Genomic DNA, 128,877 nt, shown 5'->3' on the forward strand with positions numbered 1-128,877 from the left:
TGAACCCTGGGAGGGACATGACCCCCCATGTTACGATTTCAAAAACAACTCATTTGCAAATGTATTCAAATATGATTTTAGGAGCATATGTTTATCTCTGGAGGGTTCCTAGAAGATCAAGAGTCAGCATTTGCAGTGTGTCATGAGCAGCTTTGAAAACTGGGAGCATCAGTTACTTTAGTTCAGCATTGCACAAAACAGCTTACAGTGATTTACCCATTGATGAAGTTGGGTTGTTTTTACTGGGCCAGTTCAGGGAATGTGGCGTAATCAAGGGTACTTCAGGAGTAGGTGGACTTCAAACCTGGATCCTTTGAAGGGAAGGCAGCAGCTCTAAGACATGCAACACCTTTTATTTGAACATTGCAGTTAAACTGAAGGGTCATTTAGAGGGGGAAAAAAACAAAAAGACAGGAAAAGAGCCTAAAATCCTGAATATTACAAGAATATTTTATTGGTTGCACAAAGTAGGTGTTTCAGTACTTGTCTTGAAAGTATTGTCAGTTTAATGTGCATTAATTTACATTTATCTGACACTTTCTCCAAAGTGACTCTAGAATGTTAATCTACCTGCAATTATTTAACAATTTATACAGCTGGGTAGGGGGGTATTGGGGCTCAGCAGGTTTGGCTGGGTCCTGCTCTCTGGTGAGTCTGGGGTTTGAGTCAAACTTGGGCTGCCTTGTGACAGACTGGTGTCCCGTTCTGGGTGTGCCCCCTCCCCCTCCAGCCTTATGCCCTGCGTTGCCGGGTTAGGTTCCAGCTCACTGCGACCCTGCTTTGGAGCAGCGGCTTCAGTCAGTGTGTGTGTGTGTGTACAGCTGGGTAATTTTACTGAAGCCATTTAGGGTAAGTACCTTAGGATGCTACAGTCTGAGGTGGGATTCGAACCTGCGACCTTTCAGTCCAAAGGACACTGCTTTAAATACTACACTGCCAGCTGCCCCCATTCATGCTATTGATATATCAACATGAATGAATGAATGAATGAATGAATGAAGACTTTACAAGCGTCATTATTATAAATTGCACGGGCCTACAGCACCACACTTGCACAAAAAACGTGGTGCCAGAAAAAGGACAGACAAAGCAGCGAAGGAGACCAAACCGACAAAACCCCAGAATCACGAGGACACCTTTCGGCACGAGTTAAAGGACGAAGGTGCGGCGAACGCTCGGGATGCGGCGACCCTTCCGAACGAGCTCGCCCCCACTCCCGCTGCTGCCCCCCTCGCAGCCCCCCGCAGACACGCCACGGGGAAGCAGTCTTTGCCAGAGCGCCCCCTGCCGTCCTCCTCCAGCGCCACAGCCCACCGGAGCGGGTCGCTCTCCGCCAGCCCGTGGTGCTGAAATCACGGCTCGTTCCCGCCGCAATGTGAGGGCGATGAGACGGAGCGCGGAAGGGCCGAGAAAGGAGCACCACGATGGACGACGACCTCTTCCAGCTGAGGCAGCTGCCGTAAGTGCAAAGCCCGCTGCTCGCTCCCGTGTGCCGCTCGCACACGCGGGGGCCTTCACGCGCCGCGCGCTCCCTGCTCCCCTGCCTGCGCGATCTGCGCTTCTCTGCTCTGTCCTCCTTTGTTTCGGACGAGCCCGACGAGCTGCTGCGTTCCGAAATAAACACACGGGATCCGGCGGCTCCGTTTTGCGGGAAACACCCCGGGGAGTCGAGTCGTGTCTCTCGGCGCCATGAGCGCCCGCTTTGCTGTGTGGGCAAATAACGGGCCGTTTCTGCGCTTTCTGGGAAATGTTTCATTGTTACTGTTTCTCTCAGCTCAAAGGCAGTTGTTGCCTCGTAAAACAGGCTTGATGTCCATGCAGGCGCGCCTGTGTGCGAGTGTGTTTGTGTGTGTGTTATATAACCTCACCTGTCCGTCCAGTGATATTCGAGGTTCCTGCGTGACCTCCCCCCCAACACACAGCAGTGCACAGCTGTCATGCACACAGCCCGTGAATGAGTGTGTACTTCTCCCAGGATGCCCCTCAAAGGCAGTGACTGTCTGGGGGGGGGGGGGGGCGGCTGTGGTGGATTCTCTTCACCAGACGCTCTGTGATCATCAATAAAGAGGCTCCATTCATTCACTCTTTGTTGATGATCTGTGATGAACACATTCATTCTGAGATGATAAATGCTGAAAGAATGGCACAAGAAGCAAAAAAAACAGGCTGTAATTAGTGAACTGAAAAAAATTAAAGTACTTTTAGACAGACAGAAAAATCACTGATTTAAGTGTCACAGAATATAGTGTATGGGGTAGCGAGTAGTGCCCTGTTGGGGCTGTTCTCTCATATCTTGAAAGGGCTTGGGTTCAAATCCCATTCCTGCTGTTGCACCCTGGATTAAGGTATTCACCCTGAATTTATACAGTAGGAATACCATGCGATAAAAATGGGTAAATCATGGTGAAATTTACTAATATTATTATTTGCTTTGGAGAATCAGCTAAATAAAGGTAAACAAATAAATGCTTAAAGTAACATTATTATTATTATTATTATTATTATTATTATTATTACTAAGGATCTGTAGGCAGGCAGTCTCAGCATGAGCACACAGAGCCTCTGCTCTTCTCTGCTGCAATGCTGTGGCCTGGCAGTGAGCCTGTTCACCATCTGAAAGCAACCAGAATGAGAGACGGAGGACTCATCCACAGCAACAGAGGACTTAAAATATTCAACACATTTTCTCATCGTCAGCTCAGCGGCTCTTCTCCTACCCCACCTGGGCCTGGCTGGAACCAGCAGCATTTTGTGACACTAAGCAAAAGATGGTGTGCGTTTAGGTGCTTTGGAAGTGTACCCTGCAGACCAGAACACTTGCATGCGTTGCATTTGTGTTACCGTGTCTCCTGTCACATGCTGCAAGCTAATATGTGACGTGAACACAAGGGGCTGAAGTGTGGTAAGATTGTGAACATGCTTTTCATGCCTACATATAATCCATGGGAAAAGGTGCAGTTGTGGTATCTGTGCTCCCTGGAGGCTAACATCATATCAGAGCTTTGTGTCACTTCATTGTATTGATACTGTCGGGTAGGGAAGGAAGGAGCTGTCACTGATCAATGAGAAATGAATACTTCATAGCGGTAGAAGACTGTAAACATGGGCTCTGCTTGTTGACACTCTCCTTTCTGGGGTTTCAGCTGTATTTTGCAGCAAGCTCTTTCGCTGGAAATGAACACTCTGATTATAGTGATTACAGCATCACACTCACACGTGGATTCACAGCACCGCAGCCCTCTTGACTCTCAAGTGGTTTTTTGCTTCTCTCGCTCTTTGTAAAACACACATTGTCTTGGGATGACAGGGGTGTGTAGATCTTTGAGGTGGAGCTGCTACGACTCTACGCTACAGTCACTGCTTGCACTCATGGCTGTTTGATGCTGGAAAGTACTCTACCAAAAGGCTTCTCAGTAGCAGAAAGGACTTATTCATTTGTCCAACTGGGCTTCACAAAAGTACTGCTTGATTGGAGATGGTATTCTGGGAGAGATGTTTATTGTTTGCTTTTTGTGGATTTGATGCTTCTCCAGGAGCTTTGACTGTGCGTAGAGTCTTATTCTGTCTGATGCACATTGATTTCCTCCATAGAAGTTAATTAAAGAAATTGCAGGCAGATTCTTCTCTTCAGGGTATGATTTGCGATCGATGTGATTCCAGAATTTTTTTTATATAATTGCAGCATGGTAGAAATACAGACTGGAACAAAATGTTGAAACTCACTAAACACCAATAGTATCCACATCTGTAAAAATATTGTCAAAAAAAGTTGTTTCTGAAAATGTTTGCCAGTACATTCTGAAAGCTGAGAACACATAATTAAACATTTTCATTACCGCAGACTTTTTTGCAGCTGAGTTGCAAATTTCTTTGAACAGTACAAAAAATGTAAAGCACTCATACCAATAGTCTTGTGCTACAATGGTAGCGAAAGGTGTTTTGCTGACTACTTAAGGAACCAAGGTGCAGCACACTCTGAAGGACAAAGCAAAGCCTAACAATAATTGTTGGAATTTTTCTTTTTTTAGTCTGGAAGAACTGAATTATGTTGAAACATGATTCTGCTGTGTTAGGCAATCAGCAGCAGTCAAGTGGGTGACAATCAATGTAGGGGGCGGTGTGAAGGTATGGACGACGGATGGAAGCAACAGTGGAGAATTGAAGTAGTGGACCAAAAGGTTTATTTTCCTTTACTAAAAAGTATTCTTCAAAACACATTAACCCTCAACCAAGTACAAAACAAACAAATTATAAAGAACATGAGGCCTATGAGCCATGGGCTTAACCCCTTATATCAACATTAATGCATAGCTCTCCTATGCACTGCATGAGAGTGTCTACATAAGTTTGCATCACATTCCCTCACTAGTGCCCTAATAGAAACCTATATAGTAATAGCTCCGCCCCCTGATTATACCATAACAGCCTCAATTTATTTCAAAATACATTTCCCCCAAAATTACATCTAAAATAAATACTAAAACATACAAATACTAAACATTTTTTACTATAAAAATCCCTACATACATCTTATAAAAACATTTCACACTACACAGTAAAACACCCCTGCCTAGTTGGTTGTGCCCAAGGACTCCCCCCTAGATATACCCCAAATAGTTCACTCCATCGGGTTTACAACACAAGGCACCAAACACAACAGAACACCAGACAGCTACATGGTAAGGAAAAGTCTACAGAAATGTTCTTCTAAAAACAATAAATACATTCACTCTTCACAACAGTACATATACCTGCCATATCTTTATAAAAGAAATATTAGTAAATGACAACCAGACAGATACCGGTAGGCCTTTCCCGGCACCCAATCTAGTTCAAACAAACAGTGTTAAATGGAATACGAAACCAGAACAAACAATATAACAATACAAGATAAAATGCATGTGACAGGCAACAGCAACAAGGTTCAGCGTTACATTGATGGTACTTCGCCGGCATCTTACTGATTCCTTGGAACCAACTTGCCTGACACAGCTCAGTCTGTGACAGGCAGAGCTACCTGACTAACAAGTGTGTTGCTCTTTCTCCAGGGTGATCAAGTTCCGCCGCACTGGTGAAAGCGCGCGCTCAGAGGACGAGGGGGTGTTCCGGGAGCATGAGGTCCAGATCGAGGGAGTGCGAACGGACCTTGAGTCTGTAGAGCTGGGCGAGGGCACGGCTGTACCCCGGGAGTTTGCCAACCCCACTGATGGTAATTTGCCCTCCTGTCCACCTGCCCCACCCATTCCAGCTTGAGAAACCCAACTTCCCCCCCCAGGAGAGTAGCTGGGACATTTGAGTTGGACCACAATTTCCTGATTCACACAGACAGGTTTGAATTAATTTAACCTGACTCATTAAGAGCCGTGCGTCACTAGGCGAACTGTGTCCAGAGAGAGACCAGGTGGGGAATGACTGTGGGATTGTTCGTGGCTCTTTATTTCTCTTCCCCATTATCCACAAGGACACCCACACCAAGACAATACCACCTAAGTGAAACCAGCTTCTCATGAACCAGAACTCCAAAATGTCACTATATTAAACTCAGGCCATCACAAGCGTCAGGAGAATCACCTCCCTCCTTGCTCTTCAGGTTCACCATATATGAGGCTTTTGCACGCTTCTTTAGTTGGCTGCACCTGGTGTTTTTTATCCCCTTGACAAGCTTTCCCAGGTGTACCTGTTAACCATGTTGATTGGGTACAGTCAGGTATAGGCTTATAGACACCATATTCATACAGGAGGAGCAGCAGCAGGTGGCGTATTGGTTAAAGCTGCCACCCTGTGCTTGAGGGATCTAGGTTTGGATTCCACCTCCTGCAGTAGTACCCTTGAGCAAGGTACTTATCGGAAATTATAATAAATATTACCCTGCTATTTAAATGGGAAATAAGTCTAAGTAACTTATCATTGTAAGCCACCATCTGGAAAATTGCTTGTTGAATAAATAAATATAGAAGCATAATCGCAGAATAAAAATTTGTTCAATGTTTCAGGTATGTCCAGCACTCAAGCCAGTGACACAAGGTGTAACACTAATAGAATGAACCACAGTGCAGTTTTACAATAGCCTCTCTTGTGACAAATGGTGTCCCTTGTTCCAGACACCTTCATGGTGGAGGATGCTGTGGAGGCCATTGGTTTTGGCAAGTTCCAGTGGAAGCTCTCCATTCTTACCGGGCTGTCATGGGTGAGAATGTGTAGCCAAGGGGAGGAGTCTGCTGAGGATGCACAACGGCATTTTGGTGCTCGTGGGCGAAACACAGTGGCAGAGCTATGTTTTTAAAGGCTGATGCAGTGCTTGGTGAACAAGCTGTGCTAAAGACACTTTGTCCAGATCAGAGCTGATGAGCTGCAGAGCATCATAGGATCACTTTTATTTACCACATAAAACATCCTGCTATACAAGATGAACTCCAAAGCAGAGTACCTTCTCAGGAACCACAAAGCTTCTCCCAGATTGCCATGGGACCCAGATGTTTCTCGGTAATGTAGCACAGTTGGACTAATAATATGTGCAGCAGGGAGTGTAGTGGTTAGAGTCACCACCTTTGGGCTTAAAGGCTTATGTTTGAGTCCCACGTCCTGCTGTTGTACCCTTGATAGTGGTCTGATAGAGTCTGAATGGACACTGTAAGATGCTTTCAAGAAAAGGGACAGCTAAATGAATAAATGGAAAATGTAATAGGGACAGCTGGTAACATAGTGTTTAGAGCTGATGCCTTTGGACCCAAAGGTTAAAAGTTCAAATCTCACTTTTGGCTGTAGTATTCTTGAGCAAGGTACTTACTCTAAAATTGTAAAATTACCCAGCTGTATAAATGGGTAAATTGCAGGTAGATTAACATTGTGAGTTGCTTTGGAAAAAAGCACCAGCTAAATGAATAAATGTAAATGTAATAAGGCCACAGTGAGGTGCATCTTCTGGAATGGGGTAGAACACCTGTTGTGATCTTCCAGGTATCTAATGCAATTATAAGTTTTATAGTTATAAAATGTCAGAATTTCTCTGGAACCAAAATGAATAGCCTGAAGATATTCTATTAGATGAAGAGAGCACATTTATCGTGAAGTGCACGTATATCCATGCTGCTCCACTGTCTCCTCTACAGAGTTGGAGAATAGTTGTCATGCAGCATCTTCTTGTCCCCTAATTTGTTCCTTTTGTGTATGTAGATGGCAGATGCCATGGAAATGATGATCCTCAGCATCCTGGCTCCCCAGCTGCACTGCGAATGGAGGCTCCCCAGCTGGGAGGTGGCGCTACTTACATCGGTATGATAAGTGGCACGTCCTTCACTGAAAGAGCAGTGATGGAGTTTGGGGCTGGGTGTGTCAACTTCATAGACACTAGTTTTCCATCTCCAGTCATCAGCAGGAAGTGGTAAAGGAAGTAATCATGTAATTCAGAGCTTGGAGTTTCGAGTCTTAGGATGAACCCCGCTGTGGTGCCTTTAAAGGAGGTCCTTAACTGGAATCACAAGAGAGGAAGAGCTGAGCGCCTTCAGCGTAGCAGTGGTAGGAGAACCTGTGAGGGGAAATGGCAAAGCTGAGGGAATTGGTGTACACTGAGAAAATTAAAGGGCTGAGTATTGGGCCCTGCAGAACACCAGTTGAGAGAGACAGGGGGGAAGACAGGGAGTCACACCAAACCAGAGGTATATGAAGAGTATTATACATACTGTACACGTTACTGCATGCTATTATACCTCTTATCGGCAGTATACAGAGAACAGGCTGAATCACTCGTGTAAAATGTAAAATTGCATTAAATAAGCAAAGCATAACACTGGAGGGTGTGTTTCTGAGAAGGTACTTTTCTCTGATTTCTGCTTCTCTGCCCACATCTCCTTCCAGGTTGTGTTCATCGGTATGATGATCAGCTCCTCACTGTGGGGGAACATATCAGACAAGTACGGACGAAAAACGGTGAGTTCAGCAGCATTAAAGGAAATAGTGCTCATAACTACTAGGACATTTGCTGTAAAGAGACGAACTGTTAACGGTTGGGGAGTTCCATTACAAACTGCACTTTTGTATGTGATGTGTGAAGGTGTGAGGGACAGATGGCTGGCCTGTCAATAGCGGGCAGCATAGGTGTGTGTGTGTGTGTGTGTGTGTGTGTGTGTGTGTGTGTGTGTGTGCGCGCGCGCGCAAGGGCACACAAGTTGAAGATGAAAGTCCTGTGGACCAGAGCGTTGTTACATCTCCTCAGCACGTGTGTGTATGTGTGTGATGGGTGTAGGGCCTGAAGATGAGCGTCCTGTGGACCATGTTCTATGGGCTCCTCAGCGCTTTCGCCCCAGTGTATGGCTGGATCCTCTTCCTTCGCGCTCTTGTGGGCTTTGGCATCGGGGGAGCCCCGCAGTCGTAAGTGTCCCCTGTTTTCCATCTCCCGCTGGACACCAATCCCAGCCACTGTCAAATGCTCATCCTGAACTCTCTGAGCAAATCGTCTCATCTTCTCTGGGTATATAACCACACCTCCACATAATACAGTTATACATCATACAGAATACATCTGTGTGAATGAATTTCAGCTAAGCAGATAGTGGAATGAACAGACGAGCAGTACATTGCAATCCTATTTTTTCCAATTTATTTTTCAGAATATTAAAAAAAAAAGTTGAACAAAAATCACCCAGGTGGAACACAAAATTTTCAGTCACTTTATTTCAATATTTGAAGTGATTTATTTGCATAAAACTATTGGTCCAGTAGGGCAAGGATGAACTGGACTTACACCTTACCCTCTCATAAATCACCTCCATTGCTAACTGGACAGGAGACAGTAAACATGCAGTAAACATTTTGAAACATGCCTTTTCGAGAGGAAATCCACACCTGCTGCAGTACCCTTGAGAAAAGTACTTCACCTGAACTGATACAGTGAAAACTAGTCTACTCTATAAACGGGTAAACTGTGACAAGGTAAACACTTTAAGTCGTTTTGGAGGAAAGCATCAGAGAAATAAATAAATGCACTCACACTTGCAGCCAAAGCAATTTTAAATTCTTTGTGCCGTGTGACTACAGTAGAATATGCAGCGCAGCTCACGGCGTTTTTTTTAACTGAATGGTGGGCTGCAGGTGAGCCTTCTCCACAGTGCAGCCCAGGTGGCAGCAAGGTACCGCAGTATGCTGCACTGGCTCTGCTCCAAGCTCTGCACTCTCTGTTCACATTGCTAATGTGGCACTGATGCATTGTGGGATTTGTGCTGCTCCCTTACCCAGGGTGACGCTCTACGCAGAGTTCCTCCCCATGAGGTCCAGAGCCACCTGCATCCTGCTTATTGAGGTACAGCCCAAAAGCCGTCTTTCTCGGTCACTCAACGCTACTTTGCTTACATTACTCTCTGGACCTCATGCTGCAGAGGCTCTAACCCCACCTTATTCCTCTGTCACGGTGCTCCAACCCCCATTGCCAAAGATATTTTGGGCCCTGGGCACTGTGTTCGAAGTGCTGCTTGCCATCCTGGTGATGCCCACACTGGGCTGGCGATGGCTACTTGCCCTCTCCACGGTGCCACTGCTCGTCTTCGCCATCCTGTGCTTTGTGAGTATCCAGTGACACACTGTGAAGATCCAGTGATACAGTGCGGGGATCCAGTGAAGATCCAGCAACACAGTATGGGGATCCAGCGACACAGAATGGGGATCCAGTTACACACTGTAGGGATACAGTGACACAGTATGGGGTACGGTATGGGGATCCAGTGACACACTGTGAGAATCCAGCAACACAGTATGGGGGTCCAGTTACACACTGTGGTTTCCTGATTGACACACCCACTGTGACTGGAACAGCCCATTTATCTGAGCTTGTTGTAATCTGTGCTCTGTGTGTGTGTGTGTGTGTGTGTGTGTGTGTGTGTGTGTGTGTGTGTGTGTGTGTGTGTGTGTATGTGTGTGTCCAGTGGCTACCTGAGAGCGCCCGCTATGATGTACTGACAGGCAGCCAGGAGAAGGCGCTGGCTACGCTCAAGCGCATCGCTGTGGATAACGGGGCCCCCATGCCCCTGGGGAAGCTCATTGTTGCCAGACAGGTAAAGCCGAACGAGACACGAATTGTGGAATTCTGGGATGTAGCTGTTACCTGGGACCTCGCAACCCCTCAGCTGGCAGCCATACTTGCTTTTTACTGCACAGCCTACTTTCCCCCAGACCCACAGTTATCCACAGCAGTCAGTATCTATGGACGTAAACTGGCTCCTCGCTTTACCAATATTCAAGTTATGAATTTTCAAATGTACCAGTTTCTCCACATTATTTGTCTTTAATGGTATTCTCTTCACTTGTCCGTTTCTGTTTGTTGTGGAGCGAAACATGTTTCTGCTTCGTGGCAGCAGCAAAACACATTCAGACAGAACGTGAGTGTGGCCGTGTCCATGATCAACATGGCACAGTCAATAAGTTGTACAATCAGCTTCCTCATGACGCTGATGTGGTTGCAAGCTGTTGGTAGAAGAGCTCAGCATCACCACATGGTGGCCAAGTCTTAGAACTTATCGAGTGCATCACATCGATCAGCCAGAACTGCAATTTGGGAAAAAGAAGAGGACGAAGAGTCCTTCATCCATGCGAGAATCATTTTCTGTTACTTATTCATTCATCCTTATAAAATTCTGTCATTTTAAATTAGTTTTAAAGCTAGTGTATTTAAGGAAGGTGTGGTGATACGGCAGGTTTGGCCTGTGCCTGCTCTCTAGGGGGCCTGGGGTTTGAGTCCCACTTGGGGTGCCTTGCGGTGGACTGGTGTCCTGTCCTGGGTGTGCCCCCTCCAGCCTTGTGCCCTGTGTTGCCGGGTTAGGCTCCAGCTCACCGCGACCCCGCTTAGGACAAGTGGTTTCAGTCAATGTGTTTATGTTAATGTATTTCAAAGTTAATAATGTTTAAAAGTATACCAGTGTATTCTAATGCAGCACTGAAGAAGGGTCTCAAAACATACCTCTTTCAGACTCACTTATCTCTTAACAGCTTCATAAATTTCTGTCACTCTTATTTTTTTTACTTCCCAAGCATTTAAGTTCTAGATGCATCTACTTGTGTGATGTGCACCAGCCAAAGCAGTGACACTGGACTATGTGTACTATTTACTGGACTAAGTTTACTATGACAATCTCGTGTCTCCATCTGAAACTCTTTGTTGTGAAATGCACTCTGTTTACCCTCAGCTGTATGAGGCTTTGGAGAAAAGTATCTGATTTTAAATGTATCTCATTATAGCTAAGCTTAATCCTACGATGTGTGGAGGACCTAACCTAGAAATGAATCGAGGGATTCCGGTATCATTAAACTTCAGCTGATTTTGATTTAAAGGGAACTTTGGCTTTACAGACAAATTGAGTTACGAACACAGATTATGCCTCATTTGTGTTTATAAGTTGAGGAGCCAGTGTATACAATCCAGCGGGGGCCAGAGCTATGACTAACGCCAATAGCGTTGACAAACTATATCCATGAAGCAATTTTGCTTTGAAGCGTGTGCTTTGTGGTCATACTGTGCTTCGTGGTCATACTGTGCTTCCCAGGAGGAACGTGGGAAGATCCAAGATCTCTTCTCACCGCACTTTCGCTGGACTACAGTTCTGCTGTGGTTTATCTGGTGAGCAAGAGGCACAGAGACCATCTCACATTTTTCTGCTTGGTCATAGAGCAGTGATACATCATGGAGTTCCTTCAGTTACAGGAAAAAAACTGGAAATTTAGAGTCACTTGTAGCAACACCAGGAAATGTAATGAACAGTGTTTGTGCATCTTCCCCAGGTTCTCTAATGCCTTCTCCTATTATGGTCTGGTCCTGCTGACCACAGAGTTATTTCAGACAGGAGATGCATGTGAAGGTGAGTGGAAATGCTGTCTTGTTACTGCCCTGTTAGATGTTTATTCTGTTTTGTACATACACTTGAAAACAGAGTTCTCACCAGAAGAAAAAATATTGAGTGGCTTCACTTTTCTCTGTTCAATTCAACGTATTTTTACAGAGCAATATTTACACCAGACTTACACAGGGTGCTGAGCAAAGTTCTAGGGAATGATACAATACACAAAGGTAGAAGTTATAGTGAACTTTTGGGATAACCCGATTGACAGTGCAGGAGAAGAAAACAAAAAACCTCCCACCTGCAAAGATGGGGACAAAAATAAACCTCTGGTGGTCTAAGTAGCAGTGGCTGCCCACCTCCCCTAGGTATTCTAATGTGGTGACAGGTTGGGTAGTTCTACAACACCATAGTTTTAATTGTCCTAAATGAACCTGCTATGTCAACAGATTGGATCTGGTTAAGGCCAAGTTGAAACCGTAAAATAATTTGGTTAAGTCTCAGGGAAGCGTCTGACTTTGCTTTTTCCTAGTGTCCACAGGCAGTAAGGTGGAGCCCCGGTGTAGTCTGGAGTGCAAGTTCCTGACATCAGATGACTACAAGGACCTGCTCTGGACCACTCTGTCAGAATTCCCAGGTGAGTGTTAAACATCTGATATATGATACCTTTTCGGATCTACGTGAGAAGCATTTTTCAATTCAAATTCCAGCCACAGAGACTTCACACTTGTTTTAGCAGGTCATCTAACAAATTGAAACTATTATGGTGAAGCTATTATGCAAGTAATACGAAGGGACAGCTGGTAGTGTAGTAGTTAGAGCTATTGCCTGTGGACCCAAAGGTTGCAGGTTTGATCCCCACCTCTGGCTGTAGTGCCCTTGTGCAAGGTCCTTACCCTAAATTACTCCTGTAAAATTACTCAGCTGTAGAAATGGGTAAATGATTATAAGCAGGTAGTAATTGTGACCTTAACATTGTAAGTTGCTTTGGAGAGAAGTGTCAGCTAAATGAATAAATGTAAATGTAGCACTGGTGAAAGTGCAGTTCCTTGGACCCCCAGCATTGGAACAGAAGAGTGCTCTGTTAAGGCATTTCACAAGATACACCATAATGTACAAGGAACAGCAGGCTGTTTCCCCCAGCAGTGGGCTGCTTTTTGAGGTGAACCTCTATAGCAAGTTCACTGACATAGCTCTTCTTTTCCTGCAGGCTTGCTGGTGACCCTTTGGGCCATTGATCGGCTTGGCAGAAGGAAGACCATGGCCCTGTGTTTCCTGGTGTTCTCTCTCTGCATGGTGCCCCTGTATGCCTGCGTCGGGAGGTGAGCGCTCATGGCCGTAACAAGTGGTGGTTAACATCACTGAGCCATTAATAGTAAGTTCACAAAGATTATGTTACTCATCGTGATGGTACAGGGGTCCAGTAGGACTATGAGCAACATTACCCATTGTCGTGTTTTGCTCGTGTATTCATTACACTCAAACACAAATAAAGATAAGACACGATGGATTATGTTTTCTTCTTTCTTTCTTTACTGAACCACTTGCAAACAACAACTCTCGTTCACTTTGTACATATCACTGGCCGACCAAACTCTAACCAACGGTACTATTAAGAGTGGCCTATTAACACTTATCCAAGTTTATACAACATTCCATATACAACACCCATCATAAGGATACATGATTTCACTATGATTGTGTTATGACATGGAGTCTATGTGAGTCCACTATGACTCTAATTAGCTACATGAATGAATATGACCTTACCCATCATGGAGTCTATGAGGCTGCTGGCTATAATTGAATCTTCTTCACAGGACATCTCTCACAGTCCTGATCTTCATTGCCAGAGCCTTCATTGCTGGAGGGTTCCAAGCAGCTTATGTCTACACCCCAGAGGTGAGACCACATGTCAGCGTGCACTTAAGGTGCTGTAAAAAAGTATTTGTTCCCCTTCCAGTTCTCTCTTTCTGCTTTTTTTACTCTTAAATTTCATCGGATCATTGTTAGTTCTACTCATATATGAATGGAATTTGAAAACATGACAACAAATGTTTTTATGCTATTGCTTTGGCATGGAAGATAATGAAATCTATTGTCATGGGGGGGAATTAACCCCCCCCACCACATTAATCACATCCGCCTATGCTGGTCCCAAGCCCAGATGCGAAAGGAGGAGGGTTGGGTGCGGGGCTAGCTCCCTCAACCCGTTAAAGCCCTATAGGCTACAGCAACATTAACAGGAACACTTCCAACCTCTAGCCTGGAGGAGAGAGAATCTTCATCAAGAAGACTTGACATTATGTGGTGAAAGCTTGGAGTCTTCGGAATCCACAGGACCGAACACCCTTTCTTTCAACAGGAACAGCATCACTGGGACGTGGACTGTCAAGACCATCTATCAAGGCGGGAAGATCGGACAAAAAGCTGCAGAAATGAAAAAGTACAATATTGCCTTGCTTGGAATCATTGAAACCAGATGGACACAGTCTGGACAGAAGAGGCTGACAAACAGAGAGTTGCAGCTATACTCCACGCATGAAGAAGAGGACGCCCCTGAGAAGGTATAGCTCTCATGCTATAAAAATCAGCACAAAGAGCGCTGATAAGCTGGGAGGCTCATGGGCCAATAACCATCGCAGCAGCTTTCAGAACAAAGATAAAGAAGCTCAAGCTGATCATCATTCAGTGCTCTCCACCTACCAATGACAGTGATGAAGATGTCAAGCAAGAATTCTACGGCCAATTCCAGAGCATTCTCGACAAGTGTCCAGAAAGAGACATCACCCTCCTCATTGGCATTTCAATGCGAAGATAGAAGAGGACAACACCAGCATTGGACTACCACCTGTTGATTGCTAAACTGAAGGTCAAGCTGAAGAACTGGATTGAGACAGCAATAGAAGGTAGGCCTCTTGAGAGACACCAAGGCGGGGGAAGAGTTCAGGCTAAAACTCAATAAGTTTCAAGTACTGCAAGAACTTTTAAAATTCAAGGCAACTATAGAAAACCAGTGGTGTACTAAAGACACATTGACATCAACATGTGAAGTAGTAGTCAGCCACAGAAAATGCCAACACAAAGACTGGATAACAGCAGAAACCTAAATCAGTAGTGAATAACCGCAGCACAAGAACATCAGGAATACAAGAAGAGTATACAAGCCAACAGAGAGGTGAGGAGGAGCATCAAAGTGGACAAGTGAAAATAAACTGATAGCCTAGCAGAAGAGGCAGAACAAGCAGCTGGCAGTGGCAATGTGAAACAGCTTCCTGGTGATGTTGTAGAGCTATCAGGCAAATACAGCAAACCACAAAGACCTGTCAAGGACAAAGAAGAGACTGCCATCACGGGAAAATACGACCAACTTAACAGATGGGCAGAGCATTTTGATGAATTGCAAAACAGATCCACCCCACCCAACCCTGCTGACATCCAGCCAGCTCAAACTGACCTTCCCATCAACTGCAATAGCCCCACCAGAGAGTAAATCAAGAATGCAATATTGAAGCTAAAGAATGGTAAGGCAGTGGGACCAGATGACATCCCTGCAGAGGCACTCAAGGTGGATGTAGATACCACTGTAGAGCTTCTGTACCTGCTCTTTGGCAAGATCTGTGAAGAAGATGTACCAATACACTGGAAAGAGGGCTACCTCATCAAGCTTTCCAAGAAAGGTAGCTTCAGTAAATGCTCAAGTTACAGAGGGATCACCCTGTTGCCTGTGTCAGGAAAAGTTTTTAACAGTGTCATCCTGGAAAGAATGAAAGACGCAATCGACTCCCAGCTGAGAGACCAACAAGCAGGATTCAGAAAGAACCGATCATATGCCAACAAGATCACCACTCTACGCATCATCGTAGAGCAGTCTTTGGAGTTGAATTCCTCACTGTATGTCAACTTTGTTGATTATGAGTCTACAGTGTAAACAGACACCCTGTGGAAACTGCTACCACATGACAGTGTGCTCATCCAGCTGGTCAACATCATTCAGAACAGCTACAATGGAATGAACTGCAGAGCCATCCATGATGGTCTGTTCACCTGACAGTTCCAGGTCAAGACTAGTGTCAGGCAAAGATGGCTGCTGTCTCCGTTCCTTTCTACTAGCCATTGATTGGATAATGAAGATGTCCACAGAGCGGAGGAGGAAGAGTCCATAGCTGGATGACCTGGACTTCGCGGATGATCTGGCACTGCTGTCTCACAACTGCCAACAGATGCAGGAAAAGACCACAGTGTTTGCAGATATTTCTTCACAAGTAGGCCTCAGCACCAACAAGGAGAAGATCATGATCATGAAAGTGAATGCAACCAGCACTGAAACAGTCACACTCAAAGATAGTGCACTGGAAGAGGTGGAGTCCTTTCCCTATCTGGGGAGCATCATCAATAAGCAGGGTGGCACAGATGCAGATGTCAAAGCAAGGATCGGCAAGGCCAGAGCAACCTTTCTACAGCTCAAGCACATATAGAGCTCCAGAGAAATATCACAATGCACAAAAATCCAACTGTTCAACTCCAACGTGAACTCAGCGCAGCTTTATGGCGCCGAGACATGGAGCATAACAAAAATGACAATCAACAAAGTGCAGACGTTCATTAACAACTGTTCGAGAGGAATCCTCCAGATCCATTAGTCAGACTTTGATGGTCAGAATCCCCTAGATCCACTGGTCCAGCAGGAGCCAAAATTGGAAGAAAAAGATGGAGATGGATTGGGCACACACCAAGAAAACAAACATTCAGCACCACCAGACAGGCCTTAACGTGGAACCACCAAGGGAAGAGAAGAAGAGGTCATCCAAGAAACCTGGTGATGGGACCTCCAGGCAGACATAAAGATGGGCCTTACTTGGAGCCAGCTAGAAGCAAAGGTACAGGATAGAGCAGGGGTGTCCAAACTACGGCCCGCGGGCCAACTGCGGCCTGCGGGTCAGTTTTTATTGGCCCGCAGCAAATTCTGAAAATATAATTGAATATGGCCCGCACATGGCGCTTGAGCTCAACTCTGTTGCACTTCTCAGTTTCAACACTAGATGGAGCCAGTCACAGAAAAGGTGCTTCTCCACTAAACAAAATTAAGCAAAGAAAAATATTTACCACGAGTCACCAGAAATGGCAGCACCGAAGAAACGCAAGATAGCAAGTGAGTGTAGAAGATTTCAAACACGGTGGGAAAATGAATATTTCTTTAAAGAAGTGAGTTAGAAATACACACAGTAATCATGTGTCAATATGTCACCTCTTGTGTGTGGCCCGGGCCTTTGCTTATTTTTCTGTATTTGGCCCTCACCAAAAAAACTTTGGACACCCCTGGGATAGAGGATTCCGGAGGGCGCTTGTTGATGACCTATACCTCGGGAGGGTTGATGGAGTCTAACTAACCAAAATTAAATCAACCTAATTAAGAGGATAATTACAGTGAGCTGTTTGAATATAGTCAGGGTTGATTTGGACCTGTCCAATATAATGTTCAATCATTTAAAGCCTTACCATTGAAAAGTCAAGTTAGCAAAACATATTCATAGTGACATATTATGCAATGCTCAAAGGATATTTCTGAAAGCTTCTGGAGAAAAGTTGCTGAATAGTGTGAAGATGTTTTCCTAATTTACAGTAAAACTCCATCCTTTGGGACATAGTAGGAACCAGAAGTTTTTTTAGCCACATTACAATCAATAAAAGTTGAATATTAAAAAAGACACTGCAAACATGGAACACTTAATAGGAATGTGGCAAGGCATACGAAAGTCACTTGGCAATTCACCAAAAAGCACCTGGACATTTCTCAGGACCTTTGAAAGAATATTCTGTGGACCAATGAATCAAAAGTAAGAACCTTTTCCAAAAGTCAAGCATGGTGGTGGCAGCATGATGGTGTGGGAATGTTTTGCTGCCACAAGACCTGGCTGCCTTGGTATCAGCGAAGGAGCTATAAACTCCTTTGCATTAAAAAATTCTGAAGGCCATCAGCCCATTAACTGAAACCAAAGTCCACCTAGGTCGTGCTCCAAGACAGTGATCAAATATTCAAGCAGATAAACATCTGAATTGGAGGTGCAAATTAAAGCTACAGAAAGGCTTTTCCAAAGTCCTGATCTGAATCTGATTGAGATGGTGTGGAAAGACCCGGAAGCAGCTGCTCATTCTTGAAAACCTGTAAATGTTGCTGAGGTAAAGGACTTTGGCATTGAGGAGCAGGCCAGAATTCTTCTACAGCAATGTCAGACCCTGGTCTGCAGCTACTGAAAGTGTTTAGTGGTTGCTGTCATCCCAGCTAATGGTGGCTCAACCAGTAATTGAATGAAGGGACAATGACTTTTTCCACACGTATTACTGCATATTTCATTCTCTGGAATACCAAAAACAATAGTGGTACCACTTTTTTCCCCCCAGACTATTAGGTTCATGTTGGAAAGCTTTCCTTAGGACTGTTAAGAGTTTGTTTAGGCATGTATGGGCAAGGTCAACTTCAAGGAACAGTGCTTCTTATCTCACTCCTTACTCAGCAGGAATAACTTACAGGTACTATATTGAATGTGGATTAAAATTTATAGCAGACTGCAGCAAGTGAAACATTAACTTGAGTCAGTATCTACGACAGGTAGAGATCATGCACCACTGCCTTCCTCTAAAAGCACTAACTGAGGTGTTGCTTGGAACTAAGGAGACACTACTCATCCGTTCACACAGAACTTAGAGAGGCCCTAACCAAAGAGCTGGTACTAAGTTTTTGCATGGTTTTTGACAATATCTCCATTACTTTTCTGTTCTGTCCAGGTGTACCCTACAGCAACCAGAGCGTTGGGGCTGGGAACCAGCAGTGGGATGGCTAGGGTCGGTGCTCTCATCACTCCCTTTGTTGCGCAGGTAACAGGAACCCTCTTGGTTGATGAACATGCTCTTTTTGGAGGAACCACGGGGCACATGCATCTATGTCTATGCATCTGGCCTGTGTCCTGTAGACTCACCAGAGATTCATTCGCTGAGCGAATGTTGCTCCACTGTTTGCATGCAGGTGATGCTGGAGTCCTCGGTGTACTTGACGCTGTCTGTGTACTGCTGTTGCTGCCTGCTGGCAGCCATGGCATCGTGTGCCCTGCCCATTGAGACCACTGGTCGGGGGCTTCAGGAGTCCAGTCACCGGGAATGGGGGCAGGAGATGATGGGACGTGCTCCGCGCAGTCCTGATAGAGTCCCTCGCTCCAGCTCTGGATCCCAGGACTGAGGGGTGGGCCAGGGCTGGGCAGGGAGAGGAGCTCCAGAAAATGTGTGGAGCCAGGTGAGGTCAAGGTTTTGGCAGAGGGGAATGCTTCCATTTCCCATAACCCCACCGGAGTTAGCTCCAACCCCAGTGTGTACATAAGCATAAGGATGGAGAAAAGCAGAAGCAGCAGAGCGTGATTTAAGCTTTTCTTGATTTTAATCACAGACTGATATTGCTCCCATGATGCTGCCAATCTCTGACTGGCCCACACACTACCTACTCACTCTGAGCTTCTGGTTGGGAAAGGGTACTTGGGTGTAAGACTGGCGCTGGGAGATGGGGCTAACAATACAGCGGGAAATCCAGCTCATTCATTCACTGGAATCACAGAGCAAGGCCCTGAAGAAGTGAGGGTGAGTTGAAGGTCAGCAAGCGGTGGGGTAAAATGTCACATGGATTCATTTCAGGTTTTTCTTTCATCAGTCCCATTTTGCAAAATTTGATCAAGTAGGGAGTGGGGACCCCGGTTTTCCAGAATGCTGTAAATTGCTGAAACACCTACCACACTTGCTTCTTTAAGAACCAGCACCCGGCACAACTCACTAAACTGTATTCTTTAGCCATGTTCGGCTACTATATACCACTGCCATCTTAAACCACCATTTGGTAACAGGTGTCATTTATGTCTGTAAAACGTATAGTGTGAGTAACTTATTAATATTGTCAGAAAGCAATCAGTCTTCAGGTGAAGAGAAACTTTTACATTATATACAGAGACTCTGAGCCCTACGCTTCAGATCAGAATGTACGCCAGCACCCTGAAGCGAAAGAAGCAGTATAAAATGTGATGGTAAAGGTGGATGAGATGGGCTGGTTCTGATCTGAAACACAAAACATTACTCTGATAGGAGCATAGACATCAGATCAGTGCTGAAGGTTACTGTGCTGTACCCAGTACACCTTTTCATCATTAAAGCAAGCTGATGGTATTTACAGAATACCACTGCTCGGCCTGTTTTGCGTGTCTTTGTCAGCCCTTACAGCCTCTTGGAAGAATGACTAAGAGAAGGGGATGCGGAGACTCCCGAACACTGTCATACAAGCTGTTTCCAACAGGCCTGCCTTTGAAGTTTAGTGCCGCACTAAGTGTCTCTACACCGACTCTTGCCACCGCAATGGATGCACATGTGTATAATACATTAATAAATTCTGTTTAGAGAAGTCTTCCTTGCTGGCTCTTCGTTTTCATTGAACATGAAATCTCTGGCTTCAACTGCATTATGGAGATTCGACAATTTATTAGGTTGAAATACAATTTACAAAATATGCAAGTTTCTGTAACACTGACATTTAATCAGTGCTGAATGGCATTTGTTGCAATTCATTCTTCATTATTTGTATACATACTAACTATATTTTTATGCTGCCACCCCCCCCCCAAAAAAAAAAAAAAAAAAAAAAAAAAAATACACCCACCCCCTATTATTCGGTCTCCAGATAATCTGGTTACTCATGCATCTGGGGTGACATTAACACACACACACACACACTTTCAGAACCGCTTGTCCCACAGGGGGTCGCGGGGAACCGGAGCCTACCCGGCAACACAGGGCGCAAGGCCAGAGGGGGAGGGGACACACCCAGGACGGGACGCCAGTCCATCGCAAGGCACGCACATTAACAACAGTCATCTTTAATTGGTTCAAACTATCATTTACACAGTCTGCTGCATCTACTCTGGGCCACAGCTTTCAGTCCAGCACAATAAACTTATTTGAAAAAATGTGGCAAGCAGCTAAGTGAAAGAGCCCGAGATGCAGTGTATTGTGTATAAATACAAATAAATGCTAAAATTTCCAGTTAAAATATGAAGTGAAAAGAAAATTCATTATTACCTCTATTCCAACTGTATATTTGTCTGATATTTCAATATCCAGTTTGTTTTCACAAACAAATAAGAATTGGTTAACAGGGGATGTGTGTGTTTTATACCAAAATTAAAATACCTTTCTATTACCCTATCGCATAGTTAAAATACACATTTCAGAAATTGGCATTATGTGATTTAGTGTTCTTTAAGGTCACTTAGACATGGTTCTTTCAAGGCACTTTAAACCAGGTATGCAGCCTATTGGTCTCTTCCAGTATGGACTGGTGCTGTTGCGAAACATGCAGATGGAAGGTGGGTCACAAGCGGGATCGATCTCCCTGACCCTTTTGCTCAATGATCTCCCCAAAGAGCCTGGCAGCTTCCAGGGCACATCCCCAGTGGATGGTCAAGCCATACCCACCATGCCCGTAGTTGTGAATCACCTGGAACAGGAGTCCATAATTGTAGATCAACTGCAGTGTCTGTGTCCACACTGCATTACTTGGTGATGTGGAAGTGCTGAGGTGAACAAGAGGCTTTGCTCCTGTCTTGATGCTCACCTCACAGGAAGCGGGTCCAAACTGCATCATCTCCCTTTCAAGTCGAACCCTGCTGCGGACAGGCCTCAGCCCGGACCAATCCTCCATCACCCTGGCGTGCTTAGAGGACACACCAAACACGTTTGTAAAGACACACTCCAGCTGTGTACTTACTCAGAGGGGTGGGGGGAAAGAAAAAAAAGTCTTTAAAAATAAAAATTAAAAAAAAAAATAAAAATGAATATTTGCAGTGTCTCAGACATCCATGTCCTGTCACCAACAGATTTACCTCTGAGACACAAATCAATGCATATTTACCCTACTGGGGCACATGAGTTCTGCATGATCATATCAAGAAAGTGTTGGTTTATAAACACTAGCGACAGACATTCTTCAGCCACAACTTTCATTCACAGATCTGCAAAAGATCCTTCAAAGCTCAAACAATACAAGTCTGCCCTGTGCTGTGTCACACCCCATCCCTTCTCGAATCCAGCATGCCACACCAACCTTGAGACTCGGCTCCAAGCTACAGGCCTCTTCCCAGATTTTCTTATGATCTGCAGTACTATTCTGCTCACTCCAGTTCCCAAGCTGGAATACTCCACCAACAGTAACATGGCGACTCCTGAAGCCACACATAACGCACAATATTAATATTACCAGGGTTCTTACAAAGCAGCAGCATTATGCACCTGTCAATCAGAACCTTGAACCCACCCCTTCAAGCATTCACCTGGATTCACTTTTGTGGCTGGAAAAACAAGCTCGATTCACCTTCTGTTCACCAGTCCTCCCTCAAAATTAGGCGAAGATTCATCAGTTACACACCGATCAACAAAATAAGTTAGGTCAAGATTCATCTACTTTTGAAGTTGTCCTCCTCTCAGTGGCCATCTTTAAATCTTTTCTAAAAATCTGTTATTGTTCCAAGCGGATGTAACATACCATTCCTTGTTCAAGTTGAAGAAACACCTTCACACCTTATATCAACTTCTGTGATATTCTTGAATGCTTACACTTTTGTTAAATTTTCTTAAGTTTTAAGGATGAGTTATTCACGTGGCATGATTAATGAAATAACAGTAAACAGAATTAAAAACAAATGAAATAAAACAAACCCATTAAATAGGCTTATTAAAATGAAAAAGAAAATTCAAAATAAGAAGTTACTTTATATCAAAGTTCAATCTTAATATGAAGATAATTATAAAATAAATAAATAGTAAGTTAAAGTTTGATAAAAGGAAATTACTAACAAAGAATATTAATTTTATAATTTAAAATACACACACACGCACACACACACTTTCTGAACCGCTTGTCCATACGGGGTCGCGGGAAACCGGAGCCTACCCGGCAACACAGGGCGTAAGGCTAGAGGGGGAGGGGACACACCCAGGACGGGACGCCAGTCCGTCGCAAGGCACCCCAAGCGGGACTTGAACCCCAGACCCACTGGAAAGCAGGACCTGGTCCAACCCACCGCGCCCCCTTAATTTAAAATAAATTCAATAAAAAAAAAATATCTAACAGAAGAAAATCATAAAACATTTATAAATCAGTTATTTTAGTTTTTTGATTTCTTGCATCTAGCAGCAATTCCAGCTCTGTTGGGCCTTCTAAAAATAAACTGAATTTCAATTAGAAACCAATAACACAGCACGCTGCATGTGTCACGTGTTCCAACTATCTGCAACTTGCAGAATGCTGAATCCACATAGACGATGTATGGTTACAAGTTTTTTTTTTTAACTGTGAAAATCGGCTTGCTTCTGAATAATCCCGTTAAAGGCCAAATCTGCTTTGCTTTTATAGTGAGTACAAAGAGTTGTCTATAGTACTGTTAGTTCACAATTCCCCGGCAATTTGTTTCCTTGTAAACCTTGTTCGTGAAAGTTTCATCTTTTGAAAAGTTCAAGATTAATTTTGTTCGTACAATTCCTCAGTGTTGGTTCTTAAGGGGGCTGGGTTCAAGGTTCAGATTGATGGGTGCATTAATGTTTCAACACCAACTTTTTCCAAGTTCTTTAAACCATAAGACAGTGTTGTGTCTTACCCTGGTATAATGTATGGAGAATTGTAGACTCCTTTCTTGAAATTGTGTGTGAGAATAAAATGTTTCAGCCATGGAGCACTGACCTGGTACAGCAAAAAGCATTCAGACATAAGTACAGCACCCTCACATTACAAGTGTTCGATTTACTACTTTCCAAAGACATGTTTTTCCAGATTATTCATTTGTTAATTGCATTTTCTATTGAGCCATAATCATGACCTATGTTTCTGCACAAAGCCATCAGTCGGCAGCAGAACACACCAGAGGAGAAGAGCAGTGGGACAGCTGGTAGCGTAGCTGTTAGCGCTGTTGCCTTTGGACCTAAAGCAGTGTGGAAAAAAGTGTGGGACTGCCTCTGTTCAGCTCATTTCCACATTGTTTATCGCTTGAGTCCCTGCTTCATGAGTGATCAATATGATGAATTCTACAGGTGTTTATTGGACAAACTGATCAAAATTAAACAGGAGTTTAATGACATTTGCAGCCATTTTTTTTTTTTTTTTTTTTTTTTTTAAATCAATCTAACAAAAAGTCAACTTTTGATAAGTAGAGGTAGTCCCCCAATTTACGATGGGATTATATTTTGTGAAACCCATCATGAGCTGAAACTATCGTAAATTGAAAATGCGCTTCATACACATAACCTGGCAAATATAGCTTCGCATACGTGTGATGGCCATTATATGGGCTTACCGCCTTCATGTTGGGCAACTATCTTGAGTTTATCCTCAACAGTAATTGCCCTCTTCTCACCAGTAGCAGGAGACACTATGGATGCACAAAATGCAACGTAGATACGAAGGGGGGGGGCATATGTATCTATAGTGACTGCGTGGCAGACTAGGAGATGTGGATCACTGCTGTTGCCCAGCATTGCGATTGGATATCACTTGCCCTGGGTGGGGGACAAAATTCGAAGTACGGTTTCTACTGAATGCTTATCGCCTGCTCACCATGGTAAAGTAAAAATCTAAGTTGAGGAGCATCTGTACAATTTTAAAAATATAATGTATTATACAGGATAGTTTTAAGTTCTGAGAATGTTACAGAGTCCAACCCTGAAATAAATCAAAGGATATAATAATAAAATCCTAAATAATAAAGCTGATATTGGCCAGAAACAAACACTAGACATCCTTATGGGATGAATTGGTCAGATGTCTGCATTGAATAAAGGGAAACTTCAGTCATTTTAAATTGATTAATAAAGTTAGATGACATAACAAAATAGAGTGTTCCCCCTTATCTGCATCTGCGATTTCAGTTAACTGTGGTCAACTGCAGTCTGAAAATATTACAGGAAAATTCCAGAAATCATCCATTTGTCCAGCCTATCCACACTGTATATAATAGCCACCTGCTAGTCACTTAGTAGCACCTCAGTTATCATATCTGACTGTCCCAATATCACAGTGCTTGTGTTAAAGTAATTTTTTTTAACTAAAAAAAATATAGGGTTCAGTACCATTTATAATTTCAGGCATCCACTGATGGTCTTAGAACATATCCCCCGCAGATAAGGGGGGGACTACTGTAATATGAAACTTCTGTAAGATGTACCTGACAATTTTACAGAGTTTCTTTTAATCTTACCTACGGTGGGTCCTGGGGAATTATAGTCTGGCTTTGGTTTTTGTGTTTTATCATCCCCTCTTTTTCTCTCCATCTCATTACCCTTTTTCTGCTTTCTACCTTACTGGGTCACATGTTCTTGTTCTCTGACAATGTGACTGTCTGGGGATACTACCGCTGAGTTGCAGCTAAAATTATCACTTGGGCATGTCAACACATTTAAATATACTAAAACAAGTTTCCTCCTGGGATTCAATCATAAATGGACAAGCAGTCTGCCGTATTGACTTTTTAAATGATAATGTTATAGTATTGTTCAGCTGTCATTCATTTGTATATACAGTGTGGAAAAATTTGATGAATTTCCTTTTGCTAGATTAAATTACAATTTGATCTGGACAAGAACCCATAGGTACTCTTTGGGATAATAGAAGGTCATCACTTCCGAGAAACACTAATGTGTTATGCTGGTTTCATATTTCTGTGTTGCCTGTATATGTTGTGATGGAAAAAAGAATTAGTAGTACAAAGTCTGTTACGAACAGATTGCTAGTCCCAGTTGTGTTCTTACGTTGAGGTGCCACCAATGTAAATGTTGCTCCATGTCAGATTAACTATACAAGAACCTCCAGAATCCAACCTTTATGATCTGGCCCCGGCCGGGTTTGAGCTCGGGGTCCGGCTGCAGCTCCCCCGATCGCACCCCTGTACAATTTATGATGACTTCCACCCCAGAGTCTGCCAGCTACATGCCAAAAAAAAAAAAAAGAGAAAAAGTGACATGGAGACAGAATGAGAGGAAAAAGAGGCTCTGGAGGAAAGCAAAATTATAAAAATTTAAAAAATGAAGGCACAGAAGGTGAGAAGGAGGGGTTAGAGCAAACATGAAATAATTCTAAACAGACCACTGAGTTTTCTTCCCCGTGATTTTTCCCCCCCATGGCATGAAAAATAAGTAAATATATTAGATGTTTGTATTTAATGTTACCTCTTGAAAGGAACTGACTTTCCGCTGATAAAATTTCACCCCACGTTGCTTTAACCTGCGGGAGGGGTTAATACATAATGTTATACTAGTCCACGCTGAAAAACAGCTTCATGAGTAAATAATAAAAAAAAAAAAATACCAGAGAATGATTTACTTAGTATTTCCGTGTTTATACACACACCAAAGGTCTACAGTACTCAAGTACTGTGTCACTAACTAGAGAATTCTGGTAATTACAAATGAAGCCCAAACCACTATTAAAAAGCTGTTTAACTTTTATCCAGTTAAACATTTGCATATTAAGATGGCCAGTTACTTATAACTGCAAAATTTTTAGAGATGTGTTCTCACAACCCAGGGCTGCTTTGACATTCCATTTTTAGACTGGGAAAATATGCTCAGCATCATGCAGGAGGGAAAAGAAATTGTCTAAGAGATACTTTCAAGAGAAAGTACCACCTCACTGACAGTTACAGCTCTTACCAGTTCATCAGCCAAGGTAAGTAGCTCTTGCCTTCAATCATAAGGGCTGTGTTAAACCATCCATGGCTGAAACAAATAAAGGAAGAAAAAAAAACTCACACAATGCAAGTCAATACAATGTTTTAGACCCATAGTCACCCAAAAACAGTCAGGAACTCTGTCTCAGCTGTTGATACATCCAGAAAAGAGTAATAAAATCCACCCCTTACCTGTACCCAGGAAACAAGTCTAGCTCTCGCTTGGCAAGTTGCCTGAAACCCAAGACAATGTCTCTGAATGAAGGGTCCTGTATAAAAGAAAGGACCTTTGTTTAGTGACTGCTGTGCCTTTTTAATGGATGGGCAGGCACTGGCAGTTACTGATGAAGTTCACATATATATTCCTCACCTTTACGAATAATTTTCATACCCGTTACTGATGCCATCCTGTATACATTTCTTAACTTCCAAGTCTTAATATGAAATGTCAACTGCACTTCCTTGCAATGAGCCTTACCACAGTCACCATATTTACAAAGGAAATAGGCAACAGCCTTCTGGAAAGAATAGTAAGCAACTACAGTGTCATAACTGTTTGTGTGTGACTAACACTCAAGAGTGTGAGGAAAAGAAACTCACTGGAGCAGGGTCACTGCATAAGTTGTAACCAGACTGGAGGAAAATCCCCATCTTGATGGAATCAGGAGAATTGAGGAAGCCCAACAAATAGTCAAACGTCTCCTTATTCCATTTGCTAAAAGCAGTAAGTGCCACACATCCATAAAAATTAAATGACAGTCTTGCTCATCACCATGTTTCTTTTTCTTTACACTAAATACAATGAGATCACAACCTCAGTACATCCAGAAATCTTATTTCACACATAACCAAACAACAGAGGTTTTAAAAAAAAATTCCACACATTATACTCGCTCATCTCAAAAGTGGAAAAATGGTCACTGCATCCTTGACTATGCAGTGATGCTGCACAATGGTTGGCACCTTAGTACAGATAGAGCTTTTCAAACTACCAAAGATACGTATTCTGCCAAATTTGACTTAGCCATCTCTAGTTACCGTAGGTTTTATTATTTCCAAAAACAGTCTTACGTCTCCAAGGTGTTGCCGTTGTCGTAGAGGTACGGCTGCCACAAGCCAGCGGCCCCATCACTGGTGGTTTGCGGTGTGAAGCGGTCAGCATACACTTCAATTGAGAGCGAGCTGACCGCAGAGTGGTAACGCTCGTAGATGCACTGGGCAGTGGAAAGGCCGATGACCCCAGCTCCAATCACCGCCACACGCATGTCTGGGCCACAAGAGGGGCAACATAGTTATTGGACCGTCAATGCAAGAGTGTTCAAGTGTGCTCGAGAGCTCACCTCAGCCTAGCTTTTAATTCCCTTTCAAGAGTTTGTGCACCTCAATTTAAAAAACACCCCACTTCCAAGTATAGCTAAAACCCAATATTAAAGTGTTTAAAAATCTGCAGGGGTACCCCCTCTAAATGACCACAACTGGCTGGATAATGAAACAAAAATAAACATTTGAAGTCAGTATAGTGCTGCCATCTCTAATCATGCATTTACTTTTTATCCATGAGGGAAATACAACTGATTGAAGATAAGCCAGCAAGCAAGTAATTTGGCCTTCATTAATATTTTAGCTAGTCTTATTAAGTCATGCAATTACTCTGATCAGTGAAGTCCCCCCCAGGATTAATGCATACAAGTTAATGTGTTGAGTAGTTGTCACTGAGGGAAAAAAAATGCAAAGTGACTATTCTGAACACCCCTTGGCAAACTGTTTCAGGCAAAGATTATATTGCAAAATTATTCAGACCTGTTGAAAGTTAACATAGCCTGGATTACACATTATACTCCCATATCTCCTCCCTTGTACTAGCAGCATAGAACATTTTAAGATGAATACTTTCACAAGGCACTGTAACTTCACTCTCAAACACCCATTTACTCATTCTATTAGGAATTTGCTGAAGAATGACTCAGTGACATTCCATGTACCAACTATTTACTTACTACCTCATTGAACACAAACAGCCATGATCAATATTATAATAAGAAAGGGTTACTGTAAGAAATATCTCCCTGAACATATCAACAGCACATAGATCATATCCAATACCCACCCAGGTAGTAGGTGTCAAAGCTGACTGAGTTACATGACACTATCCTGCAGTTAAGATGAGACCGCAGCTAGAGTCCTGTTTGGGATGTTGCTGAAAGGCACAACAATAGGATTTGGAATCAAACCAACAACTTCCTGCAGAAAGGCATTTACCTTGGATTGATACCGCAAGAGTACCCTGTTCAAAAAGGCAAATATTTGTAAGGAATCAGGTAAAGGAAGATTAACAATCAGAAGAGCACCACCTCTTTTTCCTTCTGCCCCAGGCATGCACGTGTCTGGAACACACACACATGGTTTACACTAAATTATTCTCACTTTTCTTTATTCGCTTCAGCTCACGTGTTTCTCCACAGCAACTTGCAGTAAGCTACTTACACCGATTTATACTGTGTTGGGCTTTTTTTTTTCTGGAGCTATTTCGGGGAGTTAATCAGTCAATGATACACCAAGGCAGGATTTGAAGCTAACAAATTCAACCAGCAGCTCTCCTGCACTTCCAAGGGGGCCTTAGCTTTATAACCTGTAAGTATTGTAGCGCGCAGCGCCCCTGGGTTCTGATAGAACTAAGAAGGCCACACAGCGCAGGCAGCAGCGGCGCACAAGGAAGACATACTCTCGGTCCGAGGACCCCTTTTCCTCAAGGACCTGCACCTCAAACCAGCCTTCCCAGCCTGCTTAGCGCCCCTCAGGCTCTTTCTTCCACAGGCAAACCATCACCCCAATTCCCCCACTGCACCTATTCCGTTTTTCCCCACAATTCAACTATTTACAACAGACCCCTTTTCCCGCTCAAACTCTCGGTAACGCAGGTCGTTACAGTATTTTTACGACTCGTCTGGAAACGTACCTGGAATAGACTTGACTTGGGTTCAAAAGAGTCGACGCGAACAACTGAGCTGCTCCGCGGAGCGCGCACTTAACTACGGCACCGGTGCGTCACGAGCGTCATCATTTATTAAATATGGCAAAACGGTTCAAAGGCCACGTTGCAGCCGGGGGAATTAAACATTAACTCACATCAAACGTGTTAAAGCTGGTTTTGTAAAGCATGGCAACGGACAGGCGACTTTCAGCGTTCCCATTGCTTCGTGTGGGCGTGGCGCGCGCTAGAAGTCTAGAGTAATAGAGGTGGTCAGACCTCGCCAATCTGTGAAAGACGATATTGCCACAGACACAGCACTGAGTGTGCCACTCCTCGGTTCACACTTTGAGCTGGGGTTGTGAAAATAATGAAAGCTCGAGTCAAGAGAGTATAACAAATACAAACTTAGTTTATTGAAACAGAAAACATACTCGACCCCTGGTGCCTTAGAGTTACTGTCGAAGAGCTACACACACCTGCTGCTGTTGACTCTACATCCAAACTCCAATCAATGTGAAAACCCATAGGACTCCGTGCACAGGCTCCTCTCAAAAATAGTGAGCATGAATGATACACGCGGCTCTTTCCATCGACTTTGCACACCCTGTGGGGATTGACTAGAAGATACTAGTGCAAAACCACTACACGTCACGTAAGACAACACAAATGTGAATTACATAGACAGTCAGATTAGTTAAAGTTTAATAACACGTCATAAAAGTTAAAACAAGAGCTTTCCTCCAGCGACAGCTGCTTAGCACAAAACAAACAACAATCCCAAACTTTCAAAAAAAAAAAAAAAAAGGACATACGACGTCACATCTGACAGACACACCACAAAGAAGAACATACACAGACTCCAGTTGCATTCAACAGGCAAGTGTGTCCAACTATCACAATGCACCTTATAATAAAGCAATCAATAACTCAAAGAACAGATGCGTTACAACCAGGCCTAACGTACTTCATAATAAGGTTAAGTTATAAAAACAAGCCAACGATTTACCCAGACTCCCGCGCGCCAAATTGAGCCCAAATTCTCAGGACCCAAGCTGTCTCCAGCTGTGCCTGGTAAGCCCACGTTGTGTTATCCAACGCACATGCGCGCACCGAGCACGCCTACCCCCTATTAAATCCATGCTTGTAACATCTTGTTTGGGGGGCTAAAAACATTCGTCACAGAACTCAGTTGCGTTATAAAGAAATACTGGGGAGCAGATCAAAATAAACCTTTTATTTCCCCACGCAGGTTAAGTTTTTTTTAAAAAAAACATTTTATTTGCACAACAAAAACAACACGACTAAGTAAGAGTACTACATGCAGTATATAAAACATTAACATGAGTCAGGTTCAGGGTACATATATAACAGTACACATACGTTTTGAAAAAGGACTGAACATAGTAATAGTAAACAAATGTAAAGTACTCATTGCTTTCATATTTTTACAGTTTGAGGTAGCGCAGCAGAGATAGGTCTTCTCATCTATTTCAAAGTGTTGAGATGAAGGACTCTTTCTGAACTTTTTTACATTTGTATATAATAACATGCCAGTATAATGATTATTTTGATTGCAAAATACATTTTTATTTTTTTTAAAGGGATTAAAGTTAGATTAAATTTAATAAGTGGGGGGACACCTCTGGCATGCCGATGAATAAAACTCCTTCTCTGTGCCCAGGACCGCAGTTGATGCTGGGATTACATTCTTTCATGGATATCTAACCAGGGTACTGCAAATATACATACGCACACAAATATGTTCATTATTCAGAGCAGGGGTATCAAACTTTTTTGGCCGTGGTCCACAATTATTATTGTGAACTGGTTTGAGGACCACATGTGTAAAAATCATAGAAAGGAACATAGTGCAATGTCTAAACTGAAAGATTATTTATTTTATTGTATTTGTTTAGGTGTGTTGTATGTCACATTTATGTGACACTTTTCTCCAAAGCAATTCACAACGTTAAGGCACTTCAAGTTTCAAGTTTATTGTCATAGCTACAAATACCATGTACATGTATCATGAAAATATTCCTGAATGCTTCTCCACAGACTATGGACAAAGACAATAGAAATACTGCACAAACAAAACAATGACAAACAAAACAATGACAATGACAGTGAGTAGTGCAACAGCAATCGCAATATATAATGGTAACAGTAGTAGCAATAATGCCAGTTGACAGAGAACTCAGAAGAGAATGAGAATGCTTAGAGTGGCAGTGGCAGTGTAATGTACCAATGTGCTTGGGAGGAGCAGTCCAACTTGAAGAAGCAGTCCAACTCTAGCTGCTAAAGGTGGCACATTGGTTAGTGTTGTATAGTCTTACAGCAGTGGGGTAAAAGCTGTTCCTGTACCTAGCTGTGCGGGTTCGAATAGACCTAAGCCGTTTTGCAGATAGCAGGGAAGAGAAAAGTGCCCGTGCGGGGTGACTATGATCTCTCATGATAGGCATCGTCTTTCTGAGGCAGCATGTGGTAGGTGTCCTTATAACTATTTACCCATTTATACAGCTGGGTAATTTCCACGGGAGCAATTATAGAGTAAGTACGTTCCTCAGGAAGACTACAGCTGGAGGCGAGGCTTGAACCTGCGACCTTTGGGTCCAAAGGGAGCAGCTCTTATCACTACAACTCTATTATTGTGTGATTCAGTACAATGTATGGCATTGATGGTAGATGATTGTGTATATATTATTAATTATACAAAAGTTCTTGCAGGCCAGATTACATGAAACAGTAGGCCGCACACAGCCCTCGGACCGCACGTTGGACATCCCTGATTTATAGACATTGACATTTGCCAAAAAGAGATGAATGTGGAAAGCAGCTTAACCTTCTGTGGCACATAATAAATGTAATTCATACTATAATTAATGTTAAAATATTCACTTATCTCTGGTGCCTCACAGCTCTTGGGCTGGCCGTTTTTTACTGTGAATTCAGCTCAGTCTGTGTGGAGTTTCTGTGTTCTCCCTGTGTTCACATGACTTTCTTCCCAGCAATGTCCAAAGACGTGTTTTTGGCCAGTTGGTGCCTCCAAATTGCCCACAGTGTGTAAGAAAATGTATCTATATCATAAACATCCATTAGCCAAGTAATAAAAATGTATTTACTCAGTGTGTACCCTGGCTCCGGCCCTATGCTTCTGAGGATAGGTTCTGGACTACCCCTTCAACCCTGCACTGGACAAATGATTTTTCGCAGTGAATGCACTGGGGTATTTGTTCATGAACAGAACTTTAACCTTTACCAGATCCATATTTTTAAGAATGGTGGTAAAAAAGTATAGGTGATTGCAAAATAAACATTTGTGCACATTAAAGATTTTCACTGGCAGTTTTAGTCATGGATACAGCAGACATTTGTTGTGACCCTCCTCCAAAAAATAAGAGCAGTACTGAATTACTAAGGTAAACATGTGCTTTCTGATGGCGTAAGCAAACTTACATTAGTCTGTCATATTTAAAAAACAATGGAGTGTAGTGGTGGGGGGTGTGGTGGCACAGTGGGTTAGACTGCAGTCCTGCTCTCCGGTGGGTCTGGGGTTCAAGTCCCGCTTGGGGTGCCTTGCGGCGGGCTGGCGTCCCGTCCTGGGTGTGTCCCCTTCCCCCTCCGGCCTTACGCCCTGTGTTGCCGGGTAGGCTCCGGTTCCCCGTGACCCCCTAAGGGACAAGCTGTTCTGAAAATGTGTGTGTGTGTGTGAGTGTAGTGGTAGGGTGGTAAGACCGTTCCCATCATTGTTTGCCATGTAATGTATACACACACACACACACTATGTGTTGTTTAATCCTGTCTGGTGTGTTGTGGTAATTTTTTCTCTATTATTAATGGTGGAATCACTGGGGTAGGTTATTGTGTATGTGTATATTTAATATGTCTGATGATACATCCCTGGGATTGTGTGTTTTAGGGCAGAATTAAGGGTTAGAGTCTGTCGTGCTTTTTGGCACATAAAAGAGCAAACAGTGCAATTCTTGGTTCCCTGAGTTGTTTGTCACTGGGGTTTATCAGTATTTACATTCATTCATTTAGGAGTCCCATTTCTCCAAAGGGATGTACAGTTCACAGTAAACACAGTGCATTGCACCATGGCTGGCCTTAGGCTAGTTGCACCTGTTTTACTCAATGGGCCCATGCCCACATATCAGGATGGCCACCTCCAGCTTTGAAATATAGGGAAAGCCCTAGAGAAGAAGTTAGGGTCTGAAGAAGATGTGTTTTAAGACTCTTCTTGTACTTTGAGACGGATTCAATAGTTTCGAGGTAGAGAGGGAACTCAAAGTCTGCTTTTTCATTACACATACAGGAGAACAAAATTCCATTTCTCTTTGGACCTCCATGCCACATAGAACATAAAGTGAAGTGTGTAACAGACAGACAAGTGCAAATACAAGACAGTGGAGTACACAGAGCAGAGTCTGAAAATACACACAATATATAATATAAACAGGCAATACACACAATGGTAAAAAAGATTTACATATAATATAAATACTAAAAAGAAGGCTATACAGGACATGTATTTACATTTACATTTATTCATTTAGCAGATGCTTTTCTCCAAAGCGACATACATCTCATGGAAAATAGAAAATACAATGTATACATATTTACATTGTAACTAGAAACAGACAGACACTGGAGATTAGACTAGATCCTAGAGACACTAGGCACTGGCTATAGCAGCAGCAATAAATTACATAAGCGTTGGAGTGGATTTGTTATTTGCTTAACCTGACCTTGTAGAAAGTGGCATGTGCGTTGTTCAGATGACTAGTGCAGACTTTTCTTCTGTATGTGAAAGAAAAAAACAGGCAACTGTAGGAGACGGGTGTGTGGATCGTCTAGTGGTTCGTGCTATTGAGGATTCTCACAACCATCGCACTCATCCCACCATACTGAGGCCAAAAGTAAGAATCTTCAGGCTTTTGATTTTGGCCCCTTTCTGAGGGTGGGGTGCTGGGGTGTAGGGAGTGATCAGGTCCTGTAGGCAGCAGGGTGGACATGCTTTCATCATCTGAGGGAGAAAAAGCTCATTCCACCCCACTGGAGCGAAAATCAAGAACCTAAGGACTTGTCCTGAAAACCCACAGACTTTCATAAATAGGCTTTTTGAGCATATAACACCGTTTTAAAAGGAAAAGGTAAGAAATGATGTTCGGTATCCCTCTGTGTTTCAGAACACCTTGTTTGTGTTGGAATCCAAGGTCTCAGACACTGTCTCCTCAGTGCTCATCTGGAGTGTCTGCACCAGTATGCTCTCCAATTCAGAGTAATTATGAAAGGTGCAGACAGTTAGACAGAAAGCTGTCTGGTTCATTTTCCTCTTCTGTTGTTATATATCCTTGGCCTGTGCCTACACAGGAATTTTAAAGGAGCCTTGAATACCCTGAATTGCTCCTGTAAAATTGCCCAGCTCTATAAATTAGTAGATAATTGTAGGTATATTTACATTGCAAGTCACTTTAAAGAAAAGCATCAACTGAATGAAAAAATGTAAATGTAAACACACAATACTGTCTGGCATGTTTCAGACAGTACTGACTCATAATCACTATTCCAGTGCTGATCCACAGACAAAAAGAAAAAAAAAACCTTCCTGTTCAGTTTAGTACACACTGTATTATTTTCTCTCACAATTAGGTGATACCCTTCATCCTGCACCAAGGGGTCCCACTTAAACCACTGCTGTTGAACCCTGCAGGGAGACAGGTACTCTACTGCTCAGCCCAGGGGCATCTGCACTGCTGTTGCCGCCAAGTAGCTGCATGTAGAATTTATATGAGATACAACTGTGATCTGATGGCGTGATGGCAATGTATGTAGCTCCTAGGAGATCAGGAAAGAAGTGGGTCCGAAAGACACCTGTTCCAAGACCCTCGTCGAATGCCAGAACGGGATTCAGCAGCCCTGAGGGAAAGCGGGATCTCATTCTCATCAAACCGTGAGCCCGCTGACTTGGGATTTACAGCAGTGCCATTCAGTACAAACTACATGCTCACATACCACATTATAAATACTTAAGCAGGAAAATTGTAAGTTTTACTGGAACATTCTGCTGTAGAAAGACGGGTCCCTCCAGTTCGGCGGCGCAAGAGAGCGGCTCCGCGCACGTCACCACGCACTGATTCTTGCCTCGCGGGGACACACACCGCACCGCTCACGCGCCTCAGCGGGGAGGACGAACACGGCAGAGCACGCGAGGCCAGACACTCGCCTTCACACAAAACACACACACACGTCCGCTGATATTGTTGAAGAAATTGCGTCACTGCAGCCACAGTCGGACGAGTAGAGTCTGTCTGGTTCATCGAAAATACTCGAATGCTTCGTAGAGTTGCTACGCAGAGGGAGGCTAACGAATGCAGGAGAGCATCTGTCTGTAGCGGAAGAGGAGAACATCGGAGGCTGAGCAGCATCTCTCGTCGGTTGTGTTTCGAGCGCGCGCGCGCGTGAGTGTGTGTGTGTGTAACCTCAATGAGCTCATTCGCTGCACGCGACGGGGGAAAGCGCACCCTCCGATGTCGCCATCGTCGCACACGACTCCTGTAGCGCGCACGCGGAGAGAGGCGGCGGCGCGCCGCGGGTGATGGATGCCGCGGTACCGCGGCGGTGAAACCGGACACTCAGCGCAGCGGTAGTCGCACGCAGCTGAGCTAAAGCGCCGGAGGGGAGGCTCTCTTCGCTCGGAAAACAAGGCTTCTGTCCGGCCGGGGCTGGCCAGCCATGGCTTTGGTGACCCTGCAGCGGTCCCCCACCCCCAGCGCCGCGTCCACGGCCAGCACCGCTACCACGAATGCGGGGGAGGTGAGTGCGAGCGGGGGGTCGCCACCGGGGTGCTTGGGCACTGGCAGCCCGGGGGGCACGCGTGGGCAGGAGACGCCGAGGATGTGTGGGAGACGCATAGGCCCCGCGTTCACGGCAAGCGCAGGCACCGCGCCCTCGCACTCGCGCTCGCCCCGTCCTTCGGTGTTTCGCACATTTCGCACGCACTCGAGGAGGCGTTTTAACTACGTCGCAACCTGACGGCCGCGGTGGCGAGGGCGCGCACAGCTCGGGGCTGCGGGCTCGCGACTTACGTCCCGTGCCTGGGACTGACTGAGCAGCGCTGAGCAGAACAATGCCGCGAAGTGCGCAGCTGTGATGTTCCTAGCCCTCGGCTAGCGGTGGTCGCTGGATCATTCATATAACAACAATTATCGTCATTTCTGTATTTATGCGTGTTGTAATAACAATGGCGGTAATTGTAGTACAAGTATGGCTTATCAGGAGGGAATGGCGAGAACGAAAACAAGACGCGCAACTCGCGGGCAGCCAGCTAGCCCAGCATCCGTGTTCCCGTCGTTGTGATTGATTCTGCTGAAGTGAAACACCCTTGGCCTTGGAGTGGTGATCTTCCCACGGACGGACTGATTGACTGACTGACTGACATGTGCGTGTTTACTGCGGGATCTGAGACCTGTCTCCTGGACACCCTCGGCACAGTTCTCGCAAGATGCATTCAACATAAGCCTTCTTTACACTGCTGCAGAGAAAGCCCGGGCTGGGTAAACAAACAAGTGATCCATTAGGGTCATGGTCCATGGAGACGGAGTACATACAGCTAATACTCCATTAATAATGGTAACAGAGATGGAGTAAATGCACAGCTAATACTCCATAAGGGTCACAAATATGGAGTAAATACACCGCTACTAATCATTTTGTAGTAAACATACAGCTAATAATCCATTAATATTGGTAATGAAGATGGAGTAACTGTGCAGCTAATATTCCCTTGACAGTGGTCATAAAGCTGAAGTAAACATTCATCTATAAGTCCAATAACAATGGTAATTTGATTAGAGCAAACATCTGTCTAATAAGCCATTAATAATGGTCATCAGTAAACATACAGTTAATAAGATGTTAATGGTGAGTAGTCAGTGTTCTGGCTTTCAGAACAAAGCTGCAGTAGCTGCTTGAAGATGTGCATCAAGCTGATGACTGTACCCCCAGTCTGCTGCTGTTCATCATTCGGGTCCATTTTCCTCAGTCTGTTTGCAGTGCCGTGCTGCGCACTCAGATACTGAGGTTTTGCTAGCTCACCTTTCACACAGGAGGCAGTGAGCAGGCAGTGGGGTCTGGGGTACCACATATTTATCTGTTCTCACACATACAGGCAAAAAAATAAAACACCATATTTGCAGTTTGGCAAATGCATTGAATCCAAGTGTTTAACCTTGGATCTTTAACCTTGCAAGTTTGGATGACTTATTTAGCTGACAACTTGCAAACTAAGCCCCTGCAGATAGACTAGGATGAAATAGAGCTGCGATCAACATAACCAATCTAAGACAGAAGTAATTATTTAACAATTCAATGCATGTTGGAAATACTACTCATTACAGAGTGACACAGCAATATTTAGCACAGTGGAAGCGAACTCAAAGCAGCTGGGAATGAACTACAGTGTGACAGCTCTTCTGGCAACTGAGGATAGAAAAGCAAAAAAACTGCCAGGGCAAGGAAGCAGCAGAAAAACAGTAAAATGAACCTTCTAATATATGAATATACTAGTTGGTGTCTGGATACTGTAGCTGAAGCAGAGACCCAGGTTTAGCTTGGTGGCTGGTGTCTAAGTAGACCAAGTAGATGGTTGTTTCTTGGCTACAGGTTCACAGTAATTACAGCACTCAGTCACAGTTCTCCACAGTTCCTTTGAAATGGCCATTGGAGTCCGATTACCATGTCGGCACTCAAACTCTTTTAATCAACGGATCAGGTCATTTGAGTTGAGAGCATCACCTACCAAGCTGCACTGACAGCACATATGGCCTCTTTTTGGACACCACTCTCTCCGTTGGTCACATAAGTGTCCGAATGCAAGCACTGTCCTTGCCAAGCATGGGATGGAGATGCAAACTGCTGGTTTCATTCTATGTGTCTTACACGCCCTCTGTTAGGTCATCTGCAGGGTCTGGGGTGTGTGTCATGCATTGTAGAAAGTCTTGTCCAAAACCTGTATGGTGGAGGGGTGTGTGCATCACTTGTATATAGGTGCAGCGACCTCAGAGCTGTCAGTGCCTGCCTGAGCACAGAGTTATCAGATAAGGTTGCATTTAAAAAAAAATTATATACAGTATATATATTAATATGTATATAATTTGCCAGCATGGTTGTTTATGCACATGCACCCATGTACAGGACAGTCTAGACAAGGATAATTATCCTTCATAGGAGGAAAATATATGGTGCTAAACAGAGTGAACCCCAGAAGGGGGAGCCATATTCATGTTCTAATTATGAACTCCCTCTTTTGATCGAAAAGCAAATAATTCAGCAAATAATTTGCACACAGCCTCTTAACTTTGTGCTAATCAAAATGTCCAGTGTGCCATGTAGCTCGGGGACTCAACATGCACGTTTCCTTAGTGTACTGTTTTGTTGACAAGATAACATAAAAGAAAGAAAATAGCAGAATATAAAATTGTCATTCTTTGGACAATGGAAAGCTGACATTAGTGATGCAGAGGAGGAAAAAAGACTATGCAAAGACTCCAACGACATCATATGTTTTCATAGATGCCATGTATGATCATCATTTGAATCTTTTTGGATGTATTTAAAGCATGTGAGGTTTAGTTTACAGCTCAGAATGTGCTGTACTTTGAGTGAGTATTCCTTGCACGTGGCTGACAGCCCACATGTGTGATGTGTGTCCAGTGCCATGCGGGCAGATCCTGGTCAGCTGCTGAAAATTGACTGCAGAGAATCCATGACGCAGCGCGCGTCTCTGCCTGAGGAAGAGCGCCGCATCCCAGAGGACACTGCTGCAATGATGTCATGCCTACTCATTGTTGAACTGGATAGGGAACAGGGGGTTCGTCCTCCTCTTGGCAACACAAATGAACAGTGTCTTCTTCACAACACAAATACACATCTTAGTAGAAAATATCTATTCACAATGCTGTTGTGCAACCAAAGTGTACTGTAGTGTGGCGTTCGCTCAAAAGATATCGGTCATCAGGTACACACAGGTGGTACTTTACAGAGTTTTAAGATGTTAAGTATGATGTGAAGATCCCTTTTTTTTTTTTTTAACGCTGAAGAGTGTGTGCGTGTTTTGAGAGGCTAAGTTGAGTCGCCATACACACTAGAGGTGCCTCCTCACCCTAGGTCAGGTGCTATAAGTAACTTGTAACTTTTAATTGAAGCAATGCTTTGAACGTTTTTCTCCTACGAGTAATGCATGGGTTTTGCTTTCTCTGAAATGCTTGTAAGCTCAAAGCTCATTTCACCACACCCTTATTAGTGTTGTAGCCCTTTTTTGGTTCCACATTAGTGCTTTTATTTGCAGATGCAGCCTTATTGCCGAGCACTAGGTAACCACACCCTGGAGGAAGGAAAAGCCGGAGCTGGGGTGTATTTTGGGAACCCTGCAGATGGGGTCCTGCTCAGCTGGGACCCCATTGTCTCACTTTGTCTGAGAGAGGATCTTGGTAAAAGTTGGGAAATGACAGGGACATGTGACGGTGGAACTGAACCTCCTTTTAAGTACAGTGTTTGACACCTCCAGGGTGTGGATTTCACAAAGTCTCCACCCACCCTTCCCCTCCCGGTTTGAATGGGGGCACTGACCTCTGACCACCAGCTCACATTGCCTTACTGGTAGTATGGCTCCGATGGCAACTCGAGCTGTGGGTAATGTGTGCTGCCTGCTGTGTCACATTTGTTTGTGTGTGCATGGAGCTTTCTGGAACTTTCGGAATTTCATTTGCATTTGTGAAGCTGTTGGCGAGAACCCATGGTGCCTTCTCCATCTTGAACTTTTGATGACCTTTAAACAAAAGTCACTCATGAGGGAAGGAGGTGGCATTCTGGTTAGAGCTGCCACCTTTGGACTTAATGGACCCAGGTTCAAATCTCACCTCTTGCTGTAGTTCCCTTGTAGTACTTAAAAGGATAAATCACTGTAAATACCTTATTATTGTAAATCATTTTACATAAATGTATAATTCTCGGGGGGGCGTGGTGGCACAGTGGGTTGGACTGGGTCCTGCTCTCTGGTGGGTCTGGGATTCGAGTCCCCACTTGGGGTGCCTTGCAACGGACTGGCGTCCCATCCTGGGCGTGTCCCCTCCCCCTCCAGCCTTACGCCCTGTGTTGCCGGGTTAGGCTCCGGCTCCCCGCGACCCCATATGGGACAAGCGGTTCCGACAATGTGTGTGTGTAGTTCTCCAGGTAATATTTTTTTTTTTATTATTATTATTTATTTTTATAGAGCAGTGACATGGAGCGCTTTAACACAAGCATAAAGCAAGAAAAACATACAAACAAAGAAGACAGTCGACTAATGGCTGCCATAATGAAGAACTTATTATAGAGCTATAAGTATACCTACTGGCCACCGGGGAAAGGAACAAAAACTCCCAACTGAAGGTTGAGGGAGAAAAAAACCTCTGGGGTTCCATGGTCCAGTGGTTGCCCACCCCTCCTGGGCATTCTAGAAAATAACAATTTGTAAGTCAGTATGTAACAAGTAATAACGATAATGTTGGTAAATGGCATCTTGGATCCCCAGCTCGGCATGGAACGTCTCGATCGTCACGGCAGATGGACATCATCCTCTGTCAGCACGGGATTCATCTGTCACCACTGGCTGGCCTCCTCAGGTCTTATGTAGCGAGGTAGTGCTCAACGAGAAGATAGGACAGAGTTAGTAATTTGTTACTTAAGTAAATTTAATATGCATTTTTATAAAGGTGATAAACAACCAAGGCAGGTAGAATTACATTACGAGGTAGAATGCCTGAGTGAATATAAAAGTTATCCTTCATTTTCTGAGCTTAGGTAGTATGTAGTTATGTAGATATGTAGTTGTTGTGGCTGGCAGATGGTGGGATGTCTGCAAATTCACCAACCTCCATGGTTTTGAATAGTATCCCTGGTTTACACTTTTTTGATTTGTTAGCCATTTTGGGGGGGGGGGGCGCAGCGGGTTTGGCCAGGTCCCATTCCTTGGTGGGTCAGGGGTTTGTGTCTTGCGATGGACTGGCGTCCCGTCCTGGGTGTGTCCCCTCCCCCTCCAGCCTTAGGCCTTGTGTTGCCAGGCTAGACGCCGGTTCACTGGGACCCCGCTCGGGACAAGCGATTTCAGACTGTGTGTGTGTGTGCGCGCGCGCTTGTGTAGCCATTTTAATGAAATAATAATGCATAGTTTTCGCAAATGGAATGTAGTCACTGATCAGAATACTGAATTATTAAGAAAGATGATGTTATCATACAGCAGATGAAGCGCTTGTTGTTAAGCGGCCCTACCAAATGTAGCCACTTGAAAATAATAAAATAATGTTGATGGGATGGCTGTCATGAGTCCAGCTGGTTGAAAGTCACAGGTGTAGTCCTCAACTTATGACCTGTTTATATCATAATACAGATGCTCCTTGACTAACGATGGGATACATTCCAATAAACCCATCGTAAATGGAAAAATTGTAAGTCGAAGAAGAATACAGTACCGTACCTACCAAATATCACAGCCTAGCCTACGGTACCTTAAACGTGCTCAGAACACTTACAATAGCCTACAGCTGGGCAAATTTAAGCAGGATACACACATGGGTGTTAAGCAGACATGATGGGATGCGAAAACACAAAAAACGCTTTCAACATACTATCGGTTGTTTACACTTGTTTGCGTGATTGCTACAGAGATTCCACGTACGGTTGAGTGGATGCTGTGGCTCGCTGCTATTGCCCAGCATCGGGAGAGAGTATCGTACTGCATATCGCAAGTGCGGGAACAGATGGAAATTCGAAGTACAGATTCGACCCAATGCGTATCGTTATTGTAGCATCGTAATTTTGAAAAATTGTAAGTCGAATCATCATAAATAGGAGGAGGAGGAGAATTTGTATAAAAAAATCTTTTTTGAATTTAACCCAGATCAAAATGCTTTTCATATCAATCTTTACAGTAAAAGAAAGCAATGCATTAGTTAGGTACATTTTTCGGTGCTATATTGTTAACATCTCTTAACCACAGAAAATTAAGTCTTAAATTTGTTTATCGTCTTGCATGCTTGGTGTTTTAATTCTCTTTGGTTCATGAAGTTATATCAAGATTTCGAATGCTCAGCATATTACTCTTTTTTTTAATAAACAGTAGAAATATCACTAACATTCAAACATTTGAGAACCAGCTGTTATTATATTGCATTTATTGCTTACCTTTGTTTATCTGGTTGTCAGATTGCTCTGTTCTTCATTTTGATGCTTTGGTCCCACTGCTGGCCCATACAGATAATTTGGTTGCAACAGTGATAGCGTTTTAGTCATATCACTGTTAATTATTTTCAGTCATTAAAGCTATGTGCCAAGCTCCTTTCTTCTTGAGTTCCCTCTAACCATAAAATTTTTCATTTGGTTTTTCCATAGGATTTTGGAAGCGATGATGAACGCCGACTAAACCAGAGGTAAGCTTTGAAAGAATTTATATTTTAGTTTTAAAAAGGTTTCCTTTTATTTCAGCAACAGAATAGTGGCAGGTACATCAGTGTGTGTGCGTGAATACAGGTGTTCCTAAATGCTGTCTAGACGGGTACCTGAAATTAATGTCCTCCCAGGCCTTTATCATGCATTTAAGCTACACTTTACAGAATGGCGCTACCCACTCTGACAGATGACACACTTTCCACAGAGCTGTAGAAAACGATGTGCTGCTTGTCAGGAGATATAAAGCTTTTTTGTCTGGCCTCTGTCACCCACTGTGGAATGAAACCGCTGGAGTGACAGAATCACAGCTGTGTTAATCTGAGTCGAGAAACAGCGAGACGTCCATTAAACCGATTCAGGACAAAGTTATTAACCTACAGCCGAATGTTTCAGCACTAGTTATGGAATGCTGGTTTAAGGCACAACTGTAATGCTGTGTCCTACTTTTTAGGGGTCCTTAAATGGCAGAGCTTTGGTCCCTTTGAGATTTTGTTCTAAATATATTTTCGTTTAAACGTATGGGGTGCTAAGAATGTGGGTCAGTGCACAGGAAAGGCTTGCATTTTAATTTTCCAACATTTTCCTCATAGATTTAGTCTTAAATCACTGATACATTGTTCAGTCTGATTCTTTTTTTTCTTTTTTTCCACTTACATAGTGATTCCTGTGGCTCACAAGACTCATTGTTCTATTAGTTCATTGTTATATGTATATATCTCAATGTGCTGTAGTAGCCTTGTGCGGTTTCCTGTGGGGTAGTTGTCTGTCTTTCTGCCTGCCTGTTTACCCATCACTCAGTCAATCATTGGACACTGTGTTCTACGAGACTTCTCTGTTGCCCCGTTGCGTCCATAACTTGGGTATGAGTTGTGGGTGTTTGGCTTTTTGTGTACAAGTTAATGAAGGGAAAAAAGCCAGAAAAAGTAGCTGTCATGTTGTGGTAGCTGTGTATGTGGCAACATGTGACATAGTAGCTAGAGCTGCTTCTGAGTAAGGTTCAAATCCTACCACCTACTGTAGCACACTTGATTAAGGTATTAACCCTGAATTGCTCCTGTAAAAATTACCCGGTTGCATAAATGAGTTAAACACTAAGCAGCTGAGTCACTGACTATAGGTCATTTTAAAGGAAAGCATCTGCTGAATGAATAAATGTTATTGTAAGGATGGTATGTTTGATTTACATAGTCTTAGCTTTACACAGGTAACCCTCACACAAGGGAGAAAATGCAACACTGATATTCCCATGTCAGTCATGATTATGAATGTACTGCATGCCAAAATAGCATGAGCTAGCTGTTGAACCCTTTTCCAGGTGACTCACGGTAGCCTCCAATACCCCTTTGCACATCTTGCTCTTTCTCACTTTCTGCTCCTTTTCTCAAATATTACTGTTAGTTATGATCTGAATGGGGTATATTGATATTTTTGTAGCAGTTTATTTACTCTTGAGTAGGTATAATGTGTATTTTCTATCCATATTTTATGTCATTTATTTATTTATTTTTCTTACTATTTTGTCCAGAGTGACTTAAAGTGTTAAACTACATACAATGATTCATCCATCTATACAGCTGGGTCATTTTCATTGCATCAATTCAGGGTAAGGACTGTGATCATTGCTGCTGTGGTAGGAGGTGTGACTTGATCCCGGGTCCTTGGAGTGGAAGGCAGCAGTTGTAACCGCTACACCACCAACTGCCTCTTTTTATTATATGTACTGTTACTGTTAGTGTAATTGCAGGCCTATGATTTTGTATGCCATCTGGTCGATATGGGTAAATTGTTTCTATGACGTTTTTGGCTGTAAGTGATTTGTCAGTTTTCCAGCCCCTGGCTAAGTTGTGACTCCACTGTAGTCTTACGGGATGGAAGTAATGGAAGTAAGACCTAGCGTGCGGGGATGTTAAATGCGCCCTGTGTCTGTGCCTGTCTGCTATGCTTGAGGTGCTTCAGTCGTGAAAGACTAATCATTAAATGAGAAAAGTGCCAAGCCTCAAGAAAAAAACATTTATGGTTTAGTGTCCGTTTCCGCATGTTTTGCTGAAGACCGTCTTCCTGAGCTCAACAGTACCATGTTATCAGTAATGTCCTCTGTCTCTGGCCCTTGCTCTAGTTGCCCGCTCTGTATGGCCTCTCCGCGTTTTTCTTGTGACCTTCTTTTATGTGCTACAGAGGTTGCTGTGTATCTTTCATCAGGAAACTGCTGCAGTCTCAGTCAAGAGAAGAGACTTCCTGTCCCAGTGTGCTGTGCACAATGAGCCCGGCATGTTTTTTACTGGCGACTTCTGCCTGCATGAAACTGAGGTCACAGCAGCGCTTCCTCACTGGATTCGTGGAGAATGTACTGTTCACCAGAAGGACTCAGCAGAAAGAATACAGGCAAACTGCTGTTATTGGTCACTAGTTGGTCTTATTGTTTACTGATATTTAGTTGCTTTCCTGATGCTTTTATACAGGTTGGCTTAAAGTTTTGGAACATATAGTTAGAAGTCCATACTGAGTGGGAGCCCTGCTCAAATCTTAAACAGGCAACCTCCAGCAGACCCACTTTTACTATTATTTATTAGTTTTTTCTGATACCTTTGTTCAATTTGACCTAAAATGTCTCATATTCTGTTCTGAACTTCCTACAGTTATTGACCTATTTACACATTTGTACATATTTCCTATTTATCACGCGCAAAGGACTAAGTTCAGTGAAGAGCTGCCAGCTCACCTAAGATACCTGCTTTTGGACAGTGGGAGGAAATCGACACCTGGAAGAAACCCATGTGAGCAAGGGGGAAAATATTGAAACTCCACACAGGCGCAGCCACGTTTAAACCTAACTCTGAACTCACAGCCCGGGCACTGCGAGGCACCAGTGCCAACTGCTGAGCCACTGTGCTACCCTAACTCTCAAAATGTTATGCTTTAGATCTTTACTCAAAATGGAACACTCTTCATTTGACAACACATCATAGAATTATGTGGCAGGTATTGCGGTAGTGTACTGTAGGCCTTTCGCACCTTCGACTCGAAAGACTTAGGGTTAGATCCCATTCCAGCTGGAGTACCCCGATCAAGGTACTCACCATGAACTGATTCAGTAAAATGACTCAGCTGTGTACATTGACAAGTTATTGCAAGTAGCTTCTTGTACAAATCTAGCATTGTAAGTTGCCTAGTGTCAGCTAAATGATGGTAAACAAAGGATTTTATCTGGCATTTTTCTCTTTGGGTTGTGTGATAACAAAATGGACACACATTAAGGTACCCCCTCAGAAATATGAGATGCCCACTTGTGGCTGGGACTGCCCAAAGTAAGGTAAGCGCTGATAAGCCCCACCAGCTCAACGGCTGGTTGTCGTCGTTCTCGTAGTTTCATCTACTATGTGTCTGTGATGCGGAGAAGTGCAGGGAAGCGCAGTTTATCTGTAAAGACTGTGTGAAAGTTACTGGAGTTTCAATATTTTGTTATTTTTAATTTAGAGGCACGTGGTTGTAAGGATAATGAACTTTGTTGCTCTGCATTCTTGCACGTTTCCAGGAGGTGACTGCATACCATTGTGAGGGGAGGTCAGGAGTGATACCACGCTAACACTTGTCTGTTTGCCATCACTTGGTTGGCCCTCAGTACGCTCCCGATAGTGGAGAACGTTCCCATGTGGAACAGGCCAACGTAAACAGGTCAGTATTAACTGGCTGACAACAAAGCAGAGCGCTGGATGATTTCACAAAATGGACAAGGACAGATAAGGAGCTTTTTGATAAAACAAAAATTTGGCCGACACAAGAGCCTGTTGAGGGGTTCCGTTCCTGGAGACCAGTGATTCGAATTTTTCCCCACTGGAATGAGTGCCTCTTACCATTACATTATGTACTGGACTACTCTCTAGTATGAACTGTTTGGACCTTTGGTCCTTCTGTTATATGATCCTGCTTTTAAATGTGCTGTTTTTTCTTTCTTCTGAGGCTCAAATGATGTACAGTTTCCTTCAGGGTCAATGAAGTATTCTTTCTATCTATCTATCTATCTATCTATCTATCTATCTATCTATCTATCTATCTATCAAGTTTCAAGTTTATTGTCATAGCTACAAGTACCATGTACATGTATCATGAAAATCTTCCTGAATGCTTCTCCACAGACTATGGGCAAGGACAATAGAAATACTGCACAAACGGAACAGTGTCAATGACAGTAAATAACAATAGCAGGAATGACAACAATAACAATAAATAATGGTAACAGTAGTAACAATAATGCCAGTTGACAGTCAGAGAACTCAGAATGAGAGAATGAGAATGCTTAAAGTGACAGTGTAATTTACCAATGTGCTTGGGTGGAGCAGTCCAACTAGTTACTAAAGGTGTCTTGGACTGCTGGTAGCCGTGTGCCAATGATTTCCTGAGCCATTTTGACCACCCTCTGTAGGGCTTTCTTGTCCTGTATGGAGCAGCTGCCATCCCAGGATGTAATACACCCTGTGAGGACGGACTCAACAGCACACCTGTAGAAAGTGGTGAGGACTGTAGTGGACATCCTGGCTTTCTTCAGACGCCTGAGGAAGTGGAGGCGTTGATGCGCCTTTTTGATGGTCGATGCTGTGTGTTCAGTCCATGTGAGTTTGGCAGTGAGGGTAACCCCAAGGAATTTGAAGCTGTTGACCCTCTCTACCATGTCCCCTCCTATGTAGATGGGTGCCTGAACCCTATCCTGTTTCCTTAAGTCAGTCACCAGCTCATTAGTTTTACTGACATTTAGAGACAGGTTGTTGTCCTGGCACCACTCTGCCAGGAGCCTCACCTCCTCTCTGTAGTCCGTCTCATCGTTGTTGGTGATCAGACCCCCCACTATCTATCATCAGCTGTTTCTTGCATATCTGTGATCAAGAAGCAGGTGAAACTTCATACAGAGAGTCTTGTCATTTGCAATAGATCATCTGTTTGTTGTGCAGTATTTAAGTTTCTTCCATGAACCTGAACTCCTTAAGGTTGTGAAGTCAGCACATCATCTGCAGCTTGTACTGAAGGTGCAAAGCCTTTTTCATTCCTTTGCCATTAGCCCTGGAGCTGACATGATGTCACATTTTCAAGGTCAGTCAGCTCCAACCCTGAAGTTCCTCACCTTGCAACAGAAAGCCAGACAAATTTTACTGCCCCTCCCTGATGGAGTCAGCATGCTGCCTCAAGCAACCTGCTGAGTTGCGCAATAGTTTTCCTCAGAAGAGACGTTTTTGTGCTTGCATGCACAGGAAGGCGAGGTCCATTAGTTAACCTGCCTGCTCTGTGTCCTCTGTGCCCCCCTTCACATCCACTCCACCTATCCTTCATGTGAGAGGAGAAGAGAAGCCCTCTGGATTAACGCACGGCACCTGGGAACAGGATGAAGAGGGATTAAGGATCATCTTGCCTGTCCCTGCTGAGCCTCTCGCATCTGAGTGCCGTAGAGGGCTGGTGGGCCTGTCGGCCCATGGTTCCAGCGGTCACATGTGCTTGAGTCACCAGGTCCCCTCTTCAGCTCGGTTGTCAACTTTGCATCAGTCACATGTCATTTGTAAAGAGCTGGTGCACCAGAACAGCTGCCTCCGTATGTCACTGCATCACTTTGATTTGGTTCTCACTCACACTCACCTTTCCACGGTGGTGCATGAAGTGTGGTCCGCTTCCTGTCGACCGAGCCGCCCAGTGCTCCATGACATTATCGCAAGACCAAAGGAAACGCTTGGCACGGTGTCCGTGTCTTGGTAAGTATGTGTGACCAGAACTGCCTGTTGATGTGCACATCTTTTAAGAAAGCCTAGGTTCTGTATTGAGCTTCTTCCAATGTCTTGGAGGCATCTGTGTTTTACTTTTCAAGAAGAAAAAACTTTTGTCTCTGAAGCATAACTTGGAGCGTATATTGATCGTGTTTGAAAGTATTCACACTCCCAGTGACCCCCTGGCTGGAATGCTTGGTCGGGACCCCCCTTGAATGGGCCCCTTTGTAGCTCAGATGCTTTGCTGCCTACAGTACCTCTCTCTCACTCACTTCCTCCCTCTCCCCACCTCTTCGCTGATCTGAGTCTGCGAGAATAGGGCCCTTCGTTGCCCATACCATTAATCTGTGAGGTAGCGCATGTGCTCCTGACCAAGAGCCCATTGGGCAGCTCTGTATACACGGTGCTGTCGCACAAAGTGGAGGAGCAAGGAGATCGGGACAGATGAAGCACCAGTACTCCATGGTTCACAGTCTCTGGGGAAACCTCTCCTTTGGTGTGGATTAAAATGAGCTGCGTACGGGGCAGCACTGTGGGCTTTTTCTTGTACCGTGGTGCAGCGTCAGCCTCGGATCTTAGAAGGAGAGATTAGGTGATCTCCCTCCGACCTAATGGGATTTGTCCAGAGCTGTGCCAGCTCCTCCTCAAGGAGTTTTCTTGTCGCTCCCCACTGCCGTTCCTCTCTGCCGTCCCACTGTCCACACAAGGGCTTTTTGGCAAAGGATGCTGGGCAGTTGGTGTCACTGTGCAGAGACCTGCGTTGGCGAGCTCCAGATCATGAAGAGCGTGGCATCCTTTTGTTTCCTTCCAGAGGACCTGTTTTTTTTTTCTTTTTTTGAGTCACTGCTGGTCAGAGATAAGGCATTTCTTTTGCTGAGAGGTGGATGTGGTGGTTCCTTCCTTGGAGCTACAGACACCTGGAAAGTGACATTATAATGGTCTTGGATATAATTTGGAGAGCCCAGACTCACCTCAAGAAGAGTCATGACTTCCAGACAATGGAGATGCAGACGTTGTCTTTCCATTTCAGGCTGCCTTTGGAGGAGCTTTGCTAATTTGTGACATCACAGATGTGTGTGTGTATTGTTGAGGGAGAGAGATTTTCAAGGAGTGAGCAAGAGAGAGAGAGATTGAGGGAGAGCAAGGCAGAGGGGGAGCGAGAGAGAGAGAGAGAGAGAGAGAGAGAGAGAGAGAGAGAGAGAGAGAGAGAGAGAGAGAGAGAGAGAGATAGATTGCACTAACTGCTCAACTCCCGGGCCACAGGCGGAGACACTGTTATCCACGGACAGCTCACAGACAGGAGCTGGGAGAGAGTCTGTGTCTCCTTTGCAAAGCAAAGAGCAGAGGAAGCTCCACGGTGGCAGTTGCCCTGGGGCCACACAGCTCTCAAGAAGTCGTCCCGTTCCTTGTGCTCCAATGCCTGCTCCTGGATTGGGGTGACCCAGCTCTGGACTTGTGCTTTCTTCCAGTTTCCCCCTTAACAAAGAGGGCCAGAGCACCCGGGCGGGAGGGACCCAAGGACAGCAGGATGCATCTGGTCGTAGAGCCCTCCCAGGGAACCATGCTGAAGATGCTGCCCTACTTTGTGGAGAATGCTGTACTGACTCAGAACGAGATCTGCCGAATGTGAGTGCCCGGGTCCTGGGTGCGAGTGGTCCACTGTGGCGTCCCATTTGATAGACAGGCGATCATTTTGGCTGAATCGACAGGCAGCTATAGCAAGTTTTACAGTTCTTTCCAAGTAGTTCCGAGAATGTGTGAGGTTGTGTTGAAGCAAAAATATTTAAAAAATAAAAAAGAAAAAAAATCTTACTTCAGCAGATGTGGGGCATTGCTAGATGCAGAAGGTACCGTGTGCTTAGGCATCATTTAAGTTTAATTTTTATCTGTATTCTTTTTAAGTTGAAATTGCAAACTACAGAGGTGCTGTCTCGTCTTTACTGGATTTTTTTTAAATTGAGTTATATGGAAGTAAATGTGCTCTTTAATAATACATTGCTTATTTTAAACCCTTTTCAGCATTTCTCTATTATTGTGCCGAATTATTATTGAAGTTGGGAGAGTGGAGGGCAGCAGCCACGGGAATTATCTGTGTGTCTGAAGGGCCCGTTTGAAGGCGAGTGCATTTCCCTTGATATCCGATATTATATTTAGTCTCGGCTCTTGAGGAGACACTGATAACAAGGTGCTGCAGCAGCGCCACTCTGGAGCAGCACGCCGGTTAATATGTGACACACACACAAATGCTGTCATTAACTCCTGTCTTAAACCCAGTTCTGCATGCGCTGTATGTGTAAACATTGGCCTGTGTGCATGTGAAAATTTAATTAGGTTAAAAGACAGTGAGTGCGGTGATGCTGAAGAATACAGTGAAAAGATGCAAATTGCTGAGCCGTGATGAGGCAGTGCTTCATGCGCATTGTGTGTTTTCGCTGGGTGCTGAATGACCAAGAAGTGAGTGAGAGGATTGTGATCTGAGACAAGATTGGGTGCTTGCAGTTATGATGAGACAGTAAAGTCATTTTGAACAGGCATGCATAGCTCTTTGTTTTGGCCTTGTGCCTCCCGCACCACCCCGACCAGAAAGCTGTCAACTCACAAGCACAACAGCTGCAAGGGGAAGAGACGGCTTCAGACAAAAGAAATTGTCATGAGATGAGCAGCCCTTTCTGCCCAGCCCATTGTGAGTGGGTCTCGGGGTTGGCGGAGGGTGATGTGACAGCGTACAAAGCAGGGCCTGTTGTAAATCTCCACACACACACACACACACACACACAGCAGTCTCATGTCCTGGTGTGTTAGCATCATGGGCTACGGAGAGCCTGCTTTTGTGTTGTGCTTTGGAGATACAGAGTGGTGGAATTCTATTTTTCTCTCCCCGCACACACACCCTGGTGTGATGCCTTCAGATTTTGTGTCACGGTACAAAGGCAAGCTGCTTTCCTGAGTAAACAGGAAGCTTTACAATAAAATACAGTCCAGCTTATGGCCTCTTGTCTAGCGCCTTGCTTTCTTTGTCCAAAAATTTCTTCTGAGCTTTAGCATTCGCACTTACATTTATTCATTTAGTTGGTGCTTTTCTGCAAAGCCACTTGCAGCTCAGAGTAAAGATGTGCATTTTACAACAGTTATCGATAAAGACTCATGATTGTCAAAGCACAGTCACTTTGTCCAGTGCAGCTGCATATACAATTGACAGGAAGTACAGATGTGATGGTAACAGATAGTGTGATGATGCAAATTTGTGGGGCTGTTAGGAGATCAGAAGAAAGTGGGTCCAAAAGAGATTTTGAGGACCCTTCTTGAATGTTGAAAGGGATTCAGCAGCTCTGAGGGACAGAGGGAGCTCATTGTATTGCATTCATTCTACCATACAGCTACTTGTATTTATGTCCTCAATGGCATTCTGGTCCTGTGCACCGCTACCAGCTCCAGCTTGGTATTATCAGGTGAAATGGAGGTGTTTCGTTGCTCTTTGTTGGAGGTTGGCCATGCCGTTCCACATGAATGGGAGGGCAGGAGGGGGAGGGGCCTCTTAGCCAGGAAGGGGGAAAATGCTGAGGCTTTGTATCTTCTGATTTCCTGTCCCGTTTTCACGACTGCTTTCCATTCACACAGAGCCAGGTGAATTATTCTACTGGTTGAGTTGGAAGAGAGACTGAGCCGAAAGGACCTTTTCAAAGCCTCTGCAAAGCGATACTGCGGCCGAAAGAGACTTTTAACGGCAGTCATCAGTCGCAAAAAGGAGAACTTTGCAAAATAAGGCAATGAATTATTCAGGACATTTGCCTTTCTGTAAGGACAAGGAGCTGGGCAAATCGGTTAGGAGTTCAACGAAGGAACTGCAGAGTAAGCTAAAGGATGGCATACATAATATCACAACATTACAGATTAATTCTTTTAAATAAGTTTTTTTTTTTTTTTTTTTTTTTTTTAATATCAGTGCAAAGCAGTAGCCGCTCTTTAGACCTGCAGACAAATTCTCATGTGTTGTGTTAACTATTCAGTCTCCTTGGGAGACCATCATGGACCACCATGGGAGTGAGGACCCCTCCAACCCCAAAGCAACTCACACATACACACACATTTTCAGAACCGCTTGTCCCATACGGGGTCGCAGGGAACCGGAGCCTACCCGGTAACACAGGGCGTAAGGCCAGAGGGGGAGGGGACACACCCAGGACGGGACGCCAGTCCATCGCAAGGCACCCCAAGCGGGACTCGAACCCCAGACCCACCAGAAAGCAGGACCGTGGTCCAACCCACTGCGCCACCGCGCCCTCCTCCCCAAAGCAACTCCTACGTGTATATTATATATGTATATATATATGTGTGTGTGTGTGTGTGTGTGTGTGTGTGTGTGTGTGTGTGTATCATGTGTTTATCTTTCTTATTTGGAAAGGAAATGACTTTCACCTTTATGTTGATTCACTAATTTAGCAGACGCTTTTCTCAAAAACCATTTACGACGATTACTCATTTATACAACATGGTAATTTATACTGCAGCAATTCAGGGTAAGTACCGTGATCAAGGGTGCTATTTCAAGAGGTGGGATTCGAACCTGGGTTCTTTGACTGGAAGGTGGCATTTCATGCCAGTATGACCCCTGGTGCTCATTTTACCTCAACACTGACCTTTGTCCATGTTAAGGGTTCCGCTGCTGCCTTGGCACACAGTTACCCTGCTGCTGTTGCTCTGAGCGTTTAAACTGTGCGCTGAGTTAGGCTGCGGGTGCCCTACGGGACTGCAACGTGTCAGTGTGTCCGCGTGTCTGCACGTCCTGACGCATCTCCCCACCTTCCTCTTCCAGCCTGAGCGAGAGCTTCTTCATGGTGAAGGGCGCAGCCCTCTTCCTGCAGCAAGGGAGCAGTCCACAGTCCCAGAAGGCCCACCCCCACCACAAGCATGCAGGTGAGTGAAACTGGGGAACAGAGGAGCATCTTGAATTGGGAGCCTTGCAATTTGTAGTTTCCGGCTTTGCAACCCCAAAACCAAGTGAAAGCATACAATTTTCCTGTCTCCTTCATTTCACTTTGACCACATTGAAGTTTTTTGCTGTTTTTGTTTTATTCCTTCTTTCTTAACTGTGTGGTTTGCCTTCCACCAGTTCTCTCAGGGCAGATGCACAGTGACCCGTGCTGACGCAAACAGGCCGGCTGGCTAGCAAGCTGCAGATGCATATGGATTAGCGAGATGAACTCGTAAGAGTGCAGCAGGGCTGCAGGTTCGGCTTCAAAGGACAAGGTGCTCAGAATGAGAAGTTCCCCTTCCAAGCCAGTTCTTCTCCCACAGCTAAATACCGCAGCTGTGATGTCTGGTCCAGTGGCTGACCCACGCTTGCCTTCAGTGGCACAGTGCCTCGGACTCATTTCACTTGTCTCAGTGCTTTCATTTACTGCTAAATGTTTGACAGTGGGTTGCATGTGGCCTGTTTGTGAGGCTCAGCAGCTGTCTGTTTTCCGCACAACATGTACACAAGCTGCTTCAATGGACTCCTGTGTGCCATGTGTGAAGTTGTCCACAGTTGTCCATATGTGGTTGTCTTTTGTTGAAGCAGGCGTGGAGCAGTCCGGTTGGCAGCCTTGTCTCTGTCTGGGAGATGGCTGTGATATTCTTGACAGATCCTGGCTATTTAAAGAACTCATGGGGAAGGTGGAAGTTGAGCTTTACAGGTGACTGCGCATGTAGTGACTAATTGGCAGAAAGAGAGACAGAGCAAACATAAACGTGAAAATATTTATCAAAAATGCTTAAATAAGTAGAAATTTGACATATTCCCTGGTATATTCTGCTGCTGTGAGATACATTTAAGATTATTTCAGAATATAGTGTTTTTCTGGTATATTCTTGACTAACTATGTCCGGCTTTCTCTCAGAAGGGTGCAGTGGCAAAACCCAACTGAGTCCTGTATCCTGTCAGATAGCAGTAGTTTTAGAAGCCTCCCTGATTTGAAATGATGTTTCACACAGTGGAGATGCAGTACCGCACAGTAACATAATCAGTCCCTCTGGAATAGACTGTACAAGAGCCTGATCATATCGAAAATTATCAATCATAACCCGGCAAGCATGGGATGGTATTAAACCTTTATGTCCAAGGACTAGTGAATTACTTCTGTTTGGGCCGTGAGAACTTTGATTCTCTTCAGTACCTTTTATGGTGACCAACAGTGGACTTCCTCTAGGAGCAGCCTTGTTGAACTTTCTGCACTGGACCTTTTGGCCAAGGTGTTGTGTGTTATTCAGGGACGAATGGGATCAAGCCCATGTAAATGAGACTGGTACATGTCCTCAGCTTCTACATGTTGCTCAGGCAGCAGCACACCTGATGTGTAGAACAATGCATGGAGGGAAATGCTCCCCACTGTCTGTGCAAGGACTCCTTTGTGGCATCGGTCCATCTGTCCCCTGTGCAGACAGGTTTCCTTGTGAAGACGGTCCCAGAGGCAATCGCTGGGGGTGACGCATGACAGCCTTGACTGTAAATCATGTCATTACTGACAGATGTCCTCATGACAGGTAGTTAACAAGGGTTTTGAATGTTTGCCATACACCGCCTTGCATTTCCAGATGATGCAATGACTGTCTGTTTCAGTCTGACGTTATGTTACTCTTCTGTCCTGTGGGCATCTTGGTCTTGAACAGGCACGTACGTGACAGCTGTGTGGACCCCTTGGGCTGTTGCTCGATGATGAACGGGGGAACAGGAACGAGCTGAACTTGCTTGAGGCCTGAAAACATCTGCCTTACTGAAGACATAGATTGTTTTTTTGTGCTTGTGTGTAATTAAAAGAACTGATGCAACCCTTTCGTTTCACATTTATTTAGCACCTGTTTTTTTTTTTTAAATCAGTAAATCGAATACTGGGCTTTGCTTGTGTAAGCAGCATCGGTTAATTTAGTTTAGTGAGGGCTTTAATTTACATATTTAGTTGAAATTGTAAATGTAAATATGTAATCCCATCCAGGACGCACCACTTTCAGCCTAGCGCCCAGTGATTCCGGCATAGGGTCCGAACTGCTGTGACTCCGATAAGGAGATACGGTTAACGAAACTGAGTGCTTGTCGTGAGATTGAGATGATCGGTGCGATAGGCCATTGTTTCCAGGATAAGGTACGAGTTACTTTAAGTACATTTAATATTTAACCATATTGATTAATTTGATAAAACCATTGTATAGAATGGCCATTACGGAAGTAAAATGACCATCTAATGGGCAAAAAATGCCATTGTACTGAATAATGATTCAGTGCAACTTTTTTTCTCTGAGATGTGTCAGTTTGTACTAAAGCTTCTGCTAAATGAATAAATGTGAATGTCATATGTAAATGTCATAAACCCTTTGCTCTTGGAGGTAAATGGTGGTGTAGTAATTAGAGCTGCAGCCTCTGCTTTCAGAGGTTTCAAGTTTCTATCCTACATTACGCCCTAGTACCCTTGAGAGGGTCCTCATAATGAATCGCTCCAGGAAAAATTACCCAACTGTATAAATGGTTAAATCTTTGTAAGCAGTGATTAACAGTGTAAGTTACTTTTGAAAGGAGCATTAGCAAAATTACTTAATTTAGCTGTAAAAAGGGACTGTATTTCCATATGCTGCTGTAGCATGTTTTTGTTGTACTGGACCCTGGACTGTACAGTGCTCTGAAAAAGTGTTTTCCCCTTTCCAGCATTCCCTATTTTTGCAGCTTTTTGGGCATTAAATTTGATCAGAACATTTCGTCAGATCCGGTTGTCTGTGAATGGGGTCTGAGAGAGAGAAATTGTCACCGTTATTGATTTTATGTCATTTCTTTAGTGTAGAAGAAAATGAAATGTGAACTCATGGATGTGAAAAAGTCATTGCCCCTTCATAGTCAGTAGCTGGTTGTGCCACCTTTAGCTGCAATGGCTGCAGCTACTAAACACATCCTGTATCTGTTGACCAGGGTCTCAAATCGCCGTGGAGGAATTTTGGCTCACTTCTGGAGTCCAAATGGAAGTGGGCAGAAGTAAGTTTTGAGCTTTGTCTTTTGTTTTCCCATAGGTGAGCTGCCTCAGCACCTGCAGGTGATGATAAACATCCTCCGCTCTGAAGACCGAATCAAACTAGTGAGTATAGGAGGGCATTCATGTAAACAGTGTGCATTTGCAGTGAGTAACCCTCTGACAGCTAGCAGTGGGCTGATTGCCTGGATCCTTTTTACTGTGCGCTTAGCATTTGCCTACTGTGATTATTATTGCATGGGAACACACTGCACTGCAGCAGGGAAAGCACTGCTGAGCATGCATGCTGTGTGTGTGTGTGTGATTTGAAGCAGGCGCTGCAGATCACTGTGCGCCAAAACAACCAGATACAAAAACAGTTTCTTTCCCCATGCTGTTGTGTCCATGAACAGCTGATGGTTGTTAGTCTGTGCAATACTTTCTCCCTCTTACTTATTCCCTCCCTCATTATTTATTCATCCTCGTTATTTATTCCATTCCCCGTTATTTATTCCTCCCCCCAAATGAATCCCTGTATGTATGTATGTTTATATGTGCGTAAATGTTGGTTTTTTTTTTTTTTTTTTTTGGGTCTACTCCACACTATGAGCTATTGGGAACCGAAGCCAAATTCCTCGTATGTTTGTGCATATTTGGCCAAATAAATCGGATTCTGATTCTGATTTTGACATACATACTTGGGACACCGTCCAACACAGACACCATCTGTAAGACAGCTCTCTCATGTGAGAATAGAGCCACTATTAAGTCTGTATGGTGTGATGGGTGAATGTGTGTGACTGAGCACATTTGTGATGCACACCTGCTGTCCCTCAGGCAGTGCGTTTGGAGAGCGCATGGACGGACCGCGTGCGTTACATGGTGGTGGTTTACACTAATGGTCGACAGGACACTGAGGAGAACATCTTGCTCGGCATGGATTTCACCAACAAGGACAGGTAATTACACCAAGTGCAAAGTCTACTGTTTTATGCAGCACTGAGAGAGTTTTTGACTGTCACTGACTGTCATTAACGGTGCTGAGATTTGACCAATGTCATTGTCCAGTAAGAGCTGCTCCATTGGGATGGTTCTGCCACTGTGGAGTGATACCAAGATCCACCTGGATGGGGATGGGTGAGTTGTTGCCCTTGTGACTGGCATCCTTAAAGTGATCTCCTTACTGTAATAGGCACCAAGTAGTGCAGTGGTTCAGACTGCTGCCTCTGGATTCTGAGGTTGTAGGTTCAAATAGCACATCCTTGTGCTGTACTCTTGTGCAAAGTACTTGCACTGAATTGCTCCATAAAAAATTTCCTAGTATTATAAATGGGTCAATTTTTGTAATTAGCTTAACTTTAGAGAAAAGGATCAGCTAAATGAACGGTTGTAAAAGCGCTTGTTTTCTCTTCAGGGGTTTCAGTGTGACCACAGCAGGACGCACACACATCTTCAAGCCAGTTTCTGTACAAGCCATGTGGTAAGTGATGCATTGAGTATTTTCGTATGTTCCATGTTCTGCCACCATAGCTGAAAAATGAAAGACTTGGAGAAGGAGTTACTTTATCTATCGTGAAATGGAGCTTTAGTGCTGAACCATTTCGCCATCTCCTGGTGAAAAGGTGCAGGTGCCGGATGCTGCAAGTTGAAATGTCTGTGACAAAGAGTCTGGGCTGCTTGGTGTGTGTGAGAGAGAACAAACACCCCATATAATTTCAGACTGCTTTGAAGTTCCACTCTCCTAAGAGTTTCAGACTGCTTTGAAGTTCCACTCTCCTAAGAGTGGTTTAGTTTTGGACTAGCTGCCCTTCCAGCCATGGTGTACACAAGGTGTTATTTCTTTGACCTCAACCGGTGTGTCCAGTCCAACATGACAGCCACACTGGCGCTGTTGTCAGTCTGACCGCCGGTACTTGGTTTTGCTCCCTGGCAGGTCGGCGCTGCAGATCCTCCACAAGGCGTGTGAGGTGTCACGCAGGTACAACTATTACCCAGGTGGTATAGCACTTACATGGATGGGCTACTACGAGAGCTGCATTGCCTCTGAGCAGAGCTGCATCAATGAATGGAATGCCATGCAGGACCTGGAGAGCACACGGCCGGACTCACCCACCATGTTTGTGGACAAGTAAGAGCCAGACTGGAGCATTGCTGTGTTGCTGTGTAATGGTCTCATCTGCAGCCCAGAGAGCTGACAAGTGTTTCCTTCAAAAACTGTATGTATGAAAATGCTGGTGCTGGATGGAAGATGTTACAGGGTTACGGTAATATTGTACAGTGTTTTACCTAAATTGTACACTCAGCACTTACATAACAGGGACCCATGCAATGAAAAACTGCTTTAACGTCTTATGAGAATATGTACCCTTTATTGATACATTGGGCTCATCACGCAGTACAACTACATCATTCAAATTTTGTGGTCATTTTACTTCCATGTACTTATGTTTTTCTGCCAAGGGGTTAAAAAATGATTGTGATGATTGAAGCAAAAGTAAAGAAAGTCAGTTGTAACAGCTCAGTAGTATTCATGTGACAGATTTTTTACTCTTCAGTTTCTGACTGAAAATGTAGTTACCATTTGCCTTAATTGGTGAAATTCCAGCAGGGTTCCCATGTAGAATACTTGTGTCAAAATCTCTGTCTGGGCTTCCTTTGTGTGACGTGCATCCACCCGACCAGCATCCTTTGTCCTCCACAGGCCGACAGAGAGGGAACGAACAGAGTGCCTTATCAAAGCCAAACTCCGGAGCATCATGATGCTCCAAGACCTGGAGAACGTCACCTCCAAAGAGGTAAGCAGCAGTAGCTCCCCAGCAGCAGTGCAGTTAGATCTGTTCTCTTCAGCTGATGGAAGCTTGTCCAGCTGACTGGTGGGCGCTGGTGTAGAATGGAGCCACCTTTCTTGACAGATCCGCAATGAGCTGGAGCAGCAGATGAACTGCAATCTGAAAGAGTATAAGGAGTTCATTGACAACGAGATGCTCCTCATCTTGGGCCAGATGGACAAGGCTACGCTCATCTTTGACCACGTCTACCTGGTAAGCCATCCAGGCTGTGGCAGTATGCTGAGACTTGGACAGTTAAGGTTAACATTGGGGTTTTGAATGAATGGGTATTGATAAAGATGTCATGATCAGGATGACCTGATGGAAGCTCCCATGCTTTTATCCTCTGGAATTAGCTTTGTCCAGGCAACTGGGTAAAGGAAGAGCTGGGAGATAATGGGCCCCTGGCAAGGTATACTTCCCTTTAGTGGTGTGAGGAAACACAAGTCACCCGTTTCTCTCTTCTAGGGGTCAGAGTGGAATGCCTCCAACCTAGAGGAGCTCCAAGATTTGGGGTAAGCAAGGCAGTCCTTTCCACATAAAACTAGCTAACCAGTTAGCAGTCCATGGTAAGCAAAGACCTGTTAGGCAGAGTTAGGTGTGACAGTCGTAGCTGGTGCCAAGCACAATCTCACTTGGGTCAATTTAGCTAAGAACTTACGGAGCAACAGCTGCATTTCAAAATCCCGTGAGTCACCTGTGGAGATTTTAGTCCTGGCTTCTATAGTCATTGAAGAGCATGGATGAATAAAGGGTGAGATGTTGGAATGTCTGGGTTTGCTGAAGGGTCTGAGTCCATGAAACCGTTATGTTCCAGAGTGGGCTACATCCTCAATGTCACGAGAGAGATCGACAACTTCTTCCCAGGCACATTCGCTTATCACAACGTCCGAGTTTATGACGAGGAGGCTACCGACCTGCTGGCTCACTGGAACGAGACCTACAACTTTATCGTTAAGGCAAAGTAAGGACCCTCCTTTTCCTTTTGACCAAGGAAGAGCAGTGAGAAAGGGCCAAAGACTGGTAGAATTGCAACGAGCAGGGAGGAAGCAAGAGGGCCACGAGTCAGTGTAAATGGCCGTAGTCCAACTGAAGGATTCCTTTGTGGGATGTCACGTAAAAGCGGTATTTAACCTGACTGTGGTTACTGAGACATCCATGAACCTGTAACTGATGTTAGTTTACCCAGAAATGGAAGGACATGGAGAGAACCTTGACCACTTGTCTCATGTATCGTTGTGATATTTTATGTCTAAACACTGAAATTCAACATTAATACGTAATCTGTATGGTGAAGTTAGGAAATATTTTTAAGCAAAATAAATTGAAATGTGCACAAGTATTCAGACCCCACGCATCAGTATTTGATAGGGTTACGGTTACTTTGCTGCAGTAATGGCTTTAAACCTTTTGTGGTGAGTGTGTACTGGGTTTGCACACTGTGTGGGAATGATTTTGGCTCATTCTTCTAGGCACATTTGTTCCAGGTTGCTCAGGTTGTATGACTTTTGGACCACCACAATACCACCACAGAATCTCAGTGGGACTGAAACCAGGCTTTGGACTGCATTGCTGCGCAACATTTACCTTAAGCAGTTCCAGCATTACTTTGGCTTTGTGCTCGGAACCATTGTTTTGCTGAAACTCAACATTTAAATTAATTTAGAGTTTCACACACACACATTGAAGCCACTTGTCCCACGTGGAGTCGCAGCGAACCGGAGGCTAACCCGGCAACACGGCACAAGGCTGGAGGGGGAGGGGACACACCCAGGATGGGACCTCAGCCCGTCGCAAAGCACCCCAAGCAGGACTTGAACTCCAGACCCGCCAGAGAGTGGGACCCGGCCAAACCTGCTGCGCCACCATGCCCCCCTTTAGAGTTTCGGTGTTCGGAAATTAAATATCAGAGAAAACCAAATTTCTACGTACAGTTCGTACCCCAAGATATGCTAATTCAGGTTATGAGAATTTGACTTTATGAGAAGTTTCATTGAATTCCCCTCCTTTGACTTAAGACGCGGTTCTTCGAGTTTACAAGAACCGAGGTTCGATTTCACGTTTCTTGACAGCTGAGCAGCGCGAGATATTTATATGTGTTTATTTAGCAGACGCTTTCCTGAAAACCAGATTACGCTGATTATTACGTAGTATTTAGTCACCTTCATTCAAGAGTCTTACAGTAAACTCTCACAGTGCAGTAAACTCCATACTACTATTCACACATCTGCGCACGCACGCACACACACACAACCAGCAATTCAGAGCTATCAGTCCACCTGAAACATGTCTTTGGGAAGAAACGCATGAAAACATGCAGCCCAGGGGAATCGAAACGACGTCCATTCACACAGTGCAGGCACCTTGTGTTCTTCGCTCAGTGTGAATTTCTTTTCATTGTTGTCACACATTGATTTTGTCTTTACTGTTCTGCTGTTTTTTTTTTTTTTTTTTTTATTAAAGGCTGAGTAAATAGATAAACACTGAATTTCCCTGGAGAGGTTTTTCCTCCTTTATCAGAGTTTCATTTCTTGTCTTTTCTCCCGGTTTTTACTACTTGTGTCTTGCTACTTTTACTTCTTCTCCTTGCCACTCCTTTTTTGCCTTTCACAGTAGTGTGAGGCAGCATGTTAACGAAGAGCGCTGCATAAAAATACAGAAAATGGAATTGCTGCGCTTCCAAAGGCCACGATTGCATGTCACACTCTGAGTCTCTGATCGCACTATGAGGCTTGGTAATGGCAATGTGTGACTGTCATCACTGTGCCACCTCCGTTCTGCAGGAAGAACCAGTCCAAGTGCCTGGTGCACTGCAAGATGGGCGTGAGCCGCTCTGCCTCCACGGTCATCGCCTATGCGATGAAGGAGTATGGCTGGTCGCTGGATAAGGCCTACAACTTTGTGAAGGAGAAGAGAAGCGTTGCACGCCCCAACAATGGCTTCATGAGGCAGTTGGCTGAATATGAGGGCATCCTCGATGCCAGGTGGGGGCCTCTGTGGACTATAAAGGACCATATGTAGGATGTGTAGGATCCACCTGCTTCCTTTACGACTCAGTTAATGCAGTCAGATTGATGTTTTCTGTTTATGTAAAAATAAATACAATGCCTATAGAGCTAGAAGTATAACATGAGTCTGGGATCCCTTCCCTGAATGGTGAGTGGTTCGTCTGCGTTAATTTCAGAAGCTGCACAAAGCGCCAGCGAAAGAAGCCAAGTGAAAAGTCATGCAGTTAATTTGCTGTGGCTTTACAACACTGAATTACACATCGCTCTTTTGTGGTCTTGATCCGAGTCGTGTCTGTCGTGGTAATGTTGTGTTCTTTCAGTTTGAACAGGACTGCTGTCAGTAAACATCCACCTTTTCCCCAGAGTGCACGTGCATGAGTCATAGCCACAGGATGTGCCCACCTCTCGTGCGTCTCAATTCCTTCCTCTGGCAGAGCTGCCCTGTTCTTAAAATAACTGCCAAATCTGGGATGCAACAGTTCTTCTGAAACATATGAAATGATGATCCTGTTTTAAGCATACTAGTGAAAAAAGATCATTTTTATTTTTCCATTTCCTTCTGTTTCTGTTGAGCTTTTATTCTCAGTGTGCCCATGACCCTTTACCCTCCCCACAGTAAGCAACGGCACAACAAGCTTTGGCGGCCCGACCCAGACGGCGAGCTTTCTGAGGGCCCTCTTGCTTCGGCCCCCTGCTGTGGACCTGACGACCCTGAGGAAGTGACCCCTGAGCCAGGCTTCATGCCATGCGATGAGGCTTGGGGTGGCGAGGGAGCACGCGCGTCCCCGTGCCGGGGCATTGGACTGGAGGTGGACCCCTCGGACCCACCCAATTACAACTACTACTTCCGCCGGCTGTCAGACTCGGCGCTAGATAGCGACCCTTCTACACCAGTGCGTGCCCCGCCACTGCTGGACGTCGACCGTGTCTTCATTGCTATTGAGGATGTGGAGCGGGATGCATTACTGGATGATGGTGGCTTCGAGGGCCGCGAGTGCCCCCTGCCTCACTTTGGCCCGCCTGGTGAGGGCACAGCCGCCCAGACCTGCGGTCGCCCTGAACCCTTGGAGGAGCTGCGCATGCGATTGGAGTTCAGCACCGTAGAGGAGGAGGATGAAGAGGAGGCGCAGAAGGAGGAGGCGGAGATGGAGGCGCTGGCACGACCCCGGGGAGGGGTGTCTGATGATGAGGGAGAGGAGAGCGCACTGGGGTCTCAGCCTTTCTCGCTGATGAGCCAGCTGAACCGCTTCAATGAGAATGCCAACAACAACAACAACAGCCTGAGCTGCAAGCGTCACTTCCACGTGAGTGCAGACTGTGCTGTTTATTCATCTCAGCACAGCATCTACCCATGCTCCCACTTCTAAAAACATTTGAAATGGTCTTAGAGTTCACCTGCACATGGCCACACCACAGGTGATTGGATACTGGAGTGACTGCACTCTGCATCATAATATTGTTTTTAAAATTTTTTTTTTTTTTAAATAGTCACAAAAGCAGAAAGAAATTGGCAAAGTGGAGCACAAATTATCTTTTCAATCTGGAGAGATTAACCTGCGTAAAACTTCTAATGATAAACATTAAAGCATACTTTGACAAATGCAAATATGGTAAGGAAGTGCCTTACAACACGACATCTGTTGTAGTGTCTTCTGCCCCATTGTGCCGTGTTCCGTTAAACGTAATAATTTCATATATGCATAACAATATTCTTATTGTGTCAAAATGATAAAAAGTGCTGAAAGGGTGAATTTGTATATTTTTAAATAATCAGCATCTTAAAATGTGTCATCAGAAGGAAGACTCTATGGATGTAGTGTTTTTCCTTGTCATTTAGAGCTTAAAATTCATCAGTTAGCTGCACGTTACATTGAGCAGTATGTCAGTCATTAATTACGCATATTGACTGTCTCCAGTTTTCTCATTATCTGTAATGCCAGACAGGGACACTGATGGGACAGACAAATAAACAGATACATAGATAGATGCGTAAAGGTGTAGGGGGGCAGCTCGTAGTGTAGGTAGAGCCGCTGCCTTTTGATTCAAAGGTTGCTGTTTCAAATCTCATTTATTGCTGTTGCAGCCTTGAGCAAGGTACTTATCCTGAAGTGCTCCAGTAAAATTACCCAGCTGTATAAATGGGTAAATACTGTAACTGTAAGTATCTTAACACTGTAAGTCGCTTTGGAGAAAAGCGTCAGCTAAATGAGTAAATGTAGGTAGGTAGGTAGGTAGGTGGGGCTTATGGCAGTGGACACAATACAGCCATGAGATGAGTTAAAGTCAAATTTATTGCCACTCTGTAGGTGAGTTACACATACAGGAAAATGAAATTCCACTTCTCTTTGGACTGTCGTACCACACAAAATATGTACTTCAGTTTGTAAAAAAGATGACTATAACAGAAGAGTGCAGAAAGAAGGCAAGACAGTGCAGTACACTAGCCAGAGTCTGGCAACAATGTATACAATATATAATAGACACAATGCTATAAAAACCTTTACAGGAAATATAATATAAATACAAAAAAAAGCTGTACGGGACTTGTAATTTAACTGTAAACTAGAACAATTAAACAGACACTGGAGATTAGAGACACTAGACAGCTAGCTAGCTACAGGAGCAGAAATAAGTTAAATAACTGTTTTGAGTATGTTATTATATTTGCTTAAAGCGACATGTGCATTGTACAAAGTGACATGTGCTTTGTTCAGGACTTGTGCAGGCTTCTTTTATATGTGTGGGAGAAAAACTGTGTCAGGAGATGGGTGTGCGGATGGTCTAGGGGTTCGTACTGTTGAGGATACTCAGCCTGAGGGAAGAAGCTGTTGCACAGTCTGGAGGAGAAGGTACGGATACTGTGGTATCACCTTGCAGACGGCAGAGTGACGAAGAGGCTGTGGGAGGGGTGGGTGGGGTCAGATGCAAATAAAAAGACTGTGCAAATAGTGAATTTGCAGACTGACAAAAGTGAAAGCTGCAGTTCCTGTAGTAAGGTCCTGACCCAGTGTGTGTTCTTCTTTGCAGGATGGTGCCAGCAGCAGAAGTCCTTATAAAGTCAAGCCTTTGTATGTGGCCATGCAGGCCCCACTCAGTTTGCGCTGTGATCCAATGGCAGTGGACCGCGGGCATCGCCTTAACTCCGCTCGTCCTGCTGTTGTCCCCAGCATCCCCAGAAACGTGTCCCCCCTCCCCGGGCTACTGCAGCCCCCTGGCTCCCACTGCCCCGAAGCTGACCCTCCCTGCCCACGACCGCCATCGCCCATGAGCTGCGAGGAGGCACCACCACCACGTGAGACATCCTGCCCCCTGGAGGTAGACGATATGAGCGAGGCCCTAGAGGAGCAGCAGGAGAACACCAGTGAAAGGCAAGGGCCACTAGGGGGCACTGTCACAGACCTGGCCTTACTGAAGCTCAGCCTGGAGGCTGGGAGGCAAGCAGCACCAGGGTACCTCACTCAGCACCAGGAGTCCCTGATGCAGCTGCAGTGTGCCGGCCTAGTGCGCAAGCACACCGAGAAGCTGGAGAAGCTGGCAGGCCTCGCCCTGGAGGCGCCCCTGCCGGAGCAGATGGATACTGGGGACCTTGTGGAGGACATGGAGGTGGACTCGGGCCTCCTTGTGGAGCCCTACCTGCTAGCCTCGACGCCCCTGGTGGGCCGCCCGCTGGCTGGCGAGCCGCTGAAGAGCACGTCTAGCTCGCCGCACGGCTCCACACTCACCCGCAGCTCCAGCAGCGACAGCCTCCACAGCGTGCGCGGGAAGCCGGGCCTCGTGCGCCAGCGCACCCAGGAGATCGAGGCCCGCATGCGGCTGGCTGGCCTCACCCTCCCATCTCTCCTCAAGCGCTCCAATTCCCTGGCCAAGCTGGGTTGCCTCACCTTCTCGTCGGAGGACCTGTCCTCTGCCTGCTCCTCGAACGCTGGCACCCTTCTGCTCTCCCCAGAGCCCGACATGGGTCCCAGATGGCAGCGGTCCAGCGCCTTGTACCTTCGGGTTGGCACACGGGGCTCACCGCTAGGGAGTCCCAGGAGCTGACGCCGTGTGGAACGCTGACAAGAGAGGGGCACCGGGGGACTGTCATTGTGCCTCCTCTTGATCTAATGACGGAGGGGAGAGGAACGGCTCATTGAGGATTGGCGCTGTGATATGTGTACATATATGAAATATATGTATATTAATGTAACTCCACACCATATTTAAGAAAAGAAGAATCCAAATGTTGATGTATGGTTTCAAGCTCTTCTCCCGTGGAGCTCCATGAATGTGTGTGTAGTTTAACCCCTCTGTGGGAAAGTCACCTGTAGCCGAAGGAAAGGGGTCCCAGTTCCTCTTCCAGCAACCGAGTCACCGTTCTAATGTGTTCCTGCTTCACCAGTGTAGTGTTTTCTCTGCGGTGATGCCCACGGCTTTTCAGCAACTCACTCGTTTGAAAGCAGTTCCGTTCATGCTCCCGCCCAGCAATCTGCTTGCCAAGGTACAGCGCGTAATTTTTGACTCCCTGAAACATGGACAAGTTTCGCCAGCTGTGATGCTCGCATTATGGTACGATTTACACTCGGGACATCCTCGCTGGAGAACGTGGACTTCCACAGCAACCTTTCTGCTGAGAAGGAGGTGAGATTCTGGGCTGTCTGTGACTGCCCCCCCCAAAAACCCCACCTCAACAGAATCCCAGTGTTGTCTTTGCCAAGAGCTGCAGCCTAAAACTGGCCCAGTGTTGTGCTTTTCTGCCAAGCAGCTGCTGGACTTTCAGGTGCAATGATCAGCAGGCAGAATTGCACCGAAGGAAATACCCAAAGGACTGTTACACACGTTCCACTGCTAACATGAAGCAGCAGCAGCCAGAACACACACACACACACACATATTAGCATTCCAGCCACCTTCACAGAAGAGAAAACTACTGAATTTAAATTTTATTGGTCAGTTGGCTGAAGCAATAACTCTTGTAAACTGTCAGCATGGATGAGGTGTCACGTCCTTGCGATTTGGAGGCCCCTTCTTTTTCCTTTCGGAGCGGTTTAGTTGTTAATCGGGTGCATGTTTACAGTTCATTTTGGTTTTGGGATTCATCTTCTGTTCTTCTCTGAACCACTTCCTCTTCACAAGTTCAGAAGTTGTGGTTCAGACCACCCAGGGTAGCAGAGAGCAAAGTACTTTCTTGGTGACGGAAAGCGGCCTTTCAGGTCCCAGGCCAAGGAACTGGGTGCACTGGGTGTCCTGAACAGCGTGCAAACGGAGGGCACTATGTGGTGCCTCCTATTTGTGCCTAGAGAAACACCCGAGCAAAGGAGAGCGCTGCATAAACAAGAAAAGGCAAACCAGAGGAAAGTCCTAATGTTCACACTTCAAGCCATTGAACCTTGAACCACGCACTACACAGGTCTTCACTCCTGGCACCTTCGTAACACCCAAACATCTCAGCACCTCATTGGTTTGGTCGCAGAAATAACCTGTCCAGTTCAGCTGTGCGTCTGAACATCACGCTGTCAGTGATTTAAGGAGTGCTGGAAATCCTGCTCCAGGGGTGCGAAGCTTCTTTCCCAAAGCACTCCACTTGTTGCAGTTGTGTTCCCAAAGTGAAGTTGCTTCATGTTTTGGAAGAGATTTTTGGGAAGAAGAAGAAACCTCTGTGTTAAATGGCTTCCTCACCCCAGGGGCATGTGGATTGGTTTCTATGGTGTCTTTGTCTGTATGATGCAGGGATGGTGACGCTCCTCCAAATGACAGCAGGGTGCAGATGAATCAAGTCACTCTCTCTTTCTTGTTGCGCTCTCTCCATGCCACATGTGTTGGAACCCCCCTTTCTGCTGCTGCTCTCCTCTCTGTGAACTTCCTGTCAACCCCAGGATGTTTCTACCTCTGGGGCAGTGGGCTGGGGGAATATGTCTTTATCCACAAGCAGACTGTCATCAAAAACGTATGGCCGGGCAGCCAATGGATAACACGCGTGCATGCACATGCACACGCACATGCACACACACTGCGGTTGAGCAGTCACCTCGGTGAGTGTGGCGCAAGAGCTGGATTTAGGCCTATGGGGGGTTACAGCCAAGTGTTCATGATAAACTTCCTATAGGGGCTCATATGTAGTACTTTGGTCACTCACTTAATTTCCAAGCTGGTTCTGTGGCAGCAGGTGACAGGCTTCTTACTTGGGTCACAGGGTTGCCTGCAAATGGACTGCTGCTTCAGGACTGGTTTTTGCTCCTGGTTCCTGGGCTATTCCCACTGGAGCTGCTCTGCGCTTCATGTGGGTTCAACACCTTCGCTGAACAGCACTGGGCCACGGGGCAACGCATGCACGCACGCGCTGCTGCTGCTGCTGAAAGACCCCTTAATCGTCCTCTCAGTGTCCGCTGTGCTACGGGACGACTCCATTTCCAAACGTTAGCTGGACATTAGGATGAAAAATGCTTTGATTCCTTCACAAATGTTTACATCTAATCCTTACTGGGTGTCATTTTGTGCTGTGCGCAGTAGGTGGTACACCTGTCCCCCAATATTCTTACTGCTACTCTGTACAGACACTCTGCTCCCTGTTGTTATTCCAGCTCTACGTTTTTTTATGTCAGCCAACGTTTTTTATTTATTTATTTTTTTTTCCTATTTATTTAATTAATTGGCACGATATGCAAGTCTGTTTGGAGTTCTGTATGCAACCTTATGCTCCTTTACCATTGATTTCTCCCCAACACACTATGCAGTCAAATTTGTGTATTTGCAAATGTGCGAGTGTTTGTGCAACATGTGTTATGTGGTTACTGTGAATTATTTACTTAAAACATAACTGCTGAGATTTTTGCTGAGCTTCAGGAACAATTTGCTTACACTCTCCATAATTAGGGAGTCATGTACATTGGTGGAATTTCATGAGTTATGGTCATTCAAGCTGTTTCCACTCAACTGCTTTCATTCTGCCCACAGGGTGTGTGTGTGTGTGTGTGTGTGTGTGTGTGTGTGGGGTGCAGTGAGACTGACATTCATCCCAGCTTGTTGCGTGCACTATTTTGCAGTATGTACATGACTGTGTATTGTTTTGTATGCCTGTATGATATTTGTACATTCACACATTTTACAATGGACATACACGGTGCACAGGGAGTGTGTTTGAGGGTGTTCTGCACAAAGACCTTACTGAAATACACTGTGAGTGCTCCTTCTCAGTGACACGGGTGCTGCTACCGCAGTGTGTTTAAGTACCAGGAATGTACTTTGGAACAACTGGAAGACTTAATATGGAGGACAACACAAATTTTTCCCCAGTAAATGAACAAAGTCGTGAGCCTCACAGTAACGAATCCAGTGATTCCCCCCGAATGTGTGTGTTTCTTGGGCCCATAAAGTAGTTCATCAGGGACGGTTTATGTAACAGAATCACTAGAATGTTTTAAGACATACATGCCTCAGTAGAAAAGATCACATTAGATTTAAAAAAAAAAAAAAAAGAGAAAGTTTAATTGACTTATCTAAGGAAGATGTTCAGAGGAGTGTCATCTTTATCATGGAATCTCCTCAGGGAAGAAGGGTGAACTCTTCGTGCAGCTGTGTTTCAGTACTACTGCTTGTGTCATTTACACTTTGGTAGCACTTAGGCAGCCGTGTCCTTGCTTCATCCTTCATAGAAAAAATTGAGACCGAGACCCTTCTGCAACACACCCTCAGTGGGATCACATGCACAGCTCCTCTTTAGAAGCAGCCTGATTTACTTGAGACCCCCAACACTGGTCCTGGTGCCACAGACACTGAAAAGTAGTGTTTGCCGGCACCTCTGCTCTTGCAAGTCCAGAGTTGCTGTGCTGAGCATGACTCCATTGTTGTGTTTTGTGCTCTTGTCATACATCAAGTGCCTTAACTTATGAGACTCAAGGCATTGTGTTCTGTGTGTGTGTGTGTGTGTGTGTGTGTGTGTGTGAGAGAGAGAGATACATACATATATATATATATATATATATATATATATATATATATATATATATATATGTTGCTGGCTTTGCAGAGCTTGCTGGCTGTTGCGTGTTCCAGCATCCTCCAAGGCCCAAAGAAGGGTCACCCCTGCTCTCCTTGCTTTTGATGGTCTGCCTGCGCTCAGAGAGGAGGGCCATTCAGACCAGAAGAACTGAACTATTGGCATTCTGGTCCCATTCCTCCACTGCTGTTCTTGGGGGGGGGGGGGGGAAATAAAACACGTTTCTCTTAAACCTACTGAAACTCTCAAATATAATTGCCGATTCTTGTTTGCATTTTCTAAACTTAGACTGCATAAGATGTTGGAGAAAACCAAAGTTGTTCCCTAAGGGTAGTAGCTGATGTCTGATGTTTTAGAAGATTTTAGCAAGAACTTCAAACAATGCTGACAGTGACTTGTCATATTCTCCAGTCTTACATATAGCATGTTTTGGGAATAGTTGGGGGTCATCCTCATGTCATCAGCACAATTTCATATTTGATTGTAATCTTATGTCACCAACAGACTGCTTCAGCTGCAATTATGCACATCCACCATGAAAAACAGACTAACGCTAAGGACCATATTTCCAGTGACCCCTACCCCATCTTCTTTTGTCCGGACATTTCATTGTTTTTGTTACTTTTTTTTATATTTAAGTATGCAGTATCTTGTTTTTGTACTGTAAATTTGCTGTAGTTTGAATGCATATTGCACTTTTTTTTTTTACATTTGTTAAAACAATGTACTGTATGTGTTTATTATGGGAATAAACTTTTTCCATTGTACTGATCATTTAATCTCATTTGTTTCCAAACTGATTTGCTGTCTGTTCTTTAAAAATTCACAAGTTGGGGGATTGTTTCAAATGATTCTTAGCCAGATGTAGGTTCAAGATTTTAGGTAGCAGCTGGTATACAGCAGGTGTTCAGTGTTTTGTCAGCGCTTCATTAAATGCGGAGCCAGTGGCTAGCATCATGATCAAATTCAAGGAAGGCTGTGGTTTTGAAGCCCAGGGTGGAATCTTTTTGTTAAGGTGCTGTGACAGCTGTGTGTTAGGTGGATCCTCAGAGGTTTACTGTACTGTCTACAAAGACAGCTGCATCAGTACATATCCAGCTGTATAAACTGGACAACTGTACAATTGTGAACTGTAAAACATTTCCAATAAAAGCAGATAAACATTTGGGCAGCTAAGAAAAAGAATCAGTATCGTGCTTGTCTGACAATCAACCACACCACCACCATCTCTGTCATTCAGTCCCATTTGTCATGGTGATTAAGACATTGCTGCATCTTACGCATTTAAACATAGCTTTCAAAGGCAGTAATAACTGTTTTCCAACACACCACCGAAGGGATAAGCAGATTTGTAATAACTAAATACAACATTTCAGTAATGCTTTTTCAATTACCTCACCTCCTGGCTTATAAACAAAGAAGCTCCACCCACAGCCTATTCCAACACAAATTAACAATCACATTATGAATGAACTCAGAAATAATAGCAAATTAACACTGAATCCTGTTTTACTGTATAGTGCTAATTATAGTGGCTGTATAATTTTAAACATGTTCCATTCTCAAGTGTTTCTTCCCACACTGGACATGAACTTACCCCACTTTGGCAAACAGGACTTTCTAAGTCCCAGCTTCTCTATAAAAGACTACACTACCCAGCATTCTGTTTGCATTCTGATGCCATTCCTTGCAGGTGAGACTTACTGGTTTGTTGATGACAGTTTGTTTTCTAGCACTGTGGAACGTAGTTTTACCATACGGATGACCACTGCACTTACCTGCCACCAGCAACTTACTCCTATATTCCTGGTTTTCTCTGTAACATGAGTTTTCTGTGACTCTGACAAAAGCCTGTGTTATGGCAAAGTACATTATTATTATATATTCAAGCTTTTACAAACAAACAATTCTCCTACTTGTTGTAAGTGAAACCCTGTAAACTTCAGGCTGTTTCTGTATGCGCTGCTGTCAGTGGGAAAAGGTGTGTTTCCATGCCACCTCCTGCTGAGTATTACTTATGCTTCATTCGATTTTCTAGATCAATCTGATCTCAGCATATTTAGAGAGAGGTGAGTCCAGCTTCTCCTTTGTTTCAAAGCTTTCATAAAAATCTCTTAAGATATCCGTACCATGCATACAATTACTGACCATGTCTTGTGCACAGAGCAGGTGGCAAGAATGAATTACATCAGTGAAATACTGACTTGAGTGTAAGAATTAAGTATGTGGTTATAAAGCAGCCCAAGTTCTGCTGCTTTGTTCAAATGATGCTGTTTAATGATCCAAACAAGTAACAGCACTGAACCTTCGTGCGCCCTTTTTAACTTTAACTGCTTTATTGAAGTAAGATAATTTCAGCTTGAAAGTGCATTTCTTACTTAACTGTAGCTCCTTCACTGTGTAACTTTGTAAGAAAGCTTTTCATGAAGGAACTTCCAGCAGTTCGCCCATCTACACTTCAGAGTGTAAAATACTGCAGTAATTTGGGGTAAGCGACTGGCACACATCAAGGAGAAAGAGCTACAGTGCAGTATGGCGGAGTGTCAAAAATGGCACGGTGTCACCTTAGTCCGGCCAGCAATGTCCCTCTGTGTCCTTGCGCTCTGCTTGTGCTCTTTGGAGTAATGCCAGCCATGGTGTACTGCATTTCACTGAATTCGCCAGCTACTGCCAATATCGCGGTAAGCAAATCATCACGCTTATGTTCAGCACACTTCTTTGGCTGAAAAACTGAGTCGGATTCACTGTACTGACTAATTAAAGCAAGTTCACACTACGACTAACCAGCTGGTCAGCTAGCAGACTACTAGCATTTTTTTTACTCATTTTGTTACTCTTACTGTCAATATTTTATGTTAAAAATATAAAATGTTTAATATTTAGAATTAAACTGAAATGTATAAATATTTCAGTGTTTTAACTACATTTAAGGTGCTGATACTTCTAGGGGTTCAGAATATTAAAGAGTACAATTTGGACCAAAGGAAACTGACACCCAAGTAGACCTCCCTGCCCCAACAGATTAATTTTTTTGGACTTAAGAACTTTTAGAAGAGTCCCTTTGCTTCATAAGCGAGAGATTTTAGGAATGCTCTTCCAAAGCGCTGCACACAGCTCCAGCAGCTCTCGGTCCTCAACCTGGTAGCCTGACCCCTGAGAGAGAAGGCCCAGTGTGTTTCCGAACGCCGCTGAGCGCGTGCGCTTCCCCTTCCTGCTTGTACCAGCTGTCGCTGTACTTGAGGGGCTGAAGGGGGAACGGTGCTGAGCGCACAGCTATAAAGCCGAGGTGGCGAAGATGTTGTCACAGCACAGCTGACTGCACAGACTGCTTTAAACGTCACGTGTCTCTGTCTGTGGTAAAGTGCTCCTTTGTTTCCTCTCAGATGTGCATTGCTTTGGAGGAAGGCGTCTGCTACATGAATAAATGAAAATATAAATGTGGTAAATGTTAAAAAAAAAAAATTGGCTTTTTATGAGCAGACAAAAAGCTTGCGCCTCGTTGTCTCTGGAATATTCTGCAGCTACCTGCTATTGTCCTTCTGCGGCTTAACTGCCGTGACTGCGGTACTTTGGGAGACTGGTGCTTCCTGCAGCCGATGACTGATCAGGAAGGGAGAGAAGAAAACACTCCAGGCTGACGGGGACGGGGTGAAGTCTGTCGTAGTTTCAAGCTCTCGGACCCCGTCCCTTTTAGCCATGCAAGCTGCGTTCAGAACAGGGCTTATTGGGCATTAAAGTGTGCCCCCCCCCCGTCAGCCATTGGAAGGTTTTTTGTTGCCATTGGCCTGGGGAACACAGTCCCTGGATGGCACCAAGAGCCTGTTGGTTGCCCTTCCTGCTCCAGCCTGTCACTCACAGCCCCCACAAGAGCTCTGGCCACTGCACACCTCCCTTTGTTGTGTTATTCATACAAGTATTTTGTTTTGGCGTTGCCACGGAAACCAGGGGTAAAACCGTGGCTCCCTCAGCTTGAGTGTGTGCGCTGCTTTTTCTTTCTGGCTGGCAGGCAGTTATCATTTTCGAGGGATTACTTCACATGAGGGAGTGAGGTGCCCCCTGCTCTTTCCCATGAAGCACTTCTTTGTGAGCAAACAGGCTATCAGGGTAGCTGTGTTGAAAGTGCCTGAGATACACTCTGATACACCCGTGCCTGCCAGGCACCACTGCACATGCAATGTTTCCTCCCTAATCCACCGAGCCTTGAAAGGCATTATCATGGGAAAAGCACGCACCCATGGAGCCACGAAGTGTTTTCTCACAGTGGTAAACGGGTCAAAAAGTATGACGTCATACGGGTGCAGTTGGGAACACGGAGCCTGTGTGAGACTTCTCACTGGAATTGTGCTCCTGCTCCCTCTCAGCCTTTCTGGAAGCTCATGGTCACAGTCAGGGAGAGCTGACCTGTACAGGACCCTCATGTGGAGAAGAGATCAGCAGGTGTGCTGTCCACATGGGTTTGAAAACCCTAACTCACTGCAGGGAGGTAATGTGTTTCTGAAAAGCCCCCCCCCCCTTCATTGCCCTTAAATTCAGTGGTAATACTTTATGTGTTTGAGCCCCAGAACTGACACCCAGTTGTGATCAAATGTGACCAAACCCCATGAAAACAGTTACTTAGTAGTGAACATTGGTTACTGTAACAGAACTGTAAAATTCCCTTTATTAATGACTCTACAGAACTGAATGACACTGTTCCTGTGCTTGTTCAGCCCCTTCATACCTGTTACATACCACATACACAACGAAGTTTGGGTTTCCTCAAAGTGCTCTGGTTTCCTCTCACAGACCAAACACCTTTTTCAGGTGAAGTGATGACTGTAAATGGTTTGTTGTGTGTGTGTGTGTGTGTGTTACAGTGCTGCACTGTATAAATTGTGGTATGATGTTTAGTGTATCTAACACGGAGTCACTAACAATTACACCATTAATACTAGTTAAATGTGACTGTAGTTTGTTTTGGAGGGAAGCGTCTGCTAAGTTTTAAAAGAAATAAATGGTGTGAGAAACACAAAATTCAAATTCATTTATTGTAAATGCAAAAAAATGCTTCGCAAGTAGAATTAGGGGTATTGAAAGAAACTTCTGGTGATTTCTGGCTTGCATCCCAGGGTGTGACTGTAATTCCAGATTTTTTTATTGTGTGCTGAATGGTGGCATACAGTAATTTAAATTTTTGTCAACTGGCTTTTGCAATGATTCTGTACTGTGCTGCACATCACTCAGTGCTCATGTGGAAGTGTAGCTATTCCCATTAATACACATACATGATTCTTGAAGAACCACCTTTGGCAGGTTCTCCACAGTGCTCTCGCAGACCAGTAGGTGTGATCTGTGTGTGTGTGCGCGCTGTCGCTTCAGTCTGTGGACACGGCTCCCTCCACACAGTGTACGGGCTTTGCCAGAATTCCTCCGCCAAGAACCCAGGTCATATGAACTGGCCAGACAATCCCAGCACTGGCATCGAGTATTTCCAGAGTGTGGAGAACCAGGCCCCTGACGCTCCACTCACGGAGTGTGTGTCTTCAGTCCAGCTCACACCGAGCAGACAAGGTCCTCACACACATTTCTGCTGTGCTTTAAGTGTAATTTGGTTCATTCTGTCAGTCCAAGGTTGACCTTTTATTTAAATTCTCTCCTTTGCTTTGAATGGCCGATGGTGTGGTGAGTAAGTGGGGTCATTTGTAAAGCCCTCCTGGACCCTTTTCCCTACTGTAGTGGCTGACGCGAAGATGTGATGCTGCAGCTGTGCAGGTGTCTTGGGTTTACGGTACAACGCAGGCAGGCAAACGGAACTTATCTTGCACAAAGTCATGGAAAGGAGGGTGGAATGCAGCGCTAGTAGAGGGACTCGTGAACTGAAGACACGCTTGTTGCATTAGGCAAATGAGGAGTGACGACATCTGTTAGGGATGAGCGTGGAGACATGTGAGCCTCACACTGCCGGAAAGTGGAGAACGCGACTGCATGCGCAAAGGGCTCTGGGCCACGGTGAACCCCGGCGACCTTTCCAGAAACAGCGGGACGGCAGAGGAGACCGACTCAAGCACAGGTCTGAGGTGGGACCCTCCAGGCAACTCTCCGAGGTACCGAAAGGCCCCCAGAGGGGAGATGTAGGGGTGTGGGGACTGCTCACCTTCCCGGAGTGTGATCGCGGTTCTCGGTTGTTTGCCCAGCTCGGATGTGGGACGAGGGGCACAAGGCTGTCAAGTGATTGGCCTGAAGCAAGTCGATGGCCAGGAGGGGCACAATGGGGCCCTTGTGATGGGATGGGGCAAGTACGGCTAGCAGCACTTTACACTCTGTGACACGTTCAAAGATCCGTCTCGATGGATGGAACTATTCGGGTCTGAGCCGTGGCGCCTTCATCAAATTACAGCAGAGGCAAAAGAGAACGTGTTGGTGAAAACTGCTCTCGACACGACGGGTTTGTCCAGGGACTCAGCCCCAGTGGGCAGAACTCACACCACAAGTCGCTTCGTTGACTTTCCTTGACGAAAGTTCGAATAATGCAGTATACTACATCAGTGCATTTCCTGTGCGTTACGCTGCAACTCTGGGCGTTCTACAGCAGATCACTTCCCGCATGCCTGTGTGCAGAAAAAGAGAGAAGGTCCCGCATGGGCAACACGCATTTGTCTGCTCTGCAGTCCTTTCCTTTCCTTTCTTTTCCTTTACTCTGCTTCCCCCTATTTTATTTTCCTCCATTAGCTGGGATGATCGCCCCCAGTTCTGTTTGTCTTGTTTGCCACTGCACTTTTTACTATTAATTTACTGTTTAGTTGACACTTACCTGAAGGGGAAAAAATTTGCCACATTTGACCACTTCATTCCACTGTACTTACAAGGTGTTCTGCTGGAAGAGTTCAGGGTAAGTTCATAAAGGGATTTTTACATGTGGGGCTATTATTACAAAATGCTTTATACAATAAAAAACGTAATAAGAACTGTTTGAGCCCCACTGTTGTGCTGTTAAATAACAGTATAATAGCAGGACTTGAGCTGCGGTTTTTAATAGTAATATTGTAGTATGACAAGAGATCAGAGCTCCGGCCCTGCTGTCGTACCAGTGAGAGTCCTTAATGTACTTAACCGATACACTCTGCTGCCCTGCACTTTGTGAATATTTAGTCATGTGCTGCCGGTTGCGTTTCTTGCTGAAGTGAAGGAAATTTTCGTCACGTTTGCAGCTATCAAGTGGCTCGCTGAACCTGTCATTGCGGATCTTTGGTGGTGTCATTAGAGAAGGTGGCAGAGCGGCAACAGGACAAGAGAGCCTTTGGTGAGAAAGCGGTGAGGGAGCCGCCCAACCGGACACCCTGCGGTGACTGGATGCATAGGGTTGGCTCTGGGACTCTGCGCAGGTACAATTCCAGGAAGCATCTTTGACTCACACCCACAGTACCAGTGGCTTCTGAGCACAGCGGCGCTGGAACATTTTTTCCAGTTGCTGGTTCACATGAGCACAGGAGACCATATTGGCACATGAGAGGTGCAGCGTAGATCGGTCTAGGGGATACAGACAGACAACGAATATTAATGATCAATGGTGAGGCTGATGGTGTGGAGCTCATCATCGTAGGACCAGGGAGCTCAACTGTTTCAGCTGCTCCTCTTTTACACCTCCTGATGCCTGGACCTTGTTGTTATTGTTAAGAGAGGCATCAAACTGTTTTCTTCTTCCGCCTCACTTCTCCTACGCTGCTGCTGTAAAATGTGGCTGACGGTGCTGCTCCGGTCCCAACATGCTTGTACCGTGCTTTACCATGCCCTAAAAAAAACTTACTGAAAATGCTGAAGCAAAACTGATCACACAGATAAAATTAGTTTCATAGGTGAACCCCCCCCCCCCCCCCCCATCTTTCTGATTGGTCCCCCTCCAATATTTACATTTATTCATGCAGGTGATGCTTTTCTCCAAAACGGCTTACAACGTTAAGGCATTTACAATTGCTTACCCATTCATACAGCTGGGTAATTTTTATTGGAGCAATTTCAGGGTAACTACCTTGCTCAATGGTACTACGGCCAGAGGTGAGATTTGGTGTGTGTGTGCGTATGTGAGTGTGTGAGAGAGAGAGATAGTGAGATTGAGAAGAAAGTGGTGCACCAATTATAGCTGTTCTCTTTGGTCCCAAAGGGTCCAGGTTTGAATCCCACCTGCTGTAGTTCCCTTGATGAGGGTACTTACCTTGAATTAATGAAGTAAAAATTAACCAGGTGTATAAATAGGTAAATCACAGTAAGTAGCTGAGCACTGTAATTCACTTATTTCAGAAATGTCAGATAAAGAAATTTATGTAATATAATAATTAGTTTTTATATGTAAATAAATGTATATAATAAGAATTTTATCATTTGGAAACGAGTAGAGCCATGCAGAAAAACTCCATCGAAGTGGGTTGGCGTTCTGTGGTCTTATTGGTTCACTTTCCTAACTTGTATGATCTTCAGCATCGTGACTCAGTTTACTGTAACAAGGGCGTTTTTTCAAATGTCCTTTGTTGGAATCCAGAGGCAGGAAGGGTGCGAGTGGGGGGTGCTGGGAGGTAGAGGGAGGTTCTGGGAGGTTCCAGGAACACTGTCTAACAGAGCCTATAGCCTCCCTAGTGGGGGGGCTGTTTCAGCAGAGATCTTTGTGATGCTTTCTCACTTTTCTTGCTCTATCTCCCCCCCCCCCCCCCGCAGGACACGAGAATGGGACAGAAACTGGACAAGGCTGTGGAGGCCGAGCACACCGATGGCCCCGCTGCTCCTGAGAAGCTGAAGGCGATGGTGCTGGCGGCAGCAGTGGATGGAGAAGACCCCCTGCAGAAGGGTGCCTACTGCACCGGGGCAGAGCCAGGGGTAGCAGAGTGCATCTGTGTGGACCTGGAGGGCGAGATGAACACTTGCGGAGCACAGTGTTTCCCTGCCAGAGGGGCGGTTAAGGTGGGAGGAGATGGCGGTAGTACAATTGCTGCTCCGCCTCCGCAGCAGCGGCCAGAGGCCAGATGGAGCTCAGTGGGGAGGAGACGGAGTGGCGAGTCACTCGGAGCTGAGAGCCAGGAAGGAACCACTTTGGGGGAGTGCGAGAAGAGGCCAGACGGTGAGATGGACCAGATGAGGATGGATTTTGACCGGCAGTACCATGAAGGTGGAGATCAGCATGCTGGATCAGGGAGGCTTGCTGGCAGACCCACTTGTCCTTCTGTACATGCTGGGGGAGACAGCCCTTCAGCGTGTGTGAGCGAGAGCTCCACGGCACATGTTACCAAGGAGTTTGTGCTACTTGAGCCATGGGGTAAAGATGTAACAGTGTCTGACCTGGAGGGAAGTAAAAGCAAGAGACAACAAGAGGTTCCCCCTTGGGGTGGAGAAGTACTTCTGTCTCTCCCACAAGGGATCCTGGATGTATCTCCTTATGGGCCACCATACAGCGCCAGGGACATGTCCTCAGCCTCTGACCACATGCCACGACCTGGTGTTGGGGTGAACCAACTGAAAGCTGAAGGGCAGGTGGATTTCACTGAGGGAGGGATTGATCTCCAGTGCCATCTGGGAGCTCGAGCTGCTGAAGAACCAAACTGTGGAGTCGTTCACAGTGTTTCCCTCCAAGAGGAGACTGCCTTTGGAGAAGTTTTCTCAGGATGCACAGATCCTCCCCCAGATGTTTCTGGGGGTCACAAGCGGCAACATGTCAGCAATAGAGAGGGTGCAGACACTAGTGGAGGACTTGGTCCAGAGAGTGAGCTAGAGCAAACACCCAACGCACCCGAGCAGAGCGCTGCTCCTGCAGGTCCTTTCAGTAGAGAACTTGTCTATGTCCCTGAAGGTTCATCAATGGACCATGAAGCTCAAGTCACCGCTGTTCAACCGGAAACCTGTGAGGAGGTCTGCGAGACGTTAACTGTGGGCCACGAGTCTTCAGGATATGTGTCAGAACTTGGACCAATGGATGTGATGTGTTCTGCGTCAGAGAAAACAGAAGTTCGAGCAGAACCTCTTCAACAGGGAGACGCATCGGGGCAGGCAGCTCTGAGAGCTATGCGATGGGTAGAGGAGACTCCAGCCCAAAAAGCTTGCACCCACTCAGGTCCTCCAACACACCAGCAATCTGTACCTGGATTCTCAGAGAAGCACCAGATTGAAGACAAAAAGAGTCGAGGACACTGGGTGTGGGACGACCTCACAGATGAGAGACCTGCGTCCAAAGCGGTAATAGAGACTGTGAGGGCAAATCGGCTGGATGGTAACTGTTCTGAAAGGGAAAGCCCTGAAGCTCATTTCTCAGACGCTCTGAAGATGCTCAAAGACCTTCCAGTGGATCGCCCAGCTCCAGCTGGGAATGACCTAACAGAGAAAAGACCTGAGTGTTCCACAGGTGCCGTGTGTCCACCTTCACACACTCAAACGCTCTCTGAGGATAAAGCAAGGACACCACCCTCGATGGGTTATCCAGTTCTGGCCAGGAGTTTGGAGATATCTGCAGTGGCTGATGAGAAGAGCCCTACTGAGGCCACCTCAGCCCATCCTCCAGCTCCATCGAGCTGTGAAAATGACCAACAGGTGGAGTTGGCTGAAGCTACAGATGAAAAGCTAAAGGACGTCTCTCCCAACAGCCAGCAGGAAACTGGACTTCAGTCTGAGGTGAGCTGCACACGTCTCCCAGAAACATCACACATGAGGCCCTTGGTCCAAGTGCCTGTAGAAGTAAAGCGTGCAATTTTAAAAGCGCCACACACTGAAGTAAAACCATGTAAATCAGGGGAAGATCTTTCAGGGGATGATGCACAGTCTAACAATGAGTCGTGGGAAAGATCAAGTGCAGGTGTGCAGGGTGCGGAGATGAACTCGGGCTCGACGGTACAGGCAGTCCAGCTTCACCAAGCATCCTCTTTGGAGAAGAACCAGCAGCAGAACGTGATCAAGTCCAAGCCCGTTTGGATGTTGATAGAGACCATGAGGATGCAGGACAGAAGCAGGGAGCGGGATCACGTGGAGCAGCCTGTGGCCGACGGCCTGGCGGAGCAGAGCCGCTCCGTGAAGGTGGCAGAGATGCTGAAGGCCTTTGATGCTCTGAAGAAGTCAACTGAGAAAGGGCTTGAGCGGAAACCTACTCCAAGGAGGGGTAAGATGAACAAGATATACCTAATCTCTGTATCTACGTTTAATGTCAGTGTTTCATTCAGACTCGCTATTTCAGTCTTATTGTGTGTTTTCATCTGTGAATATGTGGTGAAAGTATCAGTGAGATTCCCTCCCGGTATTTCGGTCCACGCTGGAGAGAAGAGCTGCTCTCGCACTGCAGACAATGCTGCAGGTTTGCACTCCTCTCTAGCTGTGGTTTAACTCTGTACGGACCGCTCGTTTATAATATCTCAGACCAAAACGTGCAGTTCGTTCCGGAAAGTCCTCACATTGGGGAAAAACGCACAGCGAGGAGTCTGCTGTACGAATAAAGAGGAGCTCATGAGGGCCGTCACATGGTGCTCAGCTGGGGGAGCTGCCAGAGGTTAATATGACTTCTGACTCGGCCCTTTCTCTGCTCTTCCACAATGGCGCTTGTGAGCAGCATCTGTGGGAATTTACAGTGCTTGTCTGCTAACCAGTTTCCTCCAATTGAGTGCACTTCTCGACCTCTTCACAAACGGCGCTTTGTTTCTGCGAATAATGACATGACTCGTGTTTCTCAATAGTCTTTCTGGAATGTAAGCCTTGGAGGTGATGTCACCTATCTGGGAATCACCTTGAGGAAATGCTTCTGTTCGCACTCGACGTTCAACTAATGACCTGCTGATGCTGTTGGTACTGGTGTAGTTTTGCAGGGGCGACGATGCAGAAGATGAAATAGAACAGTAGGCTCTCTTCCTTTCAGGGAGCCATTGAGGAATTCGTGTGAGCTGGACATTCTAATATTTAGTTCTTTCCATGAGATTTATGTCGCTTTTGAGAAAAGTGTCTGCTAAATGAATAAATGCGATGTAAATCATTCTTCCTGGGTGGGGGTCTCCTTAAAATTCTGCCTCTTCTCGGCTGCTGGAAAATTCTTGTCACAGCAGCACACATTTAAAAAAAAAAAAAAAAAAAAAAAAAAAAAAAAAGTTGGTAATCTTTTGCAACACAGATCCCCCCCCCCCCCACCTAATTGACTTACGTTCTAGATTTCTGAAACAAGTTGGAAAGCAGCCCCATCTAGTGGCCAATTGTTTCGTCTCCTCTAAATGTAAAGTTAAAAGAGGAGCGATTGTAATAAGTGGAATGTTTTAAACTGAAAGAGTCCACGACTTGCGAACAGTTGGGACCGGACGTCTGTCTGTTCATAACTCCATTTGTTCGTAAATCCAACAATTACATCTCTATCAGGAAAAGCGTAATTGTACTGAGGTCCCTCAGTTACTGAATGGACTAGGTTCTGTAAAAACCTCAGATGAAACTTTAAAGAATTAACAGTTTTTGTGAGGTCTTTATTTTTACTTAATTTTCATCAAGCTGTAGTCCGACGCAGGGTCGCTGTGCTGCCTGTTCTGGAAAGGCAGGGTAAACACTGCATGGGACATGAGCCTCTCACAGGACTTTCATTAAATTAAACATTAAAATTAAGGCTACTTTAACTAAAAAATACACAATCGCCTACTCATCGATCGCAGACACTCGAACACCAGACACCGGTTGTTAGTGACAGCGAATTGAACAAACTGGATCCCGAACTGTTTTTTTTTTTTTTTTTTTTTTTCCCCCCTCGGTGATTTTTGCTGCCACCTCATGGCTGGATGGGGAAACGCAGACTGAATTCACTTTTTTTTCTTTTTTTTTTTTTTAAAGCGAAGAAAACAAAGTTTTTAATTGGTTTTTGTACTTTTGATCATTCGTAACTGAAAACATATGTAACCCGAGGACCCAGTGTATAAACCCAGCAGACAGAGTCGTAGACACAACACTGCGTTTTCTTTCGCTATTTCATTTCTCACATTTAAGCCCTTAACAGAGTAACTTCACATTTACAAGACGGGAAGCACTAAACCTTTCAAATGACGAATTTTTAAAGAAAAAAATGTAATGTTCAATCTATTCTTTTATGCTTAACTTTTACGACTTCCAATCGTTCAATTTCATCAAGTGTGTCCTAGGGGAAATTTGTTAAATGTGAAACATTTATTGTTTTTGTCATGCAAATATATAGTCCTTCAAAATATGTAGACGTTTTTGTTTTTTTTCCCTTGTCTAAAGGTTCTAGAAATGTAATTGTGTTTATTTTAGGGGTAAGTCAGAGCTATGGGACGTAAACTTCATAAACCATGTTTACGTAGTTTTACTTAACGACTGTGTTTTCTTCGTGCTATAATGTCCTAGTCATAATGTATCATACTGTACTAGTTGTACGAAAGGACTGTACGGTAGTTCAAGTGCTCCACGTGTCTCATAAGCTCTTCTCTTCCGCAGCGTCTCACGCTCGCGCGCGCACGCACACAACCCCGCGTCTCTTCATTCTCCCGAATTCTTCCTCCTCCTCCTAATTCCCGCCTTTTGCCAAAAAATACCGCAAACGAATTGGCTGCACTGGACGCTTCTCGTCGTGCTCCTGATGCTGATTGGCTAAACGCTATGCGAGGGCGGCTACATAAAAAAGGCGTCGCTTCCGTGGGGGAGGGGGGAGAGGTTGGAATAAGTGGGGCGTGGAATTTTACAGCGCAGGAACGGTTGCGTTCGCAGCACTGCGACGGAGGACGCGCGCAGAGGCGGCTTTGGCGACAGGGATAGAAAAGACTTTTTTTTTTTTTTTTTTTTTTTTTTTTTTTTTTTAAATAGCGCTGAGACTGCAGACTTCGTGAGAAAAGGTAAGCGTTCGTTAGATGCGCTTTACAGTACCATTGCTCGTTAGACTTAGAGGATGCTCGGAGCGGAGGTGCGCCGCTCGGTTGCCCGCTGACAGATAGACCCACACACACACAGCGTGTCACACGCGCCTCTACACGTATTCCGTGGAGAGGGTTTGCGCCGATGTGGATACGATGGCCATGGGATCTTGTCCACCACCAGTCAACACTTGCCTGGAGGACGTGTTTCGTGATGTTTCTTTTTAAATTAAACTCGTTGTAAATGCTACAACCCAAGTGCTGTGTTTGGTTAATTTTGAGTGACAGCTCCTCTGGAAATGTCGCCTGTGCACGTTACTGCAAGTATTTCCCTCAGCTGTCGTTCTCGATTATTTCACGAATTAATAATTATTTCCCCATATAACACCATGATGGCATAGCACATGACACGACACGGTAAACGGAGCACATTCACACCGTAAGCCGTGTAGTCGGAAAAGAGCAAGAGGAAGAGACGCGTATTTTACTGAAATGTTGCGTTTATCATACTGACCGCCGACCGACTTGCCCTCGTCTGTGGGACCAGACAGACAAGTACCGTCACGACCCACCTGATGCAACAGGAAATCCTGTCATGATTCTCAGCCAGGAGTGTGAGTGCCCCTCCCGGATGTGTCCTGTACCATGGTAATTCTGCTAATGCAGTAACATGACGAGCACTAATTTTTCATTCTGTAAAGGGACCGATGACCTTACTTGACCCCATAGCATATGAGCCTCATAGGAGTGTTTCAGTCCAGACCGGGTTCACTGCTGTCCCTGAGAACTGTCTTCTGTAGCTTCTTGTTTACCTGTTTACCACTTCTGCATGTCACCTACATTGTTCAGAGGTACTCGTTCTCTTTTTTTCCTATTGCTTTGTCACCCAAACAGGGACATGTGGAGAAACTCCCTGGTTCAGCCGCGTCCTCGACGTGGCATCTAAACACACTTTTTTCCTTGTGACGTGTCAGGAATCACTTACCTTGGGCTCAGCCAGAATTGAGGTGTGTGGATTGTTCCGAGGTTTTCCATTTCCGAAGGCTGCGAACATCTTTCATTTGGCCACGACACTGAACACAGTGCCAGTATGTGTACTAAGAGTTGTGTAAAGGACACTGACGCTCTGTGTCTCCGAATTAATTCAAGCTTTAATGCTAAAAGACAGAACGGGGGAAGAAAAATCAATGAAAGCAATGCAAGTGAATTCACACTCGACAGACTAGTTGTCGAAACGGGGCTGTGGGTTCGATCCCCACCATTTGCATCTCTGATTGTGGTTGTGTGGGATTTCTCTGGGTGCTCTGGTTTCCTCCCACAATCCAAAAACCTGTTTCAGACAAAATGGGGACTCTAATTAGCTTGTTTTCTCTCTCTGTGTGTTACATTTGTGTACTGTATAAATGACTGTAGGGAATGTACTGTGGTATACCTAAGTAAGTCACCTTGATTAGTGGTGTCAGCTAAATACTAGTTAATAATCAGTGTAATTCACTTTAGGAATAAATGTTTCACTCAGCTGATGGGGTGTATGAGAAGTCCAAATATGATGCGCATAAGTTGCAGTGGGGGTATTAAATTGTGCTATTGTTAAGGGGAATTCCTGTAGCTGGAACTGGTGTGTTTGGGGCTGTGACTGTCCTCACCTTACTGATTTTGCTGCCTGCTCAAGTAGTTGATGTTGTTCATTCTGTTGGATGATCCAGCTGGAAAGGAGTGGTGGACAACGTGTTGTAAAGATGTTTCATGCTTGCATTTATATTAATTGGTTTAGCTAATGCTGACACTGATTTACCCATTTATACATGTGGGTAACTTTTACTGCATCAGCAGGAGATGGGTTTCAGACATGAGTCTTGAGTTGAATGCAGTCCATTGTGCCACCTGCTACCCCTGAATGCCCTCAGCAATTGGTGCTTTCATTACTAATGTGGTTTTAATGACCCTTTGGGTTTTTGGTTCCACTTTTGTCTGAAAACAGTGAGAGTCCTCAGCTTGGTCCTTGCACTGTGGTAGCCATGTTTGACCTGCATCACATTCCACCGCACCTGCTGTAGCTGCATACACTGGGCCAAGTGGCGACTCACATAAGATGTCTGATGTCCAGGGGGTCTGAGAGGGCTGTGGCTCCATTGAAGCGGCCCACAAATGTCACTCTGACGCAGGAAGCAGCGGCTTTATGGAGGTCTCGTGATCCTACCTGCAGGGTTTCTTCTCACTCTCAACCGCTTTGGTAACAGATGTTGCAGACTGTTCATATTGACCCTCAGGTTGTGTTGAGGTCAAATTTGACCCATGTGCAGCTTTCTCATAAATAAGGCTCTTTTTTTTTTTTTTTTTTTTATCTGCCATAGGACTTTGTGGTACCGTGTTGAGCAGGTGTCTGAATGCACATATGAATGATGACCAGTTTTATTGAACTTTGTGTTTTCTTCACACCTCATACATGTGTGGTGTGTGTGTGTTCAGATCTGGTTGCAGGAAATGACTGGGTGAGACTATAATAATAAAGAGTAAATAGTGCAGAAATGCAGAATTTAGGAGTTTGTTCTCTCTCACACATACACAGTATATTGAAGCTGAATAAGGCCTATAGACCAAAAGAAGTGTAGAAGTTGTGATCATGACTAGGAATGAAGTTAGTTAGGTGTAACACCATAGGGGGTTACCTTTGATTTTGAATTGCCTTATAAACTGTTATAATGGGCTGGAAAACTGTGGAACACACCTCGAGGGTTTGGCCCCATTTGTATGTGTGTGTAGCACTGGACAAGTTACCATTTTCAAGTGTTTAGCTGCTCTTGCACATTTTAGATTAGTGTTCACGCTCACCTGCTCCTGGAGGTGTGTCGGTTGTATTTGAGCTATGATTCACACTCAGCGTTGTTGCTGTTGGCACTGAGAAGGTACGGACCACACCCTGAAGCAGCTGCTTCTCAACATGAAGACGGCATTCTGGAAGTACCGCGATGGAACACACAGAGCTCTGGTACCCTGGTGAAGGGTTGCCTGGACAGTCACTGGATGATGGGATAAGTTTTGATGTTACGGAAACCATGACCAATGGTCATGGAAGCGGGTAACGTTCACTCTGCTCTTGAAGAGTTTTTAAATTAAAAATAAGTAAATCTGAGAAGTGTTTGTATCTTTGAAAATTCATAACATGTGTGACAGGGCAGCTTCCCTTTTCATGTAAAAACAAAACAGAGAAGAGGCTTGAGAAGTGAACAGTCAGTTCAATGGTCAGCGAGCAAGGAGGCGCTGCCAGTGCTGTGAACAAACTCAGGAAGCACCGAGATTCTGCATGGCCTTGTGGGAATTTCTGTTTAAGGTGGCTCCTGCAGTTTGTGACCCTCATTTGTTTGCTGTGTGAGTGAGAGAGAAATTGCTCTGTGCTGGACCGGAATCACATCCTGGGTGTGCCCTACCTTATGCCCTATGCTTCCAGGATAGATGCTGGACCCCATGACCCTTTATTGGTTAAGCAGCTGAGAGGGGAAAGCCATAAAAGGTCTACACTCCATTGTGTGGTGGAAGCTGTGTATGAACACTTTTTTTTTTTTTTTTTTTTTTTTTTTTTTTTTTTTTTTTTTTCCTCCCCCCCCCCTTCTCCCCCAAATGGCGTGAGCTTGACAAGGTACTCCATGACTTGTGGAACTCACCTGTGTTTGACATACCTTTCGCTGCTTCATGTGGCAAGAATCCCAGTCAGGACCTGCAGGGGCTTGTCGCACAGTGCTGCATGCAAATAGTGCAGGTGTTTATCGTGGTGTTTCTCTGAAAACTTCAGAGGCACCGGTGCTGTCAGTGGTTCAGTTTCCTCAGCTGTGTTCCTCACTTCTGCTGTTGATGCCACAGTGTGCCCAATCCCACCCAGAAACCTCACATGGTATGTTGACTCTTTCAGTGCCCCTTCCAGGATACTTCTCCTCCACATCTTCTCATTCTCCTCTGAAGGGGTACTCAAATTTGTGGCCGGTTGGTGCTCAGTTTTGCCTCAGTACAGTGAGCTCTCTGTTCCTTCCAGCTGCCGAATCCCTCCTGCCATTGTACAAGGGTCTTAAATATTTTGACTCATTCTGCTCCTGACACCTTTCTAAGTCAGTCTTTCATTACTTCTACCTTTAATTTACCAACCTTCCCATTCATATGTCATGTGTGAAGCTGTGGAATATTTCTGCTCTGAGAACAGCCATATGGAATGTACAGTCCTCAGCCGTTGTGTGTACCGTATCTGTGTAAGCTCTCTCTGTTGAGGGATACGCTTGTGTTCATTGTTCTCTGAGCTGTACCTTGCTTTGGAGAAAAGCCTCTGGCGAAGGTGTAGCTGCGAATGTTGGAATGAGAGTTTAGAGACTGCACTGGACCTGCTTCTTGCTTTTGGAAAGAAATCTGGCCTCCTTTATTCGAAAGATGTTTGATTCCACTAGGTGAAGCAGTTAGGTATTTGTATGTTTGTGTGTAAAAGACAGGCCAAGCAGTCTCTTGATCCCTTGTGTTCTGCCCACGAGCCATGAAACTAAATTACCGATAGCATCAGCACCTTTGCGCCTGAATGTTTCCTGCTGAAATGGACTACACCATCACCTGTGAAAAGGCTCTTTGTTGTGTGGAGGTAGAAACACCAGGCAACTGAGATTCCTCTTCCCTTCAGTGATACACATCGTAGACAAAGTTCTGCACTGGTGACATTGTGACGTGAGTGGGAGGATCCGAAAAAAGGAACACAATGTGAGAGCTCATTGTGAAGTGATTATTTTTATTATTATTGTATATCATCCATCCATCTTCCTCCGCTTTTATCCGGGGCCGGGTCGCGGGGGCAGCAGTCCGAGCAGAGTACTCCAGACCTCCCTCTCCCCGCACACCTCCTCCAGTTCCTCTGGGGGAACCCCAAGGCGTTCCCAGGCCAGCCGGGAGACATAGTCTCTCCAACGTGTCCTGGGTCTGCCCCGAGGCCTCCTCCCAGTGGGACAAGCCCGGAGCACCTCCCCAGGGAGGCGTCCAGGAGGCATCCGGAACAGATGCCCGAGCCACCTCAACTGGCTCCTCTCGATGCGGAGGAGCAGCGGCTCTACTCCGAGCTCCTCCCGGGTGACTGAGCTCCTCACCCTATCCCTAAGGGTGCGCCCAGCCACTCTGCGGAGGAAACTCATTTCTGCCGCTTGTATCCGCGATCTCATTCTTTCGGTCATGATCCAGAGTTCATGACCATAGGTGAGGGTAGGAACGTAGATCGACCGGTAAATTGAGAGCTTCGCCTTACGACTCAGCTCCCTCTTCACCACAACAGACCGGTACAATGACCGCATTACTGCAGACGCCGCACCGATCCGTCTGTCGACCTGCCGCTCCATTTTTCCCTCACTCGTGAACAAGACCCCAAGATACTTAAACTCCTCCACTTGAGGGAGCAACTCCCCCCTAACCCGGAGGGAGCAATCCACCTTTTTCCGACTGAGAACCATGGCCTCGGATTTGGAGGTGCTGATTCTCATCCCCGCCGCTTCGCACTCGGCTGCAAACCTCCCCAGTGCACGCTGCAAGTCTTGACTTGATGAAGCCAACAGGACCACATCGTCCGCAAAAAGCAGAGACGAGATCTCGCGGCCACCAAAACAGACACCCTCCGTTCCCTGACTGCGCCTAGAAATTCTGTCCATAAAAATAATGAACAGAATCGGTGACAAAGGGCAGCCCTGGCGGAGTCCAACATGCACCGGGAACAGGTCTGACTTACTGCCGGCAATGCGAACCAAGCTCCTGCTCCGGTCATACAGGGAACGAACAGCCCGTAGCAACGAGCCCCGAACCCCATAATCCCGAAGCACCCCCCACAGGATGCCACGAGGGACACGGTCGAATGCCTTCTCCAGGTCCACAAAACACATATGGACTGGTTGGGCAAACTCCCACGAACCCTCCAACACCCTAGTGAGGGTATAGAGCTGGTCCAGTGTTCCACGGCCAGGGCGAAAACCGCATTGCTCCTCCTGAATCCGAGGTTCGACTATCGGTCGGATTCTCCTTTCCAGTACCCTGGCATAGACTTTCCCAGGGAGGCTAAGGAGTGTGATCCCCCTGTAGTTGGAACACAATCTCCGGTCCCCCTTCTTAAAAAGAGGGACCACCACCCCGGTCTGCCAGTCCAGAGGCACCGTTCCCGAACTCCACGCGATGCTGCAGAGGCGTGTCAGCCAAGACAGCCCCACAACATCCAGAGACTTGAGAAACTCGGGGCGGATCTCATCCACCCCCGGAGCCTTGCCACCGAGGAGTTTTTTGACTACCTCAGCAACTTCAGCCAGGGTAATGGACGAGTCCCCCTCCGAGTCCCCAGCCTCAGCTTCCTCTACGGAAGGCGTGTCGGAGGGATTGAGGAGATCCTCAAAGTACTCCTTCCACCGCCCGAGAACATCCTCAGCTGAGGTCAGCAGCGCACCACTTCCACTGTAAACAGTGTTCGTGGAACACCGCTTCCCCCCTCTGAGTCGCCGGACGGTTTGCCAGAATCTCTTTGAGGCCGACCGAAAGTCTTCCTCCATGGCCTCACCGAACTCCTCCCAAGCCCGAGTTTTTGCCGCGGCGACTGCCAGAGCCGCGCTCCGTTTGGCCCGTCGGTACCTGTCAGCTGCTTCAGGAGTCCCATGAGCCAGCCAGGCCCGATAGAACTCCTTCTTCAGCTTGACGGCATCCCTTACTTCCGGTGTCCACCACCGTGTTCGGGGATTGCCGCCGCGACAGGCGCCGGAGACCTTATGGCCGCAGCTCCGAACCGCCGCCCCAACAATGGAGGCGCGGAACATAGTCCATTCAGACTCAATGTCCCCCACCTCCCTCGGAACCTGGTTGAAGCTCTGTCGGAGGTGGGAGTTGAAGACCTCTCTGACAGGGGCCTCCGCCAAACGTTCCCAACAGACCCTCACTATGCGTTTGGGCCTGCCAGGTCTGTCCAGCTTTTTCCCCCGCCATCGAATCCAACTCACCACCAGGTGGTGATCAGTTGACAGCTCAGCCCCTCTCTTCACCCGAGTGTCCAAGACATATGGCCGAAGGTCAGAAGAAACGACTACAAAGTCGATCATTGACCTCCGACCTAGGGTGTCCTGGTGCCAAGTGTACTGATGGACACCCTTATGCATGAACATGGTGTTTGTTATGGATAAACCGTGACTAGCACAGAAATCCAATAACAACTCACCGCTCGGGTTCAGATCAGGGAGGCCGTTCCTCCCAATCACGCCCCTCCAGGTATCACCGTCGCTGCCCACGTGGGTGTTCAAGTCCCCCAGTAGAATGACAGAGTCCCCAGTGGGAGCGCTTTCCAGCACGCCCCCCAGGGACTCTAAAAAGGCCGGGTACTCTACACTGCCGCTAGGCGCATAAGCACAAACGACAGTGAGAGACCGTTCCCTGACCCGAAGGCGTAGGGAGACGACCCTCTCATTCACCGGGGTAGACTCCAACACATGGCGGCTGAACTGGGGGGCTATTAATAAGCCCACACTAGCCCGCCGCCTCTCACCTTGGGCAACGCCAGAATAGTGGAGAGTCCACCCTCGATCGAGGAGAGTGGTTCCAGAACCCAAGCTGTGAGTGGAAGTGATCCCGACTATATCTAGACGGTATCTCTCAACCTCCCGCATCAGCTCAGGCTCCTTCCCCGCCAGTGAGGTGACATTCCAAGTCCCAAAAACCAGAGTTGGCGCCCGAGGTTTGGGTCGGCCGGGCACTTGGCCCCGACCACCGCCCAAATCACAATGCACCGGCCCCTTACGGTTTCTCCGGCAGGTGGTGAGCCCACCGAAGAGCGGCTCCACGTCATGGCTTCGGGCTGAGCCCGGCCAGGCCCCGTGGGCATAGACCTGGCCACCAGGCGCTCGCATGCGAGCCCCCCCCCAGGCCTGGCTCCAGGGTGGGGCCCCGGTGACCCCATACCGGGCGGGGTAAAAGAAAGCCTTGATTTTTCCTTCATAAGGGGTTTTTGAACCGCGCTTTGTCTCGTCTGTCATCCAGGACCTGTCTGCCATGGGAGACCCTACCAGGGGCATATAGCCCCAGACAACATAGCTCCTGGACTCATTCAGGCACTCAAACCCCTCCACCACGGTAAGGTGGCGGTTCACGGAGGAGGCATCTCAAGTATGTCCATTTTACCAAATGGATTCAGGTGTCCCAATTGGGACATTACTGACACTTGTTGGAGGAAGGTCATGTCTGCTTCCAGTGCCTGACCCTAACCCTAAGGTGTCTGAAGGGCTGCTCTTGGGGGTTCTTGAAGACCTTTCTGTCACCTCCAGTTAAATTAGCACTCCACTGTTGCTGTTATACTGCCTTGCTCTGCATGGTACCCTGACACTACAGTGACCATATGCTGCCCCAAAGTGCCTGCAGGGACTAGATTTAATGGATCCATTTGGAGGTTCCTGGCTTGTAGGCCATAATAAGCTAAATGCACACTGTGTGGTTCCATCTGAAATCTCTGCCGCGTATGCTTGCTTTGCTAGGTCCAGGTGTTTGTTCAGTCCTTGCAGTGGAGCATCTTATAGCCCAGTCAGGTTTGGTGACAAAAGGCAAAGCAAAGACAAAACTGATCCTTGCTGGACAAGCAAACCATCAGACGTGATTCACTGCGAGAGTTCTTGGCTGATTTGACGGTAATTACAGTCCTCTGCTGGCTGTGGTCCTGGTTTGGCTTTCGCTGTCTCTGAACAGGGTTTCATGCGTTTGGTAGGACAGTCAACCGGATTGTTTTGCAGCTCTTGGATGAGCTGCTGCCAGTTCATTACTGGCACACTGGTGCATTGTAATGAAAGTGCAGAGAGCACGAAACAGCTTGTGCAGCTGAACGTTGATGGCCCTTCACCGAAACACTCTTTTTGAGCGTGTTAGGTTGGTACGTTGTTCTCAACATTGGATGTGTTTAGAAGTTATGTCCTCCCCCTCTCTTTGGAGTTCAGAGGTCATTGGTGGGGGTTGTGACCTTGTGGTGGTCCTGACATCCCAAAGGCCATGTTGACCCTTGTTCGCAATCATGTTCTAGAAACTCAGGATGGGGAGAGATGTCCTCCACATCTGTGGAGCTCCTTTGTGCTTTTCCCTTTAAGAATACTTTCTGTATTCAGTGTGATGTCTGAGGTTTTTTTAAACTGGTTTTAGAATTTAATAGTGTTGAATTAAATTCATGAGGCTTTTAGTTTACCTCAGTTGTTGCAGTAAAATACTTCATTGGTTTTGAGTGTTTTTGAAATATATTCATTTAGCAGAAAACTTTCTGCTAAGCGATGTGCAACAACGTAAAACTGCCTCCCCTCTCTCTCTCTCTCTCTCTCACACACATTAGACAGGAGCCATTCTCAGTCACTTAGTCCAGGAACACTGATATTGCAGATCAGTGGCTTCATATGGAATTTGTAGGGAGTCTATTTTTAAACATGTAAGGAAGGCAGGTAGGAGATGGGGTGATATTTGGGTCCGAAAGAGATGTTTTGAGACTCTTCTTGAACGCTGAATTCAGCAGTTCTGAGTGAGGGAGGAAGCTCATCCCACCACATTGGAGCCAGAAGAGAGAACCTTTTGGGTGAAATAAAATGAATTCCTAAGAAAAACCATCTCTTGCCTATATTATAATGCAGCAATGGGTTTATTGTCAAAAGACTCAGGTTTGAATCCCACCTCCTGCAGTAGATTCCTTGACCAAAATGGTGTTTTAAAAAAAAAAAAAAAAAAAATAAGAGCACTGCTCATAAAAAAAATAGTCCAGCTGCATAAATGGCTGAATCAGTGTTACCAAGCAATGCAAGTCTCTGGAGAAGAGTCAGCTGTGTAAATGCATGCCAATGACAGAGGGGGGAAACGGGACCAAATGACCTTTTTGGTACAAAGTTCCTGCATAAGTGCAAGTTGAACAGTCACCTGTCTTCACTTCACCAGTGCACATGGTGCTCCAGCCTTGACAATTAAATGTAATAATTTTTGCTTTTGAGACGTGCTTGTGATTGAGTTTTATATTACCGTGATTGCCGGACTATAAGCCGCTACTTTTATCACACGCTTTGAACCCTGCGGCTTAAACAACGATGCGGTTAATCTATATATTTTTACGGGCTAACGGCCTATAGCGGGCGCTCTAGCAGGAAGCGCAAGAGCGTGACAGACAGGCAGGAGAAATAATGCGCCGAGGAAGTCGCTAGTTTGACACGTTAATTGTGTTTTGAACAGTCATTTTGCGCGTCATTCTGAGGCTGTTCAATTCTGACACTGAAGACGAATTCAGTGGTTTTAGTGAGGAAGATGAAGAGAGCGATCAATGACTTTTTTAAAAGGCTAACGATCAACAGCTGGTAGGCTTGTTATTTTTTTTAACCGGCATGTTACTATAATGTAATTTCACTGCTGCGTTACTGCCGTGTTAAGGCACTGTTCGGAAAAAAGCCGGTATGGTTATCTCATTTTACTGCTGTGTTTAGTAATTAAACATTTAAAAAAATCTTTCTATGTACCATCTTTCTGTGTACCATAAAGATATCGTGGTTCAGTGTGAACCTGCGGCTGATAGGCAGGCGCGGCTTATAGTCAGGTGCGGCTTATGTGTGTAATTTTTCTTAAATTTTATGAAATTTGGGTGGTGAGGCTTATAGTTAGGTGCGCGCTATCGCGCGGAAAGTACGGTAATCTTTGGCATTTTAAATATTGGCCGTGGTGTTCAGAAGTGAAGGATGAAAAATGTGGAATTTGATGGCCTCGCTTTAACGTGGGCGAAGGATGCTCATGCAGCCATCTCAGAATCGATGTTCTCAAGGTTTCTGCTCTCTGGATGTTGCATGTTGGTCAATCAGCATTATTGTCATATTTGCTGCTGTTGAAAATAAATGGCACCATCTGTTCTTGAGGTGAATCACACTTGCTTTTTGTCACCATCTTGATGAATGGCACCAAACAGTGTGGTGACTTGTCTAAAAGATTAATTAATGGCTAAAGATCTGTGAACAAAGCTCAATAGTCAGCTGAATCTGTGTTGGTGCCTTGAGCAATATCTCAGGACTTATCATTCTTGTTCCAGGACAAATTACCAATGAGACATTTGGCAAAAGGTGCATTGATCCTCAACAGTGAATCTCTTGTGAACTGGAACTGTCTGAGACGGTTAACTCACATGTCCCCAGGTTGAGATTTGGACCCCATTTACCAGTTTGGGTTTGGAAAATGACAGCTGCTCTTAGAGAAGATTGAAAGGATAGATTTTGAAGAAGTCACTAGATTTACTCTGGATGTGTTACGTGGGCTTGATTTCTTCCTTGTTTACTCCCTGATCCTCAAATGCACCACAGTGCAGTACCTGCCGATTGTCACTCCTTTGAGTGTCCATCAAGGCAAATTGATGACCAGTGCCCCAGTCACTTGTAGTGTGGGTTTAGTTATTTGAGTAGATGCTCTTCAACAGTGGTCAAGAGACCTTCACTAGCTCTTAGTTCTTTATTAATTCATGATTTTATTTTTTAATCTGATGAGATGCCTGCTTTACTGAGTGGTGCAGTGACACAGCAGTAAACTGACTGCAGTTCTCATCCATTTTGGTAGACTGAGGTTCTTCTGGAATGAGGGGTCTCAGATGAGGAAGAGCTTAGTTGTCCGTATCGACTGTGTCATGAGTTGTGTGAGCAGATCTATGGCAGTATGGTTTCCACCATGCCCTCATGATGGATGATCCCCTGCCTTCTCTGCCTCCTGCTCCATCTCTGTTTGGGCAAATGCATTTTGACTTTTTCTCTTTAGGCTCTGTTTGCAGCATTGGAGACCAGTTGCCATTGAGTCAGGACCTCTGGCAGTCTGGGGCTGCCCAAAGCTCCTAAATCAGGTTTTATGAGGCAGCTGAAGCAAAGGACAGTATTAGTGTGAGCAAGCATTAACCCGAGGGGGTTCGATGCTCCTCATGTTCTTTGGACCATTGTTCCTTGTTTTAGTGCTAGGAAGTGGCAGTTACTGTGTGTTTTATGTGTTAATTACCTAGTGGATGTTAGGGGAACAAAAGCCCTGGAAGAGAAGCTTGCAACCATAGTGGTCTGTGAGGTTACTTAACTTGGGTACTGCTTGAAGAGGAACATAAATTGGTTTCTGGGTTAAAATGAAGCTTGCAGATTGACTTCTGCCTTAATTTGGTCAAGTCCAGTCTGTAGCCCAGGTGACCGGCTGATTTGGTGACAGTGCAGCGAGCAGTGGTCCAGGTGCCTCCTGTCAGACTGTAGGGTCTCCCTTGCTCCGTCGACTTCATTCCTTAATACTCTTTGCAGTTAACTACTTGCCGGTGCGTTAGCTGCCCTCCCCCCCGCGCGGGTGCCTTACCAGAAATGACTGCTCAACTTGCTGTGTGCATTTACTCTGGTACATGTTGCTTTTTGGTTCACGCACTTATCCAGAATGACAGACTTGGTGAAAAGTTTGGAGATATTCAGGGTAACCATAGACAAATGAGCAGTGATGATGAAAGGTCCTCTGGTGCCAATATTGGCATTGCCACCGTTAACTACCGTGGATATAAAGGAATATGGAGCTTAGTCTCCAGGGTGATGGACATCTCACAGAGTTTCACCTGAACCTCTGAGGTTAAACCGTGAAATTCTTACCCTTGACAAGTTGTGGAGCTCCTTTTATAAAAGCAACTTACGATTCAGACTGAATGCCTTGATCAAGGGTACTGCAGCAGGATTCATTCTGCACTGTAGAGAATGGTGCCAGTGTGAAAGGAACGCAACACCGATGTGCGGTAGACAAGTGTTTGATTAGCTCGTAGCAGCAGAATTACACAGTTTGTGATTTTGGCATCATTCCGAAAATGTGCAGTTCTTGTTCTGCAGAGTCCCACGCAGATTGTCAGTTGTCCTTTCCACATAAGGCGCTCTGACATTAGGATGCTCTATGCAGATGATGATGATTCCAGATTCCTGCCCATCCTGTTTGACAGCCTACCTGAGTGGGACGGAGCAGCCCTGTGGCACACCTCTAACTGTGGCCCTCTTCACTGTTGCCTCTGCAGACATGTTCCGGCGCGTTGTGCGACAGAGCAAGTTCCGCCATGTTTTTGGCCAGGCGGCTAAGAACGACCAGTGCTACGATGACATCCGTGTGTCTCGAGTCACCTGGGACAGCTCGTTCTGTGCCGTCAACCCCAAGTTTGTGGCGATCATCGTAGAGGCAAGTGGAGGCGGGGCCTTCCTCGTGCTTCCTCTGCACAAGGTGAGTGAGGAGCCCTTGGTCGCGCCAGAGTCCTCCTTGGCTGTGACCATGAGGCTCTACTGCTTTCACCATCCATTGTCGTTCTGGGGTTTCTTTACCTTTATTTACTTATGTGTATTCAAGGGACTTGCAGTGCTAAACAGCTTACAGTGATTTACCATTTTATAAATTCTTTATCAATTTGCGTTGTATTTTTTTTTTTTTTTTAATTGCGCCGCTCATTGTTCATATGTGCTATTCTAGTGTCTTTTTGGTCACTGTTTTTTGAATGTTTTTCACCTCCACTTCCCACCTGATCTCCTGTCTACTCCATACACTTGGTTCACATCCCCCGTGATGTCACCTTTGTTTTTCCTACAACTCCTGTGTCCACGGCGACTTGTGTGAAGGATGCTGGCATGTGACACGCTGGCTGCTTTGAAAGCAACCCGTCTCGGACTAAAGCTTCTTATCCTCAGTGGACTTTTCTTTAAAAAGCACTCGCCACACAAGTGTAACAGTGTTTCAGGTCATGTATTTAATTTGTTGCAAGTGATGTAAGGAAATTATTCTGTCACAAGGAGGGGAGTTAACATAGAAATGAGGCTTAACTGGAGGAGACCTTGTTTTAGTGTCTCTCATATTCCTGCCGTTGAATTATTGCCCCCACTCCACTGGGGTTGCTTTACAGGTGAAATCTCTGCTAGCCTTACCTGCACACATGGAAGGTGTGTAGTGCAAGGTTTTTTGCATGCTGTAAAGGTGCTTTTGCATATGTGCTGCTCTCTTTAAGAGTGTGCTGTGGTTGTGCTCATTGAGTCCAGTTCCATGCTGGGGATGCGTGTGTGTGTGTGTAAGAGAGGAGCTGCAACTCAAAGAAGTGCCACTCCGGGATTCTCCTTATATGAGTGGCAAAAAGTCCTTTGTGGTTATCTTTTCAGAAATTCCTCCTCTTGGAGTTGTTTTTCTGTAAACATCAGAACCTAGAGATGTTAACTGTGTCCCCTCTAATGTGGGGTGGCTCCTTTCTGACAAGACCAGTGGTTCCCTGAAGGAAAGTCACTTTCATAATCAGGCAAACCTCGGCAATGTCCACTGGTGCCAAGTTTTACTGCTGAAATGGAAAAGTAAACCATAATTCCTGCAAAAATGTTTCTTAATACAGATTTATTGTAAATGTGAAGATCTCTTCTGTATACTTAAATGTGTAAAGATTGTGCAACACCTCACTGTTCTTTGTCTTTGAAATGATGTAACTTTTGTTTGTTGTCCCTTCGTTGAAGGCCAGTGTGTTTTCCAGAGGGTTTCTCCACAACGAATGCAGTTAAGGACACGAAGGGTGGTAAACAAACACAAGGTGCACTGGGTTCGAGAGTGATGGGATACAGTGATTCTTGCAACCCCAGTGTCTCCTTGTAGTTTAAAGTGGCTTTAAGAAGCGGTGTTTGAGTCGTGTTTGTGATATTCCGGAATGATCCCAAGTTGAGTGTTCGCACAAGTGGTGTCACTCAGTGCAGAATCAACTTCCCATCTCTTCCACCGTTCCAGGGTCTTCTGTCAAGAAAGGTGGTGCACTGGCTAGTGCAGCCATCTTTCATAGGTGGAGTAATACCGCAGTTGCTTTGGAGGGTGTGTGTCGAGGAGCATCGACTTGTGTTGGTGCGAGGGGGGGGAGGTCCATTGTGCCTTTATCTCTCTTTGCAGGCTGAAACTCATCCATGTGACTCAGCTCTTTTTGTTTCCTCGTTCTAGCATGCACATACATACTGTTTTGGCGGGGAACTCACTCATTTTGCCTACCTCCTCAGTTAAGAGTCTGGGAGTGATGGTCGACTCAAGTCTTTCTCTCAGCACATTGAAGCCACAACCTGGACTTGTGGATACATCCTGCATAACATCCGCAGGATCCGTCCTGACTTCTCAGCTGACTCTGCCCAGCTACTTGTCCAGGCTGTGGTAATATCCCATCTGGACTACTCTTTTGTCTGGCCTTCCAGCTACTGCCATCAGATCGCTACAGCTGATATAGAATGCTGCAGCATGAGTTGTTTGACTTGCCGAAGCACTCCCACGTATGGCCCCTCCTCATCTCTCCGCACTGGCTTCCTATAGCTGCCCGGATCAAATTTAAGACCCTGGTTATGGTCTACAAATGCATCAATATAGAACTGCTCCCAGATGTCAACAAGACTTGATCAACTGCTACACGCCAACCAGACCACTACACTACAAAGCTTCTCGGTTCTGGCTTCATTGTGGTGGAACAACCTCCCACTCAGAACTGCTGATTCCCTCTCCACATTTAAAAAGGGTCTGAAAACTCACCTCTTACTATGCCTTTGATCTCAAGTTCATGTAAGATGTAAATGTTCATGCACCATAACTTTTAAGATCATGCCCGGATAAGCCTTTACGCAGCTACTTCTATAATGTACGTACACGTTTGTGCAACCTTGAATGTCCCAAAAAAAAAAAAATGGAAGGAAGGTGATCAGGAATTGTCGATTGCCTTTTATGCGCTACTTGTATGATGAACATTGGTACGGATGGTGGAAAACTGTACTTAGACATTGATGCAGACGTGATTGTTTTCTCCTAATGTAATGAACATATTGTATTTTTTATGAGGTGTACGTCGCTTTGGAGAAAAGTGTCTGCTAAATGAATAAATGTAAATGTATGTATAATATATATGTTTTAGTATGAGGGGTTGGGTCGGGCTGATTTCTGTGGCTGTGGTGTTGCATCCTCTGGTTCTGTAGTGCATGCAGACAGTTTGGGGACAGACATTTTCTTTGATGTCCATGTTAGTCGAACATAAGACTCCAGGCTGTGGTACACATACACTGAAATGTATCTTGTGCCATGTCTCTGTGGCTCACTTATTATCTCTAGCTAGGTGTGTGCATGCGCACACCTCTCCTGGCTCTGAGCTCCATTCCCCCATTCTGTATTCGAGGCGCCCACTGCTGCTCCCTCAGTCCTGCTGACGGCAGATTTTTACCATATATGGACATTTGATACACTGGCTGCCGGCCTTCCAGGGCTGCTTCCTCACTGCAGCCTGTAGCATTCTGGGATAGCGTGGGAATAAAGGGAGTTAAAGTGGAAATCCTATAGTTGCCACTTTGGTTCTACATTAGCCTGAATGCCATTGAATTCTATATCTTTTCTTATATTTTGATTGTCAATCTTGAGATGTACTTATTTTTATTCTGAGCTGTACATTGTTTTGCAGGAAGCTGTCTGCCAAAAGTATAAATGAACTTGTAAATACATGTCCAGGTCTTCTCTGGTATTGTGGCTTAGTGGTACAGTACATTATTGTGTAGTGACTCAGAGGACATTAATAGTTGTGTAGATTTTTATTTTTCTTTGTAGCTGAAGCTGCAGTTTTTACTAATTTGGTCAAAGGACTAATTTGTATGGATCTCCAGGGACCCTTGCAGTTTCTCAAAAGCTGCTGGGATGGATTTTTTTTAATGATGGGAGCTGCTAGTGTAGTGGTTGGAGCTGTTACCTTGCACGCAAGGGACCCAGATACAAATTCCACCTGCTCCTGTGGTACTCTTGATCACAGTAGTTACCCTCACTGGATACAGTAAAACTGATTTAGCTGTGTAAAACATTAGACTACTATAACTAGCTTAACACTATAAGTTGCTTTGGAGAAAAGTGTCAGCATAATAGTAATAATGGTCTTAGGATAAGGGGCAGTATGATTTGACATTCAATTTATTTATTTTACTTAAACACACCCTTTGTTCCTGTGACAGTAGTGTTCAGTAATGGTGTGTAAGGTTATATACAGACTGCCACACCTGTCCTACCCGATTGTGCTTCTGGAATTCCACAGCTTGTTTGAGAGAGATCAGGGTGGGTGAACAAAGGGTGCTGCTCAGAGAGCAGCTGGGAGCTGGGGACTTGCAGAGACTTAGTGATGTGCCTCATCCCCAGGTCTGGCAGTGGGGCTATCACTGACACAGATGCTGGTTAGTAATGCACAGCGGGGAGCACCCCTCCCCCACAGCCCCCCAGCATGTTCTTCCCTAGCTGCTGTCTTTACCTCCCTGCATCCCCAGCTGTGTGAGGAACACATGGCTGAACCCGCCCCCCCCCCCCCCCAAACGGAGGCTCTTTGTTCATACGCAGCACAAAGGGCTGCTGGGTCCGACTGCAGCTCACGTCAACTGCTTAGACTTGCCCGCCAACCCACAGCAAGTGGAAATTTCCACTGCAGGCAGGGAGACAGCCAGTGGAGCACAGGGAGGCACCTCAGTGTTTGTGTCTGTGTATGTGTGTTCACTACTTCTACTTTCTGTATCTGTGCTAGACTAACCATGAAGGGATGCACCTGGTTAGCAACAATGTTTTGGTACTTGGTGGCATTCAAGCAATTCTCAGTATCAGAAATCCACATTGGTGCCATGGAAGCATCGTGCCCATGCTATTACACTATCACCACCAGTCTGTACCTGCTAGGTGTACCTTTCACTTTTTGGCAGCTGATTAATTTTTATATTTTTGATCTTTTTGTTTCAGATGTGAACAGTTTTTAAGCCAAGATCCTTGGCCAGCCGTTTGGTCCGGCTCTTCTCAATTCATTTCCACACAGTCTCAAGCTGTTTGTTTTTTGGAAGGTCAGCTCCCACTGAACTGTGGATTAAATGGCGGGGGGGGGAAACCCCTTCCCAGTGTTCCACATATGACTATTTGGACCTGATCTGAGCAGTGAGGGCAACCGCCAGCAATAGAGTTCAAATGAGGTTTTCCTCACAGGCTGTGTCCTGCTGCTGTCATTCCATATGCTGTGTGTCACATACTTGACTTTATGTCCAGTTTTAAACGGAACCATCTTATACATGTACAATTATGGTTAAATTTACATGTGTTAAATCAGATTTCCTCGAAGGCGGCCTACAACTGGGAGAAAAGTGCATAAACACTGATTTAGATGTAGATGCTGTTATTGAAGCACTGTTCACATGAGTAGCTGTGTATAGAACTGATTCTGATAAGAAATGTAAAAGTAATGGTGAAAGTGTGGTGATGCAAATTTGTGGGACTGTTAGAAGAACAGGTGAAAAGTTGCTCATGTTTTGAGACCCTTCTTGAGTATTGAAAGGGATTCAGCAACTCTAAAGGACAGAGGGAGCACATCCCACCACACTCAAGCCCAAATAGAGAGCCTATAGGCTTCCTCATTCCTGTGGGCATGGCATTGCAGCTTTCACTCAGCATGATGTTTGCAGTTTTTCCGAATTGCTATACCACGGTAGAGACCTTCGTAACTTCTCATCAGTGTCACTAAGATTTTGAGAGGCTGTCGTACTGCATGTGGTTCATTGAATAGTTTGCTTTAAAAAGATTTGAAAATGCTCTTATTTGAGGTTTGATGCTTGAAGAGAAGACTAAAGAGTTGTGTGAGAAAATGAAGATCTCCGATTCCAGGCGAGTGCGCAGTTGTTGGTCTGTTGGTCGGCTTGGGGCACCTCAACAGCGCCGAGGTGTTGGGAAACTGTTTCTGGTGAACAGTAACATGCTGGTGGACTATCTGCTAGCGAATTATTGAAAAATTTAATAGGCCGGTGGTGGAACACAATGTGGCGCAAAGCAAGTTTACAGTGCTGAAAAGACGGGCTGTTTTGGGTATATCTTTTGACGGTTCAGTTAAGAGTTTGCATTACATTTACATGTATTCATTTAGCAAATGCTTTTCTCCAAAGCAACGTATATTTCAGAGAAAACTACAAGCTAAATAAGTGCAACTCGTTATTACTCAGTTTACTAGTAAAATTGCTTTTCTGTTGGGTAAGAGTGTGTGTACTGTATTTAGCTGTCACCTGTGTGTAACGTGACTTAAGGTGTGGGATACACGGCACACAACTGCCTACAGTCATTCACACATTCACATGACAGACCAATGTAACATGTTCAGGTAAGCACGCATGCTGGCGGAGTCTTCAATCCCACCTGAAACACAAGACTTTGGATCATAGGAGGAAACCAGAGCACCCTGAGCTTATTTAGACCAGCCTTCTCAGCCCTATGGTTGGGTGGGTGTAGTGTACAGTCTTTGAATTGGTCACGATGCTGACGACACAGCCTCCCTGGTTTTGTGCATCACTCTGTATTCTGACCATTCTGTTTTCAGATCACCAAGTTCTAGTGCTGGTTGCCCATGAAGTCACCCTACTCGGTCCCCCCCCCGCCTTTTCCCGAGGAGCGCTCTACTTCCTGGCTTCTGGGGAGTGTGGAACCAGTGAGCAGCTGGCCTTTTCTGTACAGCTGTAATGTTTGTATGCTAAGGTCTTGGGTTTGAATCCCATCTCCTGCTGTAGTACCCTTGACCAAGGTGCTGGGTAAATCGCAGTTAGTGGCTTCACACAAGTTGCTTTGGAGAGAAGTGTCAGATAAATACCTAGATGTAGATGAGTACCGTTGATAGAACTGTCCACTTGAGCTGAGCCCTGTGGTGCCTTGAGAGAAGGGGTTCCCCACTTACACACGTGGAAGTCATATAGGGGAACATGTATTATACTGGCAAAACACAGTAAAGTGGTGAAAGAGCTGGTGCTGAATCTGAAGTTGGTTCACATTTGGTTTGCTGACAATTGTGGAGCTGTACCGTAGGTCAGAGTCACAGTTGAAGCCACGCAATTCTGAAGTTGGATGAATTTTGGTGGAAACGCTGGAATGTCAGTCGTTCTGGTGGGAAAACTAATGGTTTCGCCTCCACTCCTCCAACGGTGAACAACACAGTAAGAAGGACCAATCAAGATGTGTGATGCACACGTGGAGGAGCACTGTGAACATGTGGCGTTAAATTAACAGTGAGACATATCCTTAGAAAAAGTTGTGTGTGCAAAATGTGTAGGGTTGCAGAACACAAGCTCTGACAGGTTTGAGCTTATGGCCCCACATCTGTGTTGTGTGTTTTGAAGAAAAGGGTCCGCTATGTCACTCAGTGGTTGTCTAAAGCCCTCTAGTGCATTGAAGGGGCACTTAAAGCTGCTCTTGACCTAGTTTTAAAAACAATTTGTTCAGTCACCTTCCAGTTTCTGCAGAACTGGGCTTTTTGGGAATGACCCTTGATGACATCATTTGGCTCTCGCTGGCTTGGCTGAGTGTATTGGCAGGGCACACAGCAGATGTCATCCCGCAAAATAGCTGCATGGATCAAAGGTCGCCAGGCAGCACCTAGTGGGGTATTGCTTCTTTTTACGATGCTTACAAAGTGCATGTGGGGGGGACAAGTGAAGTGTTTGCAGAGGTGTGTGCTGTTGTGTAACAGGTGATGGTAAGGTTTCACTGAGGTCACTATTGAGAACACACTCATTAATGTGTACCCGCTGATGCTCACGATTTACTCTGCTGTACTGTATGTCCTGTGGTACACACCTTCATGTATTTATATGTGTCCTAGGGTCCCCTCCTTCACCCTAACCTTCCAGAGAGTGAGTGAGTGGCCCCTGCTGGCTCCCTCTCTATAGTAGGCATGCTTCTGACACTGTGTGGCACCCCTCAGCGGTATTCCCTGGGCAACCTTTTCTAATACTTGCTTATTTTCCATGTTCCTCATGTGTAACAGTACCGTGAGTAGCTGCTTGTTCAGAAGGTGTAGGATGGCAGATTAGGGTGGGGATAGGAAAAAATTAGCTTTCCAGTTGGCTGTTGCTGCAAGGTGCAATTTGCCGACCTCTGAATGCCCACCCACCCAACCCGTGTCCTCCTCTGTTTGCAGACGGGCCGCATCGACAAGTCATACCCCATGGTCTCCGGTCACACGGGGCCTGTGCTGGACATCGACTGGTGCCCACACAATGATCAGGTCATCGCCAGCGGTTCAGAGGACTGCACGGTCATGGTAAGAGCCCCATGCCGACATATGGACACATGCAGTTTCTTCCCTTCTCATAGTTTCTCCTTCCACTGCAAGGCGTCAGTGTGCTTGAACCTCAAGCTCCGTGTCTTTTGACAAGACTCTACGCCTGCCAGGCCCTTATCAGGGTGTGAGCACGCCGTCTGCGTCGTACCATGATATAATATCAGTAGGAACACAATGATTCATTGTTTGTGCAGCTCTGAAAATGTGGCTATATTTGGTGCCAGTGGGATACAGTCACACAAGGCTGCCAGGTCTCGCAGCCTCACACACTGTCTCATTTGCATGGGCACTTCCTTCTTAAACAGGGAGTGATACTTCCACCCTTTGCAGCGTTGAGCTTTGTTCTTTGGAAACATGCAGCCCACAGTACAGTAACAACTGCCTTGAGTCTTTGGGAAAGTGTATTTTCTCACTATTTCATTGCCATTTTCTTTTTGAAAAATAATTTTGACCAGCCATTTCTCTTGATGACCTCATACGTGGCTGTTTCAGTGACACAGTCCTGTGCAGTCAGGATTCTGACCCCAGCTCGCCTGCACATGCGCCGAAGTGATGAGATATGCAGGAGTGCAGTATGAGACAAAAGTCAGAAATGTCAGGTCTCTACTGCCACCATTTGTCGAAGCTGTCTAAATGCACCCTACATGTCATCGGCCAACCAAAGTACACTCATACACACAGAGATGCTCATTCAGACAAACGTAAAGTAAGAAAACAACAATAAAGAGAGAAATAAAGTACGCCGTAACAAAATCTGAAGACAGCAGAAAAATTACTTTTGGGGGTATATTATAAGCATAGGAACACAAAGTGGCATCAGCAGGAGGACTAAATATAGGAACTTGATGACCCTTCATTGAATATGTTACCTTACATTAGAAGAATATCAGAATGGTATGAATTAAAAAGAGCTGTATCCTTACATGTTATGAGAGTGTAACCCTAGTGCTCACTGTTTGAATGCTCCTTATAACCCATTCCCTACTTACTCTGGACTCCACAGCTACACTGTTGACATGGAAGGAATTTGATTTTGGAATTTATTTATATTATACTTTTTGAGGCGTTTGAATGAAATAACACTTTTGTTCTCATAAAGAAACACTGCAGCTGACTGCTGTTCGCCACAGGTGTGGCAGATTCCGGAGAATGGTCTGACGGGTCCAATGTCGGCGCCTGTGGTCATTCTTGAGGGTCACTCTAAGAGAGTGGGCATTGTGACGTGGCACCCTACAGCACGCAGCCTGCTCCTCAGTGCAGGTGTGAGTCTCTCGCGCTCTCTCTCTCGCTCTCTCTCACACAAGGCTTGTCTTCGGTCACAGAGGCAAGAAAGGTCCTTTTAAACCTGCTTTTACAGGTGTTAAAGTATTTTTTGCATTATTATTATTATTATTATTATTATTATTATTATTATTATTCCTCACCTGATAATTATTAATATTCAGCTGTTATTAAGCAGCCTGGTGCCTTGGTCTGGCCATCAGGATGTACATCTGAAACTGTACTAATGTGAGTGAACACTTGCCCTGGTAACTTCTAGGCGGCGACAATGTGATCATCATCTGGAACGTGGGCACGGGCGAGGCGGTCATCACTCTGGAGGACATGCACCCTGATGTCATCTACAGCGTCTGCTGGAACCGCAATGGCAGCCTCATCTGCACAGCCTGCAAAGACAAGAAGGTCCGCGTCATCGACCCGCGCAAAGAGGAGATCGTTGCTGTGAGTGTCCTGCTGTTCCAGGTGCTGCCTCCAGGTGGCGCTTCCCTCAAAGTTCTTGACATTTACAGTACAGAAGTGAGTACACCCCTGTGTAATACCTCTTAAATGTATAATGATTCAATTTTGTCACCTCTCAATTATTGCATTATTTCTAGGATGACAAGTAAGGTATTTACTCTAATGTACAATTAAAAACGAACAGTTTAGATTTACTGTATTAATACAGGCCCCGGAAGAGAAACTCAATGCAACAAAAGTCAGTACACCTTTCATTACTGATATTTAAATCTTTTATTTTTTCAAAAATACATATGTCCACCTTTATTTTTTATGACAGACTCAATCCTCCTCTCCTGTGAACACCAGAACTTTCTCAGTTTTGGACTTATGGGCTGTGTCTATCTGCGTGTCTGTGTCATGTCCCATATGGAAATGAATTGCCAGAGGAATTGAAAAATCTGATTGTGAGACTTCACAAAGATGGAAAAGGATACAGGAAAATTGGTGACCAACTAAAAATCAGTTTTAACACAGTTGCCGCAGTAATCGGGAGGTATAGAATGAGCCATAGTACCACTAATCAGAGCCGCAGTGACCATCCTCCTAAAATGAAGCCATGGACAGTGTGCTACTTGCACAGTCTAACTGTGAAAAACAGATGGGCAAGTGCTTCAGGCTTGGCACAAGGGTTATCAATGAAAATTGGGACTTTCTGTGAGAGATCAGATAGTGTGAAGGACACTGCATAACATCAACCTCTATGGACGGCATCCAAGTGTAGCCCCTATGCAATTTGTTCCCACGTGTAGTTGGATATTTGGGGTGGAAAATAGTTACATAAATATGGAGAGGGTTATGGTTTTGTAACGTGATGTTTTTGTTATTCCTATATTGTATGTTTTTTTGGTGTTTATTGGTAGGAAAAATGTCAGTTAGGGACTGCCTAATCGGTGCTGGTGGGGAAAGTGCTCGTGACCTTGTGGGGCGGGATGTTCCGGGAGAGAAGGGGAAGAAGAGGGAGTAGGAAGGAGAGTTGGAACACTGCGTGGGGAGAAATGGAGTTTTTTTTTTTTTTTTGAGACCGGGCGAGGAGAACGAGCCGGTTTGGGTTTGTTCTCGCTTGGGTGTTTCGATAAACTGCGCAAGCATCACAACCAGGCAGCGTGCAGTCAGTTGGTTTTGAGTAGTTTAAGGGAAAGGGGGGGAACGGAACACGTGTGTGGGAGACACCGCGTTGCACCTAGTTTTTTGCGGAGTTGTGGGGTGGTGGGAGTGTTGGGGTTTGGCCAGCGCGACTGGACCGCGGAGAGAGTGTTGCCAGGACTTGCCATCATCGCTCCGCCCTTGCTGGAGAGAGTATGGATGTGAGGACAGGTTGCTGTCAGTTTCCTGCACTGCACGAAAACCGTGAGTAACGGCGGGGAACCTCCCTCGGTGGTAGAGAAGGAGCTCCAGAATAAAGCGCGCCAACGAGACGGTACCAGAGACTGAGTCATATAAAAAAAAAAAAAGTGTTCCTTTTCATTGTTGGTGTGAATAGTGTAATGTTTATTTGTGTGGACTAGTAGTTTTATATTAAATGTTTGTTGGGTTTATTTCACCTGAATGTTGTGACAGTCCCTGTGTGGGTGTGAATGCTTGTTTTTTTGGGGGGAGGGGCTGAGGTTGCTAAGTGTGATGCATGGGAGGTTTGTACTCACAGTATAACAGTATAGCTGCACGACGCTAACTCGGCCTCTCCTCACCCTAGCGAGAGTCATACCCTGCAACTGGGGAAGCAACAGTACACGCATCTCAAAGTTGTGTTGTAGACACCACCGATTCACCTCCCATGCTAGTAATGTTTAAAAAAAAAAAAAAACACCAGAATTGAGTGGATGGGCTACACAAGAAGGGAAGAAAAAAAAAAAACCCTTGCTTGCTCTTTGGCACAAAACTGCAAGATTAAACTTTGGTAAAGAACGTAAGAAGCCTAATGAATATTGGGGGCACATTCTTTGGTCAGATGAGACCAAGACAAACTTGTTTGGCTCAGATGGGGTCTAGCATATTAGGTGTGACCTGGCCAAGACTACCAACGTGAATGCATAGTCCCGATAGTGAAGCACAGAAGTGGGAGTGTCATGATATGGGGATGCATGAGTGCAGAAGGTATTGGGGAGATGACATTTATAGATGGCACCATGAATGCCTGTGGATATACCAAAATAGATTTACATTACATTTATTCATTTAGCACACACTTTTCTCCAAAGTGACATACATCTCAGTGAAAACACAATTTGTGCATTACATGAAGAGAAAGAGACATGGCTGCAGACCTGTGATTCTTAAGTAAACCTAGTTTACTTTCCACTTGATGCACCAATGTTCATTGCTTGAGCTTGTGCATAAAATGCAGGATAGATGAATCCTGATAACCTTCTTACACATTTTTTTTAATAATAAGGTACACAAACAAACATTGATATACAATGCCGGAGTAGCGACTGTGTAAAGGCTTATCTGGGGATGATCATGAAGGTGCATGAACATTTACACCATACATGAGCTGGAGAGATCTTGGGCGAAGTGAGTCCATAAAAGGTGAGTTATCAAACCCTTCTTGAATGTAGACAAGAGTTTCTGCGGTTCTGAGAGGGGAAAGTCATTCCATCACAATAGAGCCAAAACCGAGAACCTCTGTGCTTTATTTTTTGTGCGCGGGACCACCAAGCGAGCAGAAGTAGACAAGTAGACGATGTAGCGGTTGATCAAGTTTTGTAAATATCTGGGAGCAGTTTTATTGATGCATTTGTAGACAATAACCAGGGTCTTGAATTTGATTTGGGCAGCTATAGGAAGCCAGTGCAGAGAACTGAGTAGAGGAGTGTAAGAGACGAGACAGGTGATGCAGTTGCCTATTGTGGTGGGCTTTTATTTGCCCTTAGACAGGGGAGAAGGAAGGAGACGGGAAAGGGGGACCAGGGAACAGGTAGGGAGAGGTTTCGTGCCGGTCAAGGGGACTGGGAGAGTTGGGTCGGTCGGGACGTGGGCGTTCTCAGGGATTGGGTTCGGGTTCACCTCGTTCTCCTCCTCAGTCTCTTCTCTCTACTACTGGGCACCGGGGAAGAAATAAGGAGTGAAACCAGCCCTAGCTGTGGCTGCTTTGCCCCTGTCTCTGCCCCCTCCCTGGGCAGCCTCGGTGTGCTACAAGGAGATACATGGGAGCGCTTTGGCAAGTCAAACACAACTTGTGCAGCAGCATTCTGCTGCAGAGGTTTGATGGCAGTAGTGGGAAGGCCACACAGGAGTTGCAGTAGTCCAGATGGAATGTCACCATGGCCTGGACAAGTAGTTGGGAAGAGTCAGGTGTGAGGTAGGGGCAGATCCTGCGAATGTTATGCAGGATGTATCTGCAGGACCGGGTTGTGGCTTTGATGTGCTGAGAGAAAGACTTGAGTTAATCGTCACTTTCAGACTCTTAGCCCATGAGGTAAGCAAAATGAGTGAGTTATCCAGTTTGTTCGATAGATCGTGACAGGACAACAAGCCAGCTGTGGGGTGAAGAATCTCTGTTTTGGAGAGGTTGAGGTGGTGATCAGACATCCATGTAGAGATGTCTGACAGGCAGGCAGAAATGTGTGCAGAAATGTCTGACAATCCAGGTGGAAAGGAGAGGAAGAGCTGGGTATCATTAAAATAGCAGTGATATTTGAATCCATGGGAGGCTATGACCGGCCTGAGGGAGGAGGTGTAGATCGAGAAGAGGACCCAGTACAGCCCTGTGGGACACCGATTGAGAGAGGCAGAGGAGAAGAACGAGAGCTCTGCCAGACTACTTGATAGGATCTCTCAGATAGGTAGTACTCAAACATCTTAGTGCTGCTCCTTTGATCCCAAGCTGACTAAGAAAGGACAGTAGAATCCAGTGGTTGACTGTGTCGAATGCTGCAGACAGATCGAGGAGGGGAAGGCAGCTCTAGCAAATTGGAGAGCATCAGACACCACCAGAAGCGCTGTCTCAGTGGAGTGACCAACTTTGAAACCAGACTGATACCCATTGAGGAGATGGCTCTGGCTGAGGAAATTGGACAGTTGATCACAGGCCGCCTGCTCTAGAGTTTTAGACAGGAAGGACAGGAGGAAGTCCGGTCTGTAGTTTGTGACCGAATTGGGATCTAGGGAGGGTTTCTTTAACAGACGTGAAATGAGAGTGGTTTTGAAGGCAGCTGGAAAACAGCCAGAGGAGAGTGAGGAGTTGATGATTGTAGAGATAAAGGAGGAGAATTGTGGGGAAATGTTCTGTAGGAGTGATGAGGGGACTGGATCAAGCGAGCAGGTGGTGGCTCTGCGCGGTATCAGGAGGTCAGAGATTTCAGATTTGGAGAGTGGCTTGAATTTGAATTTGCAGCATTTGAGTTTGAATTTGGAGCAGCTTGAATAGCTTTGCAGGGAGGTCCAGCGCGAACCGGGCAGGGTGATGTTAAGAACTTGTCCATGATTGCTTTGATGTTGTCTCTGAAAAACAAAGCAAAGTCATCAGCAATGAGAGGAGGAGAAGAAGAAGAAGAAGGAGGAGGTGGTGGAGGACATAGAGAAGGTGGCAGTCCCCCCCCCCCCCCCCTTTTTAAATTGAAGACTATTTTGTTGTGGTAGAAAGAGGTTTTAGCTGAAGACATCAGAGTGAAAAGTAGCTAAGAGTAATTGGTAGGCATTCAGGTTCGTGCGAGTCTTGGATTTTCGCTATCTTTGCTCTGCAGCCCGGAGTTTGGTCCTGTTAGCTTGTAACGTATAAGTCAGTCATGGGGTGGTACTGGGGTGTGCTGGTCTAGAATACAGTGGACAGAGAGTCAAGGGTGGAAGATAAGGCAGAGAGGAAAATGTTAGTGGCATTGTCTGTTGATAGATCTGAGAATTGTGCAGTAGAAGGGAGAGCGGACAGCGTAGCAGAGGCAAAGCAGGAAGGTGAGAGAGATTTTAAGTTGCAGTGGAAGGTGACAATGGGTGCTGGAAGAGGCAAGGAATTAGTGGTGAGGCATGGTTAAAAGGAAATGAAGAAGTGATCAGAGCCATGCAGCGGAGTGACAGAGGACGGGACAGCCACAGTTGCGGGAAAATACAAGTTCATTGTATAATACTGGCTGAAAAGATAACTCCCAGTCTCCAGAAGCTTGGCAGAAGAGGAATATTCCAGCATGATAGCAATCCAAAGCACGCTGCCAAAATCCCACAAGAGTTTCTAAAGAAGACAAAAGTGAAAACTGTGACCTGGCCAAGTATATCACCTGACTTGCATCCAATAGAACACCTTTTTGGTATTTTAAAGAGAAAGGTGGAGCAACACAACCCTTCCAGCAATGAGCAGCTGAACAAAATTGTCTCTGAAAAATGACAGAACATCTCTCCAGAAATTTGTGCAACACTGGTATCCTTCATGCAGAGGCAGATTGAGTCGGTCGTCAAAAATAAAGGTGGACATGGAAAATAAAAGATCTGAATCTCAGTAGTGAAAGGTGTACTGACTTTTTTGCATTGAGTTCCTAGGCTGCGGGGCCTGTATTTTTAACATAGTAAATCTCAGCTGTTAGTTTTTAATTTTACATAAGAGCAAGTACCCTACTGTTTAACTTAGAAATAATGCAATTATTGACAGGCGATACAGTTTTGAATCGTTTGACATTTAAGTGATATTGCACAGGGGTGTATGCACTTCTGTTGTATACTGTAAGTCTTGATGGGCCTGGGTTACACTCAAGTGCTAAGGATTATATGAATATTTCTGGAGCAGTTTTGAATTATTGTATGTGTATACATTGTCACCCCTTTTTTCCCCCCCACTTTTTTTTTTTTTTTTTTAACTGTGTATCATCTATAGCATAGCGGTATACTATGATACGTAAAAATGTTGTGCATCTGTAGTGTAAAATAAGTGCATGAAATTGAAGCAAAGGGTTTGTAATAATGTTGATATAATGAAGAAAATGGTTCAGGTATTGAATACTGTGTATATTTGAATGTCAGAGTTCTGAAATGAATTTATATAGCAAAATATCTTTTCCCTAGTACAGCGATGGGGGGATTTTCCCACCCTGGCTTAGGTTTACATTCTGAGACACTGTTTGGCTCTGCCTACTGTGGAGCCCGCGTGGTATGGACAAAGAACCTCTTGCTTATGTAGCTGCCCTTTGTTGTGTCAAGGAGCTCCCCTGCTGACACTTTTTTGCATTGCAGGAGAAGGACAAGGCCCACGAAGGTGCGAGGCCAATGAGGGCCATCTTTCTGGCTGACGGCAACGTTTTCACGACGGGCTTCAGCCGTATGAGCGAGAGGCAGCTGGCACTCTGGAATCCGGTGGGTTTGCACCTTCTGTCCTCAAGCAAAAAGTAAAGCCTACCTCCTGATTGTCGGTTCCTTTATATTATGCATGATCATTCAGCATTTGCTTCACACAGAGAAAGGCTCACAAGGTTTACATCTACTCTTATCTCTTTTTTTCCAAAGTGACTTATGTTAAGCTGCTTACAATTAACCATTTACACAGCTAGATAAATTTACTGGAGCTATTTAGGGTACCTTGCTCAAGGGTTCTACAGCTGGAGGTGGGATTCAAACCTGTGAATTTCACATCTAAAGGCAACAGCTGTAATGACCACGCTATGAGATGACAATCGAGAATGAAATATGGTGCTGCAGATTCACACAGCATGAGCTGGGCAGGACACAATTACTGGGATTAAAGTGAAAATTGTTTCACTTACTGTAATTTTTATGTGTTCCTCACACCAGTTGACAATAATGATTTTGTCATTTGGCCAAAAAAGGTGGGACCCCCCCCCATAATATACTCTGGTCTGAGGAGGACAGATTTAGTGAAATGTGGTCCAAAATCTGAAATAATATTGTCCATGTTCTACATTGTAATGGGAACAGCTAATGGTGCAATGGTTAGAGCTTTTGCCTTTAGACTCCAAGGTCACAGGTTTGAATCTTCTCTTACCGGTCTGACTTATACTGGGGGGTGTGCCAAAATTTCATGACTTCCTGATAAGTGATTCTATACATGACAGTCAATAAGTTCTGAGACTGGCTGCTGCGTAATGCAGCATTGTCTTGACTGTACCATGTATAAGTGTCTCTAACGGGGTGAGAGTACAGGCTGATGTACGACAGGGTACCATTCAGACAGTCCCTTTGGAAGTGGGCTTTGTTGCAGTCTGAAAATCTCCTTTTATGAACTATTGGGATCTAAGCTTCAGAGCCAGATTTGTTCCACTTCCTTTGCAGCAAAACATGGAGGAGCCCATCTCTGTCCATGAGATGGACACCAGCAACGGGGTCCTTCTCCCCTTCTATGACCCAGACACAAATGTAGTCTACCTGTGTGGGAAGGTAAGTTATCAGTCTTACACCTCAGCTCTGTGTTGTCCCTTTAGAAAGGACACATTTAGATACTGGCCTTTATGAGTTTCTCTATTTTAATTTTTTTTTTTTTTTTTTTTTTTTTTTTGCATCAGTTGGTTATTGCTGAGAAAGATTAGCACCTGCGTAATAGTTCAGCATTCAAGATTCGTGGTTTGTGTCCATAATTGTGTTATCAGATGACTGGTCTGATTTCACATCTGAGTGTATAATTTCCAAAGAAAGTTGCAGTTTTACAGCAGAAGTGGCCTAGATGTCATGTACTTTTATTTGTTTAGCAGATGCATTTCTACAAAGGGATGTACAACTGAAAAATTAAAATGAAATAGCATTTCAAAGCAAAGAGCTTTTGAAAGACGTGATTTTCAAAGCATAATCAGGTTCTGAAGTTCCATTGTTTTTACATGTGTAGCGAGTTCATGTCACTGTTAGATCATACAACTCAATGTACTCAGTGTACATATTGTAAACATTATTTCTGAAGGGTGACAGCAGCATCCGCTATTTCGAGATCACAGACGAGACCCCCTTTGTCCATTACCTGAACACATTCTCCACCAAGGAGCCGCAGAGGGGCATGGGCTACATGCCAAAAAGAGGTCTGGATGTCAACAAATGTGAGATTGCACGGTGAGAGCCTGTACCACATTGACAAGGCCACTGCAGTGAAGTTGCAATGCGAGTATTCAAATAAGTAATGCATGATTCTGTCTGGGTCACAGGGCATGAGGTAAAATTTACTAGGTTTTTACAAGTTGTGCTTGGTCTGTATAGCAATTCCCTTGATTTACAAAATTAGTCCCTTCCTGAAAATGGTACCGATATCAAGAGTTGGGATATGAAGTCGGTTTCCTGTTATTTTAAAAGGGGAAAAATAATGATGCATTCTCAGCCCAACCAATTTTCCCCAGATTTCACTAAGACATCTACATAACGATCAAGCTGTGATTTCAGCATGATATAAAACACATTTACATTTATATATTTAGCAGATGGTGGTGCAGTGGGTTGAAACGGGTCCTGCTCTCCGGTGGGTCTGGGGTTCAAGTCCCGCTTGGGGTGCCTTGCGACGGACTGGCGTCCCGTCCTGGGTGTGTCCCCTCCCCCTCTGGCCTTACGCCCTGTGTTGCCGGGTTGGGCTCCGGCCCCCCGCGACCCCGTATGGGACAAGCAGTTCAGATGGTTTTTTGTGTGTGTGTGTGTGTGTGTGTGTGTGTGTGTGTGTGTGTGTGTGTGTTTAGCAGATGCTTTTCTCCAAAGCGACACACAACTCAGAGAACTATACAAAGAGTGCATCACACCAACCGACAGAGAGATCACGATAGGCACATGAATCACTTCACAATTATCAAAGTGAGGTAATTAATGGGAATATTTGAAGGCAGTACATTTCAGAAACAAATTTTCTGGTAGATAGTAATGCACATTCAATCATGAAATTTGTTTTTTAAAAAGTACAGTCAACAGTTTAAAATAAACAAGGCTATTTATTGTGAAGTGTTACTGTATTCAGCAAATGAAAAAAAAATGATTGTAAGGTGTGATGGGAGGAGGTCATTGTTGCACTGCAGTTGCACAAATACACGTAAAGCAAGGGGACAGGAGACAAAGCCGACACGGTATACTAGTGCCAACTGAAGTACATTACTACACTTCTGCTTCAGTCATGCAACATGTGACTTCCAAAGGTTTATTTTTTTTTATTTATTTTTTTTTTTTTAATTTATTTAGTTTTGGACACACTTTGAATGAAAATTTGTTAAACTGACTTTTTGTTCTGGGAATCAAAAATTGAGCATTAAGTCGAGGCAGTTTTTTCGAAATTTTGGGTAAAGAGTTTGATTGAGAGATGCTTGTAGTCTGTAATGAGTGCTGATTGAGTACTTCCATTTTGATATAAGACCACTCAGTGGATCACCATAACCTGGCAAGGATTTTTTTTTTTCTTTGCCTCAAGTTCCATATTTGTTTTGCTTTTGTTTCAGCTTTTATAAACTACATGAAAGAAAGTGTGAACCCATCACCATGACTGTGCCGAGAAAGGTGAATTTTTCCGTCTGATGTCAGTCCGAAACATTGTGCATTTATGCATGCTGTTTCATATAATACAGAAGGATAAAGAATTTTGTTAACCCTGAAAGAAATTGCATGTTGTAATCTAAAAAAGTATAATACAATGTGTTCTTTAAGAATGAAAATCCCCCCCCCCCCCTCCCCCATAATAACTTGTACAGGCAAGAATCACTAACAATTGTTGGCATACAGCACAAAATCCTTCTCTTGCTTTAACACTAAGGTGTTAGTTCACAGCTTGGTGTGACCATGTGTGGCATAATTCTCATCCCCGCCTCCTCCCCAGTCGGACCTTTTCCAGGATGACCTGTACCCAGACACGGCGGGGCCGGACTGTGCTCTTGAAGCCGAGGAGTGGTTTGAGGGCAAGAATGGTGACCCAGTCCTCATCTCTCTCAAGCATGGCTATGTGCCGGGCAAGAACCGGGACCTCAAGGTGGTTAAGAAGAACATCCTGGAAAACAAGCTGAGCAAAAACACGGAGAACACGAGTCCTGCGCACAAGGCTGCCTCTTCTCCCACCCCATCTTTCGTGAGTGACCCAGACTCCAGATGGGTGCAAACAGACCTTTCTGGTCCACTACTTCATTTCAAGAAAACAAACCCTTCAGATCATTCTCTGTCATCCCTCAGAGGTCTTAAATTCCAAATTCACAGTATTTGGAAACGTCTTGATTAGAGTTAGAATCAAAAAGTTAAATTTTCAAATATTGTGGGTCTTCTAGGGTTATCAGTTTGCTAAACATGGACTTAAAAATACTCATCCATTACCGGATGCCACATTGGAAGGCAAACGTAAAATTATTTTCTTTGCTTTCTCTGTGGCAGTTTGGATTGATATGTCTGAGATTTTGGAAACAAGCCCCCTATAACACCACATTTTAAGGAAGGGAGTAATTGCATTCAGGAGGTCCTCAAGTTATGGTATACACATGTGAGACCACTCAAACTTACGACAAGTCCGGATGTTTGGTCATATCTCACAAAGATGCTTCATTTACTGTTAGGTCCCATTGGCTAGATGCCCAAATCGGTTATCGTTTGGGTCTCAGCAGCGTTTGGGCATCTAGCGGTGATTGTGTTTCGCCTGCAAAACTTTGAAAGACAGAAAATAGTGGAACATGAAAAAATAATACTGTATTAGTCTCTAGTATTATTTTAACATGAATAATGTGTGAAATTAGTAAATATATAAGCCTTGTTAACATAGCATTTATGCATGCTGTTTCATATAATACAGTATATGGGGATTTTTATCTAATGACGAAGTCAGCTTATGGCCTGCACAGGGTCGCCTGTTCTGTGCAGTAGATTTTGGTTCTCTTATTTGATCGCTGTTAACCCAGAGCTCTCCCTCCCTCTCAACTAGAAACATGAAGCCAAGCTGGATGAGATTCTCAAAGAAATTAAGTCTCTCAGGGCCCTCGTCAGCAGTCAGGAGAAGCGCATCAGCAAACTGGAGGAGCAAATGGCCAAGATCGCAAATTAAGCCCCGCCCCAGTGCTCCATGCCATTCTTAGACAGCTCATTGGCTGGGAGGTGGGCAGTGCTCAGCACTGCCAATTGCGGAAGTGTTCTGCTTGATCCCCCCAGCAGTGATGCCAGCAACATTCCTTAAAGAACATTTTAAAATATTATGTACACTTTGCATTGCCCTTGTACACATGAGAAAGAGCAGAAGACAAGGAAAGCTCCTGTATGGCTGCGACATTTGTGTTATGGATACATTGTAAGTCATTGATTTTATTAAAAGCTGTTGGTTATTTTGCGCACAGATGTATTATAAAACCCTGACAACGTTAAATAATATCTGTACAATTTTTGTATTACATACTTTATTAAAGTATGTTTAAAGCTTTGCCTAAGAATGACTTGTAAAGCAGCTTTTTTCTTAAAGTCCAGTTGTACTCAAAGGTGGTACAGCTGTTACACCGAGTCAAATATAACACTGACACTGTAGTCAAATGATGTATGGAGGACTATTGTGTTTTTCAGGGACCAAAATATGTATTTTTCTCAGGACATTCTTCCCCCGCTCTGCTCTGTACTAAGGGTTTGGAGCTTCTCTTTGAGGACATGGCCCACACTAGATAGCTGCAACCTTCCTGCGCCACCGAGGAGTTGCATCGTCGAGGAATGGTTTCAGTTTCAATGTCCTTGTCCTTCATGCTTCGTCCTGATCTCAGATTCATCCTGTTGACTTCAGCTGCTTGGCTTTAGCAAACAGTGACTCTGGCTCCATCAGCTGTGCTTTCCAAAGTTTGTTGAACTTTCGGTCCACTTGTAAAAGCTCATGCTAGCTGACCAGTCTCTCCTGCAAAGGCTGCCAGCAAAATGCCCATGAAATAAAATGACAATGGATCTTTGCCTGGTTTCACTTCCCTTTTCCAGAGTCCTTTTCATTGTACTGTACTGCCAGCAGAAACAGGACTGTGGAGATTCCAAACACCACCACTCTGTTTCAGATTTGTCCTTTGGAGGCCAATTGTTAACATTTACATATTTATCAGATGCTTTTCTCCAAAGTGACTTATACTGCTAGATACACTACTTACAATGGGTCATTCATCCACACACGCACGCCCGGTGAACCTGAAAAGCATGTCTTTAGACTGGGGGAGGAAACCCATGCAGACACAGGGAGAATATGCAGACTCCACACAGACTGAGCAAGGATCGAACCCATGTCCTCTCGCACCACCCAGACACTGAGGCGGCAGCACTACTTGGTGTGTGTGTGTGTGTGTGTGTGTGTGTGTGTGTGTGTGTGTGTGTGTGTGTGTGTGTGTGTGTGTGTGTGTGTGTGTGTGTGTGTGTGTGTGTGTGTGTGTGTGTGTGTGTGTGTGTGTGTGTGTGTGTGTGTGTGTGTGTGTGTGTGTGTGTGTGTGTGATGCCAATGCACTCAAGACTACAGTTTTACATTTAGCACAAGTGAACTGAGACCAGCTGGCCTCCCCGGACAGTGCACTTATTACCTTTTAAGTGTTCCATCTTCATTTTTCAAAGCTGAATATGAAGGAGTTTCTCTTATGGGGAGAAATGTCAGTTCATTCCAAGTCCACCCAAGAATCAACCTGATTGATGCCTGACACCTTAATGGAAAAGTACAGTAACATTACAGTTTTGTGTTTTTTTCTATTTCTTCATGGGAAAATAAATAGAAATTCTTTGCGTGCTGTGGTTGCGGAGCTCATATGGCTGCAGTGGCTGGCAAAAGCCCGTATATCAAAAAACTTCTTTCAGCATCTGAGTGTTGTTTTTTGGAATGAAGGTAAGATCAATGAATTTTGTTTTAAGTTCAATGTTTTTTCTCCCAGTTTATAAATGCAGAAATTAGCTGACCACCTATAATTTTTTCTTCATCACCTGAACTAGTTCTGCTCAGCCCAGTTCTGCAGTCCATGCAGGAATAGCTGGGTGCAAAGCTGGAAGGTGACACGGTGGATGGGACACGGTTGAGCGTGTCCGTTTCTGACGAGTGTGTCTTAGGAATGTGGAAGGAAACCTACACAAAGTAGCAGAGAGCATGTAGACTCCAAACACACCAGGCTGGAATCAAACCTAAACCTACAGCCAAACCCCCTAGGCACTGTGAGGTTCCAGCACTACCTAGTGGAAGACTATGCCACACCATATGAAGGCTCCTGTTGGATGTCGAATGTTCTCCAGAGCCTGTGATTCTGAACAGAGTTTTGTTCCAGATGGTTTTTTTAATGGCAATGACATGGAAGCACTTCTGAGGGCAGATGAGAAGCAACCAGAGGAGACCAAGGAATTAATAACAGAGATAAAGGAAATAAGTTGCAGGTCAATGGTCTGTAAGAGAAGAGAAGGGTTGGGATAAAGGGAACAGGTGGCAATTGTGTGTGAGAGCAGGATGTCAAAGGTTTTGCTTTCCGATGGTGATTGAAATGCAGAACATGAGGTGGATCCTGGGAACTCGTCAGTGGTGGAATGTACTTTTTCTCTAAAAAACAAGATGACATTATCAGAAGGGAGAGGAGAATGTAGAGGGAAGACAAAGAAGTGGGATGTTTGTGGGGTTATTGGCTGCAGAATCCAGTTTATTCTTGAAGGAAGTTGTCCTTGCTGAGAAAACAGCCGAGTGGAAGGACACTGGGAGCTCCTTACAAACTGCTAAGTCTGTCAAACCTTGATTTTTCTGCCTTTTCTGTTCAGCAGCCTGGAGTCCTTTGGGTCAGAGAGCATCCGATTACCATGAACTGGAGGTGGGACATGCTGGTCTGGAGGTCTGAGGGTAAAAAGTCCAGACAAATCAAGGATGAGTAGAAAAGAAGGCATTGATGTCATAATTTTGCAGCTGATGGGAGGAAGGCAAGAAAGATCTTCAGTGGAACATGGCAGAGGGTACAGATTAAATGCTCATGCAGAGCCACCACCTGCTCGCTTGATCTGATCCCATCACCACTCCTTCAAAACATTTCCCCGCAATTCTCCTCCTTCATCTCTTCTATCATCAACTCCTCACTCTCCACTGGCTGTTTCCCACTGGCTGTTTCTCCACTGGCTGTTTCCCAGCTGCCTTCAAAACTGCTCTAATTTCACCTCTATTAAAAAAATCCTCCCTGGACCCCAATCTGGTTGAAAATTACAGACCGGCCTCTCTCCTCTCCTTCCTGTCCAAAACCCTTGAGTGGGCAGCCTGTGATCAGCTGTCCAATTTCCTCACCCGGAACCATCTCTTTGATGGTTATCAGTCTGGTTTCAAAGTTGGTCACTCCACTGAGACTGCCATTCTGGCGGTATCTGACGCTCTTCAAGCTGCTAGAGCTGCCTCCCTCTCCTCGGTCCTCATCCTCCTCGATCTGTCTGCAGCATTCGACACTGTAAATCACCGGATTCTACTCTCCTCTCTTAACCAGCTTGGGATCAAAGGTGCAGCACTCAGATGGTTTAAGTCCTACCTCTCTGACAGATCCTATCAAGTAGTCTGGCGGAGCTCTCGCTCTTTTCCTCTGCCTCTCTCAACCGGTGTTCTGCAGGGCTCAGTATTGGGTCCTCTTCTTTTCTCCATCTACACCTCCTCCCTCGGTCTGGTCATAGCCTCCCATGGATTCAAATACCACTCCTATGCTGATGATACCCAACTTTTCCTCTCCTTTCCACCTGGTGCGTCAGACATCTCCGCACGCATTGCCGCCTGCCTGTCGGACATCTCTTCATGGATGTATGATCACCACCTCAAACTCACCCTCTCCAAAACAGAGATTCTTTACCTCCCAGCTGGCCTGTCCTCCTGTCACAATCTATTGATCAAACTGGACAACTCACTCTTTTCGCCTAGCTCCTTTGCTAAGAGTCTGGGAGTTACGATTGATGCAAGTTTGTCATTCTCTCAACATATTGAAGCCACAACCCGGTCGTGCAGATTTATCCTGCATAATATTCGTAGGATCCGTCCCTACCTCACTACTGACTCTGCCCAACTACTTGTCCAGGCCATGGTGACTTCCCGTCTGGACTACTGAAACTCTCTTCTGTGTGGCCTTCCTGCTAATGCCATTGAACCTCTGCAGCTTCTACAGAATGCTGCTGCACGAGTTGTGTTTGATTTGCCAAAGCGCTCCCATGTATCTCCTCTACTCATCTCTTTGCACTGGCTTCCTATAGCTGCCTGTATCAGATTCAAAACTCTGGTTACTGTGTACAAATGCATCAATAGAACTGCCCCCGGCTATTTACAGGAGTTGATCAACCGGTACACCCCAGCCAGGCCCCTTTGATCATCTACTTCTGCTCACTTGGTAATCCCGTGCACGAAAGGCAAAGCTTGGAGGTTCTCGGTTCTGGGTCTGTTGTGGTGGAATGACCTTCCCCTGTCACTCAGAACTGCAGATATTCTGTCTGTTTTCAAGAAGGGTCTGAAAACCCACCTTTTCCAGATCCACTTTGCCCAAGATCTCTTCAGATCGTCTATGGTGTAACTGTTCACGCGTTGTAACTCCAGAAGCATCCCCAGATACAACCTTCATTCAGCCATTACTCTGGTATTGTTCTGCTCATTTGTTTATCTTATAATATTTAATAAAAAAAAAATAAAAAAAATGGTATGGGTATCAGGATTTGTCTGTGTCTTATGCACCTACTTGAATGATGAACCTTGGTGTAGCAAGTGGTAGGGAGCAAGCTAGGTTTGCCTGAGACTTTCATGTCTGCAGCTATGTCTCCTTTTCTCAATGTAATGCATAAATTGTACTTTTGCTGAGATATATGTCGCTTTGGACAAAAGCGTCTGCTAAATGAATAAATGTAAATGTAAATGCTCATTTTGGAGAAATGCCTGATCTATTTGAGTGCCTGTTGAACAGCTCCTGGTGAGAAGTGCTCAGCGTTGCTGCATCATACAGGTGCTGGAGAAATGCCCTGAGACCCAATGATAAAGTGAAGAGCTACTCACAAAAAGCGGTGGAAATGTCAACAAAATATTGCTCTGAGGGTGAAACAAGTTAGGTCTGATAAAAGACCATTGGAGTGAAGTACTGAAGCTCCATTTGTCCAAACTGATTGCAGTACTCAATTATGTCCTCTAGAGGGAGACAGACACCACTGTGCACATCATGGACAGAAGGGGAATTTAGTATTTTTTCATTTAGCGCACCCTCTTCTCCAAAGCCACTTATATAGTTGTGTATTATTTACAGCAAAGTAATCTTTACCCTATTAATTCAGGGTAAGTATCTTAATATCAAGGGCACTGCAACTGGAGTTGGGGTCTCAGTTTGGGTTTTCTGTATGGGGAGCAACAGCAGTCAACACTGCATTGCCCATAAGACCGCTTTTAACAGGCTTCTGCAAGTTATTCCTGATGTTAAGCCTTGAATCTGCATAATGAAGACAAATGTTTTTTATGGTTGTATAAATCTGTTCAAAAGAACTTGCCACTATTTTCCTCTGGCTTTTACAGAGTTGTTTTGGATTTTATTAATTGCATGCAGAGAAGACAAAATCATCCCAAGTAAGGTGGCACCTTTCTCATTTGATGTCAGTCCTAAACTCGATGAAGGGTTTTTACAGAACATGTTCTTCACCAGTAGCTGGTGGTCAGATTTTGAGGCGCTCTGCTTGTTCAGCACTTCTCTCAGCATTTTAGAAATGGTAAAATACAGATAAAGTGAAGCTGTTGCCATCCAGTCCTGTCCACTTGGTTCAACACTAAGGTCAGAGTGTAATTCTGACAGCGCTCTGGTCCAATGATGCCCCTCTTGACTACAGCGGGTTTGAATTGCACCCTTGAGGTTCAGATCAGCAACCCCATTGTTCTCCCCCTCAAAGTGGTCAGCTTCAATCATCCAACACATGGATCTAAATCATTTAGCAAGCTTTTATCAATCACCAAGTAGTTACACTTAGGTACTAGTTCCTAGAAGTTAAGGTTAAGTTTGATGATTGTACAATCTTTACATTATATAAACTCATATAAACTTTCAAAAGTAAGGTGCTCTTTGCATGTAAGGCTGAACATTTCTGAACGTACAGAGGCCCTCCATGGAGCAAATTTTCATTAATTTTCATCAGTAAAACCTTTATTTGACAATCAATAAGATAAATAAAATTTGAATAACTACTGAATGAATAAGTAACAAAAATCCTTTGAATACAATAATAAAAGTAATTAATCATTTTCACTTTTTAAATGACAGAAATCTTAACTTTTCCCTGAACCATGCATTGAACTGAACTTTTTTTATGAAAAGGCAATAGGCAGTCCTTTCCTGGAACGGGGCCTTGGCATGGCAGAAGGGCTTGACCCATCTGGAGATCTCTAGAGCTATATTGTTGGGAGCAGTATGCTCCTAGTAGGGTCTCCCAAGGCAAACAGGTCTGGAGTGAAGATCCAGACTAACATGATCCAAAAACCTCCATGAAAAAAATAAACATGAGAACGTTTACCCTGCCTGGAATAGGGTCACCGAGACCTACCCCTGAAGCCAGACCTGGGGGTAGTGTTCCTAAGTGAGCGCCTGGCAGCCCACATAACCCAGCTGGGCTCAGCCCGAAAAGGCAACGTGGTGGGATCCATGTGGGCCCACCACCTGCAAGGTCCAAAATGGGGGTTGGGTGCAATGCTTTTTAGGTGGCAGGGTGGCACGTGGCATTGCAGCCCCTCGCAAAAGAAACTGGCTCTTGGCACATGGAACGTAACTTCACTGGGGGGAAGGAGCCGGAACTGGTGCGGGAGGTTGAAAGATACCAACTAGATGTAGTTGGGCTCACCTCCACTCTGGAACCAAACTCCTCAATAGGGGGTTGTCTCTCTCCCACTCAGGAGTTGCAAGGGTGAGAGGTGCCGGGTGGCTGTGGGGAAACTCATAAGCCCCCTGGCTGGCTGGCATACAGTTGGAGTTTATCCTGGTGGATGAGAGGGTTGCTTCAATGTGAGTTAAGGTTGCAGAAAGGAAAACTTTGACTGTTGTGTGTACTTATGCACCAAACAGCAGTTGAGAGTATTCAACCTTCTTGGAGAGGGTGGGTGGGGTTCTGGACAGGGCCCCACCTACAGACTCCATAGTCCTGCTGGGGGGCTTCAATGCTCACCTTGGCAATAACTTGGAAATCTGGTGATTAGGAATAATGGCTTGCCCGATCTGAACCTGAATGGTGAAATGTTATTGGACTTCTGTGCTAGTCATGGTTTCTCCATAACAAACACCATGTTCGAACGCAAGGATGCTCATAAGTATACTCGGTACCAGAGCTCCTTGGGCCAAAGGACAATGGTTGTCTTTGTAGTCGTTTCATCTGACTTGAGGCTACATGTTCTGGACACTCGGATGAAGAGAGGTGCTGAGCTGTCAACCGATCACCATCTGGTGATAAGTTGGATCGGATGGCGGGGAAAACTGATGGACAGACCCGGTAGACCCAAGCGTTTAGTGAGGGTGTGCTGGGAACAACTGTCGGAGGACCTTGTCCAGAATGATTTTAACTCACACCTCCAGGAGAGCTTCTCCCGTGTCCTGGAGGAGGTAGGGGACATGGAGTCTGAATGGACCCTGTTCAAAACCTTCATTGCTGAAGCAGCCAGGCACAGCTGTGGCCAAAAGCTTGTTGGCGCCAGTCATGGCGGCAACCCAAGAACCCACTGGTGGACACTGGTGGTGAGGGAAGCCATCAAGCTGAAAAAAGAGGCCTTTAGGGCCTGGTTGGCTCTGGGGACACCTGACTCAGCAGGCAGGCAAAAAAGGCAGCAGCGGCTGTGGTTGAAGAAGCAAAATACAGAGCATGGGAGGAGTTTGGAGAGGCTATGGAAAATTACTATTGGTCGGCCTCAAAAAGGTTCTAGAGAACCATCCGGCGGCTCAGGGTGCGTCGGAGGAGCTTCACTCAAGCTGTGCTCAGCAAGAGTGGAGAAACTCTGACCTCTAATGAGGACATTGTTGGGAGGTAGAAGAAGCACTTTGAGGAACTCTTAAACCCTTAAATGCGGATTCCGTCCTGTCTGTGGAACAATGGACCAGCTTTTCACTCTCTTGCCGATATTTGAGGGGGCATGGGAGCTCGCTAATCCAGTCTAGACGTGTTTTGTGGACTTGGAGAAGGCCTATGACCGTGTTCCCTGAGAAATTCTGTGGGAGGTGCTTAGGGAGTATGGGGTGCCGGGGCCACTACTGCGGGCCATTCGGTCTCTGTACACACGGAGTGAGAGCTGTGTCCGCATACTCAGCGTTAAGTCAAGCCCATTCAGTGTGGGTGCTGGACTCTGCCAAGGTCGTGCCTTGTCCCCACTCCTGTTTGTAGTTTTCATGGACAAGATATCAAGGCACAGTCAAGGTCAGGAGGACATTCTATGTGAGAATCGGAAGGTGATGTCTCTGCTTTTTGTGGATGATGTTGTCCTTTTGGCACCATGACATGGTTGCCTCCAACATGCAGTAGAACGGTTTGCAACCGAGTGTGAAGCGGCTGGGATGAGGATCAGCACCTCAAAGTCTGAGTCCATGGTTCTCTCATGGAAAAGGATGACATGCCCCCTCCAGGTAAGGGGAGAGAATTTGCCCCAAGTGGTGGAGTTTAAGTATCTTGGGGTCTTGTTCACAAGTGAGGGAAGGAGGGAGCGTGAGATCAGCTGCAGACTGGGAGCAGTGGTAGCAGTAATGCGGTCGCTGTATCGAACTGTAGTGGTGAAGGAGAGCTGAGCCATAAGGCAAAGCTCTCCATTTACCAGTCGATCTACATCCCTACCCTCACCTATGGTTTTGAACTCTTGGTAATGACTGAAAGAATAAGATCAGAGATACAAGCAGCTGAAATGAATTTTCTCCGCAGGGTGTTGGGACTCACTCGCCATGATAGGGTGAAGAGTTTGGACATCCGGGAGGGACTCAGAGTAGAGCTGCTACTCCTCCACATTGAGAAGAGCCAGTTGAGGTGGTTCGGGCATCTGATAAGGATACCTCCTGGGCGCCTCCCTTTGGAGGTATACCACACATGGCCAACTGGGACGAGGCCCTGAGGTCGGCTCAGGACCCGCTGGAGGGATTATATCTCACAGCTGGCCTGGGAATGGCTGGGGATCCCCCTGGGCTGAGCTGGAGAAAGTTGCGGGGGACAGGGGGGGGCTAGGTCTCTCTGCTTTCCCTGTTGCCATCGCAGCCCTAGTAGGACAAGTGGATAAGAAATGGATGGATGAATGACAATAGGGAGTTTCATGGGGGGGGATACCTGGGCCCCCTTGAGCTCTTTGGGGCCCTAAGCAACTGCTTATACCTCTTATAGCAATAAATGGCCCCAGCTGAACTGTGTAAAGTTGTACAAAAAAGCCAAGGTACTCTCACACCCACATAGAATATTGAAAAAAGTTAAAAATTAGAGCTCTTGGATTTCCTTGGGCAAGTTTGTTTCATTTTTCTCCAGCCAAACAAGTTGCAAACCAGAAGGCCTCGTAGAAATTTTAATCACATTACAGAGACTATGCACCTTTGAAGATGATACAATGTCTATGAAGTGATGAACATTGGTGCATCAAGTGAAGGTAACAAACAAGGTTTACTTAAGAGTCACATGTCTTCAGCCATGTCTCTTTCTCTTAATGTAATGCACAAATAGTATTTTTGCTGAGATATACGTCGCTTTGGAGAAAAACGTCTGCTAAATGAATAAATGTAAATGTAAATGAAGTTTGTATGTTTGTTTCATTAAAATAACTTATTATTTTCTTCACCTTCACCACCACAGAACTACCCAGCCAACAGAGACTGTCCCAGACCTTAATCTGTCCCTGAGGTCTGTAATCACAAGGGCCAAGTGGGTCTCTGAGCTCCTAGCTAATAGACTGCTAGCCTGGGAGACATAGGGCCACATCAGCTCCTAGCTAACCAGCTGCTAATCTGGGAGACAGCAAAATACATTAGCTCCTAGCTAACCGACTGCTAGCTTGGGGGACAGTGGTCTGCATTAGCGCCTAGCTAACCAACTTCAAGCCTTTGAGACAGCAGACCACATTATTTCAGATTGGGGAACAAATGCATGTATTAGTCAATGATGAGAAGCTATTTCTCAGGGTATCTAAATGCTCAATCTGTTTCATTAGTTTTATTCAATTTTTTATTTTTTTTTCTTTCCTTTATTGATCCCACAAGGGAAATTATTATGTTACAGCAGCAGAACACAAGTCAGACAAATACTTGCAATATATATTAAAAAAAAAAAAAAAAAACATATAAAAACAAGTGGAAAAATACAAGATAAAAATATAAGTATGTACAATTATATATACAGTTGGAAGAATAAAAGAATAAAAAGTATATTAAATAAATAAATTAAAACAGTATGTAGTGCAACAGTAAAGTGCAAGTTGTTCAAAACGGTAATATAATCATTATGTAGTAACAAAATGAACTAACAATAGTGCTGAATAGCTCATCTGTCACACAGAGGTGAGCTGTTGTACAAAGTTATTGCGAACGGTAGGAATGATTTCCTGAACCGTTCTTTATGGCAGTGGAGCTGAATGAGTCTTTTAGAAAATGAGCTTCGCTCTCTCTGCAGTATGTTGTGAAGTGGGTGGGAAGGAGTGTCCATGATGGAGAGCAGTTTGTTCAATGACCTCCTATTCCTCACCGACTCAAACGTCTCCATGTTCTGTCCAATGGTGATACCGGCCTTATGGATGAGTTTGTTCACCCTGCCTGCATCTCTGGCATTGATGCTGCTCCCCCAGCAGACCACGGCAAAGTAGATGGCGCTCGCA

General features: G+C 45.2%; 4 protein-coding genes across 15 annotated transcripts; 3 read left to right on the forward strand and 1 right to left on the reverse strand.

Annotated features, from left to right (window-relative positions):
- The first annotated feature begins 1,301 nt into the window (after positions 1-1,301).
- Positions 1,302-20,248, forward strand: svopa (SV2 related protein a). 3 transcript variants are annotated; one of them, XM_018748973.2, is made up of 16 exons: positions 1,302-1,459; positions 5,049-5,209; positions 6,102-6,187; positions 7,174-7,272; positions 7,855-7,926; positions 8,243-8,367; positions 9,232-9,295; positions 9,428-9,553; positions 9,915-10,043; positions 11,529-11,602; positions 11,764-11,840; positions 12,352-12,456; positions 13,030-13,141; positions 13,640-13,721; positions 18,606-18,695; positions 18,844-20,248. In XM_018748973.2, exons 1-16 carry the CDS (start codon positions 1,425-1,427, stop codon positions 19,051-19,053), a joined length of 1,647 nt encoding a protein of 548 aa, XP_018604489.2. In that variant the 5' UTR covers positions 1,302-1,424; the 3' UTR covers positions 19,054-20,248. The 3 variants fall into 3 exon arrangements, with proteins under 3 accessions (XP_018604489.2, XP_029102107.1, XP_029102108.1); XM_029246274.1 differs by having other exon boundaries at positions 9,232-9,553; XM_029246275.1 differs by lacking the exons at positions 18,606-18,695; positions 18,844-20,248 and adding an exon at positions 14,185-15,295.
- A 396-nt stretch (positions 20,249-20,644) lies between these two features.
- On the reverse strand, positions 20,645-30,609 carry LOC108932590 (D-amino-acid oxidase-like). 6 transcript variants are annotated; one of them, XM_018749118.2, is made up of 12 exons: positions 30,008-30,366; positions 28,668-28,757; positions 27,632-27,827; positions 27,161-27,275; positions 26,753-26,829; positions 26,544-26,609; positions 26,061-26,115; positions 25,713-25,817; positions 23,501-23,583; positions 21,952-22,069; positions 21,463-21,561; positions 20,645-21,345 (listed from the first exon to the last, which is right to left on the reverse strand). In XM_018749118.2, the coding sequence occupies exons 3-12, from the start codon at positions 27,823-27,825 to the stop codon at positions 21,220-21,222; spliced, it is 1,038 nt and encodes a 345-aa protein (XP_018604634.2). In that variant the 5' UTR covers positions 27,826-27,827; positions 28,668-28,757; positions 30,008-30,366; the 3' UTR covers positions 20,645-21,219. The 6 variants fall into 6 exon arrangements, with proteins under 6 accessions (XP_018604634.2, XP_018604635.2, XP_018604633.2 ...); XM_018749119.2 differs by lacking the exon at positions 30,008-30,366 and adding an exon at positions 29,687-29,949; XM_018749117.2 differs by lacking the exon at positions 30,008-30,366 and adding an exon at positions 29,517-29,949.
- Positions 30,610-35,681: 5,072 nt separating this feature from the next.
- Positions 35,682-66,766, forward strand: ssh1a (slingshot protein phosphatase 1a). Of its 4 annotated transcripts, XM_029246233.1 has the most exons (16): positions 36,316-36,347; positions 42,960-42,997; positions 50,230-50,386; positions 53,574-53,674; positions 56,792-56,856; positions 57,568-57,689; positions 57,799-57,867; positions 58,145-58,210; positions 58,664-58,858; positions 59,432-59,525; positions 59,643-59,771; positions 60,027-60,073; positions 60,376-60,522; positions 62,342-62,542; positions 63,183-63,870; positions 65,594-66,766. In XM_029246233.1, the coding sequence occupies exons 3-16, from the start codon at positions 50,289-50,291 to the stop codon at positions 66,602-66,604; spliced, it is 3,033 nt and encodes a 1,010-aa protein (XP_029102066.1). In that variant the 5' UTR covers positions 36,316-36,347; positions 42,960-42,997; positions 50,230-50,288; the 3' UTR covers positions 66,605-66,766. The 4 variants fall into 4 exon arrangements, with proteins under 4 accessions (XP_029102065.1, XP_029102067.1, XP_029102066.1 ...); XM_029246232.1 differs by lacking the exon at positions 50,230-50,386 and having other exon boundaries at positions 35,682-36,347; XM_029246234.1 differs by lacking the exon at positions 50,230-50,386 and having other exon boundaries at positions 35,682-36,347; positions 58,664-58,708.
- Positions 66,767-79,223: 12,457 nt separating this feature from the next.
- On the forward strand, positions 79,224-119,028 carry coro1ca (coronin, actin binding protein, 1Ca). Of its 2 annotated transcripts, none has more exons than XM_018749064.2 (11): positions 79,224-81,645; positions 97,404-97,603; positions 105,327-105,449; positions 106,601-106,730; positions 107,011-107,192; positions 113,406-113,525; positions 114,459-114,563; positions 115,078-115,223; positions 116,579-116,636; positions 116,953-117,198; positions 118,036-119,028. In XM_018749064.2, exons 1-11 carry the CDS (start codon positions 79,233-79,235, stop codon positions 118,153-118,155), a joined length of 3,843 nt encoding a protein of 1,280 aa, XP_018604580.2. In that variant the 5' UTR covers positions 79,224-79,232; the 3' UTR covers positions 118,156-119,028. The 2 variants fall into 2 exon arrangements, with proteins under 2 accessions (XP_018604580.2, XP_018604581.1); XM_018749065.2 differs by lacking the exon at positions 79,224-81,645 and adding an exon at positions 84,179-84,352.
- The last annotated feature ends 9,849 nt before the right edge of the window (positions 119,029-128,877 follow it).

This window comes from Scleropages formosus, chromosome 19 (genome assembly GCF_900964775.1).
Source record: "Scleropages formosus chromosome 19, fSclFor1.1, whole genome shotgun sequence".
NCBI lineage: Eukaryota > Metazoa > Chordata > Actinopteri > Osteoglossiformes > Osteoglossidae > Scleropages > Scleropages formosus.

Coding starts and splice junctions, on each gene's coding strand:
- svopa (XM_029246274.1), top strand. CDS start 1,425: ATGGACGACGACCTCTTCCAGCTGAGGCAGCTGCC. Junction 5,210..6,101: donor GTTTGCCAACCCCACTGATG/GTAATTTGCCCT, acceptor CCCTTGTTCCAG/ACACCTTCATGGTGGAGGAT. Junction 13,142..13,639: donor CTGTATGCCTGCGTCGGGAG/GTGAGCGCTCAT, acceptor TCTTCTTCACAG/GACATCTCTCACAGTCCTGA.
- LOC108932590 (XM_018749115.2), bottom strand. CDS start 30,056: ATGGGTTTTCACATTGATTGGAGTTTGGATGTAGAGTCAACAGCAGCA. Junction 27,276..27,631: donor AACGGCAACACCTTGGAGAC/GTAAGACTGTTT, acceptor TACTGCTTTTAG/CAAATGGAATAAGGAGACGT. Junction 26,610..26,752: donor GACTTGTTTCCTGGGTACAG/GTAAGGGGTGGA, acceptor TATTTGTTTCAG/CCATGGATGGTTTAACACAG.
- ssh1a (XM_029246232.1), top strand. CDS start 36,267: ATGGCTTTGGTGACCCTGCAGCGGTCCCCCACCCCCAGCGCCGCGTCC. Junction 57,868..58,144: donor ATCCACCTGGATGGGGATGG/GTGAGTTGTTGC, acceptor TTTTCTCTTCAG/GGGTTTCAGTGTGACCACAG. Junction 59,772..60,026: donor TCTTTGACCACGTCTACCTG/GTAAGCCATCCA, acceptor TCTCTCTTCTAG/GGGTCAGAGTGGAATGCCTC.
- coro1ca (XM_018749064.2), top strand. CDS start 79,233: ATGGGACAGAAACTGGACAAGGCTGTGGAGGCCGAGCACACCGATGGC. Junction 107,193..113,405: donor GCAAAGAGGAGATCGTTGCT/GTGAGTGTCCTG, acceptor TTTGCATTGCAG/GAGAAGGACAAGGCCCACGA. Junction 117,199..118,035: donor CTTCTCCCACCCCATCTTTC/GTGAGTGACCCA, acceptor CCTCTCAACTAG/AAACATGAAGCCAAGCTGGA.